The sequence below is a fragment of the Rhyacophila brunnea genome, unplaced genomic scaffold, assembly GCF_057557595.1.
Source record: "Rhyacophila brunnea isolate RB1 unplaced genomic scaffold, BYU_Rbru_1.0 scaffold_23, whole genome shotgun sequence".
Taxonomy (NCBI): Eukaryota; Metazoa; Arthropoda; class Insecta; order Trichoptera; family Rhyacophilidae; genus Rhyacophila; species Rhyacophila brunnea.
This window is the reverse complement of record NW_028232893.1, coordinates 20909067-21025960: the sequence shown is the minus strand read 5'-3', so window position 1 is coordinate 21025960 and position 116894 is coordinate 20909067. Positions and strand designations below refer to the sequence as shown.

The following is a 116894-nucleotide window of genomic DNA, read 5'->3' as shown; positions in this document are numbered from 1 at the left end:
CCATCTTTCTTCTGAAAAATTTATTAACGTATTTATTTCTCCATTTCTCTTCTTCTGATTTTATACCGCAGCTCCGAATACTAGTGAGGACTTAGCGTGGAAGTAGCTACACTTCCCCATGCCGTCACTTAGCAACACTCCTCATTTTGCAGCTCCGAATACTAGTATGGACTTAGCGTTGAAGCCACATGCTTCCCCAGGCCATCATTAGTAACATTTCCTTCATTCCGCAAGAACCGGAAAAAGAGACCGCGAAGAGAGAAAGCGTCTCCTTCCCGTCCGACCTGCACGTAGATATCTCCTCTTAGGGGACGTCGTCTTGATGGGGACATCCCGTAGGACTGCGTCCAGCGCATTTTTCCTCTCTCTAAGGGTTGTTGGCTCTCTTCTAACCACTTGTTCACCACTTTCTTCATTTATATTTCGACTAACTGGCAGTCTTTTTCGCCTTCGCCTCTTTGTAGGCGCATGGCGTCTTTTTGGAGCGCTCGCGACCCTGGTTTGGCGCCTTGACGGCCCTTGGTCAAGGTCATCGCCGTGTTCCAAAGGTACGTCTCCACTATTACGGTTGACGTCGGTGGTTCCGAAATTCCTTCCACCATCGACGCAGGTCGTTGTAGTTTCCGGTGCTTCAATTAGTTCGCGATCTTGATCCATGCCGTTAAGGGTTTCAGCGGACGGCGCAGAAACGTCTGCAGGATCGTCCCTTCCCTCTTCATTTATAATTCCTTCTTCGTCCGTAGTTGGGACGTAACGTCGAATCTGGTCGACGTGGAATTTATACGGACTCCCAAGACGATCAATATAATACTGGGTCTTCTCCACCTTCATAATGATCGTGTGAGGCCCCAACCATCGGGCATCTAATCCAGCACATGCACCGGGCCTCTTCTTAGGGTGTTCCTTTGTGTAAACATTACACCCTATTTCGTAGGTCAATGGCTCAACACCCGAATTGGTGCCCATCTTCCTAAAATACGCCTGTTGATTAGCTGTCACTGCAGCATTCATCTCTTCGTGATCCCTTATAACTTCATCGTCTCTTTCTGATCGCAAAGGATTATTAAAATATAGCGGTCGACAAATGGGGAATCCCCATAGGACTTCTACGGGAGAGAAACTCGACGCGGCGTTTCTTCTACATCGTAAGTCATACAGAATGTCGCTCAAATGAATATCCCATTGATCATGAGCATTACTTTCTAGACGAATACGGAGGCCGTTCTTAATTTAATGATTACGGCGTTCAGTAGGATTGGCACGAGGGTAATAGATAGCCGTCGTCCAATGTTTAACCCCCCCACGCTTCTAAAGCCGCTAACCAATCTGGGTGATTGAATTGTGTACCGTTGTCCGTAAGGATCACCCGAGGATATCCATACCTTTTAAGCATTTGTTCCTCAATGAGTGGTAAAATCGCCGATACATTTGCAGAGCGCATTGGGAAAGCCTCGACCCAGTGCGAAAACATATCGGCCATAACAAGTATAAACTTGTTACGTTTCTTGGTAATAGGGTAAGGACCCATCAGATCTAATGAAAGTATTTCCCAGGGCCGTACAGCTTCAATGTGTGAAGTCCTGTGTCTGAGGTGCTCCCCTCTTACGCGTCGCGCAAATCTCGCATGCACGGACATACTTCTCGACGTCTCGTCGCCTCTTACGCCAATGATACGATTGTCCACACTGATCGTGATAGACTTGTATCACGCTTTTTTTCAATTTCGTGGGCACAATTAGCCGAGGAGCTAATCCTGGACCAATTTGTACTAACATTCCATCTTGGCTGGTCCGACGAGATTTCTTCTCGCATTGGTGGGAGAATCAAGCTGCGTTATCAATTGAATGGACCAAGGATCTACTCTCTGTCCTTTAGTCACCTCTTCACGAATATTAACCATCTCCAATAACATGTCTACTACTTCAGGCCGCCTCGTAGGGGCCGCCATACGAGCACACTCCACTTCTCGGTGAAGAGTCTCACCCGCAGGGTTCTGAGGAAACCGGGAGAGATGGTCAGCGAGGTAATTTTCCTTCCCGGCACAGTGCTCTATGTCAAAGTCAAATTCTGACAGAAGCATCGCCCATCTCGCCAGCTTTCCTTTCTGGTTCTTCACGGTATTCAGCCATGTTAAGGCTCGGTTATCCGTTATTAATTTAAATTTCTTGTCCTCCAAGTATCCACGATATTTTGTAATCCCCCAAACAGCAGCAATCGTTTCCAACTCGTTTATATTATGATAGCGTGCTTCAACTTCGTTGATGCGCTTATCAGCATATGAAATAATATCACGACCACCGTCTTCTTTGGGCTGAAACAAAACAGCCGCTATACCATGCCCGCTCGCATCTGCTTGGAGACAAAAGGGCCTAGCAAAATCTGGCCGTGCCAATCTCAAAGGCATTCTTTATTCGGCGAAAGGCATCTTCCGCTTCGCTGTTCCATTGGATGCGCACCGTGGTCCGGAGTAGTTGAGTCAGAGGCACCGCCATCGCGGCAAAGTGAGGGACGTACTCCCTCAGCCAGTTACACAGGCCAAGAAAAGCGCACACCTCCCTCCGAGTCTTTGGTGGTGCTGCTGACTCCACTTCGGCCAAATGGTGAATTTGCGGTTCATTCCCCACCGCCGTAATATGATGTCCCAAATAATCCACTTCTTGCCTCCCAATCTAGCATTTCTTAGGTGAGACGCGTAGTTCGTGACATTGGAGCCTTTCGAACACGATCCTCAACTGTTCGACGTGTTCCTCCCACGCATTACTATAAATAATGATGTCATCGAGGTAAACGAGACATATTTTGTTCACGAGGCCGATGAGCACTTACTGCTCCCTATAATACAAAAGGCAAAACACGAAACTGGTAACATCCGCCATCAGCAGTTGTAAACGCGGTGAGTGGTTTGGTGCTCTGATGTAATCCCACCTGCCAGTATGCATTTTTAAGGTCCAATGAGCTAAAAATTTTAGCTGTTCCCAAATCCTTTACAGTTTCTAGGATTAAGGGCAACGTAGTCGCCTCATCCATTGTTAACGTGTTGATTTTTCAAAAATCAACACAAAACCTCGAAGTTCCGTCCTTCTTCGGGACCAATACAATAGGTGACGAGTAAGGGCTTGAACTTGGCTCAATTATGCCATCAGCCATCATCTGTTCAACATCTTCTGGTGTCTGCTTTCGTTTTTGTTCCGACTGGCGGTATGGTTCGAGTCGGAACGGATTCTCGTTCTTCAAAAAGATACGGAATTCGGTTGTTCGGCATGGCGGTTCGGTCTCAGCAAAACGATCACGAAAGTCTTCCATAACTTTTGTTAAAGCCCTTCGTGCTGTTTTCGGAATCCCGGAGGCCAATTCTGCCAATCTCACAGGCCCACAAGGTTGTGGTGCTTGCAACGTTTTACAATATAAGGTTTGTCTTAAACCACTTCCATAATGTAAACAGCGGCGCTTCAAATCCACAACAGCCTGTTGTTCTTCCATCCAATCCAACCCCAATAGAAAATCTATATGAAGTTCCCTGGAAACGTAGGCTTGTATTGCCACTGGGCTATCTCGAAGAAAGCCTTTCACAGTAACAATCCCTTTAGTATGCAGTGACCCGCCCCCGGCAGTAATCAAAGTTATTGCCTCGCCGTACGACTCAGACAGCGAGCGGACCAGGCCACTGCGAACTAGTGTATGAGTCGCACCGGTATCGATGACGGCTTCATATTCTCCTTCAATCCTATGAACACGGATAGGTATAGTAAGAAGATACCTTGGTGTTCTTTCCTCTTGTGCTCCGTAAGCTAAGGCGAGAGGAATATTCTTGGGTATAAAAGAACCCGATACTCCGAGTTCGCTATTTATTTTACACGATGTAAAATTGTTACTTAATTCACACTTATCATCACTATCATATTTTACACTTTTAACATTATTATTTAATTTACACTTATCTTTATCTATGTTAAGTTTATTATCTAATTTCTTACGAGATGATTTATTATTATTACGCGCAATTGCAGTAGTTGGTAATGTCTCTTCACCCGGCGCATCCAACGTACTACCTACAATTGCCGACGTATTTCTGACTACGTTATTTGGACGGTCTGCAGTCGTTACAGATGGTAGTGTCCTTTGGCACGCCGAAAAGTTCTGTCCCTAGGATCTAAAATATTTACAAAACCGAGAAAATCCGTAGAAATTGTTGTTTCTTGTGTTATCGACAGTAATTAGTGTAGTAGTCGATAACCTCCATTTGGGCCTAATTAAAAGACCATAAGTTGACTTCACGTCAACTTTCCTTGTATCAGAGGGTAGTAGGTCATGGGCAACCAAAGTTGCGTCCAATGACCTCCGCTTAGTATTATATTTATTAATAACAAATTTACATTTATTACTATTTTTAATATTTACAAGAATTACACTAAGATTACACAGATTATGTTTAATACACTTAATAATATTCATTTTAATTTTACTTAATTTCTTCAAGTAGTTATATTCTACTTGATATAGCGACGAATCTTCTTTAATCTTCCTTCGATTAAGTTGACCGATGGCTTTAATATTGGTTTTATTTAATTTCAAAGCGATCTTGCTTTCTTTTTTAGGAGCCAAATGCTCAGCAGAACCTTTAGGTCCTAATTCCGACGTGGAATTCATTTCCTGTTCACGTTTATCAACGTTATCAACAGTGTAACCTTTAGGACCGACCTCCTCTGGGTCAGTCACCATTCTTGAATTTAAACACTTCAGAAAATCATTGAAATTCAAATTCGACGCGGGTTTCATTTTCTGTTTACGCGCGTCAATACTATTAACAACATTATTTAAATTATCACTAAATTTATTAATGAGATTAGTATTCATATTAAAATTAGCAAGAGCATAGGAATTAGTTAAATGATTAGTGGATGCACAATGTCTGTCACTAGATTCAGCAAAGAGATTAGACTGTTCCAATCTCTTTGAGATTCAGTGATATTACTGGCACCTACCTTTAAAATGATGTTCTATGTGCAGCAAAAGTAGCACCACGATCTCGCCTACTGGTAACACAGGTAACAGCCCTTCGAAATTTACGAAGACAAATCTTCAACACACACTCCACTATCATACACATTGTATCTATCATTACACTATCATACACATAATAACAAATCTTTTCTAATAAAATTTCCTATACAATTAATTTTGCTGCCGGCTTCCTCTTTCGAGTTATCAAATGGGGAGAGGGACTTACTTTACTATTACAATTAGTACGAACAAATCTTTTATTAAAAGAAGCGACTTTAAAAGTGAATTTATTGCTTTGCAATCCTTTCCCTTTCACCTCACTTTGAATAGAAGTTACTTTATTTTGCACAGGTTGTACATTAATCAATATTTCATTACTGTTATTTAAATTCTGTACATTTACCAAATTACTGGTAGCTCTTTCAACATTATTGTCATAATATTCTACCGGTCTTACGCTATCAGTTTTTATACCAGAAGAGATAATGCAATTAACAAGGTTATCAATGCCAGTCTCGGCTTTACGATTAACATTGGCATCAAACGCCTTTACTGGAAGAGTGTCTACTTTAACATTATTATTATTACTAAACTTTCTTGCCGGAAGAGCGTTCGCATCACTTAAAACTATTTTAAACGGCGCCTGCAAGTGAGTCCGTTTCGAAGCACTGGTAGCACCCGTAGTCGTTTGAAGAAAGTATGCTGAGATTACACTAGTCTTTTCACCGGCGGTAAGCTGGCGTTCGCCATCTGGGAGCCGTCGACGAGACACCGGGGCCGCTGGCCATCCTCACGTTCGCGGATTACCATTCCTTTGAGACCGCTGCTGGTTCGGACAATCCCTATTATCATGGAGTCCCGAACAATAGTGGCATTTACGATTTCCACCAGATTGTCGGGCACCTCCCTGCTGCATACCACCACGTCCTCCTCGAGCTCCGTTAGCTGGACCACCGCGTTGGTTCGTATCGTTGTTCCTATATTGAGGTCTTTCCTGAGCAGAATTTTGCGCTCTTTCAAAGCGCTCTTCTGTCCTTTGCTCGAAACGTGGCTTTTCATGCCACCTGTTCTGCTCAACGACCCTTCTGTCGTTGTTACCACGATTACGATCGTAAGTCTTCTCATAGCCATCCCAAGGTGCCATTGTTGACATCACGGGGGGCTGAGTTTGCTTCAACGGATGCAACATCGATGCCTTCGATCTCTTTCCGTTAATAGATCAAAGAAGGTAGCAGCTAGTGTTTCCGATTGAATCCCGGACAGGAGAATCTCGGTTAATTCAGCCTTCTTTACTAAGAAGTAATATGCTTCTTCATCCAACCTCTGCGGTCTCTCTTGTAAATCTATCCTTTGGCAGCGCCTTCGGGTAGATGATTCGAAATACACCGCCAATGCCAGACTAAACGATTGCCAAATGTCCGAAGGGCCAATATTTCTTCCCCAGGCTTTAGCTTCGCCTGTCCATTGCCTCAAGACCCTTTCTGTCCAATTCTCTCGCGGGTAATTTACCGCTTCAAAATATTCTTGACAGTATTTCAAGAAGACATCGGCGCGCTGCCTTAGATTACCATCATAGTGGCATAAAGTTCCGGCTTGGAATTACAATGCTTATCCACTTTTAGATCTGGAGTCGCCGTCGGGCGTCTTATATGTAAAGCACTTATGTCCGTACGAGGACTATCGTCTGAAAAAACTTGTGCGTTTTGGAAACCCTCTTCAATATTAAATTCTTCTTCCACACTTGGACCAGGAATAGGGTTCGGCATTATTTCTTCAAATTCTTCGGTTCCTCGAAGTTGGAAGTAGCGGACACCTGATCGTAAATTCATAAAAAAATTCCAGCCTCCGATTGGCTTTTGTCCAGACTCTCTATCTCAAACCGTTTGGCTACAATCGCTATTTGGGCAGGTCATCAAGCGGTGTGATTTAACGACTTTAAATTATATATTAGTTAAAGATCGTCCGATCTTCGCCGCGCAAAGTGTACATGCTTATAGATCGAGTCACAAGTGTCCTGCGGTATACGGCGTCACGGTAATCATAATTGAAAAAAAATATAAAGTCAAAGTCAAAGTAAAATACTTAGTAAATAACTGTGATCGTTTTCCCAATTTTTTTCATTCAGTACCTCCCGGTATCATGTCCAGATACTATTTCTATATTTTTTTCTAAAAAATAGTAAAATAAAATTTACTTAGTAATTTACTAAGTATATAATTTATTTTTTATTTTTCTTGTTTAGTATCACCAGGTATCATACCTAGACACTATTTCCTTACTTTATTTCCATAAAAGTAAAACTAGGTTTATTTAATAATCACTAAGTATTTCCATTTCATTAATATTTTAGTTTAATATTGCTGCGCATATATTCTGATATCGATACAAGACTTGATAGATGAGTTTTCACTATTATATTTCATATTACTCACCCTTTTATATGCTGGAACAATTCTGTTTCTTTGGATTCGATCGACTCCATATGACGTCAAAAAGCTCCATGTTTGTGGGCGCCAAGATGACATTACCCCAGTCCTGGTATGACCACAAGGGCGTTATACTCTCAACCGGCCCTGTCCTTAGACCAGGTTGAGAACCCTTGCTTTGGGCTAGCTCAGCTCTAAGTCGGAGGGGGTAGTCAACTAAAGTTCTTTTCGACACTATCGAACATACCGTAACAATATTATTATATTAATTGTTCAAAGAAAATCGCCACCTAGTAATAGGATGACGTCAGTATCCTTTAAATACTTCATTAACCTTCAATTCAATTTCGTTTCGTACCCACGTGCACGAAACGTCAAGAACATCTGTTTAGCTGTCACCCAGTTTCAATACCGGATTATTTTCCCATGAAATAGATTGTGGAATTATTTCAAAAATAAAAAGATCTTCGACAATACTGCTTTAAATATTTATTAAATTATCTTTTCATAGACAAATTTATTATAATTATTATTTATTAACAACTTAACACTATATTTTATTTCTAATTAATTACCATACTTATTATATTAACTTTTTTTTTAAATTAATTTATAGTGTAAAACCAAAAAACAATCTACATTTATTTTTATATTTATTCTTAATTTATAGTATGGCTGCACACTTATTATATTATCGAGGCACCGACTATAAAGTTTCGGAAACCATGTTCCATTTATAGATAATTCGCGAGGTACTTATTACAAAGTATCTAGTGACGTATTCGTTTACGTACAAATGATTTCCGTCAACGCGTTTTATATCAACATCGCAGTTCGGCGATGACGTCACTAATATGACGCGTCGTTTATTTCTCGCGTGGAAATTTTCGATCGAATTTTCAAACAACGCGAATATCTGCAGAAATCTCCTCAGGGAGCTGCACAGATTCAGAAGACTTATCTCTAATGTTGGAGTTCGACGACTGAATTTGTATAGAAAAACATGGGTTTTTATACCCGTCAGATGGGGTCTCCCCGAAAAACTGACGTCAGAGATGCAAGAACCCCCCACTCTAAATTTAGGTTCTCATCAATTATCTAAAGAACCGTTCATAATTCTGATTAAGAAATTATGTCAGCGCGTAAGGGTTCCGATACTTGTCATTATATTATAGATTTTAATAACTTAAAGTATAGAAAAAGATAGGAAAAAGCCGTACATGACTTTTCGGGGCGTGTTCACACGCAAAAAGTGGACCAATGGGGCTGTTTTCTGCCTCCTTCCATCAGACCAGGAGCCAAACCTTCGGACCAATTACAGAAAAGCGGTTTATTTCCCTGCTTTTCCGGAAAATTACGAGTATCTAATTAAATTAAAACAAGCGGCCTATAGGTATCTATTGGTGAAACAAGTTTCATAATCATTGCAAAAGCCATTCTGGTACTTTTGACTTAGATTAGATAAATATCTTTTGATTCAATTATCAGGATTACAATAATGAATAATGAAAAATTGCCGGTTTAAAACGGCGCGTAATATTAACAAATGTGTCAGCTAATGATATCACACAAGTCGTTTACACGTTATTGTTTATTTTTAACCTTAATTCTAGACATTTTAATAAATTACTCACATTTTTCTTACAAGACCATTTGGTCTGCCTGAAAGAAATCATCCATAGTTCACTCTGAGTGGCTGTAAGTCGCTCAGACTGTACTACGGGACTTATCACATGTTTCTTTTAGCTTCGTCTCGAGGTAGGCCCCACAGTTTCAAAAAAAATCGACATTTACGATCGGACTGAAATAGTTGTGACGTCACAAAATCGTCGCAAGAAATGCAGGCTGAAGGCGTGCATTTCGTGGCCATGTCATTGGGTTCATAGTAAGTTGATTTTGTCGCAAAATGAGTTTCATACAGGACGTCAGTTTATATTCTCGTAGAATTTTTTACACATATCGTCGGTGTTTTGTAAAAAGGGCGAATTAACCAAAAATTTTACCAGTGGGTATTTAACTTTTGACATTTATTTATTAATTACCCGAGGATAATTATAAATGTCTAACAAGTTTATAATAAAGCTTAGAAAGAATACTGTCTTTATAATAGGCATTATATTTTAAAAGGCCTAATATGTCACAATCGTTTTTTATTCGTAACACTAAGTGGATATTCGCCCTTACGATTATCATTTTTAAGTACTTTCCTGTGGAGATACAAATTCGCTGTTTTTACACAACAAAGCTAGTGAGGTACATATTGTTTTTTCATTAAAATCTCAATTTCGCCAAAATGGCTGATTCGCCCTTTTTACAAAACACTGACGATATGATAAATTTGAATGCTCTTGAGTTTTCTGAATTCTGCAGAATTTTAAGAAAAATCCTCACTTTCAGCTCGAGAGAATAAAATTGTTGTAATTGTAGTTGTTGTAATATATTTTTGGCTAAAAAAGTTCCCCAACTGCGGTTTTACATTTCGGTAACCAGGTTTCCTACGGTATGACCGAATAAGGTTACTGACGGCTAAAATACTCGCATGAGAATAGAAAAGATGAAAATCTCAGAGTGGTTATAGACATGATTTCAAATCAATGACAAAACTTTATTTTAAGTTGTATATAAAATTTAATAAAGAACATTTCATATGTAACAGATCAATATAAGCAAACGGCGGCGGTATTTATTGCCAGATATTGGGTAGGTATAGATAGCTGACTTTCTATAAATTGATCCCCTATCATACATGCTAAAGTTAGAGTTTAAATTTACATATCTCACCCTCAGTAAAATAAAATACTTTCATATCTAGCAATAAAGCACTAAAATTTCAGATTGTTGAAACTCAAAAAAAAAATAAACGGCAAAGAGTTTGTTCGACAGGTGGGAGAAAGGTGCAGCACAACTAGAACAGGATTTGAAAGAAAGATGCAGGCTCCAGAGACAAGATCATGATGCACGACCTGTGCCCTGTTGAAACCCTGGTTGGGGCCATAGGCGTAGGGTTCCTGCATCAAAACTACTTGTCCAATGCCTGCTATTTAATTGACCGAGAGTGATCATTGAACTGAATAATCCATGCAGCTGCATTCATGGGCTAGTGCGTACTATCGTGAGCAGTCGGGAGTCAATGACCTCAGGTGGAGCTTCTCGTCGTGTATATTTTAACCATATGGCCGTAGAGGTGACACCTGGTACATTTAATCACTCTACAGAAGTCCTTCATTGGGAAGGACTCCATCACCATGGAGGGGACTGTTATTATTATGTGGCATTTCCCAGTGTGCGGCACCGCCTTGTGGCTCAGTTTTACCAGCTGGTAAGCCTGCGTTATTGCCTTATTGGTGCTAGTAAGGACGTTAAAGATTATAATGTGCGGCAGCCTCTTCCTAGCCACCTCCGCCCGTAAGCCTATTTTATGCGTGTGGCGGGAGCCAGACAATTGACATGGTCCTCCAGGATCGCTTTGCTCAGTTCGAGCTTGATCGCGAGAAACCATGTCTCTGAACATTTTATTGAGCTCAGCCAATATGGCCTGAGTCGTCTTGGGGATAGCCTGTCCTTTGTTAGGGTTACCAAGATTTTTTTGGCCGTCTCTGCATTTCTATGGGTCCCGTTTTGAGATCCAGTAATCTCTGTATCTGTTGTCTTTGCTGTATCAGTTGTAATAAGTCTGCAGTGAGTTATCTTCACACGCTAACGACCCTTCCCCCTGCTATGCACGCTACTGAGCATAACTCATTGTTAAACCTTTTAATCATACATCTCTTTCCTTACAATTAACTTTATTGTCTAGTATCAAGTCGTCAATTGCAGGTAATTCTACATCAGTCGGAATATTCTTTTTAATGTCAGCAGTCAGGCGTTTACCGAACGGCCTCTTGAGCTTCAGGTGCACCAGCTTGACGTGCGTTTCGAGGGTGGATTTCTGACAAAATGGCCTCCCGCAGATCTCACAGGAAAACGGCAGTTCACCCGTATGCACTCGCACGTGTTTGTCCAATGAGAATTTGCACTGCAACAACCAGAACACATTTTGTATATCTTTACTTATTACATTAGTGCATTATATTCTGACAACAGCTTTAGAATTGAATTGATTTTTAGGTTCAAACCTAGTTCTTTAAAAATTGTATCTAATCTAAACCCGACAAATTTAATGAGTGTAACTTAAAATGCTTTTTATTTTATAGAAAAATAAATGTTTTTTAAGCTAAAAGAAAACACATTAAAACCAAAGATTTCGCATATAAAAGATGGATTATTTTAATAACAAGACAGCTGAAGCAAATTTCAGTTTGTCATATTTTCCAGTTATGTAATAAACAATCCATATTATTTTTACATTTGAAATGTTCTATGCAAGTTAGTGGCAGGAATGAATGCATATTTTAATAGACAAAATTATCCAATTCAATTTTTATCAAATTTGAAAAGTTATGGTTGGTACGTTAAGCTAATAATTAATAAGATGATTTCTTACCGTGAATGATTTTCCACACACGCTGCAGACGTGATTCTTGGGCGCGGCTCTTCCCTCGTGAACCTTCCGTCGGTGAAGACTCAGGCCGCTGCGCGAGAGGAACTTGGCGGGACAGCACTCGCATGACCACTTAAGCAATCGGCGATGGGCGCAGTCAGCGTGCGCCTGCAGCTTCAGTGCTGTGTCGAACCGCTTCCAGCACTCCCCACACTTATACCTCAGAGTTATTGTTCATTATATTACATTATTGAATACAATTCAATTTTGTTTTTATATAAGTTTACGATAAAATTACGAATAAGCCTCATCGGGATCGGATTTACACACATGAAGGGGCCCTAGGATAATACACATTTGGAGGCCCAGAAACCCAAGAGAAATTCGTAAGCCAAATCAAGTGTTAGGAAACGTACATAAAATTGGGCGCTTCCAGCTTTTAAAAGTTTGCATATTTGAAAATTTTTCATGGATTTTTTCAATTTAATTTTCGGGATCCGGGTACCCTACGTTCGTACGGTTTCTGTGCCCCTTACTTTCATGGTTGTAATTCTGAATGGTGCAAGAAGTGGACTGTAATTGAATAGGGTAACTACAACCATAGGGGAAGGAGGGTAAAAGTTATATGGAGGATTGAGATTGCTGACAGGACCCTTAATGTGCACTCTGTATAGTAATTTTGTATTATTATAATCAATTACCTCTGTCCAAGAGGCGGCCTTCGTTACTGTGACACATCATGTATGTAGATAGCTAAAGACAATCTCAACCAACCGTTGTATGTTGGAAAAAATAGTAATATGAAGATATAAAGTAAAAAATACAAGGTAAATTACTTGAGGAAAGCGTAATTTCCATGTCTGATGGACACCTTTAGGTGGTTATCAAGGGTAGATTGTCTTTTGAAGCTCTTGTCGCACTCCACGCAGTAAAAGTCTTTTTTGTCAGAGTGCGAAACAGCATGGATTCGCAGACACGTCTTGTTTAGGAATGTGCGCTCACACAAATCGCATCGGAAATACCTGTCTCCTGTCGTGTGAGCACGTCTGAAAAAAAAAATTTGATTTTAACACCCAATATCTCATCTTCTATTTAACCATGCCTGCTCTTTGGCATATTATGTATACCACACGATGTGTCCAAGATTAAGTCGCTTGCCAGTCTTCTTGCATCTTTTTAGGTTATGCAAGCATCCGTAGCTACGCTGTATATTGATAGGTATGGGTTTACGGTGTTGATTTATACTTTTCCACTTATTAAAAACACGGATTCAGGGACATTAAATATTACGTAAGTATATTTCGCTTGACAAGTAACAATTAATTATCAGCAACATTATTTTGTAAACGCACGCTTTGGTGCAAGAAGGTGGCAAATTGTTTAGAGGCGACGTTCAAGGCGCAAGGGTAGGTTACCGACTGACAACTAAACAGATAACGGTAACTTTCTTTTTGTTTGTTTCGCTGTGAATCCTGGTCTAGCCTTGACTCATGTACAGTTACAATAATAATATTATCATTATATTCCCAACTCTGTCGATTGGAAGATTTTTGATGGGGGATTTAGGCATTATGATATTTGGTATCAATATATATAAATTTTTGCACTATATTCCTCATAAAAGTTGGCCGTAAATTTAAATTCCACATATCAAAATGTAATTGTATGTATATTCGATTTATATATAATTTTTATATTAAAAAAGATACGAGGGTTGTCCAAGAATTAAAGACCTATACTATTTTAAAAATCAGGAAAATTCTATTTTTATAAAAAAAGTATACGAAATTTTAGGTACATATCCTCACTATTCTTCGACATAGTCCCCATTATGATCGATGCACTTGGCGAGCCGTGGCACTAGGTCCTTGATTCCCTTGTCGTAGAACAAATGTTCTCACCTCTTTCTCCACGTCCTCGTCAGTCTCGAAGCGTTTTCCGGCCAAATGTTGCTTCAGGTGAAGAAAAAGATGGAAATAATTCAGCGCCAGGTCGGGGCTATAAGCAGGATGACGGAAGACATCCCGTTTGAATGAGGTTCAAAAAGACCTAAGCGCTTTTTAACGATTTTGTTTGTGCGCTTCTGTCAGTATTTTGGGCACCCGATGCCCATATATCCCAATTTTCCTCTCAAAATCGTTTGTATGGTAGACTTACCGACGTCTGGGATCAAAATTGCGATCTCACGGACTGTCAGACGGCGATCTTCACGAACTTTATCATTGATTTTCTTCAACAAAACGTCACCAATTATTGAGGACCTGCTTTCACTCCCCTCCTCATAATGAACACTCGAAAAGTCAGTACACCACTTTCTGACATTCCGCTGGTTCATTACATTACCATAATCGGATGTGAGATGACGATGAATTTCAACAGGGTGGACTCCCTCCTGGTTGAGAAACCAAATGATTGAACGCATCTCGCAGGCGGCGGGATTCGAGAGCAGAGCATCCATCTCAAATGGACGCAAAGATCATACTAAAGCGACTATCGAGCCGGCTCACCACTAGTTCTGGAGAGGGAAGTCTACACTACACGCCAGTGCAATCTTTTGAGAAATAACATCCGCGTCGTCAAAAATGAATAAAGGTCTTTAATTCTTGGACAACCTTCGTATTTAAATCAAATTTTTATTCCGTATATTGAATTTGTAGAATATATTTTTAATTCCGTTATATCATTATACGTTTACAGATTATTTATACTTAGACCTCAGGCATAACCTAAATTATTCATTTTCGACCTATTTAGGGCACTGTTAAATACAAATGTGTCGCTTACGTGGCGTGGTCATTTCGACTGGACGTGAGAGAAAACGTCCGGGGACAGTGAGGACACTTGTGCTTCTTTGCCACACTCGGGCAGGCGTGCACCAGCATGTGGCGCTTGTGGTTGCGTTTAGATCTGAAAATGTTTACATTTGCTGTATCAAAAAGGCGTAGATATACATGGCCACCTTCCATGACACTAAACTTGTCTGAATGAATATATTTTAATGCCTCACATGTATATCGAGATGTAGATGTATGGCGAGGCTGAATCGACCATGCACCTAGTCATGTCCGAATGGAGTTGACCGTATTATAGTTCATCGTGAGCTGTCGTATCGGAAACCGATAGCCGTATAGCATTGAGATAAAATCCATGTTTGAATAAAACTCTTAAAAATATAAGATAACAGGTAAGCAAATTTGAAATACAATTGTATCGTATATTATATTTATGTAAAATCGTACCTATTAAATATAGAATTAATGTTTTTATTGAATGTAATAAAATTAGAACGCAATTTAATTTTAAGAACGCATTTATCTCAATGTTATACAGCCATCTCTTTCGTAGCTCGCTATTCTTAGACGAATGATCCTATTTTGTTTCTCGCATATACAGTAGAGTTAGTTTTTACATCAAGATAGATTTTCCTGAATGTCATATTTAGGGTTTAGGGCAGAGAATATGTCAAGGGGTAATTTTCATCCTCTGAACACTCACTATATGGTACGCATGACAGAGCTTAAAAGAAGAATTGTGTACCAATGGGTATACCAAAATTCTGTCATAGCATAAAATGTAAAGAGGAATAGAATTTATTAAATGCCTTATATCGAGTCAATGTGCGCAATTGGACCTGTGTGCCAAAATACCTATATATTAAGAGTGATGATAATAGTGCACATACGCAGTAATCTTGCCGCAGACTTCGCATTCAAACTTCGGGCAGAAACCGTCATGGGTGGCAACGTGTTTGGCCATCGCCGCCCGCCCTCGAACGACTCTCGAGCACCGCTTGCACTGCAGCCGTTCCTCGTGAATAGTTTGGTGATTTCGAAGGTTCCGCGGGCTGGAATAACGCTGAGTGCAGATCGGACACACATACTCTCCGGCGGCCTGCCGACAATAAATGAAACTGGATTGCAAGTAAGCACATCACACAATTATTAAGCTAGTACTGCATTTGTATAAATGATGAAAGGGACGAATCGAATTGTCATTGAATTAGTAAATTTTACATTACATAAAACATACAAATTTCTTTTCTCAAAAATTATAATACGAAAGCTTACAAAAATACGATACAAATACTTTAATAGTATTAAAATAAATAGACTGACCCTGTCATGCCTTTTCAAGTGTCCCTGCAAACTAAGCTGGTGAAGAAAATACTTGGCGCATGGCACACACTTGAAAGGAGCTTCCACATACTGCGCTTCACTTCTGGCTGTCTCTAGCGCCCTCTCTTGTTCAGGCACACTCAGTTTCTTAACAATAACTGCATTCTCATCAAAATGAAAATAAATCACGCGTGCTTTCTTCTCATTGCCTTTAATAGGGTCACCGATTACGCCATCAAAATAATTTTTCTTAGATATTTTTTGTTTTTTCAATTTTGTCGAACCAATTTTTTTACCATTACGAATATTCTTTTTTTTAGTTTTGAATTTCGCTTCCGTCTTTAAACTCTTATCAATGAAATCGTCATAATGTTCCCCATTGTCAGAAAATAAGTCTTCATTATCAATGTTAAATTCTTTTTTAATAGCCGGCGATAAACGACCATTGATTTCTTCAATATTATTTGCGTTGGCTTCATCAAATTCTATTTTAATATGAGTATTTTCTTTATTAGTAGCAAAATAAATCAATGGACAATTTTCTAAATCTTTCGATTCAAAAGAGATAAATTTATTTATAGGTATTTGTAGTTTATCATTTTGAATATTTTTTATATGGCTAGCGGTGAAATGATACACTTCACTGAACGAACCGTAATCGTCAAAAAATTGTTCACCATTTAATGACTTTTTATTCAATTGTGCTTCTCCATTAATTACAGTTTTTTCAGACAGATTCATTCCATTTTTAAATACACCACTTAGCTGTGTTTTTTGCTTTGAACATTCTATATTCAAAATTTCCGTCAATGCCAAAAAATTTGTATCATCAAAGTGTTTTTTTCTTTCTTTATGTAACTCTTCAATGTTGAACTGTTAAGAAAAACAAAATTAGGTAGGTACTTGTGAGATTTGGGCAATCTATCCATAAGGACTCGTAAAGCCAGTAGGAACAACAAGTGTAGAAATGGTGTATTAAGCTTCTATTACATTGAGCTTCTTTACGAGCTGTTTGTTTGCGAATTTATAATCTGCCTGTAAAGTCGCCCAGTGTAATCATCGAACATGTTAGCTTGTTCGATGATTACACTATGTGACTTTACAGGAAGATTATAAATTCGCCAACAAACAGCTCGTAAAGAAGCTCAATGTAATTGAGGCTTTATGTGAGTACTGAGTGATGTAGCACGAAAACAAGAATATGAGTAGTCTATAGAATTGATGTTTCTACTTAAACACAATTGTACCACTGATATCTAAAATACAGCAGGCTGCAGTGGCGAGGGGTGGAGGTAGGCTGTTAAAATTCGACATAAATACTGCACACTAAACTTTGTCAGTCATACTTATTTGTTTTCATTGAACTAAGAATACAATTTTCAGATCGCGCTGGTTGGTTCTTTAAATTCAATTAAACTCCGCCTAGACCAAACCATAATAGTTTAGGTTTGCTATGAGAGATCCGACAAAAATAGTGCACACTTTTTCAGTCACATTTATTTGCTTTTGCTGTCAGAATATTACAGATGCCGTCAGCTATTTTTTTAAAATTCATTAAGCCATGTCTATACTAAACCATAATCGGTAAAACATATTATTCTATCCATAAAATACCTTAAATTGTGTATGGTTAAATGGCATAATTTTAGATACTTTAGATAAACGATTATTTTTTGACTATTATCTACTATGACTTGGATTAGGCAGGGTTTAATTGAATTCAAAAAATTAACAAATACAATGTACACATGAAGCGCCTAGTTTCAAAAACCCCCCAAAATGATTTAGATAGTTTTGAGGGGTTTTTATATCTATTAAATCTGTAAACTTTATGTATTTATTATTTAATTCGTACATTCTAAAGAGTATTTTCGCTTATCCATTTTAGGGGAATTTGAAAAGCACACCCAACCATTTTAGTGGGTTTTGAAATTTACCCTAATTTTTGATCATACGTATTGACGATTTTCAGCGTTTTTTAAAGTTCAATCTTTGGTCATCATATAGGTAACAAAAATACCTATCTTAATACATATCTAACTCAAAATTTTTCAAAAACCGTTTTAGGTGGATTTGAAACTAGGCGCTTCACACGGTAGTCTTAGTTCAATGAAAACAAATACGTTTGACTGACAAATTTTGGTGTACACTATTTATGTCAGGTCTTAACAGCCTACCTCCACTCGTCGTCACTGGTAGACTGTAAAATACAAATTGTTGAGTCTGAGTGTCTGTAATAAAATTGTTGGTCTATGTAGCAGTCCGAACAAATACCAAAAGGATCAGGCCACAAAGCGCAAACCTTGTATGAAATATAACATCGTAATATATTTATTGAAATACCTTTCCATTCATAGATCCACTCATTTGCGTTAAAAATTCATGTGCGTTATTGCATTTGTTTCGAAATCGTACAAACTGTTTAAGCAATCTCAAACAGTCGCGGCAAAGACTGCACGGCAAATTGTTGGCATTTGATATCTGAAAATGATTATAAAAACTGTCAATTAACAAAATAAAATATATCGCGTGTATTGTTTTGTGGCTGTAAGAATATGATTGTTGTTTCATACTCTATATAGGACATACATAATTTGAAAACACTTCTGAGAAATATATAACTAATAGAAAAATTCTTTTTGAAAAAAATACAACACCCCACCCCGCTGGATTCAAACCTGCGTCTTTCGGGAATCACGTTCACGTACACTAACCAATGCTATACGTGTCTTATCTAATTGCGATGAATTTTAACTAATGGTGCCGTTTAAACCGCCCACCCTCCCCCAGCGTCCAAATCCACCCCAATTACAGTCCACTGAAAAGCGCCGCAATAAAAATGTAATTTTTACGGTAAGCCGAGAAACATGAATTTGTTATGAATGGATGGTGGTTTTTTATTAATTACTATGTACATTGACAATTTCGAACACGAAACTTGTTAGACTATTAGGTAGGCAACTAAATACATTGAACCATCATTATTTAAAATGGTCTAAAGCATGGGTGGCCAACCTTTTCAGCAGCCGGGCCAGATTCTAAAAATGAGATTTCCTACCGGGCCGCAAAACCGATTTTTTTTATAATGCAAAACAAAAAAGAAATATCTATTATATATATTAATAAAATAAAACAAAAATCAGAATCAAACATATTTATTAGATTAGACTTTTTTTAAATAATAAAAAATAAACAAAATAATAAATTTTAGTGAGAAGTTTGATTTTGTGTGGCACAACTAAGTGCATCAATATCGATATCGAGTAAGGTTGTTCCTACACACAAACAGTTTTCCAAATGCACATCAGTGATTCATTCATTCATTCATTCGACTAAAAAGCTATTCACACGTGTAAGTGTTTCCAAATAGCGAAGTCATCATTAGAGCATGTTTGTAAAATGCAGGATATTTCTCCTTGTCTAAGTATGTTTTGTAAAACTCTTCCAAACCAACCTGATGGAATTTCTTCTTTAACTGTTCATCGCAACATAGTTCACAATGTTCCATTTGTAAATTTCCTGGTAATAAATTCACGTCTACAGAGAATGGCGTAACAAATGCACCAAAAAGCCCACGGTGCTTTTTAAAATCTTGAGCCAATATCGAATCTCAATTTGCGAAATTAGCACATCTAGCGGTAGCATTTGATATTATTTTTATTTTCTCACTGCTCCACGGGCCACAAGTTGGCCACCCATGGTCTAAAGCTATCACAAAATATCGCGTCTTTCATATGTGCATTATAACAAAACATTAAAACAAGCTGCCAAAGCTGGTAGTCATTAACAAGACCTCATAGCTGCCATCTTTCCGTGCACCACCACACAGAATATTATTTTTTCTATAGCTACCAATTCATTTACACTAAAAACGATGTGGAATCACCACCGAGTGTTGTACCTACTAAATAAGAGTTGAATTCTGCTATAGTCTAAACTCTATGGTTTTGAAAGTTGCGATGGAATATGAATCATGAGTAAAAATTTAAAAGATGTAAATTATTCACATTTTTTTATTGAACATACATAATTTGTAAATGCCTCAGAAACATACCTATTAAAAAAATCTTGAAAAAAATAAGATGCCAAACAGGAGTCGAACTTGTATCACTTGGATTCCGGTTGATGTGTTTTACCAATTTTATGGAGCGACCTATGTTCACTAATAATGACGACTGGCCAATGACATTATTAATGGACGACGCACTCAGTACAGTAGCTAGCAAGTAAATTCGCTCATAGCAACATTCGCACGTGCATAGGTAGACGTCGAGCGATATCCATTATGCGATATCACGCATCGGAAATTTATAGCAATATCACCTTTATTGTAATGGCGTTAGAACAGAGTTTCTAGTATCAATGTACATTTGAGCGAACCCGTTCGAAGCGAACCATGCGGCAGACCCGACAAAAAGGATTGAGAATTTATAGCAATATCACCTTTATTGTAATGGCGTTAGAACAGATTATGCCATTCGGCAGACCCGACAAAAAAGTGAGTGTCATTTTTTTTTCCAAATGCTTCGTCCATATTAATGTCATTGCGACTGGCTATTGAGGTTTAAATCAAGGTACCATTTAAATTTCATTACATTTAAGATTGTATGATAAACTGTCGTATGACAAAGGCACATCTATTGCATTGCACAAGTACCTATTTACCGTCGAGTAAAAATAAAATGGAATATATCCTATGTAAACCACCCTGAGAGACTTATTGGTAAATTTGTACCTATATTTTATACTCACAATTAACCCGGATATCTCTGCGAAATTCTTTCTAAGTATATAATTAACAACTGGAAATTCAACAGTTGACACCTTCAGGCATCCTCTACATACTTTTTCTCTTACTACATACATTTTAGATGGTTTTCAGTTATAATGCGTTATTTTAGTGAAACATAAACACAAACAGTAACAGTGCAAGTGACTTTGACAGGTCAACAATAATACAAAATTGTCTTTTAAAGAGGAGTAAAGTTCAAGCTTGTAACACCTCAACACGTATTGTTTATGGTCCCGATCACTGCTTTTTAGATTCTAATAACCCTGATCGATTAACGCAAGATACTCTCTTAAGTATTTTTTTTCAATGGATCACTTTGATATTATCACGTTTAAAATAATCAGCGATGATCGGTTTTGTGTCAAAGATTGTACTGAATAAAAAAAGTACGTTTTTTCCGGCTGGCAATTTTACTGTGAGTGACATTTTATCTGTTTTTAATCGACTTCTTCGGCTCTTGTGTTTTCTTTACTTCAATAGTTCAATATATTTTTATTATAACGACATGCCACATTTAAGAATTGAGACTAACATTCCAAACGATGCAATTCCTGCAGACTTTGCAAAGAGAACGACAGGATTAATTGCCAAGATTCTCGGTAAACCCGAAGGTGTAAGTTGTTTTTTTGTACTTACGTACTGGCGCAATTACAAAAACCGGCATAACTTGAAAAGTACACAAACCTGTAAAATGCATTAATTTTAATATTGTTAATAATACAGAAACAATAATTATTTCATCGAGTGCGTTCACTGTTAAACTAAAGAACTACTTATTCGAATTGATCAAACAGTATCAGACAGTAGTTGTTGGGCCCATCCTCAAGGGCAGGAGTCGACAACCACTAGTCATCGATCAATGCTGTAACCAATAGGTTCCGGACCATTTTTACAACGTTTTTATTAGGTCGTATTCTTATTCGTCCGGTGGTTGTTTATCCAGTAAGAATCTTGCAATCGATTTTTAACTAACTTTCCGACTAGCTAGACATTTGAAACTTTTAGAATATATCAGAACACGATTCCAATGCATTTTTTAAATACTTTTAGCCATCTTTAAGTAGAATTGAATTCATTTTCAGTTAATTCTGTTTTGTATAAAAGTTATTTCGGAAGAAATCTGTAATCCAATCCACTATTATTGGTTGCTAGGGGACTGGGGTCTAGCAAGAAAATTATTAATATATACGTGCGTTACTATGGAAATCAATATGACATTTAAGTATTATTTCTATCAAGTACAAATTTTTTTGATTGTTTAAGCTAGTCAAGTCAAGTTTATATGATTCAACAGAAAATTTAAAAACGTTGTATATACTTAAAAAGTTCTTTTTATCTTGTAATTATTTAAAATTATTTTTCATATAAGAACAATACAGAAACTTAAGGGTACAATTGTGTATATTTATTTCTCTAATATTTCTAATATATCAATAATATTTCCAGTACTGCGTAGTGTCCATCTTGGGCGGAGTCCAGATGGCGTGGGGTGGCACGACGGAACCGTGCGCCATCGGCAATCTCATGTCCATCGGGCAGCTGGGTGTCGAACAGAACAAAAAACACGCCAAAGCCATCTATGAGCATGTCAACAAAGAACTTGGAATACCTCCAACAAGGTAATGTTTACGTGATCTTTTTTCTCTCTATATAAAATACATGGGCGTGAAGACCAATGAAACAAAAATTAAGTATATGCCCATTTTGATTAGCTCATAATCCCTCTGATATTCAAATCAACAATTCCCTCTTAGTGTATCGATAGCTTTGTGTATAATGGGTGTTACTTTGATCTACAAAATCCTCACGTTGTACAATACATCAATCCGACCAATACTGACCTACGGGTCGGAGTGTTGGACTCTCACCAAGGCCGATGAGCGTGCACTTGGTGTAATTGAGAGAAAGATGCTGCGTAGGATATATGGGGCCATACTAGGAAAAGAATGGTGTATACTACTTAACCTGGAGTTTTACAATCTCTTCCAAAAAGAATGTTTCTCTGTATTTGTTAAATTTGGTAGAATGTGATGGTACGGCCAGGTAGCAAGAATGGACAGTACCCAACCGTCGAGAGGCAACCCGGATGGTCAGAGGTCGACTACGGTGGTTGAACGGTTTCAACAAGAATGCTAGAGCTCCAGACACTGGCTCAGGATAGGGGCAGATAGAGAAAGTTCTTGGTGGAAGTTAGGACTCGCCCTCAGTTATTAGGCTGCTAATGATGATGACGTAAAATAGCTCACAGCAAAGATATTGAAAAAAGCCTTCTATATAGATGGAATCTAAACATATTACAATGAAACATAAAGGGTCCTTTTGTCTACTGATTAGATTAGTTATAAGTGACTGCATTGAAGGTTTATTTGAAGTTGAAGAGAACTTTACACTTTCACTATAACATTTATTTGCTAATTTGACATAATAAAAGACAATCGATCATGATAAATAAATAAGCAGTCAATAATACAATACTTCGGTAATATTAAGTTTAAAAATCCTGTAAAACCGTTTAAACTGTAGCAGTTCATAACGTAAAAACAATGGATGTACAAAAGTGGCACCCATTACTTGAGCTTGGAAATCAGAAATACCAGCTTAATGATGTTAATATCTATGCAGTTTGTTGTTTGACATAAGCAGTTCCATATACATCAAACTTGTCAAAAAGTGACCATAGAGAAAAATATTCTTCTGTTTTTGTACAAGGATAAATATACAAGCATAATATCCATGATTTAAACAGAGCATAATTAAACATGGCGGCACCCGATTATACAGACCTGGACACAACTCGATGAACGCTCTGATCCTTTGTACAGGGTTATAAAATATAAACGGTTATGGTATAAGGTCACACAGAAATAAACCGCATTCGGCAGCCTATTTCAGTGGATGGCCCACTAATTAACCATGCTTCATTCGTTCAGTAAATGCATTCAAAGGAGCTTCCAAATATTCCATTGTTAGTCTATTCATATAAAAATAATATTTTACATATATTTCAGGATGTACATTTCATTCCAAGATGTACCGACATCCGAGCTGGGATACAACGGTACCACCTTTCATGACATCTTCGGGTGAAAGAATAAATGTCAACAATCAACATTTAATGTTGTTCAGTGGTGCACAAGAATCTGTGAGATGCTTTAAGTTTAAGTGTTTAAGAATTAACTGCAAAATTTTGTTAAAATTTGTTACTTATTATATTTTTGAACATCTATTTGTATTAATATAATACATTATTATTAAAAATAAAAAAAAAAAATAAAAATTATTATTAAAAATTATATGGTTGCTTTATTTAATTTTTATACCCTATACAGTTTTTCTATCTTCTAGCTACAGGATTAACAGTTCTGCTCTTTTGAGGAATGTTCCCCTCACTTTGTAGGAAGATGACCATTATACACCGTTTACATGTGCATGGATCTACTGCTGACGGTACGTATTATCACGATCATGGCCCCCTCAAGGGGTGGGCTGACAGGGCTCTAGACTGGGGGCCCGGCGAGGCGAGTCGACCAGATAAATGAGATAAAAACACATCACAAATTTGCTTTAATAGCAAAAAAAAGTCGCCTGCTATTTTCCTTCAATAATATTAGATATTATTTAAAGTTATGTGGTTGTACGAGACAATTTTTAATTATGTATCAATACTCGCCATCTCCATAATAGTTCAAATGGATGTATTAAAATATACAATAAAACACTAAACATACACATTATTAATTTTACCGAGCACACCATTTGGAAAACGCTACTATAGAGCTTCACACTGCCTTTATCCTTAGCGATAGGTAGGGAGGCCCCCAAAGATCCTAGCCTGGGGGTGCGCTTCACGATGTGGGGCCCATGATCACGATCGTAAGAAGAAAATGAATGGAATGTGTCGACACGTATTATCGTGCAAGTTGTAATATTGAATGCATGAATTAAAAAAGTAGCTGCATCTGAATTTTCACGCGGCACTTTAAATTTGTGCGATATCTGCTGATAGCTGTGATATTCATATTTTTTCCGGCAGGTTCGCCACTATCGTTCTACTGCGTAGCCGCAGATATCGTACAAATCTCAACTGTTCAACAATTCAGAAGCTTCTTCAATTCCGAATTTGTTTGAACCATGCATGGAATCTTGCACGATAATACGTGTTTACATAATATGCATTTTCTTGTCATGGCCTTGATAATACGTACCGTCAGCAGTAAATCCATGCATGTGTATACGGTGTATTAGTTCATATGACTGACAAAGTTTAGTGCACACAACTTATATAGGATCTTAACAGCCTACATCTACTCTTTACCACTGACATATTGTGTGAAATTACACATAGTATTTTAGAAATTACATAAGTATTATTTTTTAGATCTTGACTTATGTATCAGTTTTTGGGAATAGACAGCTCATATAACTATTTTTTTGGATAATGTCACATGGATAATATGAATGTAGTCTGAGTATTGTAAATGAAAAATGTGTGTGTATGAAGGGTATACGGTGGTTCAATGAAACTAATCATTAATTTCTTAAATAGGTGGCATTTATTTAATATTTTGGTACTTTAAAATCAGGTTCGTCCGTACTGTGGGATTCTTTTGGGCCTTTTCGTTTCTGTATAATGTTTTGAATCTGAAATCATAATAATTCAACAGACATTTAATAAAAATATTCTTTTTTTGACTCAGCTGGTTATTGAATGTATATGGCATGACTAACCGCGCAGGCAAACAATGCATATTTTACATTCATGGTGAGTTTCTTTATGGATAACGAAATATTACATAAACTCGTATGTAAATTTTGGTATTTTTTAGGTCGTAGGTTTTTTTGAGTTTTGAGTAAATCACGAAAAACTGTTTTGTCCATTTACGATGATGTTGATGTAGTGGTAACATTTGTATAGCGATTTAAACATATGCTAAAAATCATGGTTTGAATCATAACGTCTGATCGGTCGGCTATGTGCATTTCAAAAGTTAGTTCAATGCCTTGAAACGTAGCACCTTCATTCCCTAAGCGACATTGGTTCGTTAGTAGGATGGAGGATCCCAGGTATACAAAACTGTTAACCCTCTTAAGATACAATACTCTAAAAATATTATTTTACAATACATAATCGTACCTGTTGCCACTCCCTATCCAGTTCCGCTTTGTCGTTCCGTTCTTTGTTTGTTTTCCGGGTCTTTCTGCCGTCTGTGGTCTTCACTCCGTACTGGAATGCGGCTTTGGGCAATGCCTCTTTCTGGTTCATGTAAGCCGAGTATTCCTCTTGGGTGTCGAAGTCCCAACGACCTGCAAACAATGAATTAAATATTAGAAGACGAAGACCAAACAGAAGGATGCCAATGACAAGTAACACCGCTCCCGTGTCGCGCCTTGATATTGCCACGCAGAATCATATTTTACAATATAAAATTGATGATTCTCATAGTTTTTTTAGCATCTACATATTGCATGGTAAAGAATGGTAAACTTTGAGATAACAATATATTAAATCGTGGTAGAATCTAGATACTGCGGAAAATGTAAACAGCAAAATGTTGCAATTTCTTCAAAACAATGAGTCAATTAAGGCTAATGTTTCGAAGTCAGTAGTCAAGCGGATTTAGGACTTCAATCAGAATATTTTGTTTTAGAAAACATTGAGTAAAAAATTAGGAAAAGCGCGAATCGAATCGTCATTCAAATTAATTAAAAAGGGAGAAAAGGAAATGGAAGACACGGTAAATAGAATTTTATTTATAAAAAACACACATTATGAAACAGCCTATGGCTTAGATGAAGGATGGGTATTTATTTAGAATTGCAACAGATACCTTTCAAGCAGGCCGAAGGTATGTACTTGACTTAAAAATTATGGGCAACTTTACCTATGGGTCCCTTTTTGTTGCCGACATCCATCTTAGTGTAGTCCACCTCATCATCGGAGTCATCGATGGCGTCGTCCATCTCCCGCAGGCCCGGATAGCACTCTGCGTAACCCTCAGGTTCCGCTGCCAGCCGGGAGAGCAGCGTGGCCGCTCGAACGCGAACGGCTCCCGAAACTGCCACAAATCAAAGAGCGTTAAATTATTGACACTTCATTGATTAATTAGGACTGAAGGGGTACAAGTGAGATATACGTAAAATGAGTTGAAACCATTTTCACATCATCGCATATCTATTTCAGGGTGAAAAATATTCACGTTTCAACAAAATTTGTGGTATTTACAGTAGAACCTCATTAATAAGAACACTGATAATTCGAAATTTTCGCGAAAAAAAGTCCCTTGAACATTATTTTCATATAAAACTGTACCTTTAATTCATATTTCGTAATTCGAAATTATTTCAGAGTCCTGGCATATAAAAATATTCAATAAATCGTAATAAAGTACACTATTTCATGAGCCAGTCATTGAAAATTGTGACAGACTTTTCGTAAAACATAAATTATTTATTTTAAGAAGGTAATAAAAATAATCCAGACATTTTATGACCTATTAACACACACGGCACCGGAAATTTGATAGGCGCATCTATGATCTTAAACGTTATTGATGAAAATCATTTTTTTTTGTTTTTTAATTTTAATATTTTTCCCCCATACATTTCATAATTCGTAATTCGAATTTTTTTTCGATTTTCGGTCCCGTGGAATTCGTATTAACGAGGTTTTACTGTAATATACTGTCAATGCAAATATTTACTGTTAAATTCATATTAGGTACTGGATTAAATACACATTGAAAAACAACATGAATTTTTTGTCACCCAGCAGTAGGATCGAACCTGCAACTCACGGTGTCATAGACAACTGCACTACCAACTCTGCTACCGTGGGCAATGTACATAATGTTATACAATGGATTTCAATCAAATAAATGCACTTTCAGTCAATTTTATTGTACCTTCTTCTTTTTCTTTCTCAAGCGGCTTATCGAAGTAGGACTGTTTGCTGGAAGCGGCTTCCTGCGAAAGATCCTTATCTCTAAATGTCTTCCTCTCTCGTGCTGCCGTGTAGTCCCCAATGTCGCCGTAAATGGAATCATCTTGCGGTTTTGACGGCCGTCCACCTTTTTCCTGTTGAATAATCACACGGAGGGATTAAAATACTGTAGCAGTGCTTCTAAAACACCGCTCCACAGTCAACAACATAGTTGAAGGTGAAATAACAGCCTTTTAATAAGTAAAAAAACTTGATGGCACTAAGTGTTGGTCAATTCGTTTCTTCCCCCTCTCACTACTATACTAGTGGCCGCCAATTCAGTAAATTTTGCTCGATCAACAGTGAATGTTTCAATATGCTTAACATAACGTCTTTCTGTAACTTATATACATAATATATATTATTTTTAGGGAATATAGATTTGGACAATTAAATATAATGTTCTCACAAAGTGCTGACAACATTTAAAAGATGAAATTCACATCGGAAATGGATAGTTTCACAAATGATCGACAACTGTCAGATGGTACATTTTCACTTTGGAAAGAAATGGTTCTCACTTGTCGCTCGCTATTACACTAAAAATGAATAGGTGTATCTTGGGCTTGGAATAGGCTTGGTGAAATATTGTTTCGCTTTGTGAATTTCCTCCTTTTTCTATGTAATTAGTTGGCAAAACTAAGTTAACCTATATTTTTAAAATATGATACAATACTTCTGTTATTATGTTATTTATGTGGTATTTAGTTTAAAACTATTTTCTAAATGTTTGTATATTTTTTGTTGATGTGAATTAAATCTCCTTACGTACTGGACTACGTGGGTCGGGGAGCGTAACCAGTCGTCATTTGACAAATTTAACAGTGTGATTTGCAAAATTACAAAATTGTGTTTATTTGAATTCAATAAAACTATATGTTTACAATCTTTACACTGTAAGATACGAGGGTGGGTCAATAAGTCCTTAGAAAAGCCGACAGGTGGCGCGACTAGTACTGCAAGCGGTTTGTTTTCATGCAGCGGCACTACCGATTCAGTATGCTGCGAAGTTTCAATCAGATTGGTCGGGTTGTTGTGTGTTTCTCGTACATTTAAAAAAAAAAATTGCTTGTGGAAAATGGAAAAATGGAAAATGGAGAAAATTGAGTTTAGAGCTGTTATTAAACATTTTAATATAAAAGGGTTAACAGCAAAGGAAATAAAAAATGAGTTGGATTTAGTTCACGGCATATCTGCTCCTTCACTTGCAACTATTTATAACTGGTTAAATGAATTTAAACGTGGTCGTACATCAACAAAGGATGAACCACGCTCAGGACGTCCTGTAGAGGTGACTACACCAGAAATGATCAATAAAATCCACGATATGGTGTTAAGTGACCGAAGATTAAAGTTGAGTGAGATAATTGAGGTTACAGGGATCTCAAAAGGTAGCGTCATTTCTATTTTACATGACAAATTGGGCATGAAAAATATTTCTGCAAGATGGGTGCCGCGTTTGCTCACAGTCGACAATAAACGCAGTAGGGTGGTGGCCTCTAAAGCCCTGTTGTCGCTCATGCAACGCAATCCAGATGAATTTTTTCGTCGCTTTGTGACTGTAGATGAAACATGGATACACCACTATACTCCCGAGACGAAAGAACAGTCAAAGCAGTGGATTGCAAAGGCAAACCATGTCCAAAGAAGGCGAAAACCGTAAAATCAGCTGGTAAGGTTATGGCTACTGTATTTTGGGATGCACGTGAAATTATTTTCGTTGACTATTTGGAAAAAGGAAAAACAATAACAGGGGATTATTATGCATCTTTATTGGACCAGCTAAAAAACAAAATTGAAGAAAAACGGCCTCATTTAAACAAGAAAAAAATCCTCTTTCATCAGGACAATGCCCGTGTTCACACATGTTTACGATCAATGGCTAAAATTGAAGAATTGAAGTTCGAATTGGTCGACCACCCACCGTATTCGCCAGATTTAGCCCCCAGTGACTTTTTCCTTTTCCCAAACTTAAAAAAATGGCTAAGTGGACAACGTTTTTTTTCAAATGAAGAAGTCATCGATCGGACAAATGCTTATTTTGAGGACCTTCCGAAAACTTATTTTTCTGACGGTTTAAAAAAAATTGAGAAACGTCTAACCAAGTGTATTGAGCTCCAAGGAAATTATGTTGAGAAATAAAAAAAAAATACAAAAATAAAACCTGTTTTAATGCTTTTTTCTAAGGAATTATTGACCCACCCTCGTATACTAATCTGCCCCATGAGACAGTTTGAATTGCACCTCTGTAAAGCGCATATTGTGATCGAAATATAAGAGAGAGACCTTGTTCTTTTTGGGCTTCTTGGCGTGGCGGCCTCCTTGTCGCAGGTAGGCGAGGATCTGCGCCAGCTTATTGATGACCATGTCGTTGGTGGTGAGGGTGTGGTGCAGGGGCTGCAGAGCCGGCACCTCGGCACGGCTACGCACCAGCGTGGTGGGGATGTCCGCCTCATCCTCTTCCAGTTCCATCACGTACGCCATGCGGCCCGGCGTGAACATCTCGTTTCGGTCCACCTGCTTTGATCTGCAATTCCACCAAAGGTGTTTCGTGTATGGTTGACATTAAGTTAAACCAATTATAAACTCGTAGCACAGTTGATAGATATGTTGAACTGATACACAAGATATCCGCCGCTTTTCACTATCAATAATGCTTATTGTTAAAATTTTCATTTTCCATAAAGTTTAAATAATACATACCTGTAACTTCTGGGAATGGCACGACAGTTAATGCCATGAACCGTAGCACAAAACTGTAATATGCGTATAAGAATTACAGAGCAATACTGAAAAAAGTTACTTAAGGGGGGACATGCTCAGTGTATGTCAAAATGTAGCTTTTATGCTATTTTCAAAGCATGATCCTGGACATTCCTTAAACGTTGTAGATAATCTATTTACAAAATTTTGAAGCCTTATTATCCTTTATATTTATTTTAAACATTTGATGACTGCATAAAGTATTTTTATTACATAAAATAGTATTCTTTTAAACCTCTCGCTCTAATATTTTAGAATATAGTCATATTTCAGTACGTCCATGTGAAATGGTGTTAAGATTTTTTATATTTATTAATTTTTAAAACCATTAGTAAAATTTATGTCGACATTATTATAAAATATTTATTTACAATAAAAAATTATATTGATAATCTCTGTGATCCCAAATTTGACAAGAATTAGGCATTTTATTATTCAAAAAATGGGCAAGATTTACACATTTAAAGATAATTTTAAAGATACTGATTATAAGCTATGTCTTTGACCATTCAAATGTTCTACGAATAATGTTTGGTTTATAGTAATTATTGACCTAAGAATAAGGTAGTATTTTTTTGAAATATGCCCTTTCTATTGGCATTTCCCAGTGGCTAAGCTACAACATACGGCTGTAGCCATAAATTGAAAAACGATAAATGAAGTAGGGAGTAAGATCATGGTAACGCGGTTAAAAGAAAACTATTTTATGTAATAAAAATACTTTATGCAGTCATCAAATGTCTAAAATAAATATAAAGGATAATAAGGCTTCAAAATTATGTAAATAGATTATCTACAACGTTTAATGAATGTCCAGGATCATGCTTTGAAAATAGCATAAAAGCTCCATTTTGACGTACGCTGAGCATGTGGGCCGTTAAGTAAATTACTATTTTCACTCCAAAGTGCCTCTAGTGCAGAGTGGCGCTTATATTGAAAGATGTTTATGACGAATGTTTGTCAGTTATTGGGCTATGAGCAGTATATCAAACACACATTAAAAGAACAACATCTTTTATCGGCCAAGAGACAAGTATGTAATTTTTAAAATCGTTTATTTAGTTGAAATCTAACTGGCTTATTTTCAAGTCGAACGTTTATTTTATGAAAGACAAGACAGACTCGACAACAGTCGTTGAAAAATCGATGACATATTTAGATATCAGATGTTTTGTCAGTTTTTTTCGGATATATTATGTCAATGCTCGCCATTGAGAAATATAATCGAGCATTCATAATATATATCCACAGGATTTCATATCTCAACAAAAAAATTGGGTACTTTTCTGATATCTGATAAAAATCTGTTTCAACCTGAATTCTGTTTCAATCTGATTCAACCTTATTTCAATGTAGGTAGAGTTCAATTTTAACCTCAAACAATATGAACATCTGGCGTCAGGCGCTGGGGAGGAAACAATCATAATGGTGTATACAATTAACGCAGGTAGAGTTAATTTTTTTGTCACTCTCATCTGTATCTATCTGTTTTTTATGGGAGGATGAATCTAGCAGACTAAACTTTAGGGCGGTCATTTTATTGTTCACACTCCATTTAATAATACGTTAATCAAATCAACTAATTAAGGATGCGAAAGCCGTGTTACCTGTATGCAGCAAGCGTTTTGTAAATGTCTCGTCCGATTTTCGTCTTGAATTGGATTTCGTCCTCCTGAAAAACAGAGAGTGATTAGTGTGAAAATGTTACGGCAGCAGTTGGGTACGTGAATAATTATGGTGTTAAGCCGAACCTCCTCTTTATCTTCGGCGTCTTCGGGCGGCCGGGAGACTAGCCGTTCCATCTCGACCTCGCGCTCATTCTCTCGCGTGTGGATTTCGGAGCGCACCTTCTGTAGCAGCGCGTAGTCCAACCCCTTCACCAAGTGAGTGTGCTCCATGTCTCCTCCCAAGAACTTAGACTCCTGCGAACAAAAAATTATAAATATTGAGTCAATATTGATGCCAACTAAACATTAGAAATCCACTACGGGTTTAATTAACCATCTACAATTTATATTCTCAGTTCAATGAAAACAAATATGTATGACTGTTTAGTGTGTACTATTTATGTTGAATCTTAACAGCCTACATCCACCCTTCGCCACTGAAATGTGTAGCATTATTCTTTTTGTTCTGTCCAGTAAGCAGCCTACGCTACTGATGGATGGTACCCATATGGAAAGTAATGTTATCATATTATGATACATCATATTGTGTTATTTTATTAAAATAACACTGAACGAATAACATGGGGGAGGGGGCACCTGAATCATCTGACGCCTCCTCTCCTTGGCGTCAAGGCCGGATTTGAGATCGGGTGCGACGGCGCGGTAGGCACTGGCTGTGTTGGCAGGAGCTGGCTCAGGCGCTTGCCCGTCAGGGTTGTCACCGTCTCGGCGCTCACGAGCTCGGTCGCGGTACTTTTCGGCCAGTTCTGCCAGCTTGTTCTCCTCTTGCTTCTTCAGGGCCGCATAGTACGACTTCTTCTTCCTGCGCAGCTCACCTTTGTCTTCTGACTCCGGCGGCGCCATCATGCTACATCCCACAAATCAGAATCAAAAATCAAAGAAATTGAACTCTAGCATATTATGCATTCTGTATTAAGAGTTTTGAAAGCAGCACTACCTATGTAGTTAGTTGTATTGGTAACAAGTTCATTATTTTTCTTCTTCTATTGGCAGCCCAGAAAACAAAATGGCAGCTCGCATTATGATTTGAAGTCTGTTGCTTTGTTTACATAACCAACGTATGCGTTTTAGGTGATTATTCATCTTAAAGATAATGGTCGATGTATTGATTTTGGTTGCCTACAAACCTACGCCGGCTCTCACATCTAAACTCGTCTCGCCCTCAACATGTCAAATACGTCGATATGACGTCATTGTTATTCACAAAACACACATTATCTTATGGACCTTCGCACACTGCTGGAAGAAAATATTTTAGTTTGAAAAAAACACTGGAGGCACATGCAACTATTTTCACCCAACATACAGCCCTTGAATGACGTCATTGTTTCCGCACGGCCTTGCTATACGCACATAAGAAAGTTGCATGTTGCGCTGAGTTTTGATTTATGATGTTTATCCCAGTCGAGACGATTTTTCATGTGTGACTGGGGTACGAGGAAGTATCTTTCTTAACTTATCAGGTGAATATGAAATTATAGTGGAATGAATGAACCTACAATTCGAAGTCACTTGTATCTAACTTAAAAAGTAGATCAGACATTGCTTTTTCAAATTCATAGATTTCGGCTCCATCTCCATAGGTAAGAATAGAAGAAAAAAAAAATTCAACATCTTTGGGGTAGATACATAATATCCAGCTGTATGTGGGGCGGTCCATGCGCGTCAGAATATGATCATGGTATGATACCTGGCGTTCGCGATGGCTTCTCTCACTGATCCGGCTGGGTGTGAGGACCCGGATCCTGAAGGGGTACTCCTTGGAGTCATCAGCAGCTTTCTAAAGTCGTCATTTGTCAACCGCTGCGACATCGGGGTGTCTTCCACCCCCATATGATCGTCTTGCGGCATTTTTGTTTATTTAATTTTTTGACACAGTCAATCGAAAGCTGAGAAAAATCTCTAAAGAATTCTGGATAATGAATAATTACTATAGAAACATAACATTGATAATCATTAAGCTGTCAAAAGTTCAAACCATAGACTAACTTTATATTCGTTTATTGTCTATGCTTATTCTCAAACCAGGAGGTTCAACTTTACTGTATAGACCAGGGGTAGGCAAACTGCGGCCCGCCGGGATTTTTTTTCTGGCCCGCCATCATTAATTGTACTTAAAAAATATTTACAGTAGATTAAAATTTGAAGAATTGGTTGTTTCGTAAATGTATTATCTCAGTACGTCTTCCTTGCGTCTCGTCTCACACTATGTAACCATTATTTTCTACGTTGAAGATCGTGACACATTTAAATACTTTTAACTCCGCGTTGCAAGGAAAAAGAATAATGCCCATGATATGGTAAAAAGTTTCAATGGATTTAAAACTCAAGTTATTCCTTCGACAAATATCGAATAACGACGTGGACCACTTTCCAACTTTGAAGTTGCTGAATATATCAGAATATAAATTTGAAGAAATGGTAAAATTATTAAAGCTCTGAATGACGATTTTTCACAAAGATTTGGTGACTTCCGAAAAATTGAGACAAGTTTAGCAATAGTACGCGATTCATTTTCAATAGATATTGATAGTGTACCGACAGATCTACAACTTGAGATTATTGATCTACAGTGTGACACTGATTTAAGAGAATTGCATCGTCGTGAAGAAATCTCCAAATTTTACAATGCCCTTAATTCAGACAAATTCGACCAACTTAAAGATTATGCAAGAAAAATGTTCGTTATTTTTGGATCAATCTATATATGTGAACAAACATTTTCGATCATGAACCTCAATAAAAATTCTTTACGATCAAATATCTCCGATGCCCATTTACAAGCAGTTTTGAGAATATCAACTACAAAATTAACACCTAAATTTACAAAAATGTTTATTTTTCGTGATAATAAATAGTGTATATCTAAAAATGGTATTTTACTTGCGGCCCGCCGCTCATTTTGAATTCTTGAATTTGGCCCTCCATCCAAAAAGTTTGCGTTACCCTGGTATAGACGGAGGGTTTCTTTTATTTACTTACCTTAAATTATAATAATAAATTAGACTGCTATACAAAACGGTGGTAGCGATAGTTTTATCACCTTATTTTAATTCTCTAAACCACTGCCATTCTTATTTGATATGATTTTATAATAAAATAATTTTAGTCTCTAATATGGTTACAATATTTTGCTAATAGTAGCACTGAAACATGCTGTCAACTGTCATCCTAGTGTCACATAACAGACAAAAATTAAAGACTGACAAAAGTTATATACTTTTGATATTGCATTGGAAGATGCACAGTGTAGATTGATGGAATGTATCGAAAATCAACTGTAAATATATATTTTTTATCTGAATACTTGTGAATAACTGTGTGAAATGTATTTGTTCCAGAAGTAGAGTGATATTAGTTGAAAAAATAACCTCGATTGTTTGTATCAAAGTTATTTGAATGTACATACAAGGTCTTGGTCAACCCTTGGCTCAAAATAGCACTTGACCTTTAACTATGAATGTTGTGTCACTATTCGGAGTAAACGTAACCTACTGTCGTTAACAGGGATGGAGAATTTTTATCCTGATAATAAACCATATAATATCTATTCGGATAATAGCGTGTGCTTTTACCGCCGGCAATGAGAAGAATAGTGCCTGGGAAGGCCTTCGTGCGGCAGCGTGTTGATACTGGGTGATGAGGAAAGTCGAAAGTGTTAGGTACAATTCTGTTAATACCTATATTTAATGTTCCAATAAACGTTAAAATTTTTATACAATTTGTTTTGCGCAAATTCACAATCCTGTGTCAATTACCAATGGTCTTAAAACTTGATAATATCGTGGCGCCTTTAGCATATAAAGATTCTTTTACTGCACCCATTCTAAACTTTTCCTTCAGATTTAATTTTGAGACCTTTTTCTTTAACTTTTATAAGCTGCCAATATTAGTTAGAGTGAGGTTTAGGTACTCCATCTTCCTTGCTTATGTTATCATTTCTCGGGCAAGCGTTCCGTTCTGTGTCATATTGACAACAACGGTTGTGTTGAAAACATCATAATTCATTTGCGGAATAATTGTACAACGATTACTTTTGATTATGATGATATTTCGTGACCGCCGCACAGCGTACAAACGCCAGATGTTACCTAGTTCAAATAAAATGACCTATCTTCGTGTCGACTGAAAAAATGGATCCTACAGTCCCGGTTTTCCTCGGAGTTTGTTGCGACCAAGCTGTAACACTATCTCTATGAGCGAAAGGTATTTATGTTAGAAAGAGACAGAGAGTCTTGTGGTAGTCAATCGGGAAGGCCGTAGATCGGATAGCTTGTCTCACAATATTTATCGGCTGTTGGCAGAAAACTTCTTGAAATTTATTGTGAACAAAATTTTAATATTTTTTACATACAGGTATTATAATATTATTTGACATTGAATCTAGTATGCTATCTTCTTCTTCTTTCGACCATGTCCGATCCTAACAGGATCATATGGGCCTCCACAGAGTAGAGGTTTGTATTGACAGATTTTGTTTTTTACGAGAAATCGATGTCAGCCTTTTTGCTCAACCTATTAGGTCCATACCCTGACATGAACTGAAATTGAAAAACAATATGTGTACTTGCCAGACCCAGGATTCGAACCTGGGACCCACGGCGTTATTGTCCAACGCTTAAGCCGCGCGGCCACCATGGGCGTATATGCTATCTAGTATCTAGTATTAAGTTAATCACCAATTATTGATGATGGGTTTATGATTAATTCTTAACTTTTAATGATGCTCGGCTCGAATCTTTTCATATATTGTAAAGTTAATTTTATAAAGATGTTAAGATTTTAGTAAAATTGCTTCTAGAATTAATATATGGAAATTGTAGTAATTTATATGCATTAAAAGGCTAAACGATTCTACTCAACTTTTGATGCTAAGTTGTAAAACGGTGACTGTAAAATTTACTTATGTACTAGAAAAAAAATTGCTTTCTCATAGTTAACCCTGCTCGTACCTCTATGAGTCAGTTCGGTAATGATTCCAGCCTCTTTACGATTTCTGCAGATTTCCCTAAGAGATGAAACATTTATTGGTGTCACTATGCACAGTATTTTGTATATGATATGATATCCTGGGATTATCACATTACCTTAGGTTTTAACACGTATGATTTACTCCAATTAATAATACAGAGGAATGTAGAGGGCAGCAAAAGCGTAGGAAGAAAGAGATTCTCTTAGCTACGCAACCTCCGTAAGTGGCTCAATATCCAAGGCATACTTACGGTGACTCATAGCGATTTGCGGACTCGTAACTGGAACACTGACGGCGAGCGACCTGCAGCGTGAATCGCATGGAATTTGTTGCTAGCGACACCAGATGTTTTTTTCAAACTAAAATGTCGCATTCCACCGATGTGCGGAGCTCCATTTGGTAACGTGTGTTTTGCTAATAACAACTACGTCACGTCAATATATTCAACATGTTACAGAGATAAGTTTAGATGTGCGAGTCGGCTAACTGATATAAGACGGCACTAAATGAATAAAAAGAAAATACAGGATGAATGTCAACCCTTGTGTTAAATGGGGAGTAGTATACATTTTGTTATCACCTTAAGCCTCGCAGTGATCGAATCTATCAGAAATGTATCATTAAGTGATTGTGCATTAGTTTATTAACATTGTCTAGAACAGCCTTAGGATGTCACGGCATACACTTACTACAATTGCCATTCAGGGATTGAAGCGTGCCCTATAGAATTCTGACGTGGGTGATGTTGGGTGTAAAACTTTCGTTTTTTCTTTTTAGATGACAATGCTGAGTTTGCGCAGTCATTTGGGGCAGTTGGGTTTACGTGGCGTGTCTACAAGTCGGGTGTTGGCAGCTCCCAGCCACTATGACGTGTTGGGTGTCACCAAAGCGTCCACTCAGGCAGATATCAAGGCCTCGTACTATAAGCTGTCAAAGCTATATCATCCTGATGTGAACAGCGTAAGTACATACTAGAGTACAATATTAAATGGATTTATAAAAAATCTCATCACTGGTTCTAATAAACCAAATTCCTCAAATCTAGAAGAAATCACTTCTATGAGAGTATCCATAATCTTTATAATAATATGATGTACAAATAGAGTTTTCTTCTCCCAATATCATAATAATATTATGTTTAAGATTTAGGAAATGTGATGATGATTTATTATTATTAATTTTTACAAAATTTTATAGTACTTTTTACACTTTTATTAATTAAATCTGGACCGGTTTCATTCGCCTCAGAGGGACATTTTCAACTATATAGTTATTATGACTCAAGCTGGACTTTCGAGTGTAATATTTGTCACGGGACCACCCATTAAATCATGAATCACAAACCCTTTTTTTTTCTCGCGCAGATAATCAATTTTTTTTTCATGAAATTCAACTTGTTAGTAGAGTGGCAGTATTATAATTTGATGGCCCCGCGTTGCCGATCCCTGCAATAATCAATCTCTTAGCGAAGTCAAGCTCGACTCAATTCTAATTGATAACTGAAGATCAAACACCGCCTTATGTAACTATGTAAATAGGTGACTCCTTCTCTGCTGTCTGTGTGATATCGTTTTCTGCGCACTGTGGTAGGGTGCCCGGTAGTGAGGGCGCCTGGACGGGGCTGTATGTGACGTCCGAACGAGTGAAAAAGAAAGTATTTGAAGGCCCCCGCATGGCGCTATAGTATTCATTTATATAAACTCGCCTTTCAAAAATTTTACATTAGGTAGTCAATTGAATTTGAAATGAAGATAAGATTTCGTGTGATAACTCTAACTGAATAATGTTCCTTGTATAGCCATTTTAGGTTTATATTTCACTCAGAACCTCGCTCTTGTATATGACTAATTCGATTGTATATATTTATCCAGGATGCAGAGGCGGCAATCAAATTTCGGGAGATCACAACCGCTTATGAAGTTTTAGGAAACGTACAATTGAAAAAACTGTATGACAGAGGTAATTGTTTATGAAATTTAATATTCATGATTACGGCTTCGATTACCTGGCTATAAGCAACAACTATGTTCAAAATGAGTTATGCACATTTTTCACATCACACTTCTATTGTATGCATGTAAAGCATTCATATTTGGAACCTTTTTTATGCTAGTTATAAGCACACGTAAACACTGACTGTAGCGTAATTTGAAGTTGCCAGCCAATTTTTACTAGGTGGGCACTTGTAGGCCAGCTATTTTTGGAATAAAATAAATCCTTTAAAAAATATGAAATAGGAACAGAATGATAAATATTTGTGAAAATTTACCAAATCAACATGTTACTCGAGTTTAACGTCAATATTTTCACACTAAAATGATAAATATTGTTTAGAAAATATACACAAACAGTTCGTTCAGAAGTTATGACGTTTACAAGATCCCGCGAGTTAACTCATCCGTGGCACTATCAGATTTATGTTATAATGCATAGGTATATTATGATTCGATTTCTATTCACCCTAGCATTATAGTGCCTGTACATGTGCATGGGCTTACTTTCACTAATAGTGTGTATTTTAAACTATCCCGATAATAACTGTTTACACGTAAAAGTGCTGACTGTCTCGCGAATATCATTCTTCAAGAGTAAGCCAGATGTCATTGTATGGTATTATTTGACAGGTCGTAAAAATCGGTTAACCTCAAAACGAGTGCAGTTGGTTTTTTTACCGGCAGGTTCGCCACTATCGTTCTACTGCGCAGGCGCAGATTTCACACAGCCCAATTGTCGCGTGAAAATTCAGAAGCTTCCGAACTCTTTTAATACATGCATGCAATCTTGCAATTCGCACGATAATACGTATTTACACGTGCATTTTTTTGTTATGTCCGCGATAGTACGTACTCTCATCACGTGTAAACGGGTTATTAGTTTAAACTCAATGATCTTGCTGTGTATGAATGTTAAATGTGGATAATTTTCTTGCAAGTTTTAGCCTGACTTAGGAAATTGTAGTGTACGCTAGAGGTGAGTTGCAAATACTGTCACCAGTTTGTGTACTCAAGTATCGGATGAAACTACCCATACTCTGTACGTATGGCCCAATAAACTTGTTCCAAAAAATTTGTGATGATATCATCGCGAGTCGCTGGCTAGTTGGTAGACTTTCAATACTATTGACATCAAATGCGCGCGAGCGAGGTAGCACTAGAATACATTTATATTTTAATTTATAAGTCTATGCATGCGAATGACATCATCATATGTATGAACAAATATGTCATAAATTTTCTGTAGCAGCATATTATTCCCTCGGAAATGTGGTGAGGTGACTGAGGTGACGCAGCTTACAATAAAAAAATCATTGTTACTTATTCATTTTATGTTAACAAGAATATTATAACATAACATAAAAGCAACTCATAAATTTAAAATGTGTTTATAATTTTAAATGGGACATTAAGCGATTCTATTGAAGCCGATATTTCAAATACTAATATGGAGTTAAGTTTTAGTTCCAGTTTATTATGAGACTTATGTCGCATACGCATGCCAACCGCTCTATGTAGTATTCCAAATACTAGTAAGTATTTTGGAACAAGTTTTGATACTAAGTATTTTTTTATACTGGTAGTAAGTATACTTCAAAATCAACCAGTTTTCCCACCTCTAGTGTACGCCTAAAAACATTAATTAACATGAAGAATTATTTTGGGCTACAGTGTATATCGAGATTTGAGGTGCATGTTTCATGTTAAAATTGTGCGGTATGGAGTGGTGCGATCCACTACGGGTTTAATTGGACTTGGAATGTGTACTGTTTATGTTGGATCTCCACACCCTACCTCCACTGTTCACCACTGATACCTACATGACAACTGGTCTATTAAGCGCGAATCAAATTGAGGTGTATGTCATGGTGCACGTCGCCTACTGTTACGCTGTCGCAGCGACAAATTTAGTCTATGGTTTCGTCATTTTGCAGAATATTTTGAACCGTCACCATCTATCTCTTTAATTCACTGAAGAATGACACTGATGAAGAGTACCTACTATAATGTATTAGTAATATTAATTATTCATGCTAATTTCAATTAATTTTAACAGTTTCTATGTGTGCGTATGTTAAAATACTTGCAGCATGACATCCATAGATAATGTTTTGAACAGAACCCAACTTATAGACCATAGATAATAGACAACATTCTTATCGAAAATACATAGTGCCAACTGCTAAAAACAAAAAACGTGATTTCGACATGACATTCGAAAAGTGTAGGCATGTGGAATATGATAAAAACGTTCAAAACGTATAAATGTTAAAAATGTAAATTTTAAACACCAAGAACAACGACATTACACGCTTTTTTCCCGTAGCTGTAGCTTACTGTGACGTCACGTGATAGTCTGCGACATGCACCTCAATTTGGGTCGCGTTTTAGTGTTTTGCACGAAATAGTGTCGGTTCAATGCCTTGAAATGTAGCACCTTCATTTAACTAAAAGGGCATTTTGACGCCAAGCATATTTTTATTTTAATTCCTAGACTACTTTTCTAATTACCTATAATGGCTATTTCAATCACGATAGTTAAGTTAAGCATATGGGCATTTATTTTATATTTTATAAATAATTTAATTGCAGGTTTACATGTTGATGTTGGCGATCCTGGTATTCCAGATACCCCTATAAATAAATTTTACAAATCTCGAGCGACCAGGCATCAAGTACCCACTGACACGAGGGAAACAATTTATGATTACGACATATGGTAAGTCATGGTAGGGCATGGTTGGCGATCTTATGGCACGTGAACGATTTACAAATTCAATTTTTTTATATTTATACTAGCTGACCCGGCAAACGTTGTTCTGCCATATAAATTATTTCTAGTGAATATTTTGGTTGTTAAATAAAAAATAACGAATGTATCGTAAGTGTGTGGGGATGGGATATATGACAGAAAGAGGAATAGAGCGCTGTAGACGATGACCGCCGATAAAAACAAAAAAACATCAACCATTAATTTTCTCAATTCAAAATGAGTAATGATGTTCATAATGAATGAATTACCTGTGACAGGATCTCGTTGTTTAATGTTTATGCAATATCCGTCTTGTCCCTTCCAGAAAATTAGCGGATATTGGAAAGCGTCGTATGAACTGTGTGTGTCAGCGATGAACTCCAGATTATTGTTTCTTCTTCGAATCACGATTTCTCGCGTCGATGTGCGGTCGCCAACCATGATTCCAGCAATGTCGTCAACAACAGGCGCATTGAATCGAAGCACGTGCTCTCCAGCTGGTGTTTTATCAGGATTGATGACAATAGCGTGATTGTCACTTTGCAATTCGTGCATGTGTGCTTTGAAGAATTTCAATAATTCATTGTGCTCATTCAACAGGGCGTCTAGTTCGCCGACGATGCGCCTGGCATTAGGCGAATTGAGGCTATTGTAGCCGCAACGTGCATCTACATGATTGATGTCCTCACCGCCCATGAAGTAGATTTGTAAAAAAATTATGTGGTTCGTTTGGCATTGGCAGCAATGAGCCTACTTTGTGGTATATTTGGCCTTTGATTTTGAACGTAGAATGGAATTGTTAACCATTTGCCGCAGTATTGTGAACTATTTCTGTTGCTCCGAACGAAGTCTTTTGGAAGCATGAATTGAATGTGCTAATGGACTTCAGGAACAGGTTTGAATCTGGAACCGTGCCGATGAGCAACCCGTTCAATGGTTCTGGTGGTATCTCAATTTCTGGTAGTTGCACTTTTCCTGATACGCAACACATCCCGGCTGACTCATGTTTGAATTTGAGCGCATGACAATGGGGACATTCTTTGTCCATAGCACCAATCAGTACTTTCAGATGAGCGGAATATTCAATATCTGGCTCGTACTCGAATGCGAGACGAAGGAACGAAGCGGATGTAAATGTTCGATGTACTTGTTGGCGTTGTCGGTCATTTGCTCTGCGTGTGTTAACTACGAACCGGCGCGCTTGGCTCCGTTCCAATTGTCGTTGTTGATTTCGTTCAGCTCGTGCCTCTTGTGATTGGGATGCACGCAATTGCGACATGCTTACACGCACGTTTTTGTTATCTTGTTGGATTTGTTCGTCTGTTCTTTCTGCTCTACTATTTTGCATGTTTGTTGCTTTATTCGTTCGACGGCCCAAATGGCCCCCCTTGCGTCTTGCTGGCATTGTGCACTGTAATACACGCACATAAAAATAGATAAATTAAAATAAATCGTACAAAATTTTGCACGCACTGCGTTGTGATATGCCGAATGAAATGTCAAAATGACGCGACGCTTCTCTTGAATTCTTCTCGGACGTAGCGCCATCTGTCATTCAACAACATAAATAATTTCGTTCTGCTTGAAACACGAACGACGGTTAAATTTGTTCATACAAAAATAATAAAATCGCGATTAAAAAATGGGATGGCAGGGGTAGGAGGGTGAAAATTTGGGGTTATAGGTATTTTTTGATGCAAAATAATAAAAAAATACAAAAAGAAATTTTCAAAAAAATAAAAGAAAAAAATTTCTGGATAGAGATACCCTAATCACCTAGTGGTATGAAATATACTTGTTGACCTATTCTCATACCTATCAAATATACATAAAAAAAAATCATAAAAATCGGTCGAGCCATTTCGGAGGAGTTCGACCACAAACATCGTGACACGAGATTTTTATATATATAGAGATTATATTATATTTATAGTATTTCCGGACTCTTCATTTATATTTATTTCATCTTTCCATACACCAATATATTTTTAAGCTGGCAACTCTGCAGAGAGTGTAGCCAAGAAATTTTGTTATCATTCGAGGTTATGTTTGTTTATTTATTAGATCCGGCTGATGTTGAAGACAAGTGCATGTATTTTATTTAATTTAGTAAATCCTATTTAAAGTGACTTGTTTGTGGAAATAAAAAAAAACAAAATCATTAGAATCAAACAGCAGAGACTTTAAAAATTGGTGGACTGCGTGTGTGGAAACTTGCACGTATGCAGTTCGCCGTATCACTCTTCACAGTAAAATGTTGTATCGGAAATATATGGCCGTATATTAAAAACCTTTCAACCTCTTTGGATCGTATAGTACTTACTTAAAATTCATGTCTAAAGAAAACACGGTTCTTGTCGGTTTATACTTTATAGGAAGGCAGCAGCAAAAAATTTTTGAAAATAGCCGATATACATACTGGATTATTTGTTAGGTTAGGTTTTCATTCTTGAATTCATGAATTTTGCCGAAATCAGCTATGAAAATTGAATTAATATTCAAATTGAATCTAATAAAATTGGAGACCGTATGGTATACGGTCATCTCTTTACGATAGAAAACTCACAGCGAACTATGCCACGGTGAAATGTTTTACGTACAATTTACATGTAACTGGTGGACTGAGGTACTCCTGGCATGATTAATGAAGGCAATAAAGCAGTATGTATTGTGAATTTTGTAATAGTTGTATGCAGGACCTCGTCAGTAAAACGGTAATATGAGACAAACCATAAATCACTCTTTTAGAGAATCAAAGACGAACAAAAAGAATTTATTGATCGGGCAATTAAAAATAAAAATATTCAATTGACAAACCTAATGAAATTTCATTAAAATATAACAGCTGCTTGTTATTTTGCCTCAAACATAATCGCTAAAAAGAGAAAACTGTTCCAGTGATGGGGAATATAATATATAATAATATTATTATGAAAGAAGCATGGTCAAAATGCTCCCATGATCTCTTAAAATTTGAAAGCCATGAAAAAATATTCAAAGAATAAAAGATATGCCTTCGCTTAGAAACACGGTGATCGATAGAATCTCAAGAATTCAATTGTGGTTTTTAAACTTTTTCGATAGGATTCTTAAAAGCAGTTTTTCCATTTTTCCCCATGAAAAACTGCTTGGCATGCCAAACACTCGAAAAATAATGTTTAGGAATTTTTGGCACGCGCATGTAATAAAGTTTGCCAACTATGTGGTAGGTATTCTCAACCGATGTTGGAAAGGTGAAAATACTTGTATTTTTCTGATTTCAGGGTGAAAGAGCATTATGGCGCAACATTCGACCGAGACAGGGAACGGAAAGAAAAAAACAAAACCAGAAGAGCAAAAGTCATCGCCCACAAGGATCTGGTGATGAAAGAATCGCTTTACATCTCAACGGTCTGCATCATCGTTATTACTATCGCACTTTTGAATCAACATAAAGATAATGACGTTGATGAAACCAAACCCCAGAAGTAGAAGGCGCAAAGCCCCCAGAAGCCGACGCGTCGTCAATTTTGCGAGCATCGCAACCAATCAACAAATAATACTTATACTGCAGAGCATAATAATTGTCGGTTGTCCATTACCGAGTGCGGGTTGCCCATTTTGTTAGTGGCAGATGCCTCTCAGGCCATTCGCTTTTTGTTATTGCTCCTATCGATGTCTCGGTACTGTGTACGGTTGGTTTTAATTGCTGTTTACACGAGAGCAAAAATAAAGTTTTGAAATCAGTCTGACAAGAGTTAGTTTATAAGTATTTTATATCAAAATAAGCGGAATTAGCATTCCAACACAAACCTTTAATTATTTCTTTGGTAAATGTGCCGCAGATGCCTGCATGAGTTTTTATAACTTTTTAAAACCAAACCCAACATAACCTAACCTACCCCAACCTAATATAATCTTAGTGTGTGATAATGATGCATCGAAATGTATGAAAATTTCATATTTTAAATTAACAATTATTATTGGATCGAAAAGCATCTGCGCCGACAGAAAAGGGTATTTAATACAATTGTCTGCATGGAATAAACTATTTTCGTAAAAAAAAAATATAACAGCTCATGCGGGCATCTGTGGCCTAATTACCATTTCTTTTCAAAAGATTGAAGTTTTATTGTTATCTTGCATTTTAAGCAGATATATATTTTTGCCATATTAACTTTTTTTCCCATTTGGTCAGATGCCGATATCTTTTAACATTACTTTTTGACCAATAAAGTTGCAGCTTTAAAATTTTGCCACATCAAAGAATGTACAATTTGGAATATATTATACACATAAAAAAAGCTTAAAACGTGATAAAAACCGCAGTCATAACCGTCTGCCATCACAGTACCGGTCTATTTGCTTTCTGAGATAACTAAAGGCAAACGTTTCAAAACGTTACTATCAAACTGTGAAGTGCAGTAGGCAGGGTCCCCAGTTGTGTTCATTGTGCATTCCACATTAGCACCCCGCTCTTGTTCTATCTATTGCAATCATTACGCATGAGGTGTTTATTTTCAAATACCAATTAGTCCACTATTCAGTTCCATTTATTGTTCCATTAGCTGAAAAAACCTTTTATTACGATAAATAAATAAGCAAATTAGATGTTTTAGACTTTCACGGTTGTTTTTTAACGAAATAGATTCTTGGGTTTCCACCGTGTCTACTTCTTCCGTCTTTCCTCGACCATTTCCTAGGCCATTATCAAGAGATATGTTATGATGAAGTGTAGTGTAGGTGTATGATGCAAACGTCGCTCTAAGAATGCCAAAAGGAGTCCGATTACTTAAGATCAAACGTTGCTCAGAGTAATGTGTCAATCGTAATCGGATTTTGCTAACGGTGCCGGAAGCCATGACGTTTTTAACAATAACCCATCATCCCTATTAATATTTTCAGGGTTTCTATGGATTTCGATGGCCTACTTTGCCAATCGTGGGAAATATCCCTTTGGTTTCGAAGTCAAATTTGTGTTCTGTATCCATCGAGTGCTCGGCAATTGCTGACATCGTGAGGTGTTTAAGTCGGTATGCCCTGTCGTGTTCACTCACACGCTTCCTAACCATTCAAGAAGTTTGGCCTATATACTTTTTCGGGCATCCGCGACAGCTTATCAGGTATATACCTGCCGAGTCCAAAAGCTGTGAGTCCTTTACTGGTCTTAACAGATTCTGGACTTTCGTCGATGTTGAGAATATTGTTTCGATCTCGTGTTTCCTCAGTATCCTGGAAATGGTATCAGTAGTATTTTTAATGCCTGGCCTTTGAATTTTGTCCGTTCATCCTGACTAACTGGGCTCAGTGTGATTTTGCTTTTGCCGGCTTCTTGGATCATCTTGTTAGAATATCATTCATACACCTACACTACACTTCATCATAACACATATCTCTTGATAATCTCTGCAATGAGCCCGAAACGTTGAGGAAAGAAAACAGAAGTACACACGGTGGAACCCCAAGATTTTGGATTAAGGTTCATTTGCAAAGAACTTCACACTACTGCTATGACATTTATTTACCAATTTGCAGGGCGTATTAAAGACAATCCGGCACTATGGGTAGACAGCCAGTAATACTACACTTTGGCATTATTATGTAGTTGAAAAATCCTTTAAAATTTCTGTAAAACCGTTTAAAACTTCACTCGAGTAAGTAATCACAATGTACATAAAAAATGGCCACCATATTGCGTGAATTAGAAAATCGGAATGGCAACTGAGCGATGTTAATATTTGTGGAGTTTACCAACATAACCATGCTTCACGTGCTTGCTATATAATTTCAAATGTCATAACAGAAATAACGTATAATGCTCCTTCTATTTATATTAGTCCAAATTCTTTGGAATTATCGGTAGTTGTATCATTTTAATTGTTCAACTGGTCTTTGGTCTATCGGTGGTTTATCGGTTTTTGGAAATAGACATCTCAAATGCCAACTGTAATCGAACTTACTCAATCATGGTCACCCCTGAAAATGTCAGATTTCAATTTTTCATTTTATGGTTATATGCGTCAGCAGGACAAGAAAGCCTGAATCGGAAAGAGTGGACCGTATACTATATGGTCTCCAATTTTATTAGATTCAATATGAACATTAATTCAATTTTCATAGCTGATTTTGGCAAAATTCATGAATTCAAGAATGAAAACCTAACCTAACAAATAATCTTGTATATCGGCTATTTTCAACATTTGTTTGCTGCTGGCTTCCTGTAAACCGACAAGAACCGTGTTTTATTTAGACATGAATTTTATCTCAGTACTATACAACCCAAAGAGGTTGGACGGTCTTTAATATACATATTATATTGCCGATACGACCCGGCCTACATATTTTCTTTTGCTTTCTGATTGAAAACAACGCAACGTGTAATCAAAATGTTTTTATATATGAGATCACATCACACTTATTGAATTATTTGCCTCGTGTTACTGTCTATTGCACTTGTTTTCAAACTCTTTCGTTTCTCATCGCCCTTAGTGTACACCAGTAGCGAGGGCTCCACCCCTCGCACAACTAGTTTTGGTCGATTCTGTCGATTCCTTGTGGAGAGAGCCCAATCACAACAACGGTCGGTATGACCCGATTCATTTTTGAAACATGTTCTGTGATTTGTAAACAGCATATTATGAATCTTGGAACAGTGATAAAATCACAAAGACGATATTTTTGATTAACCACGCTTCAGTCTGAATAAACCTGATCCAGAACAGAATTATTTCCATTCCACCGATACTGGCATTACCGGATAAGAGACAGTAAAACTGTGATTCTTGAAGACACTGCTGGGTTGCTGGTCACCATAGCATACTTTAAGAGTCAAACGGTATGTTAAGTTATGTGCTGACATATATATTCTGCAGTAATTTGATTGGAGGTCAATTTAACTATACAGGCAGTTCTCAACTTTCATATATATATAAAACGTGTAACGCAATGTAAAAGAAGCATGGAAAAATGTGTGTTAAAATATTCATTTTACTATACTATAATAATGTTAACATACTCAGGTGTTTTCTTTAATGGTTTGAGCAATATTGAACTCAATGTGGAATGTCTCACAACTGTACTTCACTAAAATCAAATATTGCTTATTCAATACTTGCATTCTGACGGTGCTGATTTACAGTTGTGAGTCATGTCACGTTACAAAGGTTCAGAGCAACCGTATACTAAACTTCGTAAACTTGAACTCGACTCAACTATGTGCTACAATTGCTTCAAATGATTTTTATCCTAACGTACTTATTTCATTATTCAAGCCTACCGCCTTCTGGCATCTCGGAAGGCTGCTAAATAACATCCGTAGGGTATATACGGCGGAGTTACAGGTTGCTGGCGTGACCTGGAATTCTCAGAAGTGCCGCATAGTATCCACATACTCCAACTGAGGTCAAATCGAGTACCAGGCTTTTTTTACTTTTCTTGATAAAGTATTCTATAAATAGCTGTCTTTATGAATTGCATAAGATATTTTAGATATATGCTCGGCATTGGAATCACATTTTTCCATGATGGTAATTTATCAGTCTAACAATCAAATCTATCTTTTGAAATACATACGGAAGTCGAGGACCGCTTGTATGCCTTTTTGTTATTAGGTAAAAATATTTTGTACATAAATACTTAGGAAATTCTTGTAAATATTAGGTAAATTATATAATTTCTTCCAGTTGTATGATATCAGACAACAGTATTTCCTAAACTGTGGTACATGAAAGATTTAATGATTGAATGTTTTTTTTTCATAAAAAAAATGTGATTCACTTTTTTAATCAGCTGCTCAAACTATGAAAAAAGGACCAATAATTATTCCTTGTAAGTGGTGTAAAATATGTCTCTAATGGGCCACTAAGTTTAGGAAACACTATCATCCAACTTAATAAAATTGTTGAGGAGTTTCTTGTTTATAAATTCGAAATAGAATATACCTCATTAATATTTATTTTGAGTTGTTATCTGAGTATAAAAGGAAAAGGGAGATGTGAATCGCTTACTTTCAAAAGCGGCTAAAACGGTTCTATGCAATTTTGAGATAAATTGAAATAACAATTATTATATCTTTTATTTATTTATTTTTGAAACTAAGATTATAGATTTTTAATAATTAATATTGAAGTATTTAGCTTAGTTTTGAAGTTCTCAGACCATACTATGGTAGACAAATATATTTATCAAAATATATATCCAATTCAAAATACTCGAAAAACCGTTTTAGCTGCTTTTAAAAGTAAGCACTTATATGTCTAAAAATAAAATTGAAACATGTTGCATAATTATTAAATAATTAACCATAATATATTATAAGTAAAGTGGAACGAAGATTGAAATTCTTATTTAACTCATGAAACCTCAGAGTAACGATATATAGAGAGCACCTATTGTTCGGCAAAATGAAGCCGTGTTTCTTGCGATTATCAACTTAACTATGAAACATTACACCATCCTGTTGCTTCTTGGTACGACTGCCAAATTTAAACACAACATACAGTATAACCCCTATTTTACGTTTTTTAAGGGACTGAAAAAAAAAACCTAATTGGAGGGAAAATGTAAAAGGGGGTATTGAAAAAAAGAACATTTAAATTTTATGTTGCTAAAAAAATAACGTTTTATTAAAAAAATCATGTATATTATTAGTTTGTTGCATTTTTGTTTTTTTTGTTATGTAATTCTCTTTCAAGACTATATAAACATTTAAAAGTGTCATCTTGGATATCAGCAAAGTTTGTAAAGTAGGTTTTTAAACCCTCGATGAACCTCATTGCTTCTTCTTTTGTTGGAATATCAACCTCTTCTTCATTAGAACGGCAGGCGCCGAACTCGGGCCAATCATAGCGTCGCTGGCCGACCAATCACCGTGCGCCGTTCTAAAGACACGGAGTTTTCCCTCCAAACACCTTACGCCGTTCGAATGTCATGACCCAATCATTGTTAAGCGCGCGTAACTCGCATATTTTGAAAATTTCCGACGTAAATGCGGGTATTAAATGTACTGAAATACATCGGGACTGAAAAAATTACACGCAATTGCCGGGAAAACGTGAATTCCGGGCACGTAAAAACGAGGTTATACTGTAGTTAATAATAATAATATGTTCTACAAAAATAATTGCCTCTAACTTTATATTTAATACAAAAACAATAAATTTCAGCAATACGTGCTCGCAGTTTTTAAATGAATGTCATCATCATCATCAGGGGCGCGACAACCCGGTGTGGGTCCTGGCCTCCTCCAACAGCTCCCTCCACCTGTCCCTATCCAGTGTGGGTTTTTTTAAATGAATGTAATCAGTCAAATCCATATTTACCGGCGACGTTTACAAAAAATATTTAATTCAGCTGTAGAAATTCTATCTTACTTTAACGCATAGTGCGGAGATATAAGCATGCCGAATGTTTACTCACTCGCACTAATGGTTCGCTTTTGTTTAAAACACAATCTTCTTTTGGATCTCCCGAAAAGTACTGCTTTTAGACTTATCTCCCTTTTCCTTCGGCGCATATGACAGTTATTATTTACTTTATGAAAGTACGGTTTAAACTTTTTGATACAGAAAATTTGTACCTTCCCGCAATTATTAATCAAATTTATAATAAATATAATTCGAATGACCTCAGAAACACACTAAAGAAATATCCGTGCCGAGCAGGACTCGAACACGCAATAATCTGATTCCGCCGGCCAATGTGCTTTACCAATAATTGAGCCATCTACACCATAACTATGCGTCCAAGGTGAATATTGGCAACTGTCATTTATTATTTTGAATCAAAAAGACTTGTGAAATTTGTTTTGTTTCTGTGGTTAGTTATGTTATTTATTTGTAAAAATGTACATAGATAAATATTATTATTAAAAAAGCACTTTATTTTGTTAACACTTGTGTTTTATTTTATGGAGTATGGTCATGGTCATATGAATTGTATCCAATTATTGTCGTTGTCATCATTGATGTGGATCTTGGTGGCTTGGATTAATCGAACGATACATAATATCATGAAACATCTCATTCGTCCTGTGATGGGTTAGCATGAATAATGCCGACACTCATTTGTCTAATGTGATGATTGAATATCTGATAATCAATTTTGATATTATAGTGGTACCACAGTGTTCGTAAGTTCCATGACCAAGAAGCATTCGTGTATATTATCTATGGTTGCTATCATCAGTGATGTAGTGGGCTGGAGTGCGCCGGATCAGTGATCCAGGATGGAGCTAATCTATTTAGGAAAAATACACTTCAGAGGAAACGTCGCCGACTAGGTCAAATACATAGTATATCAATTTACAAGGTGACACACGGCTTTAAAGGCGGAAACTAACCCACCACTGGGAAGTACTCACTAAAATCTTCATTTTTTTTTATTATGGCATTAGATAGCAGGTGGATCAACAGTGTAAATGCCTAAATACACCAGCAGATTCAACGATCGTTGACTTTAAATTACACGTAACTATTCAGCTACCGACTCGATCGTGTTGACGCTTAATTTGATTGGTTCAAAATATATGCTCAGTTGTTAATGTTAACAATTATACGTAAACCAAAAAATATCTATTGATCAGTTTGGTGGCAACACTAAACATTCTTCCTTTATATCGTCTCTGTTCTGGCAGAACACACTAATTGGAGAATACTAGTTTTGAGTAATTTGACTTTGAAGTTGTTAAAATTTTTGAAATGATCTATCATGTGAGTTTGAAATAGAGACTGTTTATTTATTAAGGTTTCCAGACGGTAAAGTTTGATATAAGGAACATTTTGGTATAACTAACTCAATGCCATTTTTTCGAATTAGTGTCTTCTGCCAGAACAGTGACGATATGTTGTACAAGTAGCGAGCTGCTGATTGTATTTACTAGAATATTACTTTTACTTTGTATTATTATTGTCTGTTAAAATAATGAATACGTAGACATCCTTGATTATGTAATTCGTCGCTTTAGGATTTGTTTCCCGAATAGACCAAATGTCAATTTTTCAGGAGACGAAAAACAAATTTCATTGTCGTATATTGAAATATCAGTAGATGTATCAATCATTCTTTCTACACTGTATGATTGCAACATTATCTAAGAATAGATTCCAAGAATAATATACTGGTATAAATCAGTAAATGCACAGAAAATGCGTTTTATTTACAAGTACTCGTTGTGGATATTCGGGAAATTTTTAGCGCTCTCTCAGAATAATGGATATTCGGGACAAAACAAGGACGTTCGGGACTTAAGACCGTAGCGTATTGCTGCACGGCCCACGGATTACTGAGTGGTCAAAAAGTACGCACCTCAAATGTTATATTTATTTACACGATAATTGTTAATGATTACTTTTACTATTTAAATACCTAATGATCGTAATAACCCAAGTTCATAGGTAATAATAACATGCGGCATTCGCTTTTTTCGGTTTTTTTCGTAATAAGTAATAAAATAGTTTTTAATAATCTTTTTTTATTATTCAACGAATAATTCACAAGATTTAAGAATGTACCATTCTAATTATTGAACATACATAATTTTGAAAATCACTTCTGAGAAAATATATTATAACCAATAGAAAAAATCTTTTTGAAAAAAGTAAGACACCCGGCAGGAATCGTCCCTGCATCTCCTGGGTTTACGACCCAGTCCACGAATTATCCACTATGCTACGAGGTGACATACTTATGACGACAAACTTTAACTATTGGCCTTTTAATACCTGCTCATCAGTATTCTTCAAAATCAAGCGACTATCGGCGATCGGTTTTTGTTTATTAAATAAAAGTAGGTATCTACTACTTCAATTACTAACCGACGTCACGGATTTCTCCAATATTTTATGATGGTACTTACTCGTACTTGCTAACAATTTTATATTAATACTTTTTCCAAAAAAAAAAAAAAAACTATGTATATAATATATCTGTATATTATTATATCTATATATTTCTATAATTAACAATTAAACTTATTACAAACCACCAAATAAATATTATATATTATTTACTATTGGAATGACAACACAAAATAATAGCATCTATAAATTAATTACCATTGGCTGCTAATATTAGGTAGATACCAATATCCTAAGTATATAATATTCACCAAATAAATAATTACTAACATACATATTAAATTAAATTAACTATCAGCGCATTCAAAAATAAATAATAGCATCGCCTTTATTTTCATAGAAATACCTAGATTAAAAGTAAAATAAAGACAAACAATGTTTGATTAAAATTAATTTGAAATAATAATTATTTTTACGTCATAGTAGTTGCCGGGTCATACTGTAGAATTCATGTAACCGTTGGGATTTTGTGTCATTTATCAAAACAAAATGCAGTTATTTAGGTTAAAATACTCACTTCCATAACTCTACTGTAAGTTCAGGGCGAACTGGTGATGTATCAGCTATGAATGATCTCTTCAAATTTGATGAATTCACTATTAAAACAATAGTAACTTTAAAAACAATATCAATAAGACGAAATTTGAAAGAGCACTCCGGACGGCCGAAAAATATGAAAGTGGGCGTAATTGTTTTAGAGCTAGACAGCGTGAATGTGGGAGCGAGATGCACGGCGTCAGCGCGGTTTGATTGGCTAAAAGTCATATTCGGGAAATAAAAACTCAGCCAGAGATTTATTTCGACCGAAATTAACTTGGATATTCAGGTACGAATAGTTGGACATTCGGGAGAACAACACGGAGTAATTGTAACTTAACATGGCGTATTCGGGTTTTTCAAAAAAATATCTCTGTTCCTAGATAAAAATATATTGTTTTTATAAATGATTTCGGTAGAGTTCGATAAAAGAAATTGAACTGCATTAAAATGTCGATTTCGACAAAATGGATATTCGGGAAACAAATCCTATAGCGACGAATTGTCAAATTTGTATCTAACATGCTATCTGACATGCCACGTGTGGTCATACTCGGAAGCCCAAGGTTAATTTGGATATTTTAGTACATTCTCGGTAATTTTCGACACAATCAATGGGGTGAATCGTGCCCAAAAATAGGAATTGTTTCAATTCAGTCAGAACTCAAAAGTGACTTCTCATGATCCGTAGCGGTCGTGGCAGGCGGTCAGCTTGAGAGTCTGCCAATATAATTTGAGATTTAAAGGTACAAACAGATTGTCATATATATGAGTATGACCATAGACAGACACGCTATTTCGAGTCTGTTGCCACCTAAGATTATCGGCAAATATTACACCAGATACGACAAGCAGTCATTGCCAACTAGAAAAATATGACTGAATGTTTGCAGAGAGAATAATTATTGTATTGTACTATAATTATAGTACGGTTGGCAACACTGGTCTCGACCCTAAACAATATAATGGGTACCAAGAAAAAAAACATTTCATAATGTTTAAAAATATATATTTACGAAAACATTATTAATTATGTATATGTTCAGAGGTAATCAATATTTTTGAATTATTGCAAATATTTACAACAGAAAGTTTTATAAAACTAATTAGTAATAATAAAATAATATATAAATACATACTTATGAATGTAAGCACGTCATGACACTTTCTCTGGCTAACTTGACAGTTGTTTAGTATCTAATAAAATTATACATTGAAATCCGTAGCACGAGTGTCTGAGATATATATATGTGATTTTACGATACATAGTACAGTCGAACTTGGTTATTACGAGGAAGATGGGATCGACTGAATTTGCTCGTAATAAGCGGTACTCGTTATATCATATAACACAAAAAGTCGAAAATAAAAAATCTGAAAACCATCATAAAAATCCCCGAAACAAGCATGGCATTCATAACTACAAAAGAAGTTTTTTATTGTAATGAACGCTGGTAGGTACCTACTGACTTCACAAACCTTGGATTTTTTACTTATTTCAACCATATGCGTGGATACTTTTTCAATATTGTCGGCGAAAACGCCAATTAGGTAGGTACTTAGACACTAAACTTAACTAGTGTCATAAACGTAATGCGATCCCGGTGGCATCCTGTCCGGTCGGATTTTATTGCTTAGGGTCGAAATGTTTTTAAACGATTGACACATTAACAGTTTTAAGAAAATTTTTGATGATATTTTAGCTCAGTACATATGAGTACCTTGGTATCAAAGTGGGACAAACGCCACCTCCCACTAAATTCATGTGTTAATTGATTATGGTAGTGCAAGTGATGCTCTTTTCAAAAAATCCACCAAAAGTATCAAAAACGGTAGTTTTCATAGAGATTTTTGAGTTTAAAGTTGGTATGTTATATGAAAAACGGACACTTTTCACACATGTTTGTGAGTCTCCTGTAAAATTTTGTAAATGGCTTATGTCCCACTTTGATACCAAGGTACTCATATATCCGATAAGTTGCTCGTTATAACAGTGAATAAATGTATGGAGAAAATCATAAACTAAAATGTCAACGAATGTTTCCTCATTACATCCGAGATCTCGCTACGTCCGGGATCGTAATAACCGAGTTCGACTGTATTTTTGAATGAAAATGTAAATTTTGAAAAATCGATTGCAAGATTATTTTGTGCCAATTGAGAAAAAGTCCCATTTTTTTCGATTTGCGGTTGTCTGGATTGGTGTGACTTCTATATTGTGGGTGACAAGTCATAGCAACTGGCCATATGGGGGTTGCCCTATCACGTACTTCTCAATACCCCATCTCCTGATTATATCCTTTCACACTATATACTGAGAGCTATGACATGTCGGGAAATATTATACAAGTCACATTATTATTTAATTATTTTTTAAAATAGTTATATAACAGTGTAACTATACATTTCATTGTGCATACAGTAGTAGCTAAAACTTGGTACTAAACGATTACCTTGACTATAAATAATAATTTAATTATGACCATTATGGTAAAAGCCGCTATTAGCAGAAATGGCTGTTGAAGGTGTGAACCAAATAGTATATCTTAAAACTATGTCTGTTTTTGCCGATAGTTACATTCGCCTGGACAGTAATGATATATATTCTTCGGCCATATTGCTAGAAGGATTTGAGCAGCCTAGAGAGGACGGTGATCATTGGTGGCCTCAAAAAAAAAACAAGGCGTGTGCTTTTCAGATATACATCGTGACATTTTCAACAAAGTGACTGAAGTAACAAGATCAGTGGCGACAGAAGGAGACTGTTGGAGAAGCTAGTAATTTCAGTGATCAGCATCCTCAGTAAAGACCTAATGGATTTGAAGAAATTTGAATTACACCAGTGATGCCCGTATTACTGCAAAAGTCTTTGTTTGTATGGGATTGCCTGACATGATTCTCACTAAAGAGATTAAATTTAAGATTAAGATTAAAGATATTATGACTTTATATGAGGACTGTTAAAAAAGTAATGCTAGTAAGTTTTTCTAGCGGAAACAAATGAAACAAAAGAGGTCTCCTCTGTCGGAGAGGTGGAGGGTAACTTCAGGTGCATGCCACCCACAGGGAGCGTCAGTCGCTGACAGTTAACTTGCTAGTGAGAAAGTGTACTCAGCGCCCGTGGGATTTTAATTTCGTACGAACTTGAGTAAGCGGTATTGCACCAAATTTTACATAAAGTTTGACTATACCCAAGCGGAAACCGTTCGGAAGATTCTGCAGGCTTTCGATCAGTTTAAAAATGATAATACGTTGGTGGCCCTTAACAGTTTTCTTTGATTCATGTGGGATAGTACATTACGAGTATTTGGAGGTCCTTCGTCACCTTCGCAGTAAACTGTGGAACAAGACATCGTATCTGTGGGCAATGATTTCAGTTACCCCATGTCCATCTGTCATATTATATATGCAACTGCGAATTGTGCACGGTCGCCTTCCATCACACTATAAACGTGTCAGAATGAAAATATTTTAGTGACACACTTGTCCCGAAACGAAGCTGCATGGGACTGATGTAGCAAACGTGCACCTTGGTGCCTAAAGAAAGAGTTTAGAAAAGAAAATAAGAATCTCGATTTCATTTCGTCATTTATCGTTTTTTGACATGAAGTGTCGTGGGAACTTGGCAGCTGCATTATGGCAATGCAACAGCTCATTCAACCTTTTACTGTGGATTGTGTGGTTGCCTACTCTCCCAATATTGATGATTTTTTGTTGATCTTCAAGCTGAAATGAACCTGATTTGGGTCACGAGAAGACATTTTGTGGAACGTAACAGCTCGATAGTATTCCATGCGTTCAAAAAATGCTTCCAACAATGATAGGACCACTGGGAGAAGTGTGAACTATTTTTAAAGGGATTAAGGTTTTGGACACCCACGTAATTGTATTTTGCCCGGCCACCAAGGTTCAGATACTTTTTGAACAGATTTCATGAGGGGATTGCACATCCTTTGATAGGTGAAAATGGCGCGTAATAATTCCTAAAACAAGCATCTTAATTTATATGTAGGTATTAACTAAATACAAAAATTATATGAAGAACTCAGTTGCAAAATTTGTAAAAGTAATATACATATTGCACTATCAATCCATTAACTGCATTCAACAAATAAAACTTACTATACACATATGAGAATGTAATTTTTTTCTTATTCAAAATACAGAATTATGTTCAATTTCAAAAATATACATTTAAAAAAAAATTCAAGAATAAAATTTCCACCGTGTGAGATTCAAACACCAAATAATTTGAAAACTCAAATAGCATAGTTAACAATTATTCGCAAGAATGATAGATGGATTCATTCCTTAAAGGATGAGAGCGCTCAAACAGTGAAAGATGTGTTTGAATCCCTCTTGGCCCAATTTTTTTTGTAGGAATTTTTGCAATAGGTATGTACTCTGATTTTTCGAGAACATAATTTACCAAATTTTGCAATAGAGGGCTTCATGCTCAAGTAGTCATGTTAGAAATGATTCCTGTAAACCCCGGGCATAGGCATGTTCAAGGGGCCCGTTGGGTAAGGCATGGGGGCCGGAGGGTAGTACTGTTGCTGCTGTCTGGGGTACGGGTACGCGGGGTAAGGGGTGGACTGGGGATTCCCAAACGACCCCTGCGGTTGGTGCTTGTTGTTGATGAGGTCGTTCATCTTGTCCACCTTCACCTTCCTGAGGTGCATGGTCTTGCGCTCCTTGGAGAAGTCTTCGAGGAACTTTTCTAAGTCCAGCTCTCCGCCGAGGAACTTCTGGGCGATATTCTCTGACTCCTCTTCACTCTGTGCCGCCGCCGTCTCCAGTAAGGCCAGTGTTGTATCCAAAGATATGCCGCCTGATTTTGATTCTGAAACCGATTCAATTAAACTTTTTAATAATAAGCGTATTTCTTTATATTCTAGCATATCGTCATTCTTTCAGCCTGCTATGTGCACAAAACTATATTCTTCAGGGAAAAATCGATGGCCGAGGGGGGGGGACAATAAATCAATTACCTATTTTGAAATGATAAATTTTAAAAATCAGGTAAAGATTTCTTAGAAAAAATGTCACCAGACACCAGGCGTCCTGAAAAACATGCAATATTGACTTACGTGATTGTTCTCCCCAGCCATCAAAATAAAACTGTACAATTAATAAAAATCTCGACACTTTGGCGTCAGCCTATAGCGTCGTGGGTCCCAGGTTCGAATCTTGGGTCTGGCAAGTACACATATTGTTTTTCAATTTGTGTATGAGTCAGAGTATGATCTTATTAGGATCGGACATGGTTGAAAAAAAAAAAAACTTTATTAATATGAATGCGACGGCCGCGATGGCCAAGTGGTTAACGTGGCCTATAATATCGTGGGTCCCAGGTTCGAATCCCAGGTGTTCACATTCACATGTATGTTTGGACCTAGAACATGGAGCTAATAGGTTGAGCAAATGATTAACATCCATTTCTCATAAAAACAAAAATCTGTTAATACAACCTCCACTCTGCGGAGGCCCATATCGAGGAGAAATGACCTTGTAAGCGACATTTTGTTCAAAATAAGTTTTTTGCATTACTGAATATATTGGTAGTATTGGCATCTACCGACGAAAGCTGAAAATTCTTAAAACAATATTTAGCTCCTAAAAACGTTTCAAACGATATTTCGTATGTACAAGGGTCCTCGTTATCCGATGGTAATTGGGATCAAAAAATACCTCTGAAATACGGTGCATGCAAAACAATAAATCACTTACTAAAAATATCTAGTTTTTCTTGAACGTTTTTGCATAATTCCTCTCCTTTCTCAGAATTGGACGATACCCTCTCTTTGGCCTCTAGATATTCAGGTTCTTTACTGAGATTGAATTCTGCTAATGATTTGTTACTCGCCACGATCATTTCTTTTTCTGTCTCCCAATCTTTGAGCTGAAAGCAAAATACCAACTATTATAGCATCTTATTCCATTTGAGTTGTTTTTTGTGGCACGGGTTTCGCCTTTCGGCATCTTAAGGTACAATGCGCACTCATCAAAGTGGCGAAGGGTGACTTTCGGAAAGAGGTAGGCTGTGGAGATCAGAGAAAAGGAGCACACTTGTCAGGTACGGGAAATAAGAAGATAACACGATATTACTACTGATGAATAGGTACCTATTCACTAATGACAACGACACACTAAGTCAATAAAACTTCAAAAACTCACTGACAACATAAAATTGAGCAATGAGTTTAAATTACATATTTTTCAAAACATTTATATGCATAAAAAATCATTATTATCATTTGTAAAAACAATCTACAGTATAACCTCGTTTTTACGTGCCCGGAATTAACATTTTCCCGGCAATTGCGTGTATTTTTTTCAGTCCCGATGTATTTCAGTACATTTAATACCCGCATTTACGTTTTTCTTTCCCGCGATTTACGTCGGAAATATTCAAAATATGCGATATACGCGCACTTGAAAATGATTGGGTCGTGACATTCGAACGATTTTTCAATAAAAATTTTAATTGAATGTTGTTTTTTAATAAAACGTTATTTTTTTAGAAACATAAAATTTAAATGTTCTTTTTTTCAATACCCCCCTTTTACATTTTCCCTCCAATTAGGTTTTTTTTCTTCAGTCCCTTAAAAAACGAAAAATAGGGGTTATACTGTATATTAATTATTAATATGCGATTAAACGCCATAGAAATAATTTTTTTAAATCATTTTTCAAATCATTCAGAGCCTACCCTTTTCATACAATTCGATAGACTGGCTGGGGTTACGTGACGTTAGCCCATACGAAAAAATTCACAATTCCTTGAGAGATAATCGACGTTTATTTACGCTGTAGTATATATTTTTAAACCTTTGCAGATTGTTTTGTAATCTGTATACTACATTTCTACATATACGACATCTGTCGTTGACAAATTCAATTATTTTTATAGAATACAAAATAATCAAATGATCATAATATATTTATATTATAAATATGTCAATATGCAATTAAAAAATAGTTTTCTTAAGGTAGGCTTTAAATAATCTCCTAGTATGGAGTCTTCGCCACTGGTAAATACAGACTGACAAATCCACCAGAAACATCTACCTCCCAAGAATAGCGGGCTCTATAGAATGTCCTATTCCTGAGGTGTTTCCAAATTATGTAAGTAGGTATGTTAATTTATATCCATGTTTTATTAAACAGGGTACCTTTGAAAAATATTGGCTATTAGCTCCTTCCGTTATCCTTACAATACTTAAATAGTTACGGTAATAGCAGTGATCATGGTGGAGCAGTGACAGGTTTGTGGATCGCGGTTTGAATCCAGTGTCTGGCAAATTCGAGTCCCAGAGCATAGATATTGGATAGGATGATAGGTCAATAGAAAGGCTAACAAGCGGTATCGTAAAAAATATGTAAAGAAACCTCATGATGTGGCCAAGGTTTACACTGAATTGGTGTGGAATTAGGGTATTTATGACATGAAAACTATGGTGTGGATATGTTTAAAATCAACAGGAAGATGGTTAATTAAAATTACAAAAGGATTGTGTGAATATTATAAGGGCAAACCTGTTTGATGTCTTTCACAATAGATTCAAATTTTGAATCATCATTTAATATTTCTTTGAGTTCGTCCGAATTCAAATGCGCCAAAAGTCCAACAGCCGCAGGATAGTCTGGCTGATACATTGTATGCAACAATTATGATTTTCCTTCGTTGTTAAATGTTCAAAAAATCACTAATGACTTGTTGTATTCTGACACCGTAGTAATAAAAAAATCATTAGTTGCACGAGCTGTCAAATAATTGTTATTTGTAATTTTTATTAGAATGTATTGCCAGTAATATAAATATGAGTCATGTGGTTTATCTATGGTACTGCCTTGTGAGACCTTGTCTTCGCGCGGTACAATCAATTTGAGATATTCCACTAAAAACGCGTTTACTTTTCATCCTTGACTGATTAAAATAATTATTAATTACCTATTCATGTTGATTTTTTATTATTTGTATAGAATATTTTTATCGCAACATTTTTATTAGGGAGTTCTGGGACTGACACTGGCAATAATCCACTATTTTTATTACTCATATCATGTTCGTCTATGGTTGTAGATACGATTTATTCAGATATATAAAAATATTGTCCAACTTTTAACTGCCGGATACCTATTCTGACGTATTTTCTTGTTAAATATAAAGGCCTATTTCAAACCAAGTGAGTTTTATGCAGTACAAAATGTTATCGCAATGTTTTTTAGGTCGATTTCTACATTTTGATAACTAATAAAATATTGCCATATTTGGTAAACGTCACTGTCATCTGTGATTTTCCCAATTTTTACAGTCTAAATAGATTTGTTAATTCAAGTTGAGCATATCCGTTGATACTTCTTGTTGCTTTATAAATTCGCTGTTTCGCAGTTTATACGAATATTATCGCTTTAGTGGGTTTTGTGATAGTATTTTTGCACAGGTTGTGTGCTCTATTTACCCCTCTAAAAAGTACGTTATTATTTTTGGGTGTGTATAATAATCCAGCATTTCGCTGATTAGTCATTTTCGGTGTATTCACGTCTTTCGACGATTTAAGTAAGCATTATTTATAGCTTTCTTTGTTTAAAGTATTTTTTTAAATGGTGTCATACAGGCATAAAAGTAATAATGAACATTGTATTTACCTACTTGAATACCTACCTACTTGATTCGAAGGGCGAGACCATTTTTTTTTTTCTGATTCAATAAAATTTTATACACATGACAACATCTCAAGACCTGGGGCCCGATGTTAGAACTTGCGAGTGCCAGCTGCCCGGTCGACATGACGTCATATGACATCATTGTGACGTACTACCGGAGTGATAATAGCACTCGAGAATATAACGCTACTCCGACAGCGGCGCTATTCATTGTCACCATACACATATAGGTGTTTCATCGTAATAATATCTACGGTGGGCACTGCGCGCGGGCGGCATGCCTAGAGCATGTATTGGCTGACGTCACAATTACGTCATGTCGTCTGGTGCCACACGAGTCGATAGTTAGGAAATCGCGGTGCTGACATGTTCATTGATACAAATCTTTGTTGTCATCCACATTTGGATGAATACCTGGCCGGCTCGTTTCACACTTGGTCCTATTCTTCGCTGCCACCTACCTCCACCAAGCATACTGTTAGTCAATCATGTAGGTTTTAGGACGTCCCTGTTGTCGTTTAGTGTCGGTACTAATAGCGCCTGTATACGTGCCTCGATTTACTGGCACCGATACTGCGTATTTCATTGTATTGCCAAGTGAGAAGTGCTCAATACCTTGTTTATACGTGCATGAATTTACTGCTGACAGTACATATTATCGCAGCCATAACAAGAAAGTGCACGCATATTATCATGCAAGTTGCAAGATTGCATGCATAGATCAAATAAGTTCAGAAGCTTCTGAATTTTCACGCTATAATTGGTATTTGCATGGCGGATGCGCTATGCTAGTAACGATAGTGGTGAACGTGCCTGAAAAAATATGAACTACACTACACAGAACATTTTGACTGATTATCTACAAACCTGTCAAACTGCACCATACAATGACAACATCCCGTCTCGCTTACACTTGAAGAATGAGATTGGAGAGACAGTCAGCACTCTTCGTATAAACGTTTGTTTTTTTTCAGGTTTTGGAAGTTTGGAAGGTAACGATAATTATCGACTGTCTTCAAAATCTTTTTGGTGTGCTCATTTATGGTGTTATTTTTCAGTTGAAAGATGTCATCACGCAAAACAGCCGGACGTCGGGGCACGACGAAGAAGCGGGCGCAGAGGGCGACCAGCAACGTGTTTGCCATGTTCGACCAAGCGCAGATCGCCGAATTCAAGGAAGCCTTCAATATGATTGACCAGAACCGTGATGGATTCGTCGACAAGGACGATCTGCATGACATGCTTGCCTCGCTCGGTCAGTCAACTGTTATATACATCTATGATTAGTGTAAAATTGGTAATTTCAATCCAAACTATTGGAATAGTATAAGGTTTGACATTAATTCTTTTCATCGTTTACAGGGAGAAATATAAGTCCCCTAATAAAAAATTCACTTATTATAAATTGATTAGATATTTTATAATATAGCAAAATCGTGGACACGGTGCCAGGCTCATATGAGCAAAGCTTACTGAGTGGAAACGTTTCCTCTAATTTTTATTTTGTGTGTGCGGATCATCAACGCATCTGAGCAGTGGTGTAACTACCCGGGGCGGTAAATTACACCTTACAGGGAACATTGCTGAGTGATATACCTACTTTTTTTTAATATTTTTTTTTTTATTTTGGTTCTGTAAGTACTTTACCATCGTGTGTATATTCATAAACAATTGCTGGTTCATTGGAATGTTGGTTATATTCATCTATTGCCATTTGTAAAATTCTTCCACCAATGTAAAATTAAACATTACTGTCAACATTCTTCGGTGTGGCTTAGTTCTGCCACAGAAACTATTTTCAATTTGAATCGAGCATTGTGTTTCCTATCCGACACCATACTTCTTCATACCTTTCCGTCAATCTGTCACAGATTAATTCTAATGTCATTCAGCCTTTTCTATGCCTCGCAATATTACTATGGCAGTATCTGACAGGCTGCAGATTTTTAACGACACACGCTGAATGTCGAGCAAAGCTTTTAAAAATCGCTGTAATTCCGATAATTTGTAGCTCAGTATTTCATAATTATTCAAACAGATGTCACTGTGTGTTTAATTTTTTAGATTATGCATATCAATCGACAGTGGTTAGTAATTTGAGTTTAAAGTCGGACAAGATAACTCTCGAAATTTGTGAAATTTGTGAAAATTCACCATCGAGTTTTTGCAACAACCATTAACCTCGCTCTATTATAAGTAGATACTTTATATTAGATTTATCTATTTGTCCAAATCGTATTGTACATTCATTTCTTCACGTATTTCATTTATCCGTACGGTGCCCTGATATCTGTAGTCCTGGTGCGGAATTGTCATAGACTCACGTCGATAATGCAAGTAATTGTAGCCACAGGGAAATCAGAAATAATGGGAACTGAAATACCTAACAGGTAAGGAGTAGCAGGTAACCGATCTCGAGTAAGGAATAATCCGGGATAAACTTAAACACGTGTCAAGAATATGTCATACTTCGAATACTAACAACTGCTCTCGGTTTATGCATTGACACTCATTTAATATTGGTATATTACACACTATTGCAAGTGCATAATGCGTGTTTCATTTTCGTAGGACACTCACACATTCAAAATCCTGCATCAAAATGTAGTGTTGCCTATCTATTTATTATCTGTTTTGTGTGTAGGTATTTTCTGAAAAATGTTTTGGTTTTCTGTTTAGTGGAAGTCAGCGGCAAACATGTTTTGAAAATAACCAATATACTAGATTATTGGTTAGGTTATCATTCTTGGATTCATGAATTTTGCCAAAATTGGCTATGACAATTACTGCTGTTCTCGCCTGGCTTCCAGTAAACGGACTTGTACCAATGTTTTGATTGTTTATAGGCAAGAATCCCACGGAAGACTATTTAGAAGGCATGATGAACGAGGCTCCCGGTCCCATTAACTTCACCATGTTCCTCACTCTCTTCGGAGAACGACTCCAGGGAACCGATCCTGAGGATGTCATCAAGAATGCTTTTGGGTGAGTGACGCGGAAGATGATATTCAACCTCAATTATTTTTTTCTATTCGTAGTCTATCCGTTGGCTGGTTTTGTTTAATGAGATTAGGATGCAAACGACACATATCTAACTAATATGACCGTGATGTAGCGTTTGAATAACAAAAATTTTGTCCTCAGATGCTTCGACGAAGAGAACAATGGGGTGATTAACGAAGAGCGTCTGCGTGAGCTGCTGACCACCATGGGTGACCGCTTCTCCGATGAGGACGTGGACGAGATGTACCGAGAGGCACCCATCCGCACCGGCGGCCTCTTCGACTATGTCGAGTTTACACGGATCCTCAAGCACGGAGCCAAGGAAAAGGATGACCAATAGTACTCCACTGTGTATAACCCCAGCATTCGATTCACCTTTCATTTTTCATTGAAATCGTTATCTCAGAACTGCCACAACTAACCAATAGCTATTTTACCTGAAACAGACAGGTTTGATTAATTAGTGAAACTGTAGAACTTGTTCTGCATAATATAGGAGAAATAGGTAAAAAGACTTAAAGAATTTGATGACGGTTAGCTGTCCAATGAAATGTTTTATTTCTTTTGAAGATCTAAAAGAAAACAGTACTACGTACCGATAAGTTAATGTACAGTTGTTGTATGTCCAGTTTTTACTGCTATTAATTTATTATACATCTCCATCATACTGTATTATGCTGTATAAATATTGTATGTGTTTTAATAGGGTGTTTGAGAAGATATCATCACATTCAAACATGTTTCGAATCCTTCAAATTCAATTTTATCAAAACATACAACTTCATCTTTCTTTTTAGTCCTTATCCGCTCCTCAGTTGGAGCATATGGACACTAAGAATCGCCAGTCTGCTTGCGTTGTCCCTGGATATGCCACCATCCCATAGCTCCGCTGTATATGGCTGGTATTTAACGACATTCGAGACACTGGAATCCAGTTTGTTTAAACATAATGCAGACTGGATTAAAACTCTTTTGAGAGGCCGTATGATCCGCACTCCAGTATCAGCCGCAAACTTTGGTTCCCGAAACGGAGTATACGTTTACTGTGACTCACTCCAGTAATGAACACTATCAGAATGCAAGCATTGAATAGGTGGCATTTGGTTTTAACTGAGTGAGTTCTACATACAATATCTGTGTATTAACATATAACATTTACGGTTACATGTATACTGTACATAAAACATTTCATCGTTGCACAGTTCGCCGTGAGCTTTCTTATTGGAAAGAGATGACTGTATTCAATACGGTCTCTAACTTTATTAGATTCAATATGAACATTAATTCAATTTTCATAGCTGATTTTGGTAAAATTCAAGAATGAAAACCTAACCTAACCTAACAAATAATCCAGTATATCGGCTATTTTCAAAATTTGTTTACCGCTGGCTTCATGTAAACCGTCAAGAACCGTGTTTTATTTAGACATGATTTTATGTCAGTACTATACGACCCAAAGAGGTTGGACGGTCTTCAGTATATGGCCATATATTTCCGATACAACATTTCATGGTGATGTGTGATACGGCGAACTGCATACGTACAAGTTTCCGGACACGAACATTTATAGATAACCGTCGTAATTTTCAAATTTATAACCATTGGTTTGCGTATACAATTTATGATAAAAAGCAATTTAATATTCTAAATTAAATAGTGTGAGTAGAAAAAATAAGTGGTTAAGCATAGCTTGATTGGCATTCCGTGTTGTGATATAACGATTGTTTGAAAATGAAATTCATTTATTATTTAAAACAGAGTATTAATTAATATTTATTAAGAACCAAAAAGTGGTGTGCCATTTAATAAAGTTATTATTTGGAATATCACAATATATACGTTTTCTCATTCCAAAAACAATCTATATTTCGGCATTTATATCTTAAATTATATAGTATAACATAATATATACGTATGTACGTAGTTTTCTTTCGTAAATTGTGTAAATAGAAAGTAGAAATAACAAAAATGATAATCGAAACTACAAATCAATATGGCCTTCACGATATTAGCCTCGAATACAAGTGTTTTCTAACAGTGTAAATTTAAGATTAATTGAAGGAATGGTCAAAAACATATTAAATTAAATATTGGATTTTGTATTTTCAGAATGAACACACCGACAAGTATTTTTATTGTTACCAAGTGAGGCGATAATATAAATAAAAAGTGTTTTTAAACTACCTACCGAGTATTCTTTCAGTTTTTATTTTTACTTGTTTATATGGATGTTTTGTCAGTAGTATAAAAAAATATTTATATGAAAACATTTTCGTACTTTTAGGTTTGTATTTTTATATTATATAGAATATATGATTTTATTATCGGAGACTTTGTTTTATTTACTGGACTTGATTACATCATTTATTACCTTTGCATTGGGCAGTGACACTAAGCCGGCTCGCACATCTAAACTCGCCTCGTCTGCCGCTCAGCTATAAATCAAACCTTCTAGGAACGTCGCACTGATGTGGCATATGAAGACCGTGCACATATACGCCTAGCGACACATGGATAAGTATGGGATGCGGCGACCGGCAAACTGGTATAGGAATGACCAATTACGGAGTATAAACCGAATTGGGGAAGACAGTTTGAGTACGCCAGGCCCCACCCCTGGTTGTTGTGTCACGAATGATATTGTATACTTATGTTTACATTACCATATGCAAAATTAGCTAAAAGCGTTTCCTATAATATCCCAATGGAATATTAGAAAGGTGGTACATAAATGTATGCTGGCTAAATGGGCAAACAAGTCCATCATCAGTGAGTTAGATATTAACACTCCTAGCCGGATTCTAGTTGAGGATGGTCAGGAAGTTCTTGGTCTTGGGATTAGAGTGGAGGGGGGCTTTTGTAGGGACTTGGATCACACGGTTATTTAGCAGTAAAAACAAAAGATAATACACGGCTTGACATTATTTTCTTCACAACACAAAACAATTAATTATGGTAAACATTTGAGAAAAATTGTTACGAGTGTTACACATTGTTTAGGCAGATAGTTTGGTTATCTATCTGTCCGGCATTTCGGATCATAGAAATCGTTGGGACACAATATTTCACTGGTTATAAGTTTGTTCTTGATTGCCATTAATTATATGTTACTCTTTAAATAGGATTATCCTAAACTTTGCAACAAACAAACTCAAACAATTATTTGATGGGAATTAGCCACGTGAGCGTGTGGTGTGTTAGCCACCTATCTCAGTTCATGGTAAGTTTTCTAAAAAAATATTTCACACCTCATGGTAAATATCCTAGTTGTATCTCTGATTGTTCAGTTAAATATTTTTGGTAGGTATGCTCGATGCATTCTAAGGTCGCTCAATTTCTCAGTCAGGTATCGTTTGGGCGACAGCTAGCCGAAGTTTGAGAATATTTGTTTTCTAGATACGAAGGGTGTAAGACTTGGGTATCTGCTATGCCATGTATACTTGCGAAATGTCTATATAAATTATGATTTTGTTTTATAGGTATCAAACTGGTTCTGATTATTTTAGGTTTCTGATGTGTAATTTGAGGTCGTAGATTTCGTAGCATTATCCACCCTCTCCTCGATTTGCCTGTGCCATATGATCCTAATTTTTTTGTAACACGGAAGAGAAGACGAAATATGGATCTGTATCGGATATGTCATCCTACCTTTTTCATTTCATTCAAAAGAAAAAGCAAATGGCTGACTCCCAATTCTAACGAAAACTCAAGATACTTCACCTGAGAATGAATTTATTAATAAACAAGATGTAGTGTAGAATAAAATGACCGGATATGTTTTGTTTTATATATAATTTTTTATTTTTGTAAATTGTTTCATTCTTATTAAGAATATAAATAGGTAGGTAAATAATTCCAAAAATTACCTCTTAAGATTTCATAGACAAAAAATATTCATCTTACAAAAACTGTACACATGAGACACTTTACAAAAATAGAGTTCCATATCTTATATAAAATAATTGTGTATATAAATATTATCAATAACTAATAAAATAACTAAATTATTTTGCTACATAAGTAGACAGGTGGTAAAGATCTAATTTTTTCACATAATATTATGTACCTACTAATTACTGTGACAGATATTTTTTATATTTTTACATCTTTTCTGTAATTGTCATGATGAGAGGGGGGGTACAGCGGGACATTGTGTTCCTTGTGCCACTCTGCGTTGTGCTGGAATCCTTGGTGAGTTTGGTAGTGAGGAATGGGGTGTTGAGTCGTTCTCCTTTTGACACAGTCATCCGGGTCCGAGCCGCCGAAGCGATTGTTCAATGATTGCGATGAAGGCCTGACCATATTCCAAGTGTTCTTGATGAAGGCTGACCCCCTCTCTGCTATCATTATGGTAGGAGCTGCGGTATTACCTGTAAAAAGAAATATATTATAATTATATGTTTGTTATTAATTATGATGCGAAGATTGCCTATTGGACAGAAGTTAATGATGAACATGATATTTGGCAGGAAAAATTGCTGAAATATCAGAGAAAGAAACAAAATATTGTTTACATTGACAAAAAACCTCCAAATAGTTTTAGATTTTTTCTGAAATTCCATTCTCCTCTTCCTCACCAATTTTTTCCAGTTTCCAGATTTTTGAATCTACCCTTGGTGTGTCTTTAGCAGTGGCGAAGTATGTAGGCTGTTGAGATCCGATATAAATAGTGTACACTAAACTTTGTCAGTCATACGTATTAGTTTTCATTGTTCAAGTTACATTCTAGGCATAGACTAATGTATTACCAATATTAATATAATACAGAATAAAATTAACCACAACTTGGACAACCCAAAGAAATTAATGACTGGCATTTTAAGGGCAAAAAAAAATTGCGATTAATATATTTACCTGACGTCACTGTTGGCATAATTGAAGCATCCATTACTCGTAGGCCTAGAAATAAAAGAAATTTCAAGTTATAAAATGTATCAATTTAATGATGGGACATGCTCGTCGAAGGTCAAAATTGAGTTTTTATTGTATTTTCAAACCATGATCCTGGACACTCCTAAAACGTTGTAGATAATCTATTTGATTTATTATTTTGAAGCCTTATTATCCTTTATAGTTATTTTAAACATTTGATGACTGCATAAAGTATTTTTGTTATAACATAGTATTCTTTTAAACCTCTCGCTCTAGTATAGTCTCTCGTCGCTCTAATATAGTCATATTTCGGTACATGAATGTGCAGTGGTGTTAAGATTTTTTACATTTATTAATTTTTAAACGCATTTATGAAACCATTAGTATAATTTATTACGAGATAATTTTTGTAAAATATTCACGATAAAAAATTATATTGATAATCTCTGTGATCCCAAATTTGACAAGAATTAGGCATTTTATTATTCAAAAAATCGGCAAGATTAACTCATTTGAAGATGATTCTAAAGATACTTATTATAAGCTATGTCTTTGACCATTCAAGTGTGATAAACATTTTATGAATAATGATTGCTTTATAATAATTATTGACCTAAGAATAAGGTAGTGTTTTTTTGAAATACGCCATTTCTTTTGTCATTCCCTAGTAGTTAAGCTACAACATACGGCCGTAGCCATAAATTTACAAACTATAGTTAAAGTAGGGAGTAAAATTATGTTAACGCGCGTGTTTTTTTTTTTAAACGGTACATGTTCAAACACGCGCGTCAATATCATTTTACTCCCTACCACTGGGGAATGACAAAAGAAATGGCGTATTTCAAAAAAACACTACCTTATTCTTAGGTCAATAATTATCATAAAGCAATCATTATTCATAAGATGTTTATCACACTTGAATGGTCAAAGACATAGCTTATAATAAGTATCTTTAGAATCATCTTCAAATGTGTTAATCTTGCCGATTTTTTGAATAATAAAATGCCTAATTCTTGTCAAATTTGGGATCACAGAGATTATCAATATAATTTTTTATCGTGAATATTTTACAAAAATTATCTCGTAATAAATTATACCAATGGTTTCATAAATGCGTTTAATAATTAATAAACGTAAAAAATCTTAACACCACTGCACAGTTATGTACCGAAATATGACTATATTCTAAAACATTAGAGCGAGAGGTTTAAAAGAATACTATTTTATGTAACAAAAACACTTTATGCAGTCATCAAATGTTTAAAATAACTTTAAAGGATAATAAGGCTTCAAAATTATATAAATAGATTATCTACAACGTTTAAGGAATGTCCAGGATCATGGTTTGAAAATACAATAAAAACTCAATTTTGACCTACGACGAGCACGTGGGCCGTTAACTTAGTCTTAGAGAGTGCCACCTACGAGCAAGTTAATAAAGCTTGTATGTACCATCAATCCAAGAGTTAGTTAACTTGCGACTTCATTCGTAACTTCATCATGTACATTTTCAAAACAGTTTATTATTTTAATGTGAATATTTTGACAATGAAAAGGTTAGAGCAAGGCGCAGCGCTACATATATTTAATGTTTACATGTAAATTGTACGTATTACATTTCACCGTAGCACAGTTTGCCGTGAGCTCTCTTATCGGAAAGAAATGACCGTATCGTATACTATAACACCAAGATGAAAAAAATACGCATTGTTCGTATTTTGTATTTATAATATAATCCGCACGATTTTGGCAAAATTCATGATTTTGTATAATTTCATGATGTTATTTTGTGGCTATTTTTATCATTAAAGGGAAGTGCTATACTAATGTGGATACACAGGAGGCATCTAGCGTCAAAATATGAAAGATGGAGTTTGATAATTTTTTTTTATAGCTGATGGATTACCTTTGATGCCAATAACTTTGAGCTTAGGATCAACGACAGCCAACGGATCCTTGGTCGATCCCATCTTGCAGGTTCCGACTTGGTGGTTCTCGGGTCCTGTGACGATTCCAACAACACACTTCCAGTACTCTATGGATCCCCATGTTCCCTTCACTAGGCAGTCTGGAATGGGTGTTTTGTCGGCTTCGATGCCCCAATTTTCTTTGAGAATCTGTTACAAAAAAGTTCATTAATTAGAAAACCACACTGGCAAAGTACTACTATGCGATTATTTAAAATTTACTGCGATTTGTAATCATCATCGTTTTATTATTATGATGTTTATATTAACAGCTGTACAATGCTATTAGTGGTAGAAAAAATATATGTATACATCTGTGTTTGTTTAAATTAGGTGGTAACATCTGTCTTGCAGCATTGAAATTTTACGATTATTCAAGCCTTTTTAATGCCTACAAAATCTTAAGAGCGTACGTAAGTGAAACGGCAAATAATTTTCAACATTATGTGGAACGAAATTTCGTCGCCACATACATACGTTCGATACAACAATAATTAGTAAATAATGATGATGAAACCTTATTAAACTTATTTATGTTACCAAACTAGGCATTTTCCTTTTACTTACTTGTCAATCTCGTATGGTAACCCAAGGTGACATCACCTTAATGGACGGAATTTATTAGTATCTTAAAGTGAAGGTTAAATGTAAATTGAAGGATTATTGATGGAATAGCTTACTGGTGCTTCAGCAAACTTGAGCGCCAGATTGATTGCTTCAACGAGAGTGTCAACGTCTTCCGGAGCAGACAGATAGTTGGCGTAGATCAACGGATGGCTCAGAGGATCCTTGTCTTTTAATGTTAAATATCCTCGACTCACTGGGTGGATGACAACAGGATTTACGCTGAAAAATAATTATTAACTCGGTAAATCTTGGTTATTTATCATATTTATTTTACAAAATTCTCCGTCAATTAAATAATCTAAACATTAACTATCAAAGCTTCACTTCTCCATTATCCATTCATTGACGGTCTTGAATACTTACAATACTTTAATAGGTACTACTTAAGAGTTCTTTCCTATCTTCATTCCTACTATTTTCATTAAGTTAATATTATCTGAGAGTAAGTTAACAATTAGTGCAGTGGAATTTAATGTGTAGAATAATATGGTGCCTTGGACTCTCAAAATACCTCCCCTTTTTATCCTCTAATTTTAAACAAACCTATGCAAAATAATTTCTGATTATACATATTAACAAAGCTCCACGGAATCCGCTTTCAAAAATTGTATTATTCACATTATTAAGACGATACATCAGTGAAACAGCAAATAATTTTCAACTATAGGCGCGACGAAATTTTGGATTTGCTGGCATTCGGAGAGCAAACGTTGATGTGTGAATACTTTAATTTGTTTCGTGATGGCGACGGGGGTATTAATCGTGTAAAGATGACTAAAAACGTTACCAATTTACTTGAAAAAGAAAACATGTCAATGAATATAATATTATTACTGTTACTAATAGAACAATAAACAGAACATTAAATGGACGCATGTTGGATTTATATGACAAATTATATTTTGTTCGGCTTGCGTCATTTGCACCCGCGACCCGCAATCCGCGCATCGCCTAGCCACGATCTTTTTTGACCATGCCTCAACTGAGGTATAGCCTTAATTTGCGGCCTGCATGGCATAAGGCATGACCTGCCTACCTATATGCACCATCACTCCAGTTACCATGATTTCTCCCAGATTTTAAATTTTGGGCTTGGATGGGCTCGGCGTGGCAGGTCGACCAGTTAAATGAGGTAAACACTCCACATGTTTACTCTAATAGAAAAGAAGTCGCCTGCGGAGCGCATTTCACAAGTAGAAATTAATATTTCGGTAATTCAAGTTGATTTATTTAAAAATACCAAAAATCATTACTAATAATTTAACTAAAAATACACGGTGTACCTTTTATTTTACACCGAATACCATTTGGGGAACATTACTGTAGAATATTACTCTGCCCTTAACCTAAAGCGATAGGTTGGGGGTCCTGCCAAACATTATGGCCTCTTGCTTCAGGATGTGGGGGCCATGGTATTGGGTGTCACAAATTGATGCAACAATGGGATCTATCAGTGTGATTGTGCATGCTAATGCTTGTATTAGGACTGTCAGTAATCATTGAATTTTTGAAAAACCTAGCGGCCCCTGCGGCGCACACTTGGAATAACACTGCACTAACCTAACCTAATGTAACTCTTGTTTAATGGAAATTTTCATTCCTGATAAGTTATCCATAAATCGAAATGTATAGGTGTATTATGGTCGATTGGCCAATTGACTAATTTTTGTACTAAAAACAATTAGTATACCATTCCGTAGGTAAATCGAAAGTAAAATTGAATACTATTATTGAATTGTATTTTGAATTGACTTAAGTGTGGTCTATAGTTACATCATAGTTTCCTTGGCATCAGGATGTTCAGGGTCATCGGCTTCGTTGATCTCTCCGGTCCGTGAGCACGAGGAAAGCATTCCATTGAAGAACATCTGCACGTCAGGATGTTCGCCAGATGGATCCGCATATTTGGAATTCAAGATTCCAGTTATCTGTGAATCAAAGAATTATTTTGTAGTGATCGCTTTGGAGGATTCACTTTAGATGTGTGAGATGTTTGCTTCAATTAATGTGATGATCTACCTACATCTTCTAAAACCTTGTCAAAAGCATACAAAAGAAAATGGGGAAAGGCTTAATGAGATACAGAAACTGATAAATTAAAAAGATAGAAACGAATGTTGATATTATATCCAATTTAATTTTGACTGTATTTATTAAAATTAATGATTAATTGAATACCTAATACAAATTAGTGTTTTGTCATAATTTGAAAATACAATACGATGGAAAAAGAAACTAATTATTTAACATTTAAGCTTGAAACATAAAAACAATGTTTACTGCATTGTAGATATCAGCATTTAGAAATATACGTCTCAATTTAGCAGATAAATAGTAGTTTTTTGAGTATTAGTTGACAGTAATTCACTAAATCCATTGGGTTCTTATTCTAGAATCTAGATTAACTGGTTCTATGCCTTCAGCGAGTCATCTCGTTCTATGAGGTTGTGATCGATAGGCCGCACATAGAAAATTTCGTGAGCTATCTCACCCGACTTTAAACTCATATTACTAGCAACTGTCGATTGATTTGCATAATCAAAAAAATTAAACACACTACTAAGCCACGGATTATTGGTATTACAGGGATTGTAGTAAGAGCTTTGCTCTACATTCAACGTGTGTCGTTAAAAATCTGCGGCCTGTGAGATACTGCCATAGTTATATCGTGAGGCATAGAAAAGGTTAAACATATTGTGTTGCAAATACACCATGTAAATTTGAGCAAGTTTCAGACTCCCGGCAACATTCAAACTATGTAGCATATGGCTGATAAATATTTTAAGATTTATTATCTTCCGATCCCATTTAATATCTAAGGACTTACCATTAAAATTTTTCTATCAGTGCAGTGTTCCCAGAACGATTCTTACCTGGGACAATCCGGTGGAAGACAAACTACCCGTTCTGGTGAGCATGTACTCGAGGGCGCTGACCCAATCCAGGTGACGTTTAGCTTTCTCTTTCTGCAGATGGAAAGTGACGTATGAGGTGACGTGGTTTTGCAGATTCTTGCCTACTCCTGGTAAGTCCTTGATGACAGGGATGCCCAGTTTCTCCAAGTCCTCTTTTGGACCCACTCCTGACAGCAGAAGTAGCTGAGGCGAGTTCACAGTACCAGATGACAGGATTATCTGAAAAAGATTATTGTTCAATAATGTATGTGAGGATGTGTGTTTTTTTTCTTATTGGCTCTACGATCCGGTGTGGATCTTAGCCATCTCACGTAGAGGTTTGTTAACAGATTTTCTTATGAGAAATTCTGGGTACACAAATTGAAAAAAACGGCATGTGAATTTGTTGAATCCTATGACTTTATAAGCCGTCACGTTACCGCTTACCTACTGAGAATCTGTATAGCAATAGTTACAAAATTTTTCTTCCTGAAAACTTCCAGGGCGTCATGGTGCACATTTTGAATATCACCGCACTACACCTGACTCTTGTTTATTGTAAATTTTCATTCCTAATGCGTTGTCTATGAAAGAAAATTTCGTACATCAAAACGTATGTCTGATTTGATGTTACATTGCCAACTGGTTATTTTGTGTATTAAAAACGATCCACAAATCAAATATTTATTCTGTAAACCTACGTATTGAATTTTTACAATAAATTTTCAATTTTGCTATAGCTAAATTCCATATAACGAGCATCCATTAAGTATATCAGTTGCAAAGGGTGGAAATAGGCTGTGGCATGGCCCCCACATTCTGCAACGGGCCCCCAGGCTAGGATCTTTGGCGGGCCCCCATACCTATCGCTAAGGATAAAAGCAGTGTGAGGCTCTATAGTAGCGTTTTCCAAATGGTGTACGCGGTAATATTAATGTGTAGGTATATTTAGTGTTTTTTTGTAAATTTTAATACATCCATTTGAATTATGGAGTTGTTGAGTATCGATACACAATTAAAATTTTTATCGCACAATCACATAATCTTAAATAATAACATTATTGAAGGGAAATAGCGCCGCAGGCAACGTTCTTTTACTATTAAAGCAAATTTGTGATGTTGTTTATCTACTTATTTGCTCATGAGCTCGGGCCACCAGGCTAGAGCCCTGTCAGCCCCCCCTTTGTGGGGGCCATGGGCTATGGAGATGTATTATGGTTTGGTTAGGTAGGTTTTAAATGAATTTTGAAAACTAACCATCACCATCTGCAATTAGTATTCTTACTTCAACTAAAATAGCTATAATAGTTTGGGTATGCTACGGGCGATCCGACAATAGTGCACACTCAGTCATACTTACATATTTATTTTTGTTGAATTATGAATACATATTACAGATGGCGATGGTTAGTTTTTTAAATTCATTAAGCCTGGCTAGCCAAACCATAATCGATAAAAAATATTCTTTTATCTATAAAAGATCTAAAATTATGTATGCTTTAATGACATAATTTTAGAAATGTTATAGATAAACGAATATTTTTTGGCTATTATCTTGTCACCTCCGAAAGGGGGGTAGGTAAGAGCGTTGGACCCCCCGTGATGATGTAATGTCACGGTGATATCGTCTGCTGGCTTCTTTCGGGGACATGCTTATGTTGATTGACAACGCGGAAATATTGGCGAAAACAGCGTTTTATTGTTCGGAATACAGTTAGGTACAAAGTACTACAGCGTAGGAAATATTCAAAAATATTTTTTAAAAAAATAAATAAATTTAAAATGGCGGTGACGCCGGGAGCGCGGCGCCACAGCCGACGTCCGCAGAGACCAAAAACCGAATGAATCAACCTTTTTGGAGTAGGTTAACTCAGGCAAGAATTAAAAATATTACCTACAAATTCTGTCACTGAAAAATGACAAAAGGACAGCCTTTACACCCTATGTACCTGGCTGGTAGGTACATTGGGTGTTATATTTCTGAGAATTTTTGCTAACCACAGAAATATTCAACCAGACCTTTTCCAGGTACATGCTTTGAAAGGGACTGCATTTGCTGGGATTAACATCACTGCACTAAATTACAGCTTGCTTGTATGTTTAAAATTGAATAAGTATAAAATTTATAATGACGCTAGGTTTTACTTTGCTTGCTTCTAGAATTAATGTAGGTATAAAGAAAATGCAGGATTTTACATACATTAAGGGCTAGAATGATTTCATTAAATTTTGTAGAACTTGCAAAAGGGTGACTATAAATTTTCATACATCTAAGCTTACGGGCTAGAAATTTGCCTCGCAGTCGATCTCTTCATGTTTGCATGAATCAGCCCAATGATGATTCAGGCCTCATGGCCTTGGATCCTCTGAGGATGCCATGGTTTAGGCGGTATCAATCTACTATGGCTTGGATTAGGCAGGGTTCAATTGAATTTTAAAAACTAACAAACACTATCTACACATTGTAGTCTTAGTTTAATGAAAACAATGATACGTTTGCCTGACAAAGCTTTGGTGTGCATTATTTATGTCGGATCTTAACGTTTACCTCCACTCTTCGCCACTGGTATGTACTGTGTATTATTTATGTGGTATCTCCACAGCCTACCTCCACTCTTCGCCAGTCAATTTTATTATAGGCAAAAGCTTAACATGTTGAATTGTAGATATTAGCGTTCTAAATTGATATAGTGTGGGTATCATTTGAAACAAAACATGGGTTTGGAATCTTATGTAAAATTTTTGACATAATATATACCTCTTTATTAGCGTTGACAACATGCTTGACTCCATTGTACAGGAACTCAACACCGGTGGCGATCAATGTTTTGGGATCGATGATGATTTTAGTAGCCGTGGAGTTGATCATCACGTGCAAGTTGGACCGGTGTGAAGCGGGCCGTAAGAATGCTCGGGCTGCGCTCAATCTGGACCCATTTCTAAAAGAAATAAAATGTAATGTATTGGTAATTTATCTAAAAAAGTATCCTCTGCTAAGAATTTGGAATAAGTATTTGTAGCGATCACGCTACTCTGCATTAAATGAATGACACACTTTAGGTTTTGTTATTATAACAAAACATTAGCAATAATATTTGTCGGCGTTTCCTCAATGATAACTCGACCAGTAGTGTTTGTTTTGATTAAGAATTACCACAATATCTATGGCAATATGTGTAGGCATTAATATAAATAAGAAGACTAATCTATGAACTAACACTCCACTCATCGAGTCCGTCACAAGACGTAGGTACTGCTATTATCACGAGTTCTTTACTCAACATAGTACATCCGTTATTCAACTCATTCGAATCAAGTCTCTCAGTGCATTATTATAATTAATCTCTTGATCATATCGATCTCATCAATACATCATTACCTCACGATTATACCTAATCTCACGTCATCATCCTAATTATTATATTCAGTGTATTCTTGTATCAACCAATAAACTACCCTCTCAACAACCAAGCAACAGCGACTCTTCATTTACCTCCACAAAATCATACCTTCAAATATTGTTATACTTTGTTTTGACCAGTTAATTAAAGCCATGAATTCGGGGCAATTGAATATCAGTTATATTTTCGTTTTACACAAGATATAGAACAGAGACAGTGAGCAATAAAAATACATGTAAAATTTTATTTGCTTGCGGCGTCCAGTCAATGGGCAGCGCCATCTATGGGTCTCTTTTCGAAGTCACGCCGCTAAACATAGAGTTGAATCCTAATCTGTCTACATAGTGCTTGCGGCGTCCAGTCAATGGGCCGCGCCATCATGGGTCTCTTTTCGAAGTCATGCCGCTACAGATTATTAAAAGTATTTTGTCGTTGACTAATCGACTGTTGTGGGTAATTTGAATTCAAGGCTTGTATAGATCGATCTGGTTTTGTCTCATCTTCATTTCTCTCACTGTATTGTTGTCTTAAATTTAGATGATTTGATAGTAATGTTAACTGAAATTCAGATTAATTGAGGTTGTTATTAATAATTCTCCATACCTGCTCATTGTTTGTGCAACGGTAAATCCGACGTAGTTGAATCCATTCAAATCGTTGCTGACTCCATAACCAATTTGTTCTGCCGCTGTCAAAATATCATTGGCCAACTTTGGTCTATTGGGAAACTGTTGTAAACAAATAACTTTAATTAAACATCAGACATTTTTTACGAGTAAAGGTTAGTCTATAGGAATAACACTAGTTTAAAAAATTACAAAAAAATACATTTCTAGATACAATAGAAGTCTACTTCTTATTGTCTGTGAGGACATTACTGTCCTGCTAAGTAAAAAATTAGTGTTTTTGGTTCAAGTTCTAAACTACCATTTCACTTAGCCGGCTCTCACATCAAAACTCGTCTCGCCTGCAACGTATCGAATACGTCGATGTGACATCATCGTCATTCACAAAATACACATTGCCAAAAAATGGAGCTCCGCAGAATGGTCGAATGCGACTGATTAGTTAGAAAAAAACATCTACTGTTGCGATCGACAAGTTGTATGCTTCTCGGGCTCCGAGTCGAAGATGTCAGAACCATACAAACACCTACGAATTGGTCATTCCTATACCGGCTCGCCGATCGCCACATCCAAATATCTATACGTTATGAAGGTTACGTGCGACTGTTGCTACCGGATCGCCATTCTTGGAAGGTTTGATTTATGGCTGTGCGGCAGACAAGGCGAGTTTAGATGTGAGAGCCGGCTCTAAATAGACAGTGTTTATTTATAGATTATGTCAGAAATAATCCATTAATTTTACATTATAAGAGAAATTGTAGTTTAAAACTTGAGTTCTCATTTCACTAAAACCATCGCAGGGTAGATTACTAACAATTAAAACTTCATTTATAGATGGCGTCAGGAGCAATCCAATAATAAAGATGGTAGCTATTTCTTGATGCAATTTGAAACATTTCAAATAGGGTGATTATTAAGAATTATTCATAAGAGGGATATTTGGATTGGTAACTTGATTGAGCTGAATACCACTTCCTCCATTTTTTTCTTTGATTCTTTTGGAGGTAGGAATACTTTTCAAAATGACGTATTTCTAAGTACCTGTTGCACAGTGAGTAGTCCGCCAGTGGCATGGTAATCCGGAGATACGAGTGATCCGATTTGCTGATTGTCCTGAGACAACTTGAAGAATGGCATGACGTTGTCCCAAGACCAACCTTTAGCACCGCTGGCCTCCCAGTTATCATAATCTCGTTTGTGCCCACGCATATACATCATACCGTTCAAGACACTGCATCCACCTGTTGAATTTTATCAAAATAATGAACTAGGTTTCAGACGCTCATCTTGACAACACTCTTCAGCGTATCAAAAGTGCGTCAGCATGAGTTATTTCGTGCCGAAGATACAACTATTCTTTAGTAGGGTAGTTATATTATATCCAATGCCCACTTTAGTTAAACCGTGACACAAAACTGTAAACTTTGATCGTAGTGCTAGTTATTTCTCATACTTAGAATGGTAAACTTAATGTTTGTTGAATATTGAAATAAATGGTAATAATTTTAACAAAATATACAATCAAAGATTGCACTTAATTATTAATATTACTTGCAATATATAGCACTACTATTGTAATTTGCAATTCAGTGCCATGGCCTGTTGGTATGTAGTCAGCCTTGCATCATATCACCATGTTAAAAACTGTCGTATTTTTCTCTAATATATATATATATTTATGCTTGAATGGGGGAGGGGGTGGCGGAATTTTGAGCTGGTACCAAGACGACAGCCACCCTTGAATATATTTAAAGTAGATTATCAAAATAATTACCAAGAACTTTTCCCCTTGGCCAGCTGCAACGCTGTTCAGGTTCTCCCTGGCAGGCGTATTTCTCGGGTTCGGTCTTGTAGTTCCAGTCCATGAGGGGGTTGCCCCAATAGCCGGGGATGAGGCCAGGAACAGACGATGCAGGAGGTTCGTCACCTCCAGCTTCTAACAGCAGCACCTGTCAGAATAATCCCAATTATTATCAACGTGAGGTCTATAATCATTGTTTCAATTGGGTCAACAACTACGTATATCTCGGGCACCAAATGTTTATATGGTATTGGTATATCAGTATACAATGGAGCCATAGCCGATTCGTGGGTATATTGGAATTGTTGAAACTTGAAAACTTTTTGTAGTGTAGACAGTTGACGGAGTGCGTACAACGCATTCAATCTAAGAGTCTAAGGCAGGGGTTGTCAACCTGGTCCCTACCGCCCACTAGTGGGCGTTCCAGCTTTCATGATGGGCGTTAGGGGTCTTAATTTAGGGGCTTAATTTAATCAGACTTCATGCTTCTACGTATGCAAAGTATACATAAAAAGATAGATTTAACTACAGTAAGTTGTTTTATAAAGATTTATTCTGCAAAACTTAGCGAAAGTATTTGGTAAGTAAGTATTTTTTTTTACTTGCTGTAACTCTGCTTTATAAATTTTATAAAGTACAGTTACTTCCCTACCTTATAAATCACCATTACTGTGGAACCAGAGGGCAGTTAGAAAATGTTACTACTAACAGAGATACAAAAGTGGGTGGTAGGTATAAAAAGGTTGACTACCCCTGGATTAGGCATGCGTAAAACTACTCAGTGTTAAAAAACAGAATTGAAAGTTGAAGCGAACTGGAAGATGTAGCGAACAAAATGTAAATATAGTTACTGAGATTCATAATAGATATTATAATGTAGACAGTTTTAAAATGTTTAGGGTTTCCAATTAATATTCTAAAATGGTATCCACACCTTCCAATTAGGATTCTCTGATAGCCTCGAAGCAACGACTGCTCCTCCAGTCCCTCCACCGACAACAATGAAGTCATAAGGTCCTTTGGGGTCGAGAATAGGCTTGACCCTCCGGCAGGGGTCGGCTAGGTCGCAGCGCGAGTTCAGGAACGACTCCAGTATGGTCATGAAGACCAGGAAAGAGCTTCCGCCGCAGGATGCCGCCATGCTAGGGCCATAGTTGCCTATCGGACAACCGCACGCCTGAAACACATTTTTATTAGACGTTAGTGAACAGATTCAAACTGTAGATATTAGACAATAATATATTAATAAAGTGCACACAACAGATTAATAAGATAGAAATAATGCGGAAGCCAGTCGCAATAGATCGGCACCTTGACGACAGATTTGGTTTATGACTTAATCACGGACTTTGAATTTATCGCGCTTAATGTTTTATGATAATGTTTTACACTCAATTTATGAGATATACACATATTAATTTCAAAGAATTTGGTGTATGTACCTAGTTTAATAATTGCATGAATGGTTTAGGTCAGTGGTGAACAACCTATTTGAAAGAAGGCCCAATTTATCGAATTTCTAATTTTCACGGGTCGCAGTTGGTATGTTTTTGAAAAATAATATACAGCAAGTATATACATATACTTACTAGACGAGACATACCTACATTTTATTATTTTAAACGTGAATTGACAAAATTCCGGGAGAACTAACACGAAAATGCGTGTTTTGAAAACAATAATCAAATAGAATGTTCACGCAACGCTGACAAAGTGATTCATTTGTAAAATAATTAATTTGGTGATGAAGTACTTCTTGGGCCGCAACAAAAAAATCCATTTCAGAGATTTATGATCACAGGGGCTTATCTACAATAATACAGTTTTGAGATAAATGTAAATAAAGATTTTGCTATTGTGAAATTTTAATAAATATATCATACTTTCTTTTTCTTTTTCTCTCTTCTTTCGACCATGTCCGATCCTAATAGGATCATATGGGCCTCCACAGAGTAGAGGTTTGTATTGACAGATTTTGTTTTTTACGAGAAATGGATGTCAGCCACTTGCTCAACCTATTAGGTCCATACCCTGACACCCACAAATTGAAAAACAATATGTGTACTTGCCAGACCCAGGATTCAAGCCTGGGATCCACGGCGTTATAGTCCAACGCTTAAGCCGCGCGGCCACCGTGGGCATATCACACTTTACTCAACTATATATTGTCAACGAATATATATGCCATATAGCTTTGTGCCAACAATAAAAAATATGATTACGGCATTATCAAAACCAAGGCTAACTCAAAACGTGCATTTTGGTAGTTAGTGTGATCCTAAACCACCGATTTTGGACCGCATGCAGCTCACGTGCCCTGGTTTGTGCATCATTGGTTTAGGCTGTTAAAAATCAACGAATCGATTGCGTCAAGGAAAATCGCAGCTGTTTTAAGTATGTAATTAAAAATTGTATACCAACTTAAACATTGTTGTGCCTACTGATAAATGAATGAAAAGTAGTAATATTTTACATCTTACCTCTCCACCACTTGGATTCATATTTGTAGCGAATGAAATCGGCTAAGAAAAACTTTTCAACACCCTTGTAGAATCTCAGCAAATCTGAAAAAGAAAATGAAAAAGAAGAGGTAAGTATAATAGTCGAACAACATCTTCTTGGCTATGTGTTAAAACTGTGAACTAATATGCTCCTCTCATGTTTAACGGCACTTCCATTATAAATTAACAAGCTCCTCCCATTCAGTCGACAACAGCGCCTTCCGGTTTGTGCCTAAATCTTCTTGTTGGACAGTACAGATTGGCAACATTATTATGTATTAAAATAATGTCTTATTAGAATATAATTTTAAAATTTCCACACATTGTACACTGTACAGACCTACAAACTTATCTGGAGAATGAGATGGGGAAGCTACTGACGAAAACTACCCAATTACGACTCATAACTGGCAAAATCTAACATTTGAATGACGTTTTTCAATATGGCGTCCTACGGTAGTTCGTAGTTCCATTTTTGGCCATTCTCCAGATAAGTTTGTAGGTCTATAGCCATAAATTCGCACAGGTTAACACAGTTCCAATTTTAAAATTTTGAAATCGATGCCTGATAAACAAAAATGTCATTCGCATTACGCGTCAAAACATAGTTATTGCATGGTTATTGCATGGTTATTGCGTACCTATTCTGTATAATTGTAGCGGAAAGTCTCAGAAGACATTATGTCTATTTCATTAATAATTATTAATAATAAAATTGTGAAAATAATAATACTACAGATGCAAGATATTTTCTTTGGCGTGGGTTGGTGATGATGGTTGTGAAAAACGGTGATGGGATTAGATAAGAACTTTATAGGGGATGGGGACTTTAGACATTTTTTCTGTTATTTTAAATGAGGCATAATCCGATATTATAAATGCCAGCATTGATTTCCTAATAATTTACAAGAATTTAGATATTTTTTCGTAGGTATCACCTACCTACATCATTGGATAGGTTTCCACCTAATGTCGGTATTAATTCTATTAAAATGTTTGAGACTTTCACCGTTGTTTGTTATTATCGTAATAGATTTTTGGGATTTCAACGCGTGTTCTTCCTCCTTCTTTCCTTGACGTTTCGGACTCATTGCAGAGGTCATTCTTTAGTCCGAAACACCAAGGAAAGAAGGAGGAAGAACACGTGGTGAAAACCCAAAAATCTATTAGGTACGATAATGTATGTTTTGTAATTATTTTAACATTAGTTGACTAATTTATGTTGTCATCTCTCTGTTTACAATATCTGGAATAGATACACAGAAGAAGAATTGCTGAAAGCACTACTTATTAGTGGCGAGGGGTGGAGATAGGTTGTTAAGCTTCAACATAAATAGTGCACACTAAACTTTTTGTCAGACACTAGTTTGTTTTCATTGAACTAAGAATACAAATTACAGATGGTCAATTAAATCTGTAGTGGATTTCAAATGTTCGGTTGGCATCAATATTGTTAGTATTTAAAAATTAATTAAACCCTGCCTAAACCAAACGTTTAATTGAGAATCGGTACCTACATATTATTACTGATTGCGTTGGTTAGTTTCTTTTAAACCCGTTAAGTAAGCCCTGCCAAACCAAACCATAATCGATAAAAAATATTCTTCTATCTATAAAATTACTTAAATTATGTGTGGTATGGCATAATATTAGATATTTTATAAATAATAAACAAATATTTTTGAGTATATCTACTATGGCTTGGATTAGGCAGGGTTTAATTGAATTTTAAAACTAACAAACACTATTTACACATTGTAGTCTTGTTCAATGAAATCAAATATGTTTGACTGGCAAAGTTTAGTGTGCACTATTGTTGTCGGATCTTGACAGCCTACCTCTACTCTTCGCCACTGTTACTTATTCAATTGGCTGTAAACTCGAATGTTCATACTATAAAGAGACACTTCAACCCGTTATATTTATCCGATATCACTCAAATCACAATTATTATTATTTTCAATGTCATAGTTTTTGAGTAAGCTTGTGAATCCGTCCGCGTATTTAATCGTTCGGGTAAGAGTCAAAGATGTGCTTACCACTTACTCGGTGCTTATCCACTGAGAGATGAAACCAAATTGGTATGTTTAAAGGCATCGCAAATCATTAAGTAGTGTTAGGTAACCAGTAATTTTAAATAAGGATAATTCATTAAGTACGTAGGTACCTACTTAATAATGCACAGTGTTCCGCAACATTTTTACACTTGCGGACCGATAAAAGTAGGAGATAATTATAATCATGGTCCCCACAAGGGGGGGGCTGACAGGGCTCTGGGGGGGGGAGAGCGCGTGGCGCGTCAACCTTATAAGTGAGATAAACACAAATCACAAATTTGCTCTAATCCTAATGGTAAAAAAATTGCCTGCGGCGCTACTTTACTTTAAGAATATTAGATAATATTTTTAAATATGTGATAGTGTGATGAAAATTTTGATTATTGTGGGTCGATATTCGAAAACTTCTTAACTCAAGTGGATTTATTGAAAAATACATAAAATCTCTAAAAATACACTGAATACCCTTGATTTTAACTAGAAAGCGTCACGTTGCTTTTAACCCTAGCGATAGGTAGGGGGGGGCGACAAAGATCCTGGCATCGGGTCCGTTTCAGGATGTGGGGGGCCATGGACATAATATTTCCGCGACCACTAACGCAGAAAAAACTATTATTTTTGTTTCTGTATACGCGACGATTGTTTCTACCTTGCTTTCTGACGAGTAATAGCGCCTGTACACGTGCATGGATTTACTGGCAGCAATAATGCGTATTTTAAACTATCGTGACAATAACTTTACTGTTTATACGTAAAAGTGCTGACTGTCTCTCCGATCTCATTCTTCAAGAGTAAGCGAGACGCGATGAGTTGTCATTGTATGGTACTATTTGACAAGAAGTGAAAATCGGTTAACCTCAAAATGAGTATGGTTATTTTTTTGCCGGCAGGTTCGCCACTATCGTTCTACTGCGCAGGCGCAGATCGAAAAGATCTCTACTGTCGCATGAAAATTCAGAAAATCTCTTTTGCTTAATGCATGCAAGTTTGCAACTGCCGGATAATACATGTTTACCAATACATTTTCATGTTATGGCCGCGATAATACTTGCTGTCAACAGTTAATCCATGCCAGGGCTCGAAATGGACCGGAACGTACCGGAGCGCCGTTCCTGTTCGTGAAATCGGTAAAATTATCGCTCCGTCTCGTGGAATAAATAATTTGACCGTCTGAGCTGGATAGGCCATAAATAATAGAAAATCTAACACACTTATTTTTATGAAAAAAACACATAAACTTTGATAACGTTATTATGTAAAAATCTTCAGACAACTGTCGAGCGCTCCAGTTCGTAAATTTTTCCATTTCGAGCGCTGATCCATGCACGTGTAAACGAAGTACCTATTAGGTTTGGAAAGACGCGGACCGGCAGTTGAGAAAAACTGCCCTAACATACACATCCTTATTTTATTAATGCATTTTGATTTTATTGATATAATTATGTTAATCGGAGAGGTAAACTAAAAATTGATTACTTAACCGATAACCAGTCCACCATAAGTAATTCTGAAGTCATAATATTATTATGGAAATCTTATTCCCTGCAATAACTCATCATCTTACACGAAGAACTGAATTAATCACAATAATCAATTAGGCACGTTTCAGAAGGGACACCGGTGTCGCGCTCGATATAATATAGGAGCCCTTTGTGATCGAATAAAGGGGCCATTTTATTATGTTGAGCTAATGAGTCAACGCATAATTTACCGTTATAAATTAGAACATAAAACTGGCTGCGGTAATAAAAACTAGTGTATCGGCGGCTTGAGAATGTAGCGGCCGATGGAAAAGTGTACCGGACACGCGTTGACTCATTAGCTCTGGGGCGTTCATAAACATAATACAAAGGCCCCTTTATTCGAATACAACGGCCTACTTATTATATTCGAGCGCGACACCGGTGTCCCGTCTGAAACGCGCCTTAGTTAGTTATAATCTCATAATAATATTATGTCGATATCTATAATTTTTTAAAAAACCGTTATAATTAAGTTGGTAGGTACATAAAGTTTTCCTTATTGTCGGTCACGTTTTCATATTTTTTGCGAATGCATCTTGGAAAATTATTAATTACAGGTATATTTTACTGTTTTATAATCACACGTCGCAATCTATACAGTAATAAAAGTAATTATCATAATACTGTGTATGCAATTATTGAGGGTTCTGGAGATAAAAAAACGGCCGTTTCCATTCTGGAAAAATATTGGCAAACTAATTGAAATATTTAATCTCTGCCGAATGAAGGGTTGGATTTGCCCCCGGAGGTATCATAGCAGAGCGTTGGAGCGGCGCTCGGAGCAGGAGCACGGATTAATGGAGCAAGGGGGTATTCGTATATCGGCAATTTTGTTTAATATAATTAACTATGTAATGTTTGTGGACGTACTAAATAGGTTAAATTTATAATTTTATATATTATCATGGTTCTTTAATATTTACATATTATACACATGCTGTCTTTTCTACTTTCTTGTTATATTAATTGTTATTTGTTAGATATTTTTATAATTTTGTATTTATTATGTATTATGGCGCATTGACCAATGCTGTAATGCTGTAATACTCTTTTTCTAAATAAATAAATAAATAATGAAATAACGAATAATAAAACTTATTTTAAAACTACTTATTTTTTTATATTTTTTAACATTTTGTACAATTATATAATATAATACCCAAGCGAAGCAGACCCTGGAGCAGAGTTGGAGCAAGTATTAGATCCTTAGATCACGGAGCGGAGCTGGCGCAGAGCAACTCAAAAAAGGGTCCGCTCCAACCCTCTAAATATAAGTACACCAGTGGGTCTATTCTATACACAAGGCGGCTATCAGCGGCTATAGTGACAACTAACTATTACCGCTTTATCATATTATGTATGTATTGAGGTATTATATTGTTACAATAAGCTAGCCGCCTAACTGTCGAAACTGTCTATCTCGCTCTAAAAGTTAACACTGCCAAGACAGGGGCTGAACATAGCACTTTCTTTGACAGCCTCAATACATACATATGTTAAACTACCGTCGATAGCCTTGTATATAGAATAGCTTCACAGACTCCAAAGATATAAATTAACTTTAAATCCGATTAGGTGGGTACTAACTAAATAGATATAATTAATTATTATCATTGGTTTATATAATACATTTCATGCTTTTTTCAGAAAGCACATATATTATTATTCTAATCTGAATAAAATGATTTCACTATTTCAAACTCTAATGGTTAATAATAAGGCGGGACAAATATAGACCCCTCCAAACCAACCCGCTCCGCACTACACTCGGTCCTAATCGAGCGTATTACGAGGCCCTACTATTGATTGTGAATTATCAGCAGAGTTTTTCCATCTGTGAATGTCTAAGGAGTAGATATCAAAGACTAAGGTTGTCATGCACTCAAGTGTGCTTCGACTGATTTTACTGTGACTCATTCTAACAGAAAGTTCCCATAGGAGAGAGGAGCATGGTGAATTAACACAAAATAAATGACTTTAATTAATAAATATGTATTAGGTATTTTAAAAAAAATAAAGCTAAAACAAAAGTGAGAGACAAGACTATGTGAAGAGATCATCAAGACCGCAGTAAGACTTCGCATTTTTTAATAAAAAAAAAACAATAAGTTGGTCTTAGTGACAAGTCGGACGGCCCGATGAGCACAAAAGTGAGTTGAGCATCTCCGATGGTCCCAATGATTTGACCATCTCTTCTTTTTCACATATTAGGACATTCCCAGAGGATGCGGTTTGCACCCTGTAGTTATCCATCACATGGAAATGTTGGCGAATCTGTCGTGTCGAGTTAAATTTTATTGGTTTCAAGAGTCAAAAGGGTTATCTCCAATCGTCATTGCACATTATTAGGGAAACAAACAAATACGTGTGCCTGCCTTTGGTGGAAGCATCCCTCTTTTGTTGTTGACTATAAATGGTAGGTATAATTCTCCATCTTCATGGCTGAATCTATCGCATGCCAGAAACACTGGTACTAAAAGATGATCATGGTTGGAATTTGTTGGAAACCATCAGTAGTTGGAAAAGGGGTAGGTAACATTATCTGAAGAAAATTGTGCTGATTAGAGGAAAGTGGTGGACGGAACTAAATAACTATAGAGCAGTCATGTCATGTACGGCCACCAGCGCTTTACAGAATAATATTTCAAAAATGTATTTATAAAATTGGTTGAATCCAATACATGCCTTACAAATATCAAAGCCAGTTGACAGTGATGTAAATTTAGAAGCAGCCATGCGGCTCACATTGGAAAAACAGGTGTATTGAGGAATTTACATTTGCATTATTTTTAAATAAATAGATAATAATATGTACTATTTTAGTTCAAATAATGTTTTTTTATTAATAAATGGACTTGCCTATAAATAAATTGATCCATTTGGTTAGTAAATCAAATTTAGCTTTAATTTTTTCAATCACAACAAAAGTGAAATTTGGTGCGGCCACCAGACGTTTCCATAGAACTCTCAATGTCAATTGTGCGGCCACAGTTAAATTTCACGTGATAACCACTGCTATAGAGTCGTCGGAGGAGGAAGGACAAATATTTTTAATAATAATAATTGTATGTTTGTGCCTAAATTATGTACTGTAACTGTCAAAGAAGTAGGTATGCCCGTAATTTAAAAAATAGGTATATAGGTAGGTAAATAATCTACGACGATATTTTGTATTGCTTCACGGTTTTAAGATTTTCCGGAAAATAGTTTCCTTGTTGTTTAATAGCCGTATAAAAAATGTGTTTTTTTTTTTAATTTTTATTAAGCGAAAATAATTAACAATAATTAATGTAAGTATTCGTCAGATTAGACGAAAATAAAAACATAAGAATTATAATGACATATTTTTTTTTGTTTCTATTATTATACTATTATGTACTTACTTATTATAATTGATTTTAATTAAATTGAAATGTCTAATACTAAAGACGTCGAAGACATCATTAACTGCTTACATCAGAGATGTGCGGTCACTTTTAAGATCAAGGATGGTCTTCAAAATACGAGGTTTTATTAAATTTGTCAAAACCGATTTATAGTAGTAGAATTCCTCTTTTTCTTTTGACAATGTCCGACCCTAATAGGCTCATATGGGCCTCCACAGAGTGGAGATTTGTATTGACAGATTTTGTTTTTTTTTTTTACGATAAATGGATGTTAGCCAATTTGCTCAAACTATTGGATCCATACTATGACTCCAAATATAAATTGAAAAACAGTAATATGTGTATTTGCCCGACTCAGAATTCGAACCTGTGACTCACGACATTACAAGCCGACGTAGAATTAGTAGGCAATAGAATTACTCATTAAAAACTAATATAATATACACAAACATATACGAGAACTTTGTCGAAAGTATATATTTTGCAAAATTAATTTATTTTCGTTAAAACTATTATTTTATCATAAATAATATATTTGTGGGTCTTCACCGCGTGTTCTTCCTCATTCTTTCCTCGACGTTTCGAGCTCGTTGCAGAGGTCATTCTTAGTAAACAACGAGGAAAGAAGAAGGAAGAACACGCGGTGAACACCCACAAATATATTACAATAATAAACAGCCGCGAAAGTCTGAAATATTATATATGGACATATTATACCTGTTATAAATAATACACGTAGGATTGTTTAAATTAATAATATTAAATTAACACAATAAACTGAATAATTTTACACAACATAAACACGTGACCAACGCAGTGATGCACTAGTTCACAACCCATGCACTACTGAATGTAGAACTGAAAAAATATTAACAGTAAACCAAAAATCAAACGTAGAGTAATCATCGCTAATTGGTGGTAACCCATGTGGTGGTAATAACGTGTCTGTTTATGAAGTCGTGGGTTTTATGTTCAAATCCCGGGTCTGCGAAACAAATCATTTAAGTTAGATACAGAGCATAGATCTAATAATTGGTGGCTGACATCCATTAATCGTAAAACATTTTCTTAAGAAACCTCTTCATGAGATTGCCGAGATCCACGTCGGAATACGGTCATTGAAGTTAATGGCCCCGCCAAACCACATCCGCCCCGCACCACACCTGGTCTTAATTCGGCGTATCACGGGACCCTACATTTGGATCTGAAGCATCATTTTTTTTATGATTGAGAATGTTTCAGGAGCCGTTACCCAAGACTAAGGTCGCCATGCACTCAAATGTGCTATGACTGAATTTACATGACTTTAAGTAAAGTTTAGGTACCCATGGAAGAGCGGAGTACGTAGAAGCAATATTTAAGATTGTACTAAGTAAAAAATTAAAGCTAATACAAAACTGTCGAACATTCTAAGTGAAGAGACCTTCACGTGGGAAATATGACGCTAATTTTTTTCTAAATGCAATAAAATTGGCCTTTCTGGCGACCAGGTCAGACGGTCCGATGGGCCCAACAGCTGGTTGAACCGACCTGCGCAGCTCGTCGCTTTCCGTACATATTTTAGGACATTTCCAGAGGATGGGGTTTGCATCCTGTAGGATTACGGTGAGTTAAAACAGATTCAATTAAAACGATTAAGTATTTAAAGAGAGAAAAAAAAATAAAGCTGTTTATCAGAAACTTAAGGGTATAGAATACGCGCATGGTACCTATTCAGAAAGATATTTGCACCGATCTGTGAAAATGGAGTATGGCGGTGTCGGTTTTCATGAACTGTGCAGTGTCTGCGATCAGCTGGGCATCGTGATATTAATAAAGATCTAAAGACTAATAGACACAGGCAGGAACCGCGCCAATTTTGGCAAAATTCATGAATTCACTAATGAAAACCTAACCTAACATAACAATTAATAATCCAGTATATCAGCTATTTTCAAAATTTGTTTGCCGCTGGCTTCTTGTAAACCGACAAGAACCGTGTTTTATTTAGACATGCATTTTATCTCAGTACTATACGACCCAAAGAGGTTGGACGCTCTGTAATATGTGATCATATATTTCCTATACATATAACATTTCACGGTGAATTGTGATCAGGCTACTAAATTTCCGTACACGAGGACAGCGGTATATTGTCGACTTTGTAGAAAACCTTTGTAAATAAAAACAATGTAAAAGCCAGTTAAATTGGCTTCTTTTAATGGCAGTTGCATTGTATCTGAAATTATAAATATTTCACTTACGTCATAGACAATATAATTGGAAAAACCAGTTCCAACACACTGCATGGTTTTAACAAATAACTTCTATATTTTGTATACTTAAATAATGTTTAATAATTACTAATGAATATTGCGCATTGATGTACACACTGAAATGTAGATAGGTACTTAGTTATTTTAATATCGATTAGATGATTTTGTTCAATTAATGGAAATACAGCATGTTGGGGAAATCCGTTGAAATATTTAGTAGATATACAGGTAGGTAGGTACGTATGTACTTAGGTATCCAGTACCAGTTCTAGCACGTGCGAGGCCCGACTGGAAAATGTGCGCAAGGCCCCTAGGCATGGCCTATGAATATTATTGGGGGGAGTTGTTTATCCATGTGAATAGTTAACTTAAAACAACGTTTTAAAAATCTTCATTACAATAATTTATTCTACCATATCCGATCCTAATAAGATTCATATGGGCCGCCAGAGTGGAGGTTTGTATTAACAGATTTTTTTACGAGAAATGGATGTCAGCCATTTGCTCAACCTATTAGGTCCATACCCTGACTCTAACACAAATTTAAAAACAATATGTTTAATTAACATTAATTTTAGATATATGTACTTATATATTTTTATCTGGGCCTCCACAGAGTCGATGTTTTTAGGGGAAATGGATTTTAGCCACTTGTTCAACATATTAGGTCCATACTCTGACTCAAACACAATTTGAAAAAACAATACTTATGTGTATTTGCCAGTCAATTGACAAATAAGGAATGCATCTCTAAGTTCATAAATTTTCACAGCACAAGTACTGACATATTTGAACCCAAAAGATGTTTGTTTATGGACTCTATCCATGTATTGGATCAATACAAGCAAGCAAAAAATAAAACATCTTGTAGGTCGTGCATACTACTGAAAAATAAATGGTATTCTACTGGTATATTTATTTCAACTTTGATAGTATGGCGGTGGGTTAATATTAATTGACTGATATAATTAAAAAAGACAGCAAAATACTGACCGCTCTACCAGTCTAACAATATCGCTTTGTAGTACATCTGCCATGATGGCAATGTAGGACTCGAAATGGACCGGAGCGCACTGGAGGGTCGTTCCGGTTCATGAAATCCCCAAAATTATCGTTCCGTCTCGTGGAAAAAATAATTTGACCACTTGAGCTGGATAGGCCATATGACAAAATGTCTAACACATTTCTTTTTATAAAATATAGATAAAATTAGAAAACTGTTAATATTTTCGGAAAATTATTGAGCGCTCCGGTTCGTAAAATTGTCCGTTTCGAGCGCTGTAGCCAATGACAATATTTTGAATATGTTTTTAGAAATTATTATTATCAATATTTCCTCAATTTAGTTCCTAAATTACTTTATTAGAAACACAATTTCGTTTTCGATTTTGCCGAGAATTTTATAATAAAATTCTAAGGTAGGTAGAGTCAGGACATATTCTTCTCGACGAAATTAATTTGCAACGGTGTTAGCGTAATTTACCGACACCTAAATGAGTCGCCTGTACTGCCATAAGAATCCGACATCATTCTACATGGACCTCGCGTAAATGTTTTAGTCTTATTAAAATATTTGGCAGTAATAAAAAATCAACTTTCAATCAATTCTGTTTTTTATTTTTTATTGCGACGTTCAAAAGTCACTTAGGGAGGAAGACAGATTGGGCCCAATCGGTTCGATCGCCCCAAGTCCGGGCCTGTGTGCATATATTCAATTTTAATTTATTTAAATACATTGTGGACATTAATTACAGAGGTCACGTCTCGGCTAAGTTATATCTAAATTTATATATCTAATAGATTCCGGAATACAAATAGTACAATCGACTAGTCTTGATTTAAAATTAAGCAAAACATTATACATAATTTCCACAGCGGATTGCTCTCTACAAATACAATCTGTCGATAAATTTGAATTGTCACTCTTCAGAACAATAATATTATTTTTCTATCTAGCCATGAGCCAAGCGGATTTTCAGTTGATTGGTTTTCCCATTTTGACGTTTTTTTCTCTCTCTATGTACCTATCTACATTAGCACAATGTGTATAATTTCTGATTGCCAAATGAGGGCACTAGTTGCAAAGATGTCACAATATAACTATTAACATACACATGTTGAAGAAAAACCCTCTTATACACAGTGTTACCATATCAATAATACATCGTTAATAATGTATGAACTGGTGTGAACCTCTTTTAGCGCGATCCGGAACTGGATTTGATTATACAGTGTAATTTAATAGTTATTCTAAAGATTGGGCAATTTCTGACGCTAATTTGGCAACACAGTTTTTAATTTAGGATACTATTATAGCGCCTGTACACGTGTATGGATTTACTGGAAACAATAAATTAATAGTGCGTATTTTAAACTATTGTGACAATAACTGTTTATACGTAAACTGTCTCTCCAATCTCATTCTTCAAAAGTAAGCGAGACGCAATCATTTATGGTACTATTTGACAGGTCGTAAAAATCGGCCGCGGTGTAGTTGTTCTTTTTGCCGGCAGGTTCACCACTATCGTTCTACTGCGCAGGCACCAATGACATTGAAAAAAATCACAACTGTCGCATGAAAATTCAGAAGCTTCCGAACTTTTTTTGATTCATGCATGCAATATTGCAACTGCGGGATAATATAATATGTTTACACGTACATTTTCTTGTTATGGCCGCGATAATACTTACTGTCAGCAGTAAATCCATGCACGTGTAAAGGGGGTATAAGTAAAGTTGGATTTCGGGAATTTCGCGACGGGAATTCTCGAGATTTTTTCAAGATTTTCCATCCCGAATCTCGAGAATTGAAATTTTTAACATTTCTTTATTATCAAATATTAATTGAAAACACGATTTTTCTATATGAAAAAAGTGGATAGAAAACACAAAACGTTCAAAGACTGATCGGGGAGTTTAACACATTAATTAAGCCAACGTCGACTCAAAATGAGCGCAATTTTCAGGGATCAGGGTATTTTGTGTCTCAAAAGCGTACGCGATTATCAGACGCAGCGATTGGCAGCGTGTGTTTTTTGAAATGCTATTTTTATAAGTAATGTTTTGAATTATTTTAGTTTTCCTACTTATATATTTTGTTTGTCTACATAAATAAAAAAAAAATATTTTCCTGGAATTCGTCTGTTTTTACACAGATTTTAGGATTTTTACAGTTTTTTTTTATATTTCCCGATATCTCTAGAATTCTTTTCTGGAAATCCCGAATCTCGAGAAGTCAAAATCTCATAATTTCGGGAAATCCCGAATCTCGAGATTGAGATTTTCTCGGGAAATACCCAACTCTAGGTATATTATATTATACTAGCGAATACGGTCAGTTGGACGAAGGTAAACGGTGGTTTATCATTAATATTGAAATGATAAAACGGTAGCAGAGTTGGAAATGGAACTGAAACCGAATTCTGCAACCTTGATAACCCTTTATTATTTATTTATTTATTTAAAAAAAAAACCAAAATATTCTGGACACAACAAATGAGAATTCAGGACGTTAAAAATTGAAAAAAGCTGGTTCTAATCAAGTTAAATAAAAATACACACGTGTCTAATATATAGCAAATAATATTAACCCCACAAGAGAGAAAAAATATACTTAAACAATGTTATACAATAAAATTAAATTTCAAAAACAAAATTCACAGCACATTTCTAAAAATGTAGGTATATCTTTCTGGGGAGCGCATTGACTAGTCTTGCAGCCCTCTTTAACGGTGTCTGATACACTTGACACGAGGAAATGGTGGTGACCCAGAATAGGCCATGGCTACGACCACGTAGGTAATATTTGACATGTGCATAAAAATTCAAATTGTTTATGACGCCAGGATTGGAAACCATCCCTCGTGATAGCAGGCAAACACGTCTCAAGAACAGAAGTGACCTGCGAGAGTCAAAAGAGTGAAAAGCGAGCATGCCTTGTAGAAAGGCAGTCGTTTTCCATTGATTTTTTTTTTAAATTTTTCATATTTTTAATCTTCGTTCACTTGTGCAGATATTCCAACAATATATTACCTATTAGGTTATTAATATATTATAGGTATCAGTGGTGAAGGGTGGAGGTAGGCTGTTAAGATCCGCCATAAATAGTACACATTAAACTTTGTTAGCTTTACGTAAATTTGTTTTTATTGAACTAAGACTACAATTTACATATGTTGTTATACCATAATAGTTTTGGTGTACTTTGGGCGATACAACAAACTTGTGCACACTATTTCATTCACAATTAATTGTTTTCGTTGGATTAAGAATACATATTACACAAATTATTGGTTAATTTTTTTAAATTCATTAAACCCTGTCTAAATCAAACTATAATAGATAAAAAATATTATTCTATCTATAAAATATGCAAAGTTATGTATGATTTAATTGCATATTTTTAGATATTTTATAGATAGACGAGTATTTATTTATTTATTATGGCTTGGTTTTTGAAGAGTTTAATTGAATTTTAAAAATTGACCAACACCATCTGTAAATTGTAGTCTTATTTCAGTGCAAACAAACACTTATGGCTGACAAAGTTTAATGTGCACTATTTATGGCGGTTCTTAACAGCCTACCTCCACCCTTAGCCACTGATAGGTATATTTAGACATACCGTTTATTAGTAACACGATATAATACTTTTGAGTTTTTAAATTTAAATAAAATCTTGTCTATGGAGTCTATTGAGTTTCCTCTTGTACAAAACCTCATAGTTAGGGATTGTACAAGCTCTGATTAGTAGGCATAATATTATGAAACGTGTCTCTTAGGATAGAAAGTGCCCTTATTTTTATTAATTTCTTTTAGCTGTCAGCTGAAAGTGTACGAAATACACAGATTAAATTGCAATCCTATCATTAGAAGAAAGGCTGTAGATACACAATAATGTCTAATTAAGAATATTTATAAATTTCATACAATATCATAATCATGAAATTATGTTTGGCATATGATTTTTGGGTTAATATTTAAATGATTTTTCACAAATTACTGACACGCTGCCGATGTGTCATTATAAAATCATAGTTCATTATTTAAGTTCAAAATATAAAATATATTTACCAGTGTTACTATTAATAAAGAGTAAAGCTATAGTAACATAACTACACACTACATAAGTCATAAGACATAAACCATTGTAGATCATGAATATCGTAACATTTATATAGGTACATCGCAAAATGTTCATTTCAAATTATTTGTCTATGCGAAAATAATTAACGTGTTGAGAAAATAATAATTTTAAAAGTGCGGTAACCCCAGATATCTTATGAAACTTATCGTGGTTTTATTCATAAATTTATAATGGATAGGCTTAAAAGGGTATTAGTTTATGGTACAAACCCATTTTTAACTGATATGTTTACATGATTATTAATCGTATGTACTTACCTACTGTTTTTCTTGTAATGACGAATAGGCTAATAATTATTGAGATGTACTGTTTATCTATTCTATACACAAGACTGCTATCGGCCCCTATCGGCGGCTATCGGGGGTAGTTTTTCATATTTTTGTATTGCTCAATGTTGTAATGTCGTATGACCGATATTGGGAATGTTATACAATGCTATACCCATCTCCCCCACAGGGGAGGGGTTGGGATTGACAGGGCTCTAGCCTGGGGGGCCGGCGTGGCAGGTCGACCATTTAAGTGAGATAAACATATTAGTACCACAAATTCTCTGATAGTAAAAAAAAGTCACAATCAAAAATTGACAGATAGAATTTAATTTTATAATTACTTTTAGTGTGTTTTCCGACTAATAAAAATGTCAATTCATCGAATATGGCGAACAGTCACATATTACATGGTTATCACAAAAGGAGGTCGCGATCAGTGCTTCATAATATGATGCCGAATGCCGAAAATTCAAGTGGATTTATTTAAATATACAAAAAAATCACTAAACAATATACAGAATACCCATTATTTTACACTGAACACTGGAGTTACGCGGAATATAATTTGGGGAATACTACTGTAGAACATTATACTGGCCTTAAATTTAGCGATATGTTGGGGGGGGGGGCGTCGAACATCGTGGTTTGGGGCCCGTTTTAGGACGTGGAGGCCATGGTTAATTCGTTATACATATTATAGAGTGGGTCGGTACTAAAAATGGTTACATGTAAATTTTTGTACGTAAAACATCTCACCGTGGCACAAGTTCGCCGCGAGCTTTCTTATCGGAAAGAGATGACCGTATACTATACGGTCTCCAATTTTATTAGATTCGGTATGAACATTAATTCAATTTTCATAGCTGATTTTGGCAAAATTTATAAATTCAAGAATGAAAACCTAACTTAACCTAACAATTAATAATCTAGTAGGTATATCGGCTATTTTTAAAAATTTGTTTGCTGTCGGCTTCCTGTAAAGTGTAAACCGACAAGAACCGTGTTTTATTTAGACATGAATTTTATATCAGTAGGTAGGTATTATACTACCCAAAGAGGCTGAACGGTCTTTTCCGGATCCGTACACGACTAAAAATAACATACTAACATAATTAGTAGTGTTTGCATAACTTATTCTACGTGGAAATATAATTTTACAAAATATCTTTTATACTTACTAAGTTAACGGATTACTCTATTATTATTACATTTTATCAATTAGTATAACTTTGAAATTTGCCTTAAGCTTGTTTGGGGAGACCTTTGTCCAGTCAATGTACCGCATAATATGGCTTCATAATGATGATTATATTATTATGTTATTCATTACACAAAGCGTCGATTTGTAATTCGACTATAGTGGAAAATCAACGACAATTTTGTGTTTTTTTCTTGTATTTATTTCAAAATGAATCACGTGTAATCTTTGGTCATTAGTTCGTTACTAATGAATGGTAGGTAAGTTAGGTAATAAAATAATAAATAAAAGATTATTGTGCAGGTACCTCATTAATTATAGTAACTAATAATTAGAGTAAAACAAACAAAATATAGATTGAAAATAAATGGAATGAGGTATATGAAAACCATAGAGAATTACGAAAGAACACTCATATTAATTGTACAGATTTAGTGTGATGTGAAACCCGAAATAGCTATTACCTACCTAATTAATCGATCTGCAAAAATTAATTTAATATAAGTGTATTATTATAAGTACGCCAATGATGGCCGAGCGGCTTGTGCGTCAGCTTATAATGTCGTGGATCCCATGTTCAAATCCTGGGTCTGGCATATACACATATTGTTTTTCAATTTGTGTGTGAAGTCAGAGTGTGGACCTAATAGGTTGAGTGAGTGGCTATCATCAATTTCTCGTAAAAACAAAGTTTGTTAGTACAACATCCACTCTGTGGAGACCCATCATCTAATGATCGAAAATGGTGAAGTAGTGAGTAGCAGTAGCGAAGGGTGGAGGTAGGCTGTTAGATCCGCAATAAATAGTGCACATTAAACTTTTTTAGTCATACGTATTTGTTTTTATTGAACTAAGACTACAATTTACAGATGGTGTTGATTAGTTTTTAAATATCAAGTAAGCCCTGTCGAAACCAAACCATAATAGTTTTGGTATATTTTGTGTGATATGACAAAATTGTCCATACATTTTCATTCATATTTATTGGTTTTCATCTACTATTAGTTATATTTTTTTAAATTTATTAAGCCTTGCCTAAACGAAACTATAATAGGTAAAAAATATTATTCTATCTATAACATATAATTTTAGATACCTATTTTATAGATAGACGAGTATTTTTTGAATATTATCTATTGTGACTTGGTTTTCGCAGGGTTTAATTGAGTTATAAAAACTAACCAACAGCATCTGTAAATTGTAGTCTTATTTCAATGAAAACAAATACGTATGACTGACAAAGTTTAGTGTGCACTATTTATGGTGGATCTTAACAGTCTACCTCCACCCTTCGTCAATGTTATTATTTTCATGTCAAAAAAGAAAATCATTATTTTTTTAAATTCATTTTAAATCATAAAATAGGTAGCGAAATAATGCACGGAGATGGAGCCCTCATTTTTAACTCTCAACCCTCAACCAGAATAATATTATAAAAGGAATATATCAAATAAGTAATGTAATAAAATTATCTGTTCAAGAGGGAATATTTTTTAGTAAAATGAAACACGTACTTACCCGAAAATGTTTTTCTAGTGAATGATGATGGTAAAGCTAACTGCTAACAGCTCTGCTAAACCAATGTCAAGGCGTTGGTGTCACCGAGTCGCGTTGTGTCACCCGAGATCACTACCAACTTATAACTGAGTGGTTCTAATGACAGGTTGGTTTGTTACTCTGCTAAACGAGAAGGAAATGCATATCGGTCATTCTGAATACCTCTCCAGATATTGTCAACCTCACATGGACAATAATTAATTATTAATTTATTTTAATATTCAATTTAAATATTCAAAGTTGAGTCCTACATAGAGTTGGGTATTTCCCGAAATGATAAAATTTCGAATTCTTGAGATTCGGGATTTCCAGAAAAGAATTCTCGAGAATTCTCTAGATATCGGGGAATTTAAGAAAACCTGTAATATAAAATAATATAACTATAAAATCCTAAAATCAGTGTAGAAATAGACAAATTCTAAAAAAATCGTTTTTTTTTAAATTATGTAAAAAGCCAAACGAAATAGAAGTAGGAAACCATAAATAATTCAAAACATTACTTATTAAAATAGAATTAAAAAAAAACATACTGTCAATCGCTGCGTCTGACAATCGTGCACACTTTTGAATCACAAAATTTCCCGATGTCTTTTCATATAAAAAATCGTTTTTTCAATTAATATTTGATAATAAAGAAATCCCGAGAAAAGATTCTCGAGATCCGGGATTTCCCGAAATGTTAAAAATTTCAATTCTCGAGATTCGGGATGGAAAATCTCGAAACATTCTCGAGAATTCCCGTCGAGAAATTCCCGAAATCCAACTCTAGTCCTACAGCGTGCGCTCGAAATGGACCGGAATGTACTGGAGCTCAGCTACCGTGCGTGAAATCATCGAGACTACCGCTCCGACTAGTGGATAACAATGTCGTAAACACATATTTTTACAAACGATAATAAGATTTTGTGTTGTTTTGTTGCCAAGTTTTAGGCGATATTAATAAGTAAGTATTATATACATTTTGATTAATAAGAGTTTTGTACCATTCCATAGGATTTGGGTTTAGTATTCCAGGATTTGCCTTTCGACATCTTCAATGTCTCTGGATATTGTATGATATTACTAATTTAAGTAACTAAACTATCGTCAATAATACATTATTTTTAGATACAAAGCAATGAAGTCCAATGGCGGTATACAAACCATAGACTGCTATATATAATTATATGCTAGGTGTATAACAACACACTAGCATACTTTAATATTGTCGGAAAATAATAATTATCGAGCGCTCCGGTTCATAAACATTTCTATTTCAAGTGCTACAGCTAATGTGCCTTATATTTCTAAATAGGTAGTCAATTGTAGGTACCGTATCACAGTTCACCGTGAGCTGTCCTGGTGTGACGTGTTATTAGTGCAGCGGAGACAGTAAGTTTCAATTTTATTACCTAGATTCAATGAGAACATTGATTTGATATTGACTGTTATAAAAATAAATGTCTGATAATATTGATAATAACGCTGTCATCATTATCAGATATTTTAATAGGTACAACTTGATACTTACGAGTACTTACTGGCTAACCTAACCTAACCTAACCTGCTATTGAATGATCCAGAATTTTATATAAATATAAATACACAGCGCTCGAAATGGAAAAATTTACGAACCGGAGCGCTCGACAGTTTTCTGAAGATTTTTACATAGTAAAGTTATCAAAGTGTATGTGTTTTTTTCATAAAAATAAGTGTGTTAGATTTTCTATTATATGGTCTATCCAGCTCAGACGGTCAAATTATTTATTCCACGAGACGGAGCGATAATTTTACCGATTTCACGAACAGGAACGGCGCTCCGGTGCGTTCCGGTCCATTTCGAGCCCTGTAAATACAAGAATATGCTTGCATTTCTAAGTCGTTCCATTGAATTCCAGTAATTTTTTGGGTACCTATTTTGAAGTGTTTTATTTAAACATGAATTTATTCTCAATACTAAGTGAACATCTATTTCCCATACAACAACTCACGGTGAACTGCATACGTACAAATTTCTGGATACGGAGTTTTTCTACTACATTTCCAGTTTCATTGTCATACATTTACGCTGTCGAGTGGAAAATATTGCTCGTTTTAAGCATTTTGAGTCTCCTCCACGAGCGTACTTCAGTGAAATGGCAAATAATTTTCAACAGTAGGTGCGACGAAATTTATCACTAGTCGCCAATCGGAGACCGATTGTCGAGGTGTCGCACGTCAATTTGTTTCGCAATGGCGTCGGATGAAAATATTCTTAAATCGTGTAAAGATGACTAAAAACTTTACGCATGTACTTAAAAAAGAAAACATGTCAATGAATATACTATTATTATTAGTAATATAACAATAAACATAACATTAAATGGACGCATGTTGGATTTTTATGACAAATTATATTTCGTTCGGCACGCGTCATTTGCACAATCCGCGCATCGCTTAGCCACGATCTTTTTAGACCATGCCTCAACTGAAGTATAGCCTTAATGGTTACTATTAGTGGCTCTATCCATTTGTAATTTGGCATATTCATTATAATAATATGTGTAATAAATGAATTTGAATTTGCATTTGAAAGATTCGCTTAACGTGGCTTGAACATGTGTTCCGGATGCTGCCAGAGAGTACAAAACTTCTTCCCCTTGTGGCTCAGCATCAGGAATTCCGTCGCCGTAACCGACTCTTCCTCACCGTGCAGCGTTGCTACGAAAGCGAGCTGCGGGAGGCGCGAAACGGTAACCATGTACTTATTCCCTATGCTCCATACTGCAGAATATACCAGACCCACTAGGAATGTTTGAGAATGTGTTAGGTTAGGTGTTAGTTTAACCTAACCTAACTCAATGTATGAGAACTGTGTAATTGTATATAATTTCATTAAAAACCTCAAATGGAGATGGGCTGGATACATAGCTCGAAGAAGAGACAATCGTTGAACAAACTTAGCCATCCAGTGGTATGAAAGAGGTACAAAACGTCCGCAAGGTAGACCTAGAGGCAGCTGGATCGATGAAATGATAGAGTTATGCGGAAGTACGTGGCAGCGCAACGCACAGGGCCGAGAGAAGTGGAAGCAGCTAGAAGAGGCCTTCATCCAGCAGTGGATAGATTCAGGCTGATGATGATGATGATATAAATGATTATAAGTCAAGGTAAAATAATACATTTTAAATATATAATTTCATAGAGGAATGTGGGTTAAAATAGTGTTATCAAAAACATTTAACAAGTTTTAGTGAAATAAAATATAATACAATATAAATATGTAGAAACTTTAAAATAATATAACATTTTCAAACTATGATTGAAGTTGTAAACACCTGTGTCTAATCAATACAGGCGATGTTATCTTCAAACAATATATTCCAGTCGAACTTGTTACGCATTAACTCTCAAATGACCAGTTGTTTCATTTCCCACCTTATATAATAATATTATTATATTTATAATCGTATATTATAATATAATATAACTAGCGTTTTACCAGTGACGTCCCTAGGTAAGGTGCCGCCTACTTAGAATGCTGTCCCCTTTAATTTTTAGTTTTACACTGTCTGTAAATGCATTGGGTACTGTTACACCCCCGAATGGTCCCCATTTGGGGATGTCTCTGTGAATCTGGAGAGGCCCGAATCGATACCAAATCGAAAAATAGTAAGGGTTGATTACGAAAATAAATAAATAATAAAACTGGCAATAGTATTGTAATATGTTATTTAACAATTTAACAAGAATGGCAGCACACCATTTTTGCGCATTGCTTTCTGCGCCGGATCTTGGCGTGCACGCGCAGAAGAAGGAAGAAGGATTTGGATAGTAAAATAAAAAAAGACATTTACTCGAGCTCCGCATATAAAAGAAATTGTAACTGTGAAAAAATGTAACCATTAGATAATATTAAACGTAAATACATCTCGCTGTTTCCAACACAATTCCGGTGTGTTATTTGTTCTACCAGTGGCGCACCCAGGGGGGGGGGGCAGGGGGCCCTGGCACCCCCCAAAATAAAAATTATCAGAATGTAATTCACCAGCACATTTATTGAAAAATTTCTTAGATTTTAATTTCTAACACAAAATTTCGAAATACTAATCTCGGGTTTTTTTAGAAACCCAATCCCTAATGGAACTGTCGAAAAATTCTCCGTGTCCACCCGAATTCCGGAGTGGTGTAGGTCATAGCTTGGGAGGGCTGACAGGGCTCTAGCCTGGGGGCCCGGGCTATGGGGGGCCCGGCGTGTCGGGTTGACCAGATAAGTGAGATAAACACACATCATAAATTAACTTTAATAGTAAAAAAAGTCGCCTGCGGCGCTATTATTCTTCATGGCCATGACCATTTTCAATTATTTATATAATTGTGCAATATATTTTTTGATTATTATGTGTCGATACTCGACAGCTCCATTATTAAAGTAGATGTATTAAAAATCGCCAATAATTCACCGTATAAATACCCTTAATTTGAACTAAAACACAATTTGGAAAACGTTAATTTAGTGTTTCACACTGCCTTTAATCTTAGCGGTAGGTAGGGGGGCCGCCAAATATCCTAGCCTCAGGGCCCGTTTCAGGATGTTAGGACCATGGTGTAGGTATACCGAGTGCAATAGACAAAAGACCGATAAACGAGAAATTAGGCTGTGAAGAAGAAAAAGAGCCTATGGGACTAATTTACATTCTCCTCCTTGGGCCCCCCCCAATATTAAATCCTGGGTGCGCCACTGTGTTCTACTGCAATTCCCGAATCCAGACGAAACAACCACAACGAAGAAAAGTGACAGCGTGCACTTTCTAAAATGGAGGGAGATGACAGTACCTACCTAATTATATATTGTACCTATTGCTTATTTTATTTTCGACTATCTTAAACAAAACAAATAAGCCAAAATATTTTTAAATTTACATACCTACTCACCAAACCCATTGAGAATTAGAGCATTTCCACGAAACCTACTCTTGTACAGTGGTGGTTTTAAGTACGCGGAAGTCTGTGGAGCTGACAGGTTTGGAGACACCCATGTGAATATTTTGTCTGTGCGATAAACCGCCATTACAATACAATAATAGTTATGTCAATAGGTACTGTAGGTATAATAAAAATTGAATCATATAAGCTTAAACGATCAAAAAAAATTGTACTTATAGAAATAATACTCAAATATCATTTTGACATTTCATTCCATAGTAACGCATGTATATATTAATAATTTAGTTGCTAGGACCCCAGACCCCTAGCAACCGATAATGGTGTCGAAATAACTTTTCATACAAAACAGAATTAACTGAAAATGAATTCAATTCTACTTAAAGATGGCTAAAAGTGTTAAAATAATGCATTGGCATCGTGTTCTGACATATGCTAAAAGTTTCAAATGTCTAGCTAGTCGGGAAGTTAGTTAAAAATTGATTGAAAGATTTGTACCGGACAAAGAACCACCGGACAAATAAGAATACGAGGTAAGAAAAACGTTGTAAAAATGGGCTTCCATGGACAACATACGTGTTAAAGAATCATCTCTTAAGTTATAAGATTCTTTTACGTTGTCAGTAATTTATTAATGATGTTATGTAGATAATTTAAATATTATGTCGGTCACTTTGGTGTTAAGTTCAAATCAGTTTACGGTCGACTGTTGTTCGATAAAATGTAGGACAAAAGTTTAAGTTTGATCTTAAACCATTTGAATGTTAATTAATAGGTAACTAAGCAGGTAAATAAAAACTTATTTATTAGTAGAGATGATCAGTGAAACTTTCACATCAACTTTTTTGATATCCTTATAACAGCAACGCTCAACACTGCGAGACAGTTTTTCTTCATCCATTTAATGATGATAAAGGGTTTTTCAAGTTCTTGTACGATTTTGTTTTTTACATGCCAGCTGTATGACATAATATGGCCCCATCCTGTTGGAATCACTATCCAATCAATCTAAATCGAAATCTTTCAATTCGAAATCTTTCAGCCGAAAAAGTCGGTTATCATTAATTGCTTATAGCGGACACCATTGACTGTAATCGTTCCTTTATCATTTTCGAAGATGACGTCTCTAGCCCAAAAACTGCATCAAACAGTAAGCTAGCTCGCATATCAAAAATCGTCCGTCTGCAACGTGTCGAATACGTCGATGTGACGTCATCGTTATTCACAAAACACACGTTGCCAAATGGAGCTCCTTACATTGGTAGAATGCGACTTTTTAGTTTGAAAAAAAATCTAGTGATGCTAGCAACAAATCGCATGCGTCTCGGGCTGCCAGTCGGAGCCGCAAGAACGCATACGCACACCTACGAATCGGTCACTCCTATACCTGATCGCCAGTCGTCACATTCCATACATATCCACGTTTCGAGAGGTTACGCGCGACTATCGCTAGATGCCTATGTGCGCGGTCTCCATATCCAACATCGGAGCGACGTTCCTAGAAGGTTTGATTTATGGCTGTGCAGCAGACGAGGTGAGTTTAGATGTGATGGGAGCATGTAACGGCCTCTCGCCCTAAATACTTAAAATATGATTTTCTTTGAAAATTCATCATCGACGCTTTCTGTGGTCCCTTGGGTTTAGTTCTAGCGTGAGCTGGATTTTATACGGGTGCGTTACATGTTAATTATTGTATCTAAAACATTTCACCGTAGCACAGTTCGTCGTGAGCTTTCTATCGGAAAGAGATGACCGTATAGGTACTATACGGTCTCCATTTTCATTGCTGATTTTGGTAAAATTCATGAATTCAAGAATAAAAATCTAACTTAACCTAACCTAACAAATAATCCAGTATATTGGCTATATTCAAAATTTGTTTGCTGCTGGCTTCATGTAAAGTGTAAACCGACAAGAAATTTTATCTCAGTACAGACGTAAAGAATAAGAAGAAGATAAAAAGAACTTTTTATATACAACGGTTTTAAATTTTCTGTCGAATCATATAAACTTGACTTGACTAGCTTAAACGTTCAAAAACATTGTATTTGATAAAAATAATACTGAAATGTTATTTTGACACTCATATTGATTTCTATATTAACGCACGTATATATTAATAATTTAGTTGCTAGGACCCCAGACCCCTAGCAACCAATAATAGTGGATTGGATTACGGATTTCTTCCGAAATAACTTTTCAAACAAAATAGAATTAACTGAAAATGAATTTAATTCTACTTAAAGATGGCTAAAATTATTAAAAAAATGCATTGACATCGTGTTCTGGTATATTCTAAAAAATCAAATGTCTAGCTAGTTGGATAGTTGGTAATAGATTGCAAGATTTATACCGGATTAACAATCACCGGACAAATAAGAATACGACCATATATTTCCGATACAATATATTTTCACTGTGAAGGTGTGATACGGCGGACTACATACTTACAATTTTCAGGACACGGAGTTGGATAACCCTGTATAAAAAATAAGCCAGGAGGATGCAATTCGCATGTTTCGTCAGTCAATAGTGTGGTATCAGTGTATCAATAATAAAAATTAACATATTTTATAAACATTACCATCCTTGACTAATCCACTGCTACAGGTAGGTATATATATTATGGACATTTTATTTGAATTTAAAAACTCAATTAAATTACCAAAAGTTGATAATTTATGTATCTAGAGTTAACAACGCATTATGTCTATATATACCTAATTAATATATTGTATGCTAGAAAAAATCGAGTTCATCCAATATAGAACATGAACATAAAGCTCAAAGAAATTTACATGATGTCTGATTTTAGAGGGCATGTCAAACTTTAAATTGCAATTATTCTATAACATAATTTCTAGAATTACCAACTTTTGGCAGTAACCTCATGTGTAAGTGTCAATACAATGTTTGATACTCTTCCCACGTGGACCAAATGAAAACAGCGAGTTGTAAGTAGGTATTCAACAAACTAGTAAAAACGGTTGAGAAACGTTATGTCGGAATGACAGGACAGATACACCGAAATTTTGAAGGCAGTTCTGGCTTATAACTAAATGCGGGTCATTACACTCATGAAATATGTCATCCTGCTGAATGTCTTCAAATACTACGTGTCAAACTTGAATGATGCAGACCACAGAAGAGATTAATAAATGTAAATTTAATATAAAAGCCATCGCCGTGGACCAATATTTTGAAACAGGGTGTTGTATGGCGGTCAAGATGTAAAACCCAAATATAAACAAAGCATGCCAACAGCACTCAATATTGGATGTACGTTACATTTACGTAACAAACTTTAATGCATATTATTATCATACAGACGTGACTATTGAAAATAACATATTCTAACACGTGTTTAAGATTATTCCATTTTTTCCACCAGTGACGTCCCAAGACAAAATGCCGCCCCTAGGCAGTGCCAAAATGTCGTCATTTTTTTTTATACAGTACTTTTTATCATCCTATCATGACTCAAATATCAAAGAAATGTAGTGTATGGATACATTACTAACAATATACATGTAGTTATACCACTAAATTGCCATTTCTGCTTCAATAGACAATATTGCTAGTCTATGGTTTCAGATAGGTACCTGCATTTAAAAATACACCCGACAACAACCAAAACTCGCGAGCGACTAGCAAAAATATTTGGATACATTTTAAGTTAAGATACGTCCAAGGACAACGGAAGTAACTAGACATCGCGAAACCGACAAAAAAATAAAGTCCTATTAAAACTTTTATAGTACCTAATTAATATATTTTGTTTCCAACCAGTGAGCTGATTTTTTTAATGGAATAATATTTCCGTTATTACTAAGTTTAAGTAGCTTTCTATGTATACCTAATGATTCTCGTCGATTTGCCGCCCTTGAGTAACTGCCGCCCCAAGCGACGCTCAATTTGCCTACCCCCACCGGACGTCACCGTTTTCCACACTCGAGATCCGTTGCCTGTTATATCACACCGACACCCAGTAGGGTAAGCCAGTTCCCATTCATTTTGTGTTCCCTGATGCAGACGTAAACATTGAAAAATAATACTTACATTATTATTTGAAACAATATATTTAATTTTATCCCATATTTCTTGTTATTCGATAAATAATATGCCTTCTTACAGCCTCGCCCAGAAAGCCACTTTTTGTGTTTCCTAACATTTAAATAAATAAGTGAAACAATGTAATTTCCGGAACTCTAACACTTTAAAACCAATGCTGGTCCTGGTTCCGGTTCACATAATAATTAATGGGTTATCAGGGTTCGGTTCCTATTTCATCATCAGATGTAGGTAATTTATACAATAATTATTGTCCCCGGTTGAACAGCGCTGAACTATGAGATCTAATTTTTTATGAATCTTCTTTGGATGTACCTATCTGTTTTACAACGTAAGTATTTTAAACATAATGAGATGATAATAATTCTCGTAGGTAACTAACGGGTACAGTTAGTTTGGTCGTTGACCTACCATATATGTATAGGTATACAATCAGAATATAACATTATGTACCTTGTGTATTTGTATAATATTGTGCTTATAAAATATTTTTATACAAACATATAATGTCAACAGTTTGTACACAATCTTTTTTTTTATGAAAACCATAGAATTACAAGGAAAATTAATCTTATATAGGTAGGCAGTGGCGCACCCAGGATTTAATATTGGGGGGGGCCCAAGGAGGAAAATGTAAATTGGTCCCATAGGCTCTTTTTCTTCTTCACAGCCTAATTTCTCGTTTATCGGCCTTTTGTCTATTGCACTCGGTGTACCTACACCATGGTCCCCACATCCTGAAACGGACCCTCAGGCTAGGATATTTGGCGGCCCCCCTACCTACCGCTAAGATTAAAGGCAGTGTGAAGGACTACATTAACGTTTTTCAAATTGTGTTTTAGTTCAAGTGAAAGGTACTCATACAGTGAATTATTGGCGATTTTTAATACATCTACTTTAATAATGGAGCTGTCGATGATGTGTGTTTATCTCACTTATCTGGTCAACCCGACACGCCGGGCCCCCCACAGCCCGGGCCCCCAGGCTAGAGCCCTATCAGCCCTCCCCAGCCATGACCTAAACCACTCCGGAATTCGGGTGGACACCGAGAATTTTTTGACAGTTCCATTAGGAATTGGGTTTCTAAAAAAACCCGACATTAGTGTTTCGAAATTTTTGTGTTAGAAATTAAAATCTAAGAAAATTTTCTAACAAGGTTGCTGGAGAATAATTACAAATCATTTTTTTTGCCGTGTTTTTATTTGTCTAAGCCCAAGGTATAGTTTATTGCCTTTCAATGTTTAAAATCATTCTGATCATTTTCATTTTTGGGGGGTGCCAGGGCCCCTTGGCTCCCCCCCTGGGTGCGCCACTGTAGGTAGGTACACAGCAGTGGCGAAGGGTGGAGGTAAGCTGTTAAGACCCGACACAATGAAACAAAACTATGTCAATCAAACGTATTTGTTTTCATTGAACTAAGACTACAATGTGTAGATGGCGTCTGTTCGTTTTTAAAATTCAATTAAACCCTACCTAATCCAAGCCATAAAAAATAATTGTCAAAATATACTCGTCTATCCATAAAACATCTAAAATTGTGACATCAAGTCCTATTATAATATTATTCTATATTATGCACATTATCAGTTGCATCTATGATGGTCCAAAATGGATGTAGGTCAGTAGCGAAGGGTGGAGGTAGGCTATTAAGATCCGCCATTATAGTGCACAGTACATTTTGTTAGTCATACGTATTTGTTTTTATTGAACTAAGACTACATTATAATTAAAGATGATATTGGTTAGTTTTCAAAAATCTATTAAACCCTGCCTAAACCAAACCATAATAGATTTGGTATACTTTGAGCAATACGACAAAATTGTGCACACTTTTTGTTTTCGTTGGATTAAGAATACATATCGCACATATTGTTAGTTACCTAATTTTTTTTAAATTCATTAAGCCCTAATTAACCAAACTAAAATACATAAAAAAATATTATTCTATCTACCTATGAAATATTCAAAGTTATGTATGATTTAATTGCATAATTTTAGATCTTTTATAGATAGACGAGTATTTTTGACTATTATCTATTTTGCCTTGGTTTTCGCAGGGTTTAATTATTGAATTTTAAAAACTAACTAACTTCTTCTTCTTCTTCTTCCACGGCGCTACATCCCGGGGTGGGATTTGGCCTCCTCCACAACCGCTCTCCACTCACTCCAGTCTCTCGCCACACTTTTCCAGTTACCGGGTCTTCCTATATGAAGCCAGTCCACTTCTACGGCGTCAGCCCATCTCCTTCTTGGACGGCCTCAAAAACTAACTAACACCACTTATAAATTGTATGTAGTCTTATTTCAATGAAAACACATACGTACGAATGACAAAGTTTAATGTGCACTATTTATGGCACATCTCAACAGCCTACCTCCACCCTTAACCGCTAATGTAGGTAGTTATTTAAAAAATGTAATGTATCCCATAGATATTAATTTTGAATAGCTCATGGTTCGAATGATGAGTAGGTAATAAAATCCGCCAAATTTAATAACATAATGGTATTAAAACAAAATGGGGAATCGATTAGGTTCAATGCAATTGTTTGCGGGCAGGAAATACGGTATACCACAATAGGTACTACGTATTTATTGCAATAATTACGTACATTTTTTGTTGGTTTACCTCCATTACCTGCCTCAATGCCCTCAATGCACATATTTTAACATAAAAAAAAATACGATTAGTTTAGATCATATAACGTAACTATTTCTTTTCCTGTAACCTGTTATTGATTTATATTTTGTTATTACGTATTTATATCAGTGTTGTACAATCCACGGCCCGCCGGGCATATGCTGCCTTCCATGTCATTTACTGCGGCCTACCGATCAAATGAAAAATGTCAAAAAATTCTAGCGTGTCCCAATAATGACCTTGAATAGGTTTTCACTGAAGCATAGTAATGAATGCTCTCATCCGTTGATAATTAAAATTTTAAAGATTATTGTAAGTACTGCAAAAGTAATTCATATACGTGCAATGATTGTGAAAAAAACAATGGTGCAGTGCTGGTTTTAGGTACATATAAGCCTAAGGCCATGTCCGGACACTTGTACGTATGCAGTTTGCCGTATCACACTTCACCGTGAAATGTTGTATTGGAAATATAATATGGCCGTATATTAAAGAGCGTCCAACTTCTTTTTGTCGTATAGTACTGACATAAAATCATGTCTAAATAAAACACGGTTCTTGTTGGTTTACACTTTACAGGAAGCTAGCAGCAAATAAATTTTGAAAATAGCCGATATACTGGATTATTTGTTAGGTTAGGTTAGGTTTTTATTCTTGAATTCATGAATTATCTATGCCAAAATCAGCTATGAAAATTTAATTAATGTTCATATTGAATCTAATAAAATTGGAGACCGTATAGCATACGGTCATTTCTTTCCGATAAGAAAACTCACGGCGAACTGTGCCACGGTGAATTAATGTTTTACGTACAATTTACATGTAACCCCTAAGGCACTCTCAGGTTTAAACTCCTCATTGAGAATGGTTTGTGGGATATTCCTAAAACATACGACATAAGCGTGAAGTTCGATAGTTTTGACAGAAAATATGACGTACTTAGTTAAAGCGATGCCGAGCGAGAGAAAACGATGTAATAGGCTTCATAAGAGCAGTCGAAAATAATAACGGAAACAATAGTTAAATTTACTATAATATGTAATTCGTGCGCAGTATAAGAAATCGCAATCTGCGCAATTTCAAGGTTAAGTTGTTCCACCATTAAGTTCTATACTTACGAGATTCCGCCGAATGTAAGGGTACACTGGTAAGACCGTGTTACACACACTCAAGTTCGCGAGTGGACACGTCAACTCTTACATGGTTTGGACATGTGTTCCGAATGTCGCCAGAGAGTGCGGCACTCTGTACCATTGTGGCAGAGCTCCAAGGATTCCGTATCTGTGGCCAACCCTTCCGCACGCTGCAGTGATGCTATAAAAGAGTCTCACACGTGGCGATGGACCGAGGGAAGTGGCGCGACCTTGTGCTCGCCCTATGCTACAATGCTGGGGCGTAATATGGTGAAGTGGTAGTAGCAGGACATAGTAGTGGCAGGACATTTTTATTCGTTGATTAATTTTTTACATTCAGATTGTGAAAAATACGCATAACTTTAAAATGATGGTATTTTTTGGTGAAGGGACTGCCTTACCTGTTTCATGGATAACGTCCAACACGAACAAACTTATTGCATTAATTTAGTTACCTAGTAATTATAATGCATTGAAAAAGAGTTGAAAAACATTTGACTTCTCACTTTTAGAGGAAAACAAAATATATTGTAAATGTCTCAAACACAAACTATCATCATCATCATCATCATCATCATCAGCCTGAATCTACCCACTGCTGGATGAAGGCCTCTTCAAGCTGCTTCCACTTCGTACGTACTTCCGCAGAACTTTATCATTTCATCGATCCAACGGCCTCTAGGTCTACCTTGCGGACGTTTTGTACTTCTTGGATACCACTGGATGAATTTGTCCAACGATAGTCTCTTCTTCGAGCTATGTGTCCAGCCCATCTCCATTTAAGGCTTTTAATAAACTCTTATTACATCGCAAACCCTTGTCTGCTTTCTTATCCACTCATTCCTCTTTTTGTCCTTTCGCGTTATGCCCAGCATGCACCTCTCCATACCACGTTGTGCTACTCTAAGTTTCTGGATCTCTCTTTTACTTAGGGTATATAACTACTATAAACTATATATAGCTATATTTTAGAGTCTGCACGAGAAAGGATTGTTTTAGAAAATATGAAATTCCTGATGTCCAGAATTGGAAGATATTTTCTAAAGACAAAGCCCAGAGGATATCACCACTTGACCAGGCCAAGTTCCGGCTGAGGCCATCGAACCTATGATCATCATAATAATATAATTCCATAATTTCGTACTTAGGATTGTATCATAAAATGAGATCAAACAGTGACCCAGATTCTTTATTACGATTTCCATATACGGTAATGACCATGTAATTAAAATGCATGGAATGCTCCACAACCATAGTTATATGCGCGATATATGACATTATCATAGCTGGCGTACTTTGATTATTATATCCGATAACTAGGTGCATCGGTTTTGAAATGAACTCTGCTAATATTGTATTCATGACCCCCATAAGGGAGGGGGGCTGACAGGGCTCTAGCCTGGGGGCCCGGCGTGACAAGTCGACCAGTTAAATGAAATTAACACACCACACATTTGCTCTAATAGTAAATAATTACAAGATAAAAAGAACTTTTTGGTACTGTTCGGTTAAAGCGGATACAGCGGAAAACGCATTTTGAAAATAGCCGATAAACTGGATTATTTGTTAGGTTAACCTAACCAAACCTAACCTAACCCAACCTAACCTAACCTAAACTAACCCAAACTAACAAATAATCCAGTTTATCGGCTATTTTCAAAATGCGTTTTCCGCTGTATCCGCTTTAACCGAACAGTACCAACTTTTTATATACAACGTTTTAAAATTTTCTGTTCAATTATTGTGCTCAATATGCTCAAACTTGTACTTGATATGAAGTAAATAAAAAAACAAACAAATATAGAATACTGAAATGTCATTTTGACATTTCATTTTGATTTCCATAGTAACGCACGTATATATTAATAATTTAGTTGCTAGGACCACCCCCTTAGCAACCAATAATAGTCTTTTACTTTTTACGGATTTTTCTGAAATAAATTTCTATACAAATAAAATTAGAATTAACTGAAAATGAATTCAATTCTGCTTAAAGATGGGTAAAAGTATTAAAAGAATGCATTGGTATCGTGGTTTGATATTATATTCTAAAAGTTTCAA

The 116894-nt window shown here is 36.0% G+C and overlaps 7 protein-coding genes across 9 annotated transcripts; 3 read left to right on the top strand and 4 right to left on the bottom strand.

Moving 5' to 3' along the window:
• Positions 1 to 10039: 10039 nt before the first annotated feature.
• On the bottom strand, positions 10040 to 20981 carry LOC147069687 (uncharacterized). Its single transcript, XM_085950451.1, has 8 exons — positions 20775 to 20981; positions 18366 to 18503; positions 16023 to 16895; positions 15590 to 15798; positions 14692 to 14814; positions 12744 to 12953; positions 11911 to 12127; positions 10040 to 11442 (listed from the first exon to the last, which is right to left on the bottom strand). Exons 1-8 carry the CDS (start codon positions 20886 to 20888, stop codon positions 11185 to 11187), a joined length of 2142 nt encoding a protein of 713 aa, XP_085806577.1. The 5' UTR covers positions 20889 to 20981; the 3' UTR covers positions 10040 to 11184.
• A 90-nt stretch (positions 20982 to 21071) lies between these two features.
• On the top strand, positions 21072 to 24067 carry LOC147069686 (macrophage migration inhibitory factor homolog). Of its 2 annotated transcripts, none has more exons than XM_085950454.1 (3): positions 21072 to 21229; positions 22261 to 22433; positions 23823 to 24067. In XM_085950454.1, exons 1-3 carry the CDS (start codon positions 21161 to 21163, stop codon positions 23899 to 23901), a joined length of 321 nt encoding a protein of 106 aa, XP_085806580.1. In that variant the 5' UTR covers positions 21072 to 21160; the 3' UTR covers positions 23902 to 24067. The 2 variants fall into 2 exon arrangements, with proteins under 2 accessions (XP_085806580.1, XP_085806579.1); XM_085950453.1 differs by lacking the exon at positions 21072 to 21229 and adding an exon at positions 21233 to 21427.
• Positions 24068 to 25345: 1278 nt separating this feature from the next.
• beag (IC cytokine homolog beag) lies at positions 25346 to 34230 on the bottom strand. Its single transcript, XM_085950689.1, has 9 exons — positions 33935 to 34230; positions 32821 to 33091; positions 32308 to 32478; positions 32164 to 32228; positions 30080 to 30320; positions 27717 to 27888; positions 26697 to 26870; positions 25949 to 26118; positions 25346 to 25455 (listed from the first exon to the last, which is right to left on the bottom strand). The coding sequence occupies exons 1-9, from the start codon at positions 34093 to 34095 to the stop codon at positions 25372 to 25374; spliced, it is 1509 nt and encodes a 502-aa protein (XP_085806815.1). The 5' UTR covers positions 34096 to 34230; the 3' UTR covers positions 25346 to 25371.
• A 1169-nt stretch (positions 34231 to 35399) lies between these two features.
• LOC147069684 (uncharacterized) lies at positions 35400 to 46238 on the top strand. The gene is made up of 5 exons (XM_085950702.1): positions 35400 to 35524; positions 37994 to 38176; positions 39088 to 39175; positions 41803 to 41929; positions 45226 to 46238. Exons 1-5 carry the CDS (start codon positions 35507 to 35509, stop codon positions 45431 to 45433), a joined length of 624 nt encoding a protein of 207 aa, XP_085806828.1. The 5' UTR covers positions 35400 to 35506; the 3' UTR covers positions 45434 to 46238.
• An 11372-nt stretch (positions 46239 to 57610) lies between these two features.
• Positions 57611 to 62136, bottom strand: LOC147069683 (vacuolar protein sorting-associated protein 37B-like). Its single transcript, XM_085950260.1, has 3 exons — positions 61873 to 62136; positions 60064 to 60235; positions 57611 to 59176 (listed from the first exon to the last, which is right to left on the bottom strand). The coding sequence occupies exons 1-3, from the start codon at positions 61990 to 61992 to the stop codon at positions 58803 to 58805; spliced, it is 666 nt and encodes a 221-aa protein (XP_085806386.1). The 5' UTR covers positions 61993 to 62136; the 3' UTR covers positions 57611 to 58802.
• A 250-nt stretch (positions 62137 to 62386) lies between these two features.
• Positions 62387 to 68335, top strand: LOC147069682 (myosin regulatory light chain sqh). Its single transcript, XM_085950154.1, has 4 exons — positions 62387 to 62522; positions 64062 to 64258; positions 65850 to 65988; positions 66148 to 68335. Exons 2-4 carry the CDS (start codon positions 64069 to 64071, stop codon positions 66344 to 66346), a joined length of 528 nt encoding a protein of 175 aa, XP_085806280.1. The 5' UTR covers positions 62387 to 62522; positions 64062 to 64068; the 3' UTR covers positions 66347 to 68335.
• A 1477-nt stretch (positions 68336 to 69812) lies between these two features.
• Positions 69813 to 102203, bottom strand: LOC147069681 (glucose dehydrogenase [FAD, quinone]-like). 2 transcript variants are annotated; one of them, XM_085950192.1, is made up of 13 exons: positions 102048 to 102203; positions 84675 to 84758; positions 83129 to 83371; positions 82168 to 82342; positions 81435 to 81634; positions 80371 to 80495; positions 79125 to 79305; positions 76346 to 76606; positions 75246 to 75400; positions 73526 to 73691; positions 72785 to 72995; positions 70861 to 70905; positions 69813 to 70376 (listed from the first exon to the last, which is right to left on the bottom strand). In XM_085950192.1, the coding sequence occupies exons 2-13, from the start codon at positions 84693 to 84695 to the stop codon at positions 70099 to 70101; spliced, it is 2061 nt and encodes a 686-aa protein (XP_085806318.1). In that variant the 5' UTR covers positions 84696 to 84758; positions 102048 to 102203; the 3' UTR covers positions 69813 to 70098. The 2 variants fall into 2 exon arrangements, with proteins under 2 accessions (XP_085806318.1, XP_085806319.1); XM_085950193.1 differs by lacking the exon at positions 102048 to 102203 and adding an exon at positions 86735 to 86776.
• Positions 102204 to 116894: the final 14691 nt, after the last annotated feature.

What these genes read in the sequence shown, in the direction of transcription:
- LOC147069687 (XM_085950451.1), bottom strand. Translation starts at nt 20,888, where the DNA reads ATGTATGTAGTAAGAGAAAAAGTATGTAGAGGATGCCTGAAGGTGTCA. An exon ending in GTGGATCTATGAATGGAAAG is followed by an intron (nt 16,896 to 18,365) that starts GTATTTCAATAA and finishes TTTTCTTAACAG; the next exon opens with TTCAACATTGAAGAGTTACA. An exon ending in TGTGTGGAAAATCATTCACG is followed by an intron (nt 11,443 to 11,910) that starts GTAAGAAATCAT and finishes TGGTTGTTGCAG; the next exon opens with TGCAAATTCTCATTGGACAA.
- LOC147069686 (XM_085950453.1), top strand. Translation starts at nt 21,320, where the DNA reads ATGCCACATTTAAGAATTGAGACTAACATTCCAAACGATGCAATTCCT. An exon ending in TTCTCGGTAAACCCGAAGGT is followed by an intron (nt 21,428 to 22,260) that starts GTAAGTTGTTTT and finishes TAATATTTCCAG; the next exon opens with TACTGCGTAGTGTCCATCTT. An exon ending in CTTGGAATACCTCCAACAAG is followed by an intron (nt 22,434 to 23,822) that starts GTAATGTTTACG and finishes CATATATTTCAG; the next exon opens with GATGTACATTTCATTCCAAG.
- beag (XM_085950689.1), bottom strand. Translation starts at nt 34,095, where the DNA reads ATGCCGCAAGACGATCATATGGGGGTGGAAGACACCCCGATGTCGCAG. An exon ending in AGAAGCCCAAAAAGAACAAG is followed by an intron (nt 27,889 to 30,079) that starts GTCTCTCTCTTA and finishes ATTATTCAACAG; the next exon opens with GAAAAAGGTGGACGGCCGTC. An exon ending in TGAGAAAGAAAAAGAAGAAG is followed by an intron (nt 26,871 to 27,716) that starts GTACAATAAAAT and finishes GATTTGTGGCAG; the next exon opens with TTTCGGGAGCCGTTCGCGTT.
- LOC147069684 (XM_085950702.1), top strand. An exon ending in ATCATCCTGATGTGAACAGC is followed by an intron (nt 38,177 to 39,087) that starts GTAAGTACATAC and finishes ATATTTATCCAG; the next exon opens with GATGCAGAGGCGGCAATCAA. An exon ending in ATTTATGATTACGACATATG is followed by an intron (nt 41,930 to 45,225) that starts GTAAGTCATGGT and finishes TTCTGATTTCAG; the next exon opens with GGTGAAAGAGCATTATGGCG.
- LOC147069683 (XM_085950260.1), bottom strand. Translation starts at nt 61,992, where the DNA reads ATGTATCAGCCAGACTATCCTGCGGCTGTTGGACTTTTGGCGCATTTG. An exon ending in TTGTGAAAGACATCAAACAG is followed by an intron (nt 60,236 to 61,872) that starts GTTTGCCCTTAT and finishes TTTTGCTTTCAG; the next exon opens with CTCAAAGATTGGGAGACAGA. An exon ending in AGAAAAACTAGATATTTTTA is followed by an intron (nt 59,177 to 60,063) that starts GTAAGTGATTTA and finishes AATCGGTTTCAG; the next exon opens with AATCAAAATCAGGCGGCATA.
- LOC147069682 (XM_085950154.1), top strand. Translation starts at nt 64,069, where the DNA reads ATGTCATCACGCAAAACAGCCGGACGTCGGGGCACGACGAAGAAGCGG. An exon ending in TGACATGCTTGCCTCGCTCG is followed by an intron (nt 64,259 to 65,849) that starts GTCAGTCAACTG and finishes GATTGTTTATAG; the next exon opens with GCAAGAATCCCACGGAAGAC. An exon ending in GTCATCAAGAATGCTTTTGG is followed by an intron (nt 65,989 to 66,147) that starts GTGAGTGACGCG and finishes TTTTGTCCTCAG; the next exon opens with ATGCTTCGACGAAGAGAACA.
- LOC147069681 (XM_085950192.1), bottom strand. Translation starts at nt 84,695, where the DNA reads ATGAATCCAAGTGGTGGAGAG. An exon ending in GTTGCACAAACAATGAGCAG is followed by an intron (nt 79,306 to 80,370) that starts GTATGGAGAATT and finishes TATTTCTTTTAG; the next exon opens with AAATGGGTCCAGATTGAGCG. An exon ending in GATGCCAAGGAAACTATGAT is followed by an intron (nt 73,692 to 75,245) that starts GTAACTATAGAC and finishes ATTATTTTTCAG; the next exon opens with CGTAAATCCTGTTGTCATCC.